At 43.5% G+C, this 109,194-nt stretch overlaps 11 protein-coding genes, 1 long non-coding RNA gene and 1 other non-coding gene across 15 annotated transcripts; 5 read left to right on the top strand and 8 right to left on the bottom strand.

Moving 5' to 3' along the window:
* Window positions 1-797: 797 nt before the first annotated feature.
* Window positions 798-4,396, bottom strand: LOC4347184 (uncharacterized). The gene is made up of 8 exons (XM_015795968.3): window positions 4,126-4,396; window positions 3,094-3,145; window positions 2,839-2,887; window positions 2,232-2,327; window positions 1,946-1,999; window positions 1,781-1,846; window positions 1,477-1,555; window positions 798-1,339 (listed from the first exon to the last, which is right to left on the bottom strand). Exons 1-8 carry the CDS (start codon window positions 4,318-4,320, stop codon window positions 1,262-1,264), a joined length of 669 nt encoding a protein of 222 aa, XP_015651454.1. The 5' UTR covers window positions 4,321-4,396; the 3' UTR covers window positions 798-1,261.
* A 3,339-nt stretch (window positions 4,397-7,735) lies between these two features.
* LOC4347183 (ATP-dependent DNA helicase DDM1) lies at window positions 7,736-13,735 on the top strand. Its single transcript, XM_015756135.3, has 15 exons — window positions 7,736-7,892; window positions 8,067-8,211; window positions 8,320-8,814; window positions 8,908-9,009; window positions 9,729-10,075; window positions 10,144-10,330; window positions 10,422-10,597; window positions 11,366-11,622; window positions 11,710-11,814; window positions 11,897-11,991; window positions 12,099-12,218; window positions 12,399-12,518; window positions 12,809-12,907; window positions 12,983-13,084; window positions 13,180-13,735. The coding sequence occupies exons 2-15, from the start codon at window positions 8,107-8,109 to the stop codon at window positions 13,405-13,407; spliced, it is 2,538 nt and encodes an 845-aa protein (XP_015611621.1). The 5' UTR covers window positions 7,736-7,892; window positions 8,067-8,106; the 3' UTR covers window positions 13,408-13,735.
* Window positions 13,736-16,782: 3,047 nt separating this feature from the next.
* On the bottom strand, window positions 16,783-20,282 carry LOC4347182 (probable GTP diphosphokinase RSH3, chloroplastic). The gene is made up of 6 exons (NM_001422771.1): window positions 19,362-20,282; window positions 19,073-19,258; window positions 18,156-18,616; window positions 17,895-18,053; window positions 17,466-17,817; window positions 16,783-17,371 (listed from the first exon to the last, which is right to left on the bottom strand). The coding sequence occupies exons 1-6, from the start codon at window positions 20,034-20,036 to the stop codon at window positions 17,078-17,080; spliced, it is 2,127 nt and encodes a 708-aa protein (NP_001409700.1). The 5' UTR covers window positions 20,037-20,282; the 3' UTR covers window positions 16,783-17,077.
* A 6,958-nt stretch (window positions 20,283-27,240) lies between these two features.
* LOC4347181 (protein GAMETE EXPRESSED 1) lies at window positions 27,241-31,107 on the bottom strand. Of its 2 annotated transcripts, none has more exons than XM_015756139.3 (7): window positions 30,986-31,107; window positions 29,440-30,017; window positions 28,774-29,361; window positions 28,571-28,697; window positions 28,254-28,440; window positions 27,990-28,146; window positions 27,241-27,884 (listed from the first exon to the last, which is right to left on the bottom strand). In XM_015756139.3, exons 2-7 carry the CDS (start codon window positions 29,943-29,945, stop codon window positions 27,530-27,532), a joined length of 1,920 nt encoding a protein of 639 aa, XP_015611625.1. In that variant the 5' UTR covers window positions 29,946-30,017; window positions 30,986-31,107; the 3' UTR covers window positions 27,241-27,529. The 2 variants fall into 2 exon arrangements, with proteins under 2 accessions (XP_015611625.1, XP_066160318.1); XM_066304221.1 differs by lacking the exon at window positions 30,986-31,107 and adding an exon at window positions 30,217-30,278.
* Window positions 31,108-31,797: 690 nt separating this feature from the next.
* LOC4347180 (oryzain gamma chain-like) lies at window positions 31,798-36,240 on the bottom strand. Of its 2 annotated transcripts, none has more exons than NM_001403803.1 (8): window positions 35,976-36,240; window positions 35,726-35,847; window positions 35,532-35,650; window positions 34,760-34,833; window positions 32,766-33,030; window positions 32,542-32,673; window positions 32,283-32,418; window positions 31,798-32,174 (listed from the first exon to the last, which is right to left on the bottom strand). In NM_001403803.1, exons 1-8 carry the CDS (start codon window positions 36,176-36,178, stop codon window positions 32,137-32,139), a joined length of 1,089 nt encoding a protein of 362 aa, NP_001390732.1. In that variant the 5' UTR covers window positions 36,179-36,240; the 3' UTR covers window positions 31,798-32,136. The 2 variants fall into 2 exon arrangements, with proteins under 2 accessions (NP_001390732.1, XP_066159972.1); XM_066303875.1 differs by having other exon boundaries at window positions 31,866-32,174; window positions 35,958-36,240.
* Window positions 36,241-49,964: 13,724 nt separating this feature from the next.
* LOC4347179 (serine/threonine-protein kinase RIPK) lies at window positions 49,965-53,093 on the top strand. The gene is made up of 4 exons (XM_015795748.3): window positions 49,965-50,710; window positions 50,832-50,967; window positions 51,386-51,522; window positions 52,144-53,093. The coding sequence occupies exons 1-4, from the start codon at window positions 50,309-50,311 to the stop codon at window positions 52,843-52,845; spliced, it is 1,377 nt and encodes a 458-aa protein (XP_015651234.1). The 5' UTR covers window positions 49,965-50,308; the 3' UTR covers window positions 52,846-53,093.
* Window positions 53,094-56,382: 3,289 nt separating this feature from the next.
* On the top strand, window positions 56,383-57,534 carry LOC107277095 (uncharacterized). Its single transcript, XM_026020102.2, is given in 1 exon segment — window positions 56,383-57,534. A coding segment is annotated over 1 exon segment (1,152 nt).
* A 1,983-nt stretch (window positions 57,535-59,517) lies between these two features.
* Window positions 59,518-64,125, bottom strand: LOC4347178 (guanine nucleotide-binding protein subunit gamma 4-like). Its single transcript, XM_015755406.2, has 5 exons — window positions 63,700-64,125; window positions 62,429-62,487; window positions 61,229-61,273; window positions 61,098-61,142; window positions 59,518-60,682 (listed from the first exon to the last, which is right to left on the bottom strand). The coding sequence occupies exons 1-5, from the start codon at window positions 63,826-63,828 to the stop codon at window positions 59,680-59,682; spliced, it is 1,281 nt and encodes a 426-aa protein (XP_015610892.1). The 5' UTR covers window positions 63,829-64,125; the 3' UTR covers window positions 59,518-59,679.
* Window positions 64,126-67,322: 3,197 nt separating this feature from the next.
* Window positions 67,323-71,749, top strand: LOC9271796 (trimethyltridecatetraene synthase). Its single transcript, XM_015755409.3, has 2 exons — window positions 67,323-68,322; window positions 70,943-71,749. The coding sequence occupies exons 1-2, from the start codon at window positions 67,387-67,389 to the stop codon at window positions 71,573-71,575; spliced, it is 1,569 nt and encodes a 522-aa protein (XP_015610895.1). The 5' UTR covers window positions 67,323-67,386; the 3' UTR covers window positions 71,576-71,749.
* A 5,966-nt stretch (window positions 71,750-77,715) lies between these two features.
* LOC112936500 (small nucleolar RNA Z247) lies at window positions 77,716-77,854 on the bottom strand. The gene has a single exon (XR_003238805.1). It is a non-coding gene; the product is annotated as a small nucleolar RNA Z247 (small nucleolar RNA).
* Window positions 77,855-78,731: 877 nt separating this feature from the next.
* LOC107277843 (trimethyltridecatetraene synthase) lies at window positions 78,732-82,538 on the bottom strand. Its single transcript, XM_015755902.3, has 2 exons — window positions 81,592-82,538; window positions 78,732-79,550 (listed from the first exon to the last, which is right to left on the bottom strand). The coding sequence occupies exons 1-2, from the start codon at window positions 82,510-82,512 to the stop codon at window positions 78,915-78,917; spliced, it is 1,557 nt and encodes a 518-aa protein (XP_015611388.1). The 5' UTR covers window positions 82,513-82,538; the 3' UTR covers window positions 78,732-78,914.
* Window positions 82,539-84,992: 2,454 nt separating this feature from the next.
* Window positions 84,993-87,546, bottom strand: LOC4347176 (trimethyltridecatetraene synthase). The gene is made up of 2 exons (XM_015756939.3): window positions 86,559-87,546; window positions 84,993-85,831 (listed from the first exon to the last, which is right to left on the bottom strand). Exons 1-2 carry the CDS (start codon window positions 87,468-87,470, stop codon window positions 85,199-85,201), a joined length of 1,545 nt encoding a protein of 514 aa, XP_015612425.1. The 5' UTR covers window positions 87,471-87,546; the 3' UTR covers window positions 84,993-85,198.
* An 8,332-nt stretch (window positions 87,547-95,878) lies between these two features.
* Window positions 95,879-97,024, top strand: LOC136351940 (uncharacterized). Its single transcript, XR_010735262.1, has 2 exons — window positions 95,879-96,131; window positions 96,539-97,024. It is a non-coding gene; the product is annotated as an uncharacterized lncRNA (long non-coding RNA).
* Window positions 97,025-109,194: the final 12,170 nt, after the last annotated feature.

Raw genomic sequence — 109,194 nt, 5'->3', positions numbered from 1 at the left:
AGTTTTTGTCGTAGTGCGGTTCACATGGATATGGGGTTTTTACAAAGAATAATCCATTTGGTCTTGGGTTGATATGGAGTAGAAGCTCACGATGTGTAGGAGACAAGAAATAATTATTGCTCAACGAGAGTTTTTAATCACGGAGAATGTGCCGCCGCTGCACTCACTCTGAGAAAAGAAACCGATAATGTGCCGGCGATCGGGGATGGATACGGCTCTCCGCTCCTCCTGGCTCGGAGCCCATGTGGCAGCCTGTACAGATTCGTGAAGAAAAAAAATACAGATGTATTGTCATAAGATTTTAAGAGCCCGTTTTAAAAGTCACATCGTTTATCAGTTTAAAAAATATGCTAACGAAATTGAGAAAAATCGAGGGTGGCCAACTGACGAAAGGTCAGAGTGACAACATTGTTAGGTTGGATGCACTGCACCAATATAGCTGCAGATCATCGGATGGGCAGAAACATCAGCAGAGATAGGGATTGGCATCAAGCTACAGTGCAGGCACCCATTCTTGCAAGATTGCTGACAAGAGTATGGAGAGGGATTCATGGCTATGGGAATGGGGAGGTTACTACCTTAGCTTCCAACCCACCCTCTCCAAGAAGCCATGGAAATCATCAGCTTGTTGATAGTTGCATCCATGTGACAGCAGCAAATGCAGGCAATGCAGCTGATTTTAACGGAGAAACGACTGTGCATTGAGCAGTGAAGTGAAGGAAGTTCTTCAGAGGAAACAAACGTGCTGGCTGTGGAACAGCCTATTGATCTTACAAATTACAGTAGTCAAGAGAGGCTCGCCAGAAGCATCAATGTGTATTGATTCAAAAGGTTTTCTTTGTCAAGATTCCAGAACAAACTTTCTTTGTTTTACAATGTCTGCACGCACCAAGGAACATGAAAACACACACAACTCCCCAAGGATCATGTTACAGGAATATGTACAGTTGTACACTGAAGATGTTCCAGATTATGAACGATTAACGAATGAAGCACCAGGTTGCAGACTTGCAGGTGAATTATGTAAATGAGAATTGAGAATAGCTACTCATACAAGAATACATGGAAACCTGTTTTCAAAAACAAACACATGGTACCGAGAGAACCATAGTTTTGAAGAGCTAAGCCAATTAATAGTAAAGTGGAAGCCACATTACTGATTGCATAAAGGTTCACTTCCGCAATGTGAGGAGGAACCCAATCTTTTTATTTCACCAGTGTTCTTGGTCTTCTATGTGATTCTTCAGCAGCGACAGGTGTATTACGCCCAAAGTATTGTTAATCCAAAGAACAGTAGAGCAGCAAGTGCAAAACAGAACCCAACAATTGTAGCAAATGCCTGCATGGTGATAAATATGAAGCAACAGACATTAGAAGACTGATATTTAAATCTTAAATCTAGCATGTAGTTTCCCCTCTCGTTCCCGGTTTAACTGCTCCCCATTGGGATAACAAAGCAAGAGATGAGTATTTTACCTTTCCTTCTGATTTGAAGTTGAACCTGACTGTGAACCATCTTAGCCCTCTATCAACAAAAGGAGCCAATGCAAGTGCCCTATTGTACACCAAACAAGTCATCTCTCAGAACAGAAACTAGTCAGTTTTGACAGCAATACATGTTCTATAAAATTTCAAAAGGTACATCTGACATCTGAGAATGTAATTCAAGGTAATATTGAAAAGTATGAAAAAAATACTCGGCTGATCCAGAAAAAAAATCCTATAAATGATCACTAAATTTGCTGAGTTTTAGAAACCAGTCCTATGAAAGTAAACTCACCCTCCTGCTCGAAAAATTTTAGTAACTTGACTGCCAGCCCATACCATTGCCATCAACTTGAGGAATCTGCTTTTAGTAACACAAAACTAATTAAGATCAGAAAACCCTGTGTGCACGTGCTTGCGTGCATGCGTGCGCGGGATGGGGGTTGGTTGCAGCTATTACCTCTCTACTGCCGCAGCATAACCCATCTTACCAGGAGCAGGAGAAAAAATAAACCTGAAAAAGTAAGTCATTCAGTTATTCTCTTTTCCATCTGATGGCCCGAATAAATGTGCAGTCGTTTGACCCTGTGGAAATGCTGAGCTACCAACTGAACCCTCTTTCTCATGACCAACATATCAACCACTTTACACTTGACCAACATTCTTACACAGGTGAACGTTCCAGATGTGTAACACCAAGATAAAAATTAATGATCCATCACAGTACCAATCACTGACTTACTTACCAAACTAATAAAAATGTCGTGACATAATAGACGGTATTTAGTAGTCCATATGACAAAACACCAGCAGCACCATACCTCTTTAGTCTTTCAAGCAAGCTGACACAGAAGCAGTGTAGATAATGGTTATAAGTTGTAATATTAGCACTGTAAAATGAATATGCCATTCCAAGCACAGTTATCATAATTCACGAAAATATCTGAAAGCCTGAATTTCAAATATATTAGTTTCATTCTCAACAAGAAGTGTGCATGCAAAATGCTTCTATATCCAGTTTGCATCTGAAATCATTAACCCAGTGCCAATACAAGTTTTGCTCATAAGCTCTGTAAGGTGTTTCCTTCTGCCAACAGTTATTTCAATTAAACATTAACAGCAGATTGTTGCTTATAATCACAAGAAGCAAGATAGACCCAAGATCATCGACTTCAGTGAGGTATTCACTCATGCAATACAATTTGGTGCAAAGTGCAAGCTCCAGCCAAAATTTCTAATGAGACATTGCATTTCATGAAACAAATGTGCCTAAATGCTATGCCATAGAAATTTAGATAGCGAACAACAGTGGTATCATTATTAGTCATTGGATTTACAGTTAGCTGTGAATACTCTTTAGAGGAGAAACTCCTTGTTGAGTATTTGCCATGATTTATCGAACCTGTACGACAGAAAAAAATAGTTCAGCTCTAAAAGAACACATGCAAGTTGAAGAATAAAATTGGGCCTATTCGGTGTGACTTGGCAGCCAGCAGCTACAGTAGCAATATACAATTTCTACTGTAGCCGCTGCAGCAGCAGCGCTGCACAGCCGTTGTAGTTGGCCAGCCAAACACACCCAATAAGTGCACAGCGCAAACATCATACCAGTGGAGCCTCCTTGTGACTGCTCGGTTCCTTCAGTATTAAACACTTCAATCTAACAAGGAAATGCAGCCAAGTTAATTTTTATTTCAATCACATTTACTCAACCTCAAAAGTTGTTTTTTAACCAGTGTTTCTTTTTTACACTAAGAGTTCATGCCCAATAGTTTTTTTCCTTAAATAATTATGTATTTAGATTTGCAAAAAAAGAATAATAATAAGCCCATTGCACCAGTGTTACATTGGCTAGATAAGTTTGTAAAATGAAAATGCACTTCCATATTCCGAAGGTATAAACAAGCTGTTCTCTGCACATAACAAAACTGCAACTAATTTCAGCAATCAACATTTCCTCTAATCTCACCGCAACATAAATCCTCTTTTAGCTTCACCACACAAATGCCAGAATGATCATCTTCAGATATCAGTAAGCAGCCAACACGTGTGTGCTTGCTTCAAGCATTATATAGAAAATTCTCAGTTAACGTTCTTACAACAAGACCACTCATCTTTTTTAGTAAAGTCAACCAGAGACCATTACTGTGGTTTTACGTCTAAACCTAACTTTGCTTGCAAATTTTCTTGGCGGCTACTTTTTTTTCCCTTGTTATGCACCAGTTCCTTTTTTTTCTGACAGGTGGTTCCTCTTTCAAAAGCAGAATAACTGAATGATGCCTACATTGATATACTGCCAGAATCATTCCTGATATAAAGAAAATTAGATACTAACCCTGTCCAACAGGACCAACCCATACTCCCATTTCTACAGAATAACCCTTTTCCGCATCTCTATCGGTGTGCCACATTTACACTAACAACATGAGCCTAAAACGAACGCCCAGCATCAATTTTGGCAACTGGCATGACCCTATGTGTGACGAACGACCCACATTTCGCTTTCCTGTAGTTCACACAGAAAATTCGATAATACAGCTAGCGAGAGCATTCTTCCCAATCTAGCCAAATCCAAAGCGAACCCGCGCAGCACCGTTCGATTAAAAACCGAGTAAACGAAACGAAAAGAAGCCGCTCTACCTTGCCAGGGTCTTGGGAGCACCGGACGAGAGGCGATGCTGGTGGACGCCGCCGGAAGGAGACGGAGGAAACCCTAGAGGCGTCGCCGAGCGAGCCAAGGCCGCAGATGGATGTAGGGAAGGAGGAGGAGGAGGCACTGCTGGCGGCCTGAGAAGGCCGGAGCCGGGCGGTGGGCGGCGGCGCCGGGGAAGCCATGTCTCACCCCCGAGCCCACGCGTCGCGGACTCGCGGTCAAGCTCGTCACAGCTCGTCCGTGGATTAGCGCATCTCCCCCCCCCCCCCCCCCCCCCCCTCTTTCTTTTTGTTTTTCTCCTTTCTGTATTTTTCTTGTTCTAATTAAAAATGGAAGAAGAAACGCGACCACCCTCTTTATGAGCTCGTGACTACGTAGTTCAGAGTATTTTATAAAATATGGATATGTTTGGTAATCCCTCTATTCCTAAATAGAAGGCGTAGCTATATTTTATTAACGTTTCAGAATATAGGGCGGTATTTACTTTTGCTCCCGTTTGATGTGCATGCAAGCATTGAAAACTATCATCTCCTCTCCTATTCCTATGCATGCAGAAGATATCGGGTCAACAAGCAGTGTTGGCGATTGGTTGCAGGCAAAGTGAATGAAGCGTAAATGAGACAAAAATTAATCACTGCAATTGGTATTTATACTATTTCTTGGTCTCTGTGTTGTGAACAGTTACGCCTTGTATTAAGTAATGGAGGGAGTATAACGCAAGCTTCTAATAAATTTAACTTATATAGTGCTGGAGTTCAATTAAACATAGTATAGATTCAATAAAAACTGAAGCGGAACAGAATAGTTCTGAAAAATTGTGCTAGAGTGCAAAGCGGGGAAAAGGCACCTCTAATTCCCACTAGATTCTAGATTATAGTGCTATCCATTGTTTTTCATCGGCACTACATGAAGAATATCGCAGCCCTACCCCTTCTATTCCCACTTGCACTATCTTGAGCGGTGACTCCGATCCCCAACCCAACCTCGTCTCATCTTGCCTTCTCTCTCGCAACATAGAAAGAAGGGGAGGGTAAGAGAAGTTGGTGCATGACGGCGGTGAAGGTGGTTCCCTCCCTCACTTGGTCATTGTCACCCACCAGTCAATTGCGCATCGGAGAGGCCTTGTTTGACGAGTGTGTGGATCAGAGGGTGTGGGACCACGTGGGGCGCTGGCTCACCCAATGTGTTTATTCGCATGAGAGGCCTTATTTGACGAGTGCCAGCTACACAGATAAGTCTAGATTGGACGTAATGATGCCCAATCTTTAAAGATGACAAGGTGATTTCCACCTTGGCTGGATCAGTTTACATTTATGACACCTTCATCTGTATTTGATTTTGTCTTTTCTCCAACTCAAAATCTCTTCGTTTTCTTGGATTCAATTTGTCTTACCATAAACAGAACATGTGTGTTAGCCCTAATTTGTTCATAAGATTGGGTTTGGGGAGGGATTTTTGGTTAGCTTTGTTCATATGTTCATGGTTCCATCTTTATTGCCTTGTTACTGAATGTTGTGTGTCTGATTCGGTTCATTTCTTTGGTTACATCTTTATTGCCTTGTTACTGTATGTTGTGTGTCTGATTCAGTTCGTTTCTTTGGGAGAGATGAGCGAAGGGCACGCAGGGGTAGGTTGGAACGTGAGCGAAGCGGACACTTGCGCGACGGACGAAAACATACTATACGCCTGCTTAGTTGGTGAAATGAAATTTTTTGGGTGTCACATCGAACGTTTGACCGGATATCGGAAGGGGTTTTCGGACACGAATGAAAAAACTAATTTCATAACTCGTCTGTAAACCGCGAAACGAATCTTTTGAGCCTAATTAATAAGTCATTAGCACATGTGGGTTACTTTAGCACTTATGGCAAATTATGGAATAATTAGACTCAAAAGATTCATCTGCAATTAGTTTTTTTAATCTACATTTAGTGATCCATACATATCTTCAAAGATTCGATGTGATGTTTTTGGGAAAAACTTTTTGGAACTAAACATGCCATAAAGAGAACTTCCAATGTATAATTCTGTAGTTCATGTATTGTAAGAGAGCAATGTATCAGTTGTATCACATTTTGAACATTTATGTGTTGTCTAATTATTATGTGAGCATATTTTTGTATGAAATTATATATGTACCACATATTAACATTTTAAATGTATTGGTAGCTTCTTTTTTTTTCTTTTGTGAGAAAATTTGTACAGTATTAAGAGCAAAATTTTGAATGCACGCATACGTCTATAATTTTGTGCACCTAAATATTGGGAGGAGTATTATTCTCCTGTCAAAAAAAGTGTATTAGGGGGTGTTTAGTTCCAACACAAAAATTTTATACCTTGTCACATCGAACGTTTGAACACCTGCATAAAATATTAAATACAGGCTAAAAAATAACTAATTTCACAAATTGCGACTAATTTGCGAGACGAATCTTTTGAGCCTAATTGCTCCATGATTTGACAATGTGGTGCTATATTAAATATTTGCTAACAACGAATTAATTAAGTTTAATAAATTCGTCTCGCAGTTTACAGGTGGATTCTGTAATTTGTTTGGTTATTAGACTACGTTTAATACTTCAAATGTGTGTCAGTATATCCGATGTGATACGGCAAAATTTTTTACCTCTAAGATGTAAACACAGCCTTATTATAGAAAAAAAAGAGTACTCTCTCTATCCAAAAAGAATCAACGGACAACATGCTGTGTTTTTCCCCACCATTCCCAACTCACCTTCATTGTGTTCCGCACGCACATTTTAAAACTGTTAAACGATACTTTTTCGCAAAGAAATAGTTTCTATACAAAAGTATTAATTAAATTTATAAAAGTACCAAATACTTAATTGAAAAAAATATGTCGCTCTATTTTATGTGCGCCTATCTCCCGAACACGGTCTTATCCAAATTAAAATTTTGACCCAAGGACATAGATATTCAAATTAAGGCCTGGTTTACTTCCCAAAAATTTTCTAAAAACATCACATCGAATCTTTGGACACATGCATGGAGCATTAAAATATAGATTAAAAAACTAATTGCACAGTTATGGGGGGAATCGCAAGACGATCTCTTGAGTCTAATTAGTCCATGATTAGTCGTAAGTGCTACGATACCCACAAGTGCTAATGGTAGATTAATTAGGCTCAAAAGATTCGTCTCGTGGTTTCCAGACGAGTTATGAATTAGTTTTTTCAAATATACGATGTTACATCACATTTTTTCCCCCGAACTAAGGGCCCCTTTGAATCACAGGAACGAAAAAACGGAGGAATAGGAAAAACATAGAATTCTGGTAGGAATACAAGTGTAAAATAGAGGATTGCAAAACATAGAAAAAAACATAGGAATGACCGTTTGATTGAGCCGCAGGAAAAACATAGGAATTTGAGGAGGGATAAAATTTCCTTTGAATTAAATGGGGGGGGGGGTAAACAGCCTCAAGTACACAGGACTGTAGCCACTCACCTCCCAGATAGTGTGGCCTGGGCCCACACACTTCAATTTTTGAACCGTTGCACGCCATCTCCCGAAGGAGTGGGTCCCACCACCCAGTGCAGGTCCCAAAGTGGGAGCGCAACACGGCTTTTCCCCTTCATTCCCGTCCCCTATATGCGTTCAAAAGAAAAACCTCCCATCTCGTCTCCCCCCTCCTCCGCCTCCGCCGCGCCGGCCGCCGATCTCCATCTCCTCGCGAGCAGGGAGCGCGGCAGGGGCGCCGTCGTCCTGCTGCTTCCCGCCACAATCCTGGCTGGTGAGCATTCCGCATCCTCTCTTTTTCTCTCGCCCACTTTTTTTCTCGATCTTTTCTTTTCTTGGAGTGTCGAGTTCACGTGCGTTAAACCCTAGCTTCTCTAGCGTTTCCTATTGATTTGCCTTAACATTAATACGAGTACTAACGGCTTGTTTTTGTTTGTTCTCCAAAAAGTTTGGAGGGGCGGTTTAAGAAGGTTCATCTGACCCCCACAATGTCGGAAGTTAGATCCGTCCCTGGGATGAAGGTGGAAGCATCCCCGGCCGCGGCCGCCGCTGCCACCGTGGATTCCCCGACATCCGTTCTGGAGGATGATGAGGTGATTTATTTGTGAATGCCTTTTTTTTTTTCAGATATCTCTATTTCTGTTTTATGCTTCCGCATTTCGGGTTTTTTTTGGTTGACGTTGAGTTGTTGTTGTTAGAAGATTTCTGAATGTAAGAATGGGGATGTCTTGGATACCACCGAGGCGATTAAGCAAGAGGAGGATCATCTCGATGTGCTTATTGAGGAGAAAGTTGATGGTTTTGTGGATGCAAGTTCTTCCCTGAATGTGGAACCTGCGGCTAACAACAGTGATTTGTCACCTCTCACTGTGCCGGTGAAGGAAGAAGGTCAGTTATTGGAGCCTGTCAAGGAGGAAAAAGCTGATGATTTTGTGGATGCAGTTCCATCTCTACCGATTGACCTTGAGGCCAAGAATGGTGATGCATCCCTCATCACTGATGCGATGAAGGAGGAGGAAGAGAAGTTGCACGACGCCCGGGTTAAGGCTGAAGAAGAAGAGGTAGCACGGAAGAGGGAAGAGGCTGCAAGACTTGCTTTTGATCCAAATGCACGTTTTAACAAGTTGGACGAGCTACTATCACAGACACAACTCTATTCAGAATTTCTACTTGAGAAGATGGAAACGATCGCTGATGTATGTATTGTTTCTCCACGCGCCACATGACTCTTTTTGCTTCTTCCTATGCTTTATTTGATTTTTCTGTTGATGGTTGTGCTGTTGGCTAAGGTGGAGGGCGTCCAAACTCATGCTGAAGAGGAGCCAGTAGAAGAGAAGAAGAATGGGCGTGGCAGAAAGAGGAAAGCTACTTCTGCACCAAAGTACAATGATGTGAGTTCTAGCTTCATACATGGAGTAATTTGGTTTCCTATATTCTAAATTAATGGGATATGCTTATGTTGACCTTGCTCATCTGGATTTCAAATAGTACTAATGTTGCCAGTTTTTCAATATTTACTAAATAGCTTTCCACCTGTAGTACATTGTTAGAAAATCATAATTAGAAGGGGTGTTTAAAGACTCGCCATAACACATTTGCAACCGCCTTCTTCTGGTACCCTGATATTTTTAGGGGTTTGAATGTGGGGCACAAATTTGTGGCAAATGTTAGCGATTAGTATATCAATCAAATAGGCTCTTTTGACTGTTAGATAGTGAACCAGGAGGTTAGAGAAGCAAGAAAATACCAGAGTAAAATGCTCAATACTAGTGAGTGTCAGAGGAAAATCACCTTATATATGTTATTACTATCTTGCTAATTAGAGGTTGTTTATTCATGAATGCTGAAGATAGAGGGACACCGTATGAAGGAAAAAAGTTTAAAAACCATTAACTTTTGCTTGTGCCTTATATTTTTGGGCTTGTTTCAAATTTCTCTAGAACCATGCACACTTATTCAGAATTTCAGATCCTTTCGTAGGATCAATTATATTATTTAAGTGAATAGCTTGCTCAGTGTTCTGTATGAATGTGGCAACTTGTTTTATACATAGATCAAAATTTCAAGCAAACCATTTCATTTCTAACCGACAAAATAAAATATTGTTCAGAAAAAAGCCAAGAAAGCAGTGGCAGTCATGCTTACAAGATCTCATGAAGATTGCTCACCTGAGGATTGTACTCTCACAGAAGAAGAAAGGTGGGAAAAAGAGCAAGCCAGACTTGTTCCTCTAATGACTGGCGGGAAGTTGAAGTCCTACCAGATAAAGGGTGTTAAGTGGTTAATATCACTTTGGCAGAATGGGCTTAATGGGATATTGGCTGATCAAATGGGCCTTGGGAAAACAATACAGACTATCGGTTTTCTTGCCCATCTCAAGGGGAAGGGTCTTGATGGTCCATACCTGATAATTGCTCCCCTATCCACTCTCTCAAACTGGGTGAACGAGATCTCAAGGTAACATATCCATATTATTCTTTCATTATCCTTGATTGATATTCTTAAGTGAAGCTGCTTGCTTTCAGGTTTGTTCCATCTATGACTGGTCTGATTTATCATGGGGACAAAGCAGCCCGGGCAGAGATAAGGAGAAAATTCATGCCCAAAACCACTGGCCCAGATTTTCCATTAATCGTAACTTCCTATGAGATGGCTATGTCAGATGCAAAGCATCTTGCTCACTATAAGTGGAAGTATGTTATTGTGGATGAGGTACATGGAGAAACCTTGCAATTAGTTATCATCCTTCTGGTTTTCTGTTTTAGTTTTGTATTTACATGTTTACTTCGATGGCTTTTTCCAGGGGCATCGGCTAAAGAATTCCAAGTGTTTATTATTAAGGGAGCTAAAGCGCCTGCCAATGGATAATAAGCTCCTTTTGACTGGAACTCCTCTTCAGAATAATCTAGCAGAACTGTGGTCCCTGCTGAACTTCATTTTGCCTGATATATTCTCTTCACACCAAGAATTTGAGTCATGGTATTATTCATTTTGCTGATAATAGTACCACCCTTTCCCCATATATACCTTCACTAGTGCGGTTTGTGCTTTTATAGTCTCACGTCTCAGCACTGAAATACAAATATGATAGTAACTGAAGATTTTCATACCATGCAATCATTCCTATAACCATCTTAACCTTTCCGGCAAATAATTGTTAGTCTCACGTTTGAATCATTTCCTGACTGTTTATTGTCAACTTGTTCATTTGTGTATGCATTGAGCAGAGCAGATATTCTTTTTCTCAAGTCGAGACATTTGTCAGCATCTGTCTGGGTCCTTGAGGGCTAGCAATTTGGTCAAAACAATGTAAAAGAACCTCTTAAACTGCTTAACAGCAATTTCAATTATATTCCCATCAACTAACCCTGTCTATATATATGTTATTCCATTAGTTTGTTGCTACTCTTAAGACATTGCTTTAATTTTTCTCATTGCCTTTACTTATGAAGTGTAAAGTTGAATGCCCTATGTGTTGTTGTGAGTATGCATATTATTTTGTATGTGGTGTCTGCTAATGTGTCTTTTGAATATTAGCAGAAATTTATGCTGTACACCTACTGATTTCTATGGTGTACTGACATGATATTTTACTTTTGCGTCTACCATTGACTATTTAGATGGATTTTGCTGCGATTAACATGTTTGATCATTCTTTGCTACAAAGAATATACTAATGCATTTTAGGTACCCTATGCATTAAAATTGATTTGTTTTGCCTGCATTGGCCTTACGAGTGCCATACAGGTTTGACTTTTCTGCGAAAGGAGGTGAAGAAGAACAAGAGGATAGTGAAGAGAAGAGAAAAGTCGATGTTGTTTCAAAGCTTCATGCCATATTGCGCCCGTTCCTTCTAAGGCGGATGAAGGAGGATGTAGAGCATATGCTTCCACGAAAGAAAGAGATAATCATTTACGCTAACATGACTGACCATCAGAAACAAATCCAGAATCACTTGGTTGAACAAACATTTGATCAATACCTGCATGAAAAATCAGAAATTGGTATGGATGCTTGTACACCTAGTCTCCTACACACACATTCCTGTAGGCTTGACAAGTTAATCTGACAAGTGCTGAGGAATATTGCAGTTCTGCGGAAACCTGGCATTAAGGCAAAGCTAAATAATCTGTTAATTCAGTTGAGGAAAAATTGCAACCATCCTGATCTTCTGGAGTCTGCGTATGACTCATCAGGTTGTTCCACATTGGACATCTGTTATCAATTGATTCACATGCTCGTTTCCTAACACTTATTTGCTTTATTGTCTTTCTGTAGGTCTGTATCCACCTGTTGAGAAGCTCTTGGAACAGTGCGGCAAATTTCAGCTCTTGAACAGATTGCTAAGTTTGCTGCTTGCACGGAAGCACAAGGTATATTGTTCTCTCCTATTCTGTTTAATTCAGGGATTACATTAATGCAAATGCTAGCTCGAACTCTTTAAGGAAAAAAACTAGACCTCAACCGGTATTTTGTGTAGGTTCTAATATTTTCACAGTGGACAAAAGTTTTGGACATTATCGAGTACTACTTGGAAACAAAAGGCCTTCAGGTTTGCCGAATTGATGGGAGTGTTAAGTTGGAAGAGAGGAGGAGGCAGGTAAAGCAGGCTGTGCCAGTGCATTACTGATTACTACTTGGCGTGTAAAGTTCTAGACGCATATACGTTGACTATACTATCCTAAAATACAATTAGGATTCTCATTTTTCGCCATGTTACCTTTTAACATCCATTTTTAGTCTAATACTGTTCTCACCATTTTGTGCACTACTCTTGCAGATAGCAGAATTTAATGACTTGAACAGCAGCATGAATATCTTTATTCTAAGCACACGGGCTGGCGGGCTTGGTATCAATCTTACTTCAGCGGATACCTGTATCCTATATGATAGTGACTGGGTAATTCCCTATTGATATTATTGTATTTCTTCAGGCTAAATATTCATATTACAGCAAGAACATTACAAGATGTTTTTGCACGCCGCCTGCCTGTTTGAATGGGTGGAATGTAGGCACGTAGCGACTTCTTCGCTCCTGCCTACTGTAACTTTACTTAAAATTAGCTAACTGCCTGTTTGAATGGGTGGAATGTAGGCATGTAGTGACTTCTTCGCTCCTGCCTACTGTAACTTTACTTTCTATTAGCTGGTTTAGTTGTGATTTGTTAAACTTTTGCCATCATTCTGCAGAATCCTCAGATGGATTTGCAGGCCATGGATCGATGTCACCGGATTGGTCAAACACGCCCAGTTCACGTCTATCGGTTAGCAACATCACATTCTGTTGAGGTATGTTAGATGATCCTTTATCTTCAGACGTCGGCTAAACCTGTTGGATAGTTGCTCATCTTAATGATGTTGCAGGGCCGGATCATCAAGAAAGCATTTGGCAAGTTGAGGTTGGAGCATGTGGTGATCGGGAAGGGTCAGTTTGAACAAGACAGAGCCAAGCCTAATGCCCTAGATGTAATGTTTCTTTGTTTGGACTATTTTTGTACACTGAAAGAATGTCGACACCACGAAAATCCTCTCTGACAGTGACATTTCTTATGATTATGCAGGAAGCGGAGTTGCTGGCGCTGCTCAGGGACGAGCAGGGCGACGAGGACCGGATGATCCAGACGGACATCAGCGATGAGGACCTCCTGAAGGTGATGGACCGGAGCGACCTTACAGGCCCTCCTGCCAATGCCGACGCCGCCCCTCTCGTCCCCCTGAAGGGACCCGGCTGGGAGGTGGTGGTGCCGACGAAGAGCGGCGGCGGAATGCTGACGTCGCTCACCAGTTAGCTTCTTCATTCGCTCGCTGTTGCCGTCTATGCATGCCGACCGGGTGGGGTGCCTACTTCACCTGTGCTGATGAGACGATGCTTTTGTGATATACAATATCCCCCAAGTAATTGACTGACTGGGCGTTGCACTTGCACCTACTGACTAGGAGTAGGAGGTGATGTAGTAGTGTGCACTGTTATAGGCTCAGCTGCTGGAATTCATTTTGCAAGGCCAGAAGCCTTTTCCAGCAAGCCGTGCAAGGAAGTGGTTTTTGTCATGATACAATTGTCTACCCAGCTTATGTGTAAGCAAGCTATGCAATGCAATGCTATAAATAGTTTCTCAAGGTACAGAGTACACTATAGCAGCATCAAATGCTCAGACTTTACAATGATTGCCAGAATGCTATAGTAGTTCTACTGGGACTCGGGGGCCGGGGGGGCGGGGGGGTTAGTAGCTGACTTTCTCATGGTAATGCCGATAGCTTGAACTGGTATGCCAATTGTTCGAACCAATTATTTCTCATGGAAAAAGCTAAGGTACTTTAGGCCCTTCACAGTTCTCCTACAGCGCCAGCTCGGATTCACGCGTACGTGGCGCCAAGACCCGCACCTTTGCTCGGCTGCTTGCCCCCTAACTGGGAGACACGTGTTCTCACCGCAACAAGGGCGTGTGGCGAAGGAAACTCGCACTGTAGAAGTCGTTGCTTCGATTCGACGTGACCTTTTTCTCTACCTTTGCCTCCTTTTTCTCCACCTTCGCCTCCTCTTTCTCTACCTTCGCCGCCGCTCGTCCGGAGAGGTGAGGTGAGAGGGGAGCTGGCAAGGGAAGAGAAGAGAGACCAATCCATCGCCGGTCCAGATCCACGTTGCCGCCTCGGCCTCCTCAACCAGGCGTCGTCGTCGTCTCTGTCCTCTCACCGGCGAAGGGAGGAGGGGAGGCCAGTGATGGCGGAGGGAGGAGGGGAGGCCAGTGATGGCGAAGGGAGGAGGGGAGGCCAGTGATGGCGGAGGGAGGAGGGGAGGCCGGCGACGGCGGAGAGAGGAGGGGGCCTAGCTCGTCGACGGTGCGGGGATGACGAGAAGCGGCGCGTGGGGATGAGGAGAAAAGCGGCGCGTGGGCGTGACGCGTGAGGATAAGGAGGAAGGCGTGGGGTCACGAGACTGCGCCTTGCTGGAATGGGCCGGAGGCACGGCAAGCGTGCCTTGCACTGCTATTGCCCTTATTCGGCATGCTGTGGCTATGTTCTTTGCTACGACTCTACCTTTTCATAGTCTTGATGACAAAAAAAATATGTCATAATACTTTTGGATGGAGGGAGTACTAGGAATCTATTCGTATCTTGTAATGGGCTACGCCCACATAATAAGGAAAGAGCTACGAGACTCACTAAAGATAAAATATTGAATCCGGTGGTTACGCGAAACGTTCTGCACGTGGTGGGAGGAGATGGAATGAGGATGACTCTGTTTAAAGTAACAGAGATGATCTTGGGTTGTAAAAATTGCCTTTTTTTTAATAGGATGATTTAGGATGGTAAAAATCAACGTGGACTATTGACAACTAAGCTGGCAAGATCTAAACACATAGTATAAAAACATTGTAGAAACATTGGGTGTAACTTAGTATGTGTTTGGTTCAAGGGTTCTGATAGGTAGGGTTGGGTTATACCCATTTTTTCAGGATGTTGGTTTAGAGACATGTGGGATAGGATGGTGCTGACAGTGAATATTCTTCTAAGATCCGGGTTGGCTTGTTCTTTTAAAAAATGGTGGACCAATCCAATTCACTTTTTTCTTTTGCTAACATGTAGAAAAAATAGGAATATCTCTCATGCCAAACAAATATATTGGACCATCCTATCCAAAAAATAGGATGAGTTCAATCCGTCCCACCTTATCCCTAAATAACATATGGTTAGTGGAATATTGTTCTCTGCTGAATCTTCTAGAACTTGTATGGTTGGTGCGTACCACGATCAACGGGTAAATAAATTGCATGTATTCATAAACTTCTTCATGGCAAATCTGTGTCATCTAGAAAAGTACAAACTCTGCGGTTAATTTTACCTTCATATTTATTTTTCGAAAAAAAAAACCAAAACAACTGTTTGAAATGCAATGCCGAATTGCCGACTACGTAGAAAAAAAAAGAAACAAACAACTGTACCATACATAGGCCATTTGTCAATGTCCCATGCCAAGTCAAGCTCCTACACTGACCTAACCATAGTACGCATCCTTTACGAACACTACACGTGCATCTACACGTATACTCTCCCTCGAATTTTCGTCCTTGAGAGAAGATGAGACAAAAACCATTATTCCCATCCCAAAATCTTTATCTCCCTCGCGGTCGGGTCCACGTCGGAGTGGCGACAGCCGACGTGGCCTCGATATCACAAGTGGCAGCGAGCGCATGCACGCAAACGCAAGTGGCCCCCGTTGCTTGCTGCCGTGCTCGTTCGCTGCACCTGGCCGCTTCTCGACCTGTCCACGTCGACGGAAAGAAGACGCACCGGAGACAAAGGCTAGATGCATGCTCACGTTTCAACTGTAGCAGGCAACAGGCGACTCGTTCCTATCTTCTATAGCTGACTGGTATAGTGGTGGTATTCATCGTCATATCCGTTCAAAAAAGGTTCAAAGTACTTTGTTTAGAAAATTTAAAATTACAAGAAATGGTTGGTTGGTAGTGAGTTTTTGGTAACCTAAATGAGATTCTATAGCGACATTTTTATGATCCGAGTCAAAATATGCATTGTTTGGAAGAGCTGTGGATTTAGGAGAAGCTGCCTAAATAGGAACAAAATCTGCATTCAAATATTGCCAAACGGCATGACGCATTTTAGTTTTAGTTTCCATGTCAAATTTGAGCAAACCGAAGTTAATAGTGATTAGTGTACTAACAACGCGTCGTTTTTAAGTGAGAGTGATTATAGTGATAATTAACAGCAGCAATGAAATGGAAGTGAACATGTCCCAGGTGGCATATAGAGCCGTGAACAAAGGCTCCAGTCCAGCCACCGGCGGCACGCCGGCGACACCAACCACCAGCCCAAGCGTTCGGCAGCGGCGACGTCGGCAGCCACGCGTACAGTGGTTGGTCCCACAGCCGAGGATTCACCCCAAGACGCGGGATCCACTGGAACAAGAGGCCGGCCGTCTTCTTCCAGTCCAGCTACCCTCCTGCACCGGAAGATTCCACCGAGACACATTCACCTCGCCAGAAACGGACATCCCAAGATTCTGGTCCACACACACAGCTGCATGCTTGGAAGCCAAGCAGGCAGGCAGACACCGGCCAGCTGCCAGTAGCTGACGTCACTGCTGCTCTCACAGCAGCTCTGCCGTTGACAACTTGGCATTGCTTCCATCACAAAGATCTAAAACAAGGACACAGGTTGTAGATTCTGCTACAGCCTCCTCTCCACAAATCCTGGGAGAAGCTGGAACTACCTTGGAAAAGATTATACACTGTTTTTACTTTTACACATTGCAGCCTCCTGGGTCAAGCTAACAGACTCCAGGCAGCAGAACAGACTCCCCCCAGCTTACAGAACTTGGTGGGGGTGTTGTTCCGGTTTCTGCGGCTGCGAAGAATTAGGGTTGTATTTACAATGAATTGAATTAGGTTGGACAACATTGTACAATGATGCGGTGGGGCTGTTAAGATTGTCGAAGTACTGTCACCGCCTCGAGCTGCCACCCCGGGTGGCGAGGGCGAATCCGCCACGGTCGTACATGCGCTGAATCTCCTCCCGGTAATTGGGGAGCGACTCGTGAGGAAGGGCCGGTGTCAGCTCCACCACATCCCCCATGCTGAGCTTCCGGTTCAGATCGCTTATGGGCTCGTGGTTAACCTTCGGTCGCAGATCTTCCTTCATGGGGATGCGGTAGGGACTCCATCTTGGAGTGTTGGTCCCAACTCGATCCATGAGGTTCATTACAGTTGAGTTTGCTTGGAATTCTTGCACAGACATCTGGAATCACAGGGACAAACTTAGTGAGAACTATAATCAAAGGCGATACGGTTGCAATTTTCTAGGAATGGGTTTAACTGGAGACTGCGCTCACCTTGTCATGTTCCAGTAGGATGACAAATATCGGTCCATCATGGTCGCATTGCCGAGTATATGAGTAAGGGCAGTCTTCTGAATGCATGGGAAATGGACAGGGTGGCCTAATTGCATCACTGTCGCCTAGAGATGCAGGTCGTTCTTTGTTCATTGCTTCACATTGCCATGTAAGCACCCACCTAGCCCATTCCACCATCTGGAGTACAAAGGAGTGCCTACAGGTGCCTTCCTTGTACCTCCAGTGTGCTGCGAATCCATACTCAGCTTGCAGGTGCATCTCTTTTGTACGGATCTGGACTTCAAATGGGTGGACATTCTCGCTCATGACAACAGTGTGCAATGATCGATACCTGTAGAAAGCAAATCAGTGCAAAGTATAGCAGAAAGTGAATGAAGAATGGTCATATCAATGTTCAACTCAGCGTACCCATTTAATTTTGGACGAGATATGTAGTCCTTAAATCTTCCAGGAACTTGGGGCCATAGTTCATGAACAACATCAAGTGCTCGATAGCAATCTTCCTCCTTCTCAAACACGAGACGCAGGCCATGGATATCATGGATCTCATCCATTGTCAAATTCTTCCTGATAATGTGCGAAGACCAGTTAGCAGAAAGAAAGAAAAATGTGGTTCATCGTCAAGTTTTAAAACCGTAAATAATGCAAACAGAAAGCCTTGTAACATACTTTAGCATCTTGTTGTGAATACTGTATAGGCTTTTGTGCCTCCCAGAAAGATTGTGATATGAGAGGCCTGCATCCCTCAGACCTCTATCTAGTTTGTCCACAGCAGATGTGATTAGCACTTCGTCAAAGGATTTGGTTAGTTTAGATGATAGATCCTTGTGCTCTTCTGGATTCAGATGCTTGAAGCAAAGATTTTCCAACTGGTCTTTCCAGCTGGCAATCCCTAATCGATTAGCCAAAGGAACAAAGATCTCCATGGTCTCCTTAGCAAATCTTTGTTGTTTACCAAGAGGTAAAGCTTCCAAAGTTTTCATGTTATGCACACGGTCAGCTAATTTTATTAGAACTGCCCGTGCATCAGCCATTGCAAGAAGCATTGTGTGCAATCGATCTGCTTCAACAATCCTGCTTGCTGTGTTGTTATCACGAGCAAGTTTGCTCAAGTGGCTCAACTTTGAGACCTGAACATATTAGATATCAACCATTAGTTTTGCAACAATACAATCTATTTTCTCTGTACACAATGCTATGACGTATTTCACTAAATATATTGCCAATTGTCACAAATTCATCATATGAGAAATAATGCTACAGAGAAAGTGACCTTTTAATGCACTAGACTTAGTACCTAAGCTACTTAAATCATATCATAGAAGTCGTACATTGACCCCAAATGGAGGAACCTTTATTAGTGAGGGATGTAAAATATAGTTGTCTTACATTAGAAAAAATGCAGACACATGATAATTGACTTTAAGTATATAAAGGGATAAACCATGGTAATTCAGATCAAATAATTCAAGTTGGTCCTGTCAGCAGCGTGATAATCCAAAATAAGTTCAATGTTCATATTATAAAACTCATTAACCGATCCACTGGGAACAATTATCAAAATCCAAGGAAACTGGAACACGTACCCCCTCAACGAGATCGGCCACGCCGGCTCCGAACATGTGAAAGATGTGATCATAATCAATGAATGAATCGTCAATGGTGTCGTGCAGAAGCCCGGCGGAGACGACCGTCGAATTCGCCCCAATATTGGCCAGAAGCACGGCTGTCTCTACACAATGTTGCAAGTATGGATCGCCACTCGCCCGGGTCTAATCACAAATCACAAACTGAACAAGATAAGAGACTGATGCAGAAGCAATTCAAGTGTTCCAAGAACCAATAGCTAAAGATTGTGTAGCTCGCGGTTTTGACCTGGCCACGGTGAGCCTTCTCGGCCTCGAAGAAGGTCTTCACGACGAGCTCCTCGTGGAAGATGCGGTGGCGAGCCTGGGCGCCGGCGAGGAGCTCCCGGGCGCACGGCTCGCAGGCGGGGCTCGCCTCCGCGAGGTTCTCGTCGAGCTCGAACGCGAGCTCGCCGCCGCCGACCTCCGACCGCGGGCTGAGTGCCGGGGCGTAGTCAACGCAGGAGCCCAGCGCGTTGCGCACGAAGCCGGCGAAGAGGCGCTCGCGGTCGCGGTCGCGGCCGGCGAGCCACGACGCCGGCGGGCTGCGGGAGGCCGCCGGAGAGGACGACGGGCCCTGGAACACCGACACGGGGCTGTGGTGATGGTGGTGGTGGAGGTCACGCCACTTGAGCGGCGAGGACGAGTAGCCGCCGCCGCCGCCGGCGAAGGCGGGCTCGTCGGATCTATCTTGCCACAGCGCACCGAGCTCGTCGTGCGGCGGGGCACGAGGCGGCGAGGCCGCCGCGGCCGGGGAGGAGAAGAGGCAGGACAGCCCGCCCGCGGCGGCGGGCGGGCGGTGAGAGGTGGACGGCGGCGCGGTGGAGCAGGGCGGCGACGAGCCGCGGGAGCTCGGATCGAACTCCGACGAGTAGACGGCGCCCGGTGGTGGGCTGGTGTACAGGGAAATCGCCGGCAACGACATGGCCGCCTGACCCCGAGATCCCTCCGACGAGCTCGAAACACGCGAACTCGCAAACTAAAAAAAAAAAATCACGAATTTGATGTCTTGGCGAGGTGAACTCGGCGCATTCGGGGTTCCTGGACCAAAAATTGAATGAAAAATGGCCAAAATTCGGTCTTGGCGCGATTAAATTCGGCGGATTTGGATGCTGCCTCTCGCGGGACGAGCAACGGCAAGGGTAAGAAAGAAATTGGGGAAATCTTCTTCGCTCTTGTGACTTGTGAGCGTGTGGGGTTGCTTCTACTGCTGCGTTTGCGGTGTGGATTTTTGTGAGGAATCTGGGACCCTTTGCTCCCCAGTTATAGAAAGGCGGCCGGTTTCGAAATGACTCTATTGCCCCTGTCCGCGAGGAATCTTCTTCCATCAGTTTATTGCTTGAGCAATTAACCTTTGTTTAACCTCACATTTAACAAATATAAAAAATGCATATTCGTAAACAAATTAATTATCGGGCTAATCGATTGCAAAGGTTGGTGTCGCCTGGTTAGATAATTGGCATCAAACTCTGTAGTGGTGTTACTGTAACTACTACTTTAGGCCTAATCTTTGAACAAATCGAGATATGCCTTTTTGTTAAAGTTCTGCCCTATCCAAAACTTGATGCTCCATTGGCCAAAGATAATTGTGGTTGATGCGATGCCAGTTGCCCAACTGATAAACCAAGGGAACACAAATATCATCTCAAAGTCCTATCTGGAATGTACTAATCCACTAAGCCCGGGAGGAGCTAGTGGTGGTCATTTTCTAATCCATCCAGTATTTTTCTCCAGTGGCACTTATATGCATGAACCTTTTATTCGACAAGAACATTGGCAAATGCTTTTTATTTCGTATGATAAAATTCTCCACTAAGTAACATATTGGGAAAAAGATTATACCTAACACTGTAATCTTTGTATAGCCTTGTTTAATGATTGCCACTGGAAATAAAGAGCAGTTCGCGGCTCAAACTGAACCCAATCATCAGAGGCCACTATATATATATATTCCAAATTATGTAATGCTGTTTTAGTATTATTTAGTTTGAGCTTTCAAACATGTGCAGAACCAATCGAACAGCAGGTGCGGCACTGTTTGTAAAACGGGCAACGCGGGTCGCTTACATACATAGAATTAATTATAACAGGTACAGCTACTGATAGTGATTAGTACGATATTTAAGCGCCGCTGAAACGGTGACCTTCTCATGGCCTTTCAATAGAAGCTTCTTGCATGATCGTTTCTGCTTTCTACAATTCTACGACTAGTCCACTTTCTAGAGCATGGACTTCAGACTCCCAAGAAAGGGAAAATCACTATAAACATCTTTCCATGTAGTAGCACATTTTTTTTTCTCACTTATTTTAAACTATAAAGTGGGATAGAAACGGTAACATAAAATTTTTAACCAATCGAGTACTCTCTCCCGTAATAGGTTGATTATTTTTTAACGGAGGGAGTATTGTTTTATAAATTAATACTTCCTCCATTTCATAGTATATCGTTTTTACGTTTTCTCTAATCAAACTTTTTTATGTTTGACAAAATATATAGAAAAATTAGTGAACATCTATATTACTAAATTATCATATATTTTTTTTCTACAAACGACTAAGAAAAAATCAAAACAACTTATAATATAAAATTGGGGAAGTATTTTTTTTACCTTTTTGATTTTATCTGTATGTAAAATTTTAATTTCTTAAATTCCTTTCGACGTACTACAGTCGATGATAAATAGTTAAATTAGCAGGTATAGAAATTCCGGACCGACTAGAGTAGTTTCCGACAAATATTTTTCCGACGGGTTTTCATCCTTAGATGTAATAAATGAGATTTGAAATTGGGTGATGCTTCGTGTGCATTAACCAGTTTTTTTCTCCAATAAAAGTTAGATGAAGATTAAGATCACGTTTTTCAAATTGCTAAACGGTGTGTTTCGTCCGAACTTTCTATATGAAAGTTGCTCTAAAATATCATATTAATCTATTTTTTAAGTTTGTAATAATTAAAACTCAATCAATCATACATTAATACCACCTCGTTTTGCATAAAAAACTTAATCTTCATTTTCATTTTTAGGAAAAAAGAACATGTTTCGATCTTTATTTATTCTCTCTGTTTTGTCTTTACATTAACAATGGTTTACTCCCTCCGTCTCACAGAAAAATCAATTTAGTACCGGGCTTGATATGCATATATCTAGATTTGTTGTATTAGGATGTGTCACATTTAATACTAGGTTATTTCTTATGTGACGGATGCATGATCCAGAATAATACTTAATCCAGCCATAGGGCTTCGTTCATTTAAAGAAGTCCTCACCGAAAGATAAAACTACTCCTTTATTTATTTTAGAGTATATTTCACAGAACTTTTCAAACTATCATAAAACTATAAATTTAAATATATATACTTTATATAAATTTAAATATATATACTTTATATTAATAGTGAAATTTGGTAAGTCTGGAGTAATCATCGGCTTAGAGTCAGTATCGGCTTCAGAGTCCTGGCATTAGCCGATAAGAGTTATCAAGTCACCAGCAGTCGGATTCTTGGAGGATTCGGTTAAGGACATTAATCTATTCAAGGAACCTTATCCAGAAGAGACCGAGTTCAAGGAGGATGCGGCATGATAGTTTATCTATTAATTAGGAATAGTTTGTTAGTTTTCTTTTATCTTTAGGAAAATGTGTTTAGTGTCCGATAATTGCTTTATGTTTTCCTTTTATCCTTAGGAAAGTTTCTTTCTTATCCTACAAGGACTAGTATCTCCCCATGGGTATAAATATGTACACCCGGGGTCATTGTAAAAGAATCTCTCGATCAATACAACTACTCTCGACGCATTGCCACCCTCTTTACCGAGGTTTTTACTTATCATTCGGTAGAACTTGGCTCTTGACGCGGGGCTGCATCGGCTTTCGATCTCCGGCGAAGGGGTAAGCCCTATGTTCCACCGGTCCTGGTGAATCTATCGGCTACATTGGTATTGTTCAAGGCTGCATTGCTTCGATCTCTTGGATCGCTCTGGTTTGGTTGATATATTTGCCTACCTGATATCTCAATTCTATCTCTAATTGCATTGTGTTTAGAGACGCATCGGTTTAGTTGGAACTGTCTCGGTTAGGTCCGATCTTCTGTCTTAGCCGATATATCTCTACAATCACAATGCTGTTCTAAATAGATTTGTTATATCCATCACATTAGATAGATCAATCAGCTCATCGAGTATTAGATTATCATATACAATCTCATGCTGCATCGGTTAGGTTCGACCTACTAGATTGTTATTGATAATATAAGTCTTGTTAAGCCGATAGGTTCATGCTAATGTTTTATCGGGGTGCTAGCCGATAAGTTATCTAGACGTTGCATCGGCTTATAAGGATTGTATATATATAAGTTAGATTTAGCCGATGATAACAAATGTTTCATTGATCTATCTAATCTTGTGGATTTTATGACATCGGAACTTCAGCCGATGTATGCTTTAACTTTCGGATCAATATTTGTTCTATCATATCATTGTTAGCCGATTAGTTTCTACTGGATTATATTATTGTTATTTATCATCATCAGCCGATCGCCTTTATATCATTATCTACATTGAACATATAGCCGATTACTCAAAACTCTATCGTTATCGGCTAGTATCGGCATCGGCTGGGATTGCTCTATCGGCTTGTCAGCCGATCGGCTATTTGATCTACTGTTTACATATCTTGTCAGTTGTAGGATCAAACTGACTGGCACGCCCGCATCTCACCAAGATTTGGACCTGCACTGGAGCTAAACAGATCTCCAGACCAGTGTGTGCTTTTCGCGTCAACACATTATCAAACTATCACAAAACTATAAATTTAAATATATATGACATAACTACAAATTTAATGTCAAAGTTAACACATAACTTTAGATGTAAAGTATCATATCACAAAACTACAAATTTTAGAGTTTATATCCATAACATATTAAGATCGTAAAATTTGTAATTATGTTGATAAAATTAATGTTGAATCTGTAGTTTTCTAATACGATACATTAAATCTGTAGTTTTGTGAAAATATGATATTAAATCTGTTTGGATTTTTATACACATATGTTTTTAAATACATAGTTTTACGATGGATTAATCAAATTAGTATGAAATTTACTCTTTAGGAGGAACCGAGTGTCGCTCTCACATGCTCATCTCACGCTATCCGTAGGCTTTGTTGCTGATCTGAACTTTATGGGGGTGTGTTTGATAGAGGGAGGATCAGGTAGTTTGAAAAGATACGCAAAACGATGTGAGCTATTAGCTCATAATTAATTAAGTATTAACTATTTTAAACTTTAAAAATGGATTAATATGATTTTTTTTAAAGTAACTATTTTATAGAAATTTTTGAAAAAAACGCACCGTTTAATAGTTTGAAAAGCGTGCGCGCGAAAAACGAGTGACAATCTCCCAATGAACGAACGCAGCCCTGAACTGTCGGCGGAGAAGATAGACACGGCCGGCCAAGCAACGTGGACGCGTGGAGCGGGCCTCGTTGCCTCCGGCGGAACGATCCGCCGGGGCACGCGTCGCGCGCGCTCCGCCCCGCCAGGAGCACGTGGCTGCAGAGGCGAACCGTTCTGCGGTTGAGCCGAGGTGGCGGCTTACGGCTGCCGCTGGCCGATGGCCTACCCGTACATGCGCGCGCCGGTATTTCGGACGCATACGCCGCGCCGTCGCTGGCGGGCGGGATTTTACAGGTGAAAACGTGTGGGAAATGTGCGTACGACGACTGGGTGTGCGTATACGTACGTACTAGCCGTTTACTTTGGCCTGGTTACTCACTTGCTCCGGTGGAAGGACGGAAGGTACGCCACGCTCGGCGCGGGGGCGAGAGGGACGGATACTCGATCGCGGATAGTGATACGGTGGGAGCTCGGGCCGTGCACGTACTGCGTTTCTGGTAGATGCGTGCCCCCGTGCCCGGTTTCTGGTTTGGTCTCTTGACCCGTGAAATGGATTTTACCGGGGGCTTTGGTTGGTGCCGGTGGCAAGCGTACGACTGTTCGTCTGTTCCTACTCCACGGGCAGAGCATACGTGCACGATAGGATCAAGTTTAAAAAAAAAGGTGAGAGGTGCAAGAAGAAGAAACATGATTAAATGGTTAGTCTTCAAAAATGAAATAAAAAAGGTCAACTATGAAATAGAAAAATGAATTAAAAAATCTTCAGAAAATGAAATAAAAAACAGTATAGTTTTTGGGTTTATGTTGCCGTACTGCCAGAATGTCAACTACTCCGTATTTTCTATAGCAAAAGGTCTCACAATGTTTCCCCTGTTGCACAGGGAAAATAAAAGTAGTCAAATGGTTGGTAGGATACAGAAAATTAAACAATCCACAGTTTGCTGAGTATTTTTTCCTTGTATAATAAATAAATAAACAATAGAAAAAGAAAAAGGAAGCGTCAAAGGGAGTTGAGGGACGCAGGCAGGATACTGTCGTGGGCCGCAAACTTGCTCCAAAAACTGTGTTCGTTTGCAGCCTTGTAGCATACTCCCCCGTTCAAAAAAAAAAATTAACTTGTGTTGTTTCAGGGCTTGTTTGGTTTGGAGCCAATTTTTTCCCTACTAAAATTTAGGTAGTACTAAAACATTGGCAAATTTTGGTACTACCAAATTAGGTAGTATTCAATTTAAACTATGGTGGGTAAAATTTGGTAGCAAACCAAACATCCACTTGCTACTATTGAAGTTGCCAAAATTTTGGTAGGGTAGTAAATTGGTATCAAACCAAATAAGCCCTCAATTTTATCCCATAAAAAATTAATTTATACTATTCTACCTATCCTCAACATATAAACAGGAAGTTTTATCCCTTAAATGTCCTCTATCTATCACCATTACTACTTTTTCTAATAATAAAAAACATTGATCATTTTTACTCTTCACTAATTTCACTTTGAAATGCTAAGAATGGTCTTATTAGGGACTCTGCATATAGGGTATGTTTGGTTCCTAGCCACACTTATAGATGGCCATTTGGGCCGCCCGACACAGCATGGCCCAAGCCTGGCTGTGCCTCGGCCGAGGCTTGTCGGGCTGGCACGGCCCAACCGACTCACCGTGTTGTGCCGTGCCAGCCCACGGGCGGCATATACGACCCAATACTACTCGGGGCCAGCTCGAAGGCACGAAGACCCATCGTGCTTGCTCTCAGAAAAAGTCTATTTTTGGGTCCCTCAACTCTGCGGGCTGTGTTTAAATGGCTGGAAAATAAGTCTATTTTTTATACCTCGTGTCTTGGGTCTTGCCTTACATGATTATATAAGTCTATTTTGCATCCCTAATTTTTTTTTATTTGATCGGGCCGTGCTGGGCTGGCCCACCCCGTGCCGAGGGTGTAGCCCAGGCACGGCTCGGCTGTTGGATCAAGCCGGCACGGGCACGACCCCAGGCGGGCCGTGTCGTGCTTGGGCCAGGCCAAAACTGTGGGCTTCGGGCCGAGCCATGGGCCTCGGGCCATATGGCCATCTATAGCCACACTTGACCACGCTACAATTTATTTTTGTTAAGTATGTGTTTTGACTCACTATTTCACAATTATAGTCTTGGCTTGCCACACTTAGTGAAGGATCCAGAAAATTAGTTCCTTGATGTCATAATGTGTCTATCAGAGTCATAGTATACTAATTATACTTAAATTATAGTATTCTAATTTATGGATAAACAGTTTAAATATAGGTTTTACTGAAAGTCGTCAGTGTCATCTGACACCGGCCCAATACACGGTAGATTCATCCCTGACCACACTTTTTTAATAGCATGTCTCGTATATCATAGATTTAACTTTTTTTTAACACAGTTTGTGACTAAAATTTGCTCACCACATTTTTTGTGATCATCATAACTTATCTAATTTTAGTCGTGGTAAAGTGTGACCAGGAACAAATACATCAATAACGCGGCTTTCAATTAATAGTTACTTCCTCCGTTTCACAATGTAAGACTTTTTAGCATAGCCTATATTTATTTAGATGTTAATGAATCTAGATATGTATATGTGTTTAGATTTATTAACACATACATACATACATATACATATATATATATATATATATATATATATATATATATATATATATATATATATATATATAAGCAATGCTAGAAAGCCTTACATCGTAAAACAACAGAGGGTGTACCCATAATGCGGCTTTCAATTAAAAGCTGAGTCTCTGACCTACTCTAAAAATAACAAACACACCCATAGTATTTCAAGAGCAAACCTTTACAAACATCGCTCGGTAACAAGAGCATCACTTCGTGTAGATTTCGTCAACATCCCGTAAAATCAGAAACGTAGTACAAGTATTACGGTACACGACGACTTTACCTCTCCCAAACCAAACTCACACTGGAAACCCAGAAACAACAACGTTCACAGTATTACGCGCACAAAGCGATCTCCAGTTAATTCTCCAACCAAACTCACGTCTGCCTGTAACTACTCCGTGGCCGCAGGTTGTACCTCCGGCCAGCCGACGTCGTGATGGAGTTCTCGCCGACGACCTCCTCCGGCGAGGCGCAGTGCCTCCGGCGAGGAGCGACCACCGCCACCTGCCGCTGCTCATCCCCCGGCAAGGCGTAGCTCGGATCCGCATTGCTGTCCACCTCGTCGGCCAACTCGTCGAACACCCACGAGTAGTCCATCAGGCTCCTCTCGCTCTCCGCGCCGCCGCCGCCGTAGGGCAGCATCTTCTCGCCGGCGGCGGCGGTTTCCTCCAGCGCCCGGACCTTCTCGACCAGCGTCTGGAGCAGGTGATGGTTGAGTAGTTCGTAATCCCTGAAGAAAAGTTTACAGGCTAATTAATTACCAGGAGATTGAGATGAATCACGAATGCATGCAAAGATCTGATCGTGATGAACATGGACTGGATTTGGTGGTTACCTGAATGTGAATATGGCATGCAACATCTGAACGGTGGCAAGTGCAAGGAACACTGATCTGACAAGGAACACCTTGGATATGACCCAGAATTGCTTGTCGATGTCGTCAGCTCCGAGCTTGATCAGGCCAATTTCGAGCAGAAGCGTGATGCACAAGCCTGCCAGGAGAGTAAAAAGCAATAGCAATTGAGCATTTTACAAGGTGTAAATACAGGTAGTAACTGCTAATAGTATGTGAAATATCCTGAGATGTTTTTTTTTTTACCAAAGTAAAGATGTCCCCTGATGCTGAAAGTTTGCTTCGCGCTTGTGAGCATGTAGATGAGAAACACGATGCAGCAGTAGAAGAAGAACGCCTTGATGAAACGTGACTCGGCTAAGATGGCGTTGTGGAGGATGTAAAGTTTGTCCAGAGCAGCAAAAATGTTGGCCTGCTTTGCTCTGAACTCTTCCTGCAGGACAAAAGGAAAAAAGATCAGTTGAAAAAGAAGTCAATCCTATGCCTACTGATTGATCATGGTTAAGCAGTCAAACAAAAGGAAAACTATTCTCGTATTCTGATATGCAGGAGGAGACAATAACCTGAGCTTCCAGTATTGAGTGTGAATTATGAATCAGGTGTTCATGAGCTTGCCGGATTTCTTCCTGCCTGGACAATAACTCTTCCTGCTGACGCTGGCCAAACTGTGCAAGTTTTTGCACAGTCTCCCTGAAAATTCCAGTCAAAATCAGTATATTTTACAATGAAATAAAAAAAGAATAATGGAAGCGAGAAGTTAAAATACCTGCTTTCCTCAAGAGCTTGTGCCTGAAAGCTGTACAGATTATTCAGACCGTCCATGGCCTTGCTCTGTCCATCCAAAAGTTGCATCTGATTCTCCAATGATTTGCCAGCCACACTCCCAATATCATTTGCAGTGCTCTGCAAATCCTGCATCTTGGTGGACATGGAATCACCAACAGTTTTGATCTCCCTCTGAATATCAACAGCCTCTTCCTTCAGCTTATCCATCCCATTGCCAAGGCTCTCATACGACTCCTGAATATGCGTCATGCCGGCATCGATCGTCTCCCTCATCTCGGTCTGCCCTTCTCTGAGCTTTGCCTGAGAGTCTGCAATCTCCTTGGACTGCTCAAAGATGGCCTTGGAGTGAGCCAGCACGTCGTCGATCTGGTCTCCGACATTCTTCGACGCCTCTGCGAGATGATCTGCCTGCATTTCGATCGACGAGATCGTCTCCTGAACTTTGCGTGATTCTTGTATGATCTGGTCTGACCTCTCCTCGATCACCTCCAGCTTCTCCTCGGCTGACTTGGATGTCCTTGTCAGGTCGTTGACAAGCCTCTCCGTGTTATGCTTGAACGCTTCAGCTCTACACAAATCAACAAAACATGAAAAATTCAAGAAGCAGAAGTGAATTGCAAACTGAAAATGGGAGAATTGCACTTACTGCAATTGGTGGCACAGGGTGTTGGTCTCGAGGAAGAACTCGAGGAACACCTGGTCCTCGGAGACGCCGAGCCTCTTGCGGCAGTGCACCATGTCGGAGACCTCGCCGCAGCGAGGGAACGGGGGGCGGCCGGAGTCCTCCTGGAAGCAGCTGCTGAGGTGCCACGCCAGCCGCGACTGCATCTCCTTGTCGGCCATGATGTCGCCGCAGCTGGCGAACAGCCTCCGGTACGCCTCCTGCCAGCAGTTGCTCGGCCCGGCGAGCTTGCTCCTCGCGTTCTCCAGCAGCTTCACCGCCCTCGGGTCGTCGGCCCCGTCCATCAAGAAGTCGGCCACCGCGCCGTCCAGCTCCAGCATCGGGGCGGCGCGGCTCTCGCCGGCCGTCGGCGGCGAAGACGACGACGACGAGGAGAAAATGTTCCACGAGAAGCCGCTGCTCCTCCCAGGGCACAGCCATAGGCAGGCCAAGATCAACAACAGGATAATCGTCCCTGCGTGTCTCCTCATGGTGAAATCGGTGAACTTTGCACCGGGCAAGAAGCGATCTTGGTGAGTAAAATCACGGGTTAATTGCAGTTCCTGCCAGGAAGGAACAATCAAGAAGGCAAGAATTAAAGCCTATTCATTTGATGCAGATTGTTACGCCCCGTGTTAATAACATTCTGAAATTCTTAAACCCAAAGACCCCAATCGAATTGAATCACCGAATTGAACAGAATAGGAATTAACTTGCAAATTTGTTCAGACTAAAATATGATTAATCGAAGCCAGTAACAACCTAAAATTCTAAATCAAATCGCCGGAGCAAGATGCAACAAGGGGCAGTGACAAAATAGCTGCAACTTTCCCCTGCGGTGTGAAGGGCTCCCTGATAAATAGCACCCGGTGTTCCTTAGCCGGCAAGCCAGAGAGATCCAGATGAGCCTGTCACATCACATGCAGGGGAAGATTAAGAGAGAATCACCCTAAACTAAACCAAATGTTTAGAACTTTTGACACCGAAAATGACAGCGACACGCACGCAAACACACGGTGAACAGCACTGAACTTGATATTAGTAATGGCGGTTTACATTTGGAATGTGCTAGTTATCTTACACGGTTACACCAATGGAAGTGTGGAAAGCTACTTGGATGCCAAGTTGAATGGTGGGGCACAGATCTCTTGCCGTTTCTATGTTCCGTTCCCAGCAAGGAAGATCTTGATCAGTTAATGACAAATCAAGTCGGTGCTAATTTAAGTCGGTTGCATGCACTGGCTTACACCACAAGATACTACTCCAAGAGGCGCAAGCGCTTGGCCCACCATGCCAGTGACAGAGGGCCAATCAAATTCTCCTCTCCTATACCTTGCGGGCTATCTTTACTGACATGAACACTGAACATATACCGCGAAATTCTGAAAAGTTCAGAACGAACGAACCTACAACGATGGTTCAATTTTGTTGCACCGGTGAAGTTCAGAGAGAAGAAAGAAATCTCGCTGTATTTTGATTCGGAAAAGAGAGGCAAGAGCAGAGGAAAAAAATGGAGGAAGAACTTACTCACCGGATCGCCTGACGTTGGCAGAGGTTGAAGGCGACGGAGCGCGACGGGAGGCGAAGCTGTAGGAAGGGAGAGCGGCCGCCATATATGTAGAGGTTAAACCGGCCGTGATTTCACTGGCGGTAGTTCGCGGTGAAAACGCGCGCCGGTTAACTCGAAACGGCGCGAACGGGCGAACCTCCGCGTGAGAAACAGACGGAGATCAAGAGGCGGCGGCGGCGCTGGCCGTGCCGTGTGCCATGCACGCGGTTGGGATGTAGTAGTACAAAAATTTGGCAACTCTTTACGCTCGTTGAGTGAGCACTGAATTGGCAAAAGTTTGAAAGTGTTCGGTACAGCAACCGTCTGAAATTGGCAAAGTTTGCATTTCTGTTTGGAGATGCTACATCATGCGCAAAAAAAAAGTTGGTTCACATTTCTCCAATTTTATTTTTCTTTCCTGTTTGTTTGAACTTTGAAGGATACTAAACTCGACAGGAATTTCACAGGAACAAGAAAAGTCACCCGCGTTCCAAATGGATCATGAAACATCCATGCGGTGAACTGAACTGAACTTCAGAGAGTAGAGAGACAAGACAGAGGCTGTGTTTAGTTCACACCAAAATTGGAAGTTTGATTCAAATTGGAACGATATGACAGAAAAGTTGAAAGTTTGTGTGTGTAGGAAAGTTTTGATGTGATGGAAAAGTTGGAAGTTTGAAGAAAAACTTTGGAACTAAACATGGCGAGAATAATAAGAGATTTGAAGGTCCTCCAGTGGTACTAAAATTTTTAGTATAAATTTTCTAGTACCGGAAGTACCGAGAGTTATCAAATTTTATACCAGAAACTATAATAGATGGCTGTAAAATCACTCGAATAATAATGTACACATGACCCGGAATTTTCGTAACTGCACTATGAAATATGAATAGGCCATTCTGTCGCATAAATAGGAATTTACAGCCATGTAATGAGTACTCTGAAACCCCAATTGCTGGATTACCTACACAACCATACAGGAGAAGATTACATGCACTGGGCTAATTCATGTCCTTATGATCTTATATTCACAAGAAAGTTTCAGTTTCTGTATACCCATCTTCATCCTTGGACAGAAAAATATATTATTGAGGCCAACTAAATTGACACAATGGAACTAATCCGTGGGCACCTCATGCAACAATAGGGTAGGATGCGCAAGTAGCAATACCTGCATAATTTATATTCAAGTCAATATTGTGATGCAGTGCAATATATCCAGCGTAACAAATGCGATATCAGTTCATCGTAGCCATGGACGTCAATATGGAAAACTTACCGCACATGTTCTTGCCCATTTCCATCTTGAAGTAACCATTGTCACCCCAGTCTGCACCCCATGAGTTCTTGATGAGCCAGTAGGGAACGCCATTTTCGACACCATAGCCAACGGCCAGAACAGCGTGGTTCACATCCTAGTAGTAGCATTCGAACTCACAATTCAGGGTATAATTGGACAGTAATCATACAAAGAAAAACTCTACACAAACAAATCAAATCATATACTGAAAAATGAGCTAGATCTCTTGTACACTCACCATTGGAGAAGTTCCACAATGGTCACTTGTGTAAACTCCACTCTTGTACATCCTGAAACCGTTGATCACCTGAAAGGCAACACTAACTGGACGAACAAGTCCAACAGCATTCTTCAGCTCATCCTCAGCACCCTTACCAGAGCAATAACCAAAAAAAGAGGATCAATAAATCAGAACAGTATATTCTAGATGCTCCCATCAAACTTTACAACGGGGTTCCTTACCAGGGTGATGTTAACGGAGTCCAAAACCTTGACTCCAACGTTTTCAGGCTTGTAATGACAGATGCCATTGACACCCGTGTAAGGGTAAGCCTCTTCAGTGTCAAGGCCACCATTGTATTTGATGTACTCAAAGGCCTGAGATGGTAGGCCTCCACTGCATCCGAAATTATTGTATGCAGTAGCACAATCAACCAGCTGCTGCTCAGAAAGAGAGACAGGCTTCCCAGTGGCCTGAGTATATGCTGCCTCAAGAGAACCAGTGGTGCTGCCAGAATAAGTTAAAGGTCACTCAAATGATCTGATTATAGGACCCCCCCCCCCCACCCGTGACTTTCCTTTTTTCTACTTTGTCTGCTATAATTGAAATGAGGCACCTTTTCTACAACGGTCACACTATATAAAGTTATAATCGAAAGTAACATTCCAGGAACATTTTCAACATAGGTTTGTCAATTGGTATGTGAAGCATATTTGCCACTATACTTGTGGAGTAGCAAGAATATATGCCAAATGGACGAAAAGTAACAGAATAAATTCATGAAAGACATATGATAATTGAATTGTATGCTTATTTGAGAGTAGTGACAGATACCTCTCCGTCCAAAAAAAAAAGTCCAATTCTAACGATAAATCTGGACACCTATTTTTGGGACGGAGGAAGTACAAGTCAAATAGACAGGAGATATGAAAGGCTCCATTATCAGCAACCGAAACAGATTATGCAAGCAGCACTAGAGGGGTGTTCGTCACTACTGCCGGTTCCAACTTTCCCCTCTCGTTTTCTGCTCGCACGCTTTTCAAACTGCTAAATGGTGTGTTTTTTTACAAAAAGTTTCTATACAAAAGTTGCTTAAAAAAATCATATTGATCTATTTTTTTTTAAAAAAATAGCTAATACTTAATTAATCACGCGCTAATGGACCGCTCCATTTTCCGCGTGCACCGCTCTTGGTTGGGAACCTCTAGTAGCGAACACACCCTAGTTAGACAATAATGTCAGATTCTCCATTATTTTATTACTCGCATGTCACACGAGTGCAATAATTTAAGTCCCATGCTTAACATTTTCAAATATTTTTGTAATCGTTTCTGTGGTGAAAGTTCTCCAGTTCTCACCTACTGTACTCGAGAGTTAGCAATCTCCAGCTTAACCGACATACTGATCTGCCAGTCCCCATTCAACGTAGTTTAAAACTATTTACCAAAAAGCAGCACAATTGGAAAGTGCATCCACCCCGATTACTTTCAAGACCATGATTGAATCAGAGTTTGCGAGTCCTGACGCCAGACAAGCAGACTCCAACTGGTACTTCCTGTCTGGTAAGATAGCCTTTTACACGTAATTTCGAAAGTTCAGTTCAATAATTATCAAAGCAACCCCCGTTTGTTAGCACACTTTGCCGTAACTTTTTTTTATAGGTTCAGTAGTTCAGGGAAGATATTTAGAAAAATAGCACGGATTCTTTCTTTTTCGTTCGATGGATTCTATTGTTATTAGCACAACAGGATTACCAATACATGTTGCACCTCAAAAGATAGTACTAAGTAATTTTATCATCCTTAAAAAAATACTACTCCCTCCGTCCCATAATATAAGGGATTTTGAGTTTTTCCTTGTAACGTTTGATCACTCGTCTCATTCACAATTTTTTGAAATTATTATTTATTTTATTTGTGACTTACTTTATTATCTCCAGTATTTTAAGCACAACTTTTCGTTTTTTATATTTGCAAAAAAAATTTGAATAAGACGAGTGGTCAAACGTTACAAGCAAAAACTCAAAATCCCTTATATTGTAGGACGGAGGGAGTAGTAGATATCAGTATATCACACTTTGTAGTATAAAATTTGGTATCTTTAAGTTAGTAAATACCTCGGGGTAAAAAAAAATTAGTGTAAAATTTAGGTACCTTGAGGACCAAAATTTCTCAAATTACTACTACAGTTTGCATCTAGAAAAATACTCACACAGTTTGCACCAGAAAGTAGTTACCTGAAGGTCCAACAGGAACCACAGTGACCCTGGTCTTTCACGGGGCTCACGATCCCATCCTCCCTCCAGTCTTTCTGCAGTAACTAAAACAATCAGGAAAAAAAGTCCCCCAAAATTCAGTGCTAAAACGTACAAAATGCATAACCTGATGGGACCGATTAGCATGCAAGGACACAGACACACAGTGTATGGCCTGATCAAGCGACCCAATAAGCATGTAACGACACACTGTATGGCCGGATCAAGCGACACAATAAGCATGCAAGGACCACAGTCTTGCGAGTATGAATGCCATACTCTCACAACTCACAATCGCACCTACAAATACGGGCAGAAATGCTGTACACTACAGTTCAACCCCTCATAAAAAAAGATGGATGATTTCTATTTTTCAGAAAACTAACCAGGCATAGCAGGCTCGTTGTTCGTATCAGTAACTACATCATGTGCAGAGGTCACAGAAGAAATTAAGTGGTCATTAAAAAATGTTCTTTACGGGGTATAGAAGCCGCGACCGCGAGGACACAGTAACACGTGGTAGGGACAGCCAATCGAATCGAGCGAACGCTGCAGCGATGAGCAAAGCAAATCTTGCTGTTCCTTGCAAAGCCCAGAGTTCAGATCAGAAATTAAAACCCTCTCCGAGCCTGATCCCCAGCTCACGCATGGCGGATGATGCAAGAATTCCCCAAGAAGCAATTCCCACATGTGTGTGTGTGTGGCTACCTACCGTTACTACCACGTTACTACAGTACAGAGCTTTGGCACTTACGGTCTCCGGGAGAGCGGCGGCGTCGCGCATCCGGTGGTTGCCGGCGAGCGTCGCCGAGCAGTTCTGCGCCGCGCCGAGCCGGCTCGCCTGGAACTCCTCCCAGCTCATGTCCGCGAAACCTGCAAAAGCACCGCGACGGGGGTGTGTGAGAGGAGGATTAGGAGGATTAGGAGGCGCTCGGCTCGAGGTCCTACGGTTGATGCCGAGGCGGTAGGGGAGGCCCCTCCGGTTGGTGGAGCGGACGAGCTCGAGGCTCTCGGAGAAGATCCGGAACCGCCGCTGCACCTCCGCCGCGTCGCCGTACCTCTTCCCATGCCTGCGCGTAGGACGAGATCGAACGAGAGGTCAGGACGACGAGGAAGACGAATGGCCGCGGCGGCGGCGGCGGCGGCAGCGGCGGTGGGGTGGGATTAGGGGGAACCGAACGGGGGGGGCGGCGCCGACCTGACGGCGAAGCGGGCGAAGCGGAGGGCGTCGCGGGTGCGGCCGAGGGCGGCGATGACGGTTGACTCGAGCGCGGAGGCGGCGTGGTCCGTGACGGAGCGGATCGGGTTGGAGTCGTCGAAGCCGGAGGACGCGGCGGCGACGGCGGAGGTCGCGGCGACGGCGGCGGCGGCGAGGAGGAGGATGATGCGGCGGTGGGCCATCTCGCCGGCGAAGGTGACGATATTTTTTTACTGGTTTTGGTGTGAGAGTGGACAGTGGGGGCAGGAAGCTTGGATGGATCTCTGGGTTTTATATAGGGCTTCGCAGCCTTGCTGGCCACTGGTATGACTTGGATAACTTTGGTTGCGTCTTTTTCTGCAGTTTTGAAAATTTCAGTTAGCTATATTTGAAATCCGATTAATTAGAAACATATTTACTTTCATTATCATTTTACAACTTCTTGATCTACAGTATCATGTACATTAGCATTGGGATCATGCATCTCTGCTGATTTTTTTAATCAGTTATTACTTTATAAAAAACAATTCCTAGCTATTAATCTAGACATATATATATATATATATATACATACATACATACATACATACATACATATATATATATATATATATACATACATATATATATATATATATACATATATATATATATATATATATACATATATATATATATATATGTCCAGATTCGTAGTTAGGATTGATTTTTTTTTTACGGAAGGGTATATCACATGACTGCGATAGAAAAATATACAGTGCACAAGTATGCAACAGGCACGTGCTAAGTAAGCAATGGGGGAACCCGTGGATATTCCCCAAAATTTTCATGAAAAAACATAATATATGTAAGTATATTATACTGTATATATTTATATTCGAATGTGCCTAATACTTCTTTTTCCTCAACAAATTCACTCCTGCACTTCTAGTAACCAACTGTCTCAAATCTCCTAACACTAGTGTACCAGATACCTCTATACCCACCTAATAAATACTCCATCCGTCCCATAAAAAAACCAACCTAGTACTGAATGTGACACATTCTAGTACTGGATGTGACACATTCGTTTTTTTGGATGGAGGGAGTATTGTCGTGTTCGCCACTGTAAGTAAGTAAGAGTGACCCACCAGTAAAATCAATTTTTGAAACAGAGAATGAGAGGAAGGAAGTACGCATCTGTCGAAAAAAATGATCCAACAACTTTGGAACTGAAAATCCTCTCTGATATATAAAAAAGGCAAATAAAATTGGTGTTGGAAAGTCATGTTCATGCATACTACCTCCATCGAAAAAACAAACTTAAAATTAAATGCGACATATCATAGTACAACAAATCATATCCAATCCAGATTCAGATTTTTGTAGGACGGAGGGAGCAAGGTTGTGTTATTCCCTTTCTTTTCTAACTCATCTTCATCTTTTCTTACGTGTATGCTTTTCACGCTGTTAAACAATTTGTTTTTTACAAAAAAAAAGTTTTCTATAGAAAAGTTGTTTTAGAAAATCATAATAATTTATTTTTAAAACTTTTAGACTAATATTTAATTAATCACGTATTAATAGGTAACGCTATTTTCCGTGCAGGGAGGCTCCCGAACTCGGCCAGAAACTTGTTTGCTTTTCAAGTTTCCATCTCCTCTTAAAAAATTAAGGGCTGTTTGGATCAGGGACTAAAATTTTAGTCTATATCACATTAGATGTTTGGACACTAATTAGAAGTATTAAACTGCAATACTACTGCTAGCGTTCTGCATCTGTATAGGTGAACATCCAAATCTGCAGCGGAGGAAAGGAAAGGTACCCATGGGCCATGACGCCACGGGTGACGCCGATCGATCGATCGAGACGCACGCTCCGCCGGCGCTCGCTGATTGGCCTCCAGCGTCCAGCGGAAGCTTCAGACAAACACGGCGCAGACCATGCACCAATGCAGTGCTCTCTGCTCTGATATTTTCGTTCTGAAGCTGAGCTGAGTGAGTAGCCGATGCCAGAGCGAGACGGGAACCCATCGCGTCGTGATTGGCTGAGCAGATGAGATGCAGATGCGGTTGGAAGAAGAAGAATGGCTGGCAGTCCCCGATACGACAGCAGTATGCATGGAGTCATGGAGATCCGTCTCGGGCACTTCACTTCGATCTGCAAGTGTCCAAGATTGCAGCTCCATCCCAAAATAAATTTATTTATGGTTTCTTCGATATTTGACTGTCCACTTTATTTAAAAAAATATAAAAAAATCAGCGTAAAGTATTATTTATGTTTTATTATCTAATAACAACAAAAATATTAATCATGAAAAAGATTTAATAAGATGAACGGTTAGATGTCGAACACAAAAATCTATAAATAAACTTATTTTAGGATGGACGGTGTATATGCCTTTGTCTGTGTGCATATGTGGACAGTATGGACCCTGAATTCATGCAGACTAACGGTTCATTGGATCGGCTGCATAGCCGTTTGGTCTTTTTCTCAAGAGTTTTTGAAAGCATGCGGATCACTTTTGTTTGTAGGTGACGGTATATATGATTTCGTTGTGGCCGTTCTTCAGAACAGAGGCAAAAGTGTCACCGTTCTTCAGAACAAATTAATTAGCAAAATTAAAAAAGGTCTGAGTTACCTAGCCAAAAAATCTTAAGTGGGCTCATGTTTTCTAGTGGACGTGGATATATGTAGTAGGAGAATTGTAGTATAGTAAATTTCTGTTTCCTTTTTTTTTTGAACGTCTTTGCGTTTGATTTACGAGATAGAGTATGTTGAAACATTGCTACCTAGCAGTAAAACTGTGCAAGTACTAGCTATCATGAACAGCAGTGCACTAATTAATCTGTATGAAGACATCAACAACCTCATTGTTTCCCTTTCCGTTGTTTAGAGTTTGTGTTTAGCCGCCGTAGTTTTCTAAGCTTCAGCTTTTTTATTTTGATTTTTCTTCCTTCCGCTAGCATAAGTCGGTCTGGCTGATTGCATTGTGTAACTAAAACTCTTTTCTTCTAATATATTGACGTGCAATCCTTTTACGCGTTCACGAAAACAACCTCATTGTTTCGCTTCTATATATGCTGATAAGCTAAAAATTTAATTTTAGAGTTCATTTTATGGGTTTTTTCATCGTAGTTTATTTTATAGCATTTGCTTTCGAATCTCTAAGAACATGTATATAAAAATTTTACCGATAAATTATTTGTTAGTTGCTAATAAGCCGTAGGAATAAGCATAAACATAAGCGAAACAATATGGCTGTAAGCATGGCCGTGTCTTTAGTACTGGACGGTGCATACCTCAAAACTCACTGTAACCCAGTGATAGATGTAATTTTAAAATATAGATGGGGTGGCATCTAGTAAGAGGCTAATCTGGATAGCCCTAGTTGGATGATGGTGCAACACACATAAACCATAGTCACCGGCTCATGGCACCGGCACAATGGAGAATGGCACGAACATCAAGCAAGTTAACAACGAAGATTTAACAGTTGAACAAATGCCAGAGTCACATAGACGAGGCAATGAGTATAGTCATAAAGATGAGACGGCGATGGAGGCCTCTTGTCAGGAATCAGGTATGAAAATGGTAGAACCCAACATTATTAATTTAAATATGATTTACAAAATTTTTATATCTAGAATGTCCATTTTATTCTCCCGGAGTATTTCGTTGGATAACTAAACCCCTGAAATATTTTGTTCTCATTTTACTCCCCCCCTAAACTATTAAAAAATGGTTTTCTTTAATGCTTAATAGTATTTCTCTTCTTGGTTTCTCTTTATACTACTTGTATGTTAAGTGTTGTCGAAACGACAACCGCATACGTCGAAAGACGTGGTTACTCAACAGTGGTTGAAAAAACGAAGTGTATTAAATTTTGAATTTCACTCGGGATCCCCCCGTTACATGGCCCTAGGGGGCTATTTATAGCCCTATTACAGGTTCTTACTACTAGGGTTTAGGTTATACAGGGGAATTTACATGATTACCCTTACGAAAGGGACATTTACAGGGGTACATGATGATATAGGGGCTCATGGGCCCCTGATGGGCCGTCTGGCGATCACCTGCCCTATTGCCCCTAGGCTTGATGGGCCGGAAAGGCTTCTTCGGCCCTCGCGGAGGCGAACTTGCCAAGTCGAAGTCGTCTTCCTTCGGCAGATAGTCTTCGCCTTGCACCCTTCGCCTGAGACGCCTCTGGCCTGGCAAGGCACTCGTACGACTCTTCGCCTCGCGCCGTTCTTGCTCCATAGCCTTCGCCATGGGTTTCAGCAGATTTGGTCGAAGGGCCTCATGCCATCCGCCAACATTAAGTATAATTTTTTTAAGTCATAAATGACACCATTATCAAAGTGTCAGAATATTTTCAAAATTCTTAACAAAATATTAAAGAGGTAGGTTATAATAGATCTACCAATCCTACCAAATTTAGTTTATATACGGGTTATATATAGAGAGAGAAAATGAGAAATATTGTTAGGGAGTAAGGTGAACCGCCTTCAATAGTTCAGAGGTGTAAAATGAGCTAAAAATTATTTAAGGGGTTAAGTGCTCTGTTAAAATAGTTTGAGTGAGTAAAGTAGACTTTTTTAATGTGTATTTACCAATTAGCTATTTAATTTAGACTTTAATATGGTACTAAAATAAATAAAAATAAAATCAAATTTTATATAAGGCCTGAATCAGAAAGGATCAAAATGGTACCTTAATACTCATTCGGTCGTGAATTTCATAAATAATTTTATCCCTAATTGAAATACTTGATGTATCGGATGGTTTGATAGTGGGATGATGACTAATGTGTTAATCTAGGTATGTGAAGTGGCACTGATTGTAGCCGGACTGGCAAACCCACGCTACCCAATCAATAGGTGTGTCCGTCCCTCCTGTATCCTTCTTGAGAAGTCTGCCCCTGCAGCTGTTTCCTTCTTGAGAGGACAGGACGAGAGATTCAGATTCTTTCGGTGAATATTCACATGACAAGTGCCTCAAGAGATCTTTACTTATATACTGCCTCCGTTTGAAAAGATAGGAAATTTCTAGCTATATGTTTAGATAAGTTACTTACAAAGACGCTGGAACAAATGAATTGATCAGCTTAAGTTTTGAATAAGTTAGTTGGCATAACTCAAATAATAAAATGGATTCATCAGCACAGAGATATTTATCGTGTAGCAACTGGCAGCACACCATCACTCAGCATCTGGAGACGATGGCTGCAATAACAAATAGACAGCGAAACGGAGAGAGACTTTCAAGGCAAAATATTGTTGCCTTCGGAGTGTCAAGTGTCAACATCAACCTATTATTCCCCGAAAAAAAAATCAGCCTATTATTTATTTGCCAGAAAAGAAAATTCAATGTGTGTTTTCTTGAGAAGGAAAAACACCTAAAGTATCACATGCGGGACCAAAAAAAAAAAGATAATGTTGTGTGCTTACGCACGAGATGTGGGCAGGCTAATGCCTTATGACATTGATCACAGCTACCGGATTTGATTTGATTTGCAATAGCAAACCTTCTTAGAATATGTATTCACGTGTGTCGACAAATGTAGGAGATTCCATCTCGGTTGGTACTGGTACATCAAGAAAATGTCAGATATCAATAGAGAACACTATTTTACTTTCTCCAGTAAACCTGCATGACATTAGCCCTACTAGCTAATTCATCATTCTTCTAATTTTGTAAAATATTATTGCTACAGCTACGAATGATGAATTATAATATCATTTATCTGAAATGACATATTTATGGCATGATCGAATTAACCCTAAATTTTGTAGGTTAACCCATGCAGCTTTGGGCTTTTGCCCCATACTTTGTCGGCTGGGTCGGTTGGTCGGCCTAGCCTACCCACATCCCAATTCACGGCCCATGTAAGACTAACTGCAGGATTGGGCCCACAAAAGAACGGAAATCCTCTCTCAGTTCCTTGTGCTGCGGCCCACCTATTATACCGAACGAAGGCGACAGGGCCGTAGCCATCGGCCGAGCAGAGCGGGCTAGCGAGGAAGCCTATGTGGGCCAGTGAATTTCGGCCCAACTACTGTTGCGACCTGTATGGCCCAGGCCCGTTTGATGCATCGCAACCATCGGTTGCGAACTCGCGATCCTGTAAGTCAACCCCCTGTGCTGGATCGTGTACCGTACTTGCGGTCCATGTCCTTGCAGATAGGTTACGCTGTCAGTTTAGTCACTGCAGGCCATGCTTACCTTGTGGTTCAGATACGCCCGTGTCCGTGCGTGTGTTAACTGTCGGTCACTCGTTTCTTCCGTTCATCCATAAGCATCATGTAAGCAAGCGTGTCACATTCTCCAAATTGAGCTTAATGATTTCATTAATCGCAAGAAAAAACTCGCCCATCAGTCATAAATTTAAAGCTCAACGCATAACTATCTCATTTCCCATGTGCAAGAACATTTTTCTCCCCATGCTCTGAAGTCTGAACTTCTTCTATTTGCAGGTGAAGGCGTCCAAAAAAATTAATAATAAAATTCAGAAGCAAAAGAATTGCATCCAATCTCTGAATGACTGAATCCGCCGTCCATGCTTGGTATGGTAAGATTAATCGAAAACCTTACCAATCCCTTTCACGATCCACGTATCCGTTTGAGTTTTTACGGCGTGTGAGACGCAGAGGTTTCCGTCGTTTTCGTCTCACCTAACCTAATACTGCTGCTTCAGAGTTCAGACCGGACAAAGATTGACCGTGAAAGTCCAGTCCATAGGTTGCTAAAGTATGCGTTTTGTGAAGGTCATCAGTTTCGTGTTCTCCTTGTATGGCGGCGCGATCGATCATTGGCGTCATTCTATCTTCAGAACTCGCGTAATCCTTCATCAGTTGGTTTCAGTTTTTGCCAAATGATCCGTCACTCGTGAAATTTACCAGTCACAGCAGTACAGCACAGTGGTTTCCTGCTGATCAGATCATTTTTTCTAGCAAACAGATAACTTAGATCTCAAATAACCCAATCTGAAATTCGTTCATATGAAGATTTAAACTCAGGACTACTTAGCCCTCAAATAATTAAATCTGAAATTCGCTCCTATAGAGATTTGAACTCGGGATCTTAGGGTGCTACTCAGGTCACTGTAACCACTAGGCACAGCAGTACAGCTCAGATCATTTGGAAGAAGAGGAAATGAATCAACAGTGACAACATTTAATTGAAAAAAAAATCAGCACGAGGCACAGGAGGAAATTGAATCGATTGACAGTGAGAACGTTTAAAAATTGACAAATTTGCAGGAGGCCGGGCGCTCGACGACTGAATTCGTCAATGAGTTATGAGCTCCTAATCACTAGCTCTGACTTGCACGCTCCATTTGCACAACTAGCTAGTTCATATGCTTCCGGCTCCACTAATCCGCTAAAAGCAACAGACGCGATCAAGCAAAGACGGCTGACCTGGGAGTAAACTCAGCATGCTGTCACGCCCCCGATCGCAACCAGCGGCGCGTGCAAATCGAGCCGGAAAACTGCTGCAAGGACAGAGACGATCTCGTATATATTCTTTTCTTTTGTCAATTTGGGCGCAGGGAGAGACACCTATCCATCTACCTGCAGCTGCAACTTGGTCAGTTCGTTCACCACAGGCCGGCGATCTGCTGTGGTTTTCGTTGTGGACTATGAAACTTTTGCACAAGTCGCGTGTTCTGAGCTGACTAAAAAAAAATGGCTCTTGCATCGGATATTCTTTTTTATTTGTATATCATCTGGTCGCCCAACTACACGCACGGCAATGCTCGTAAATATCGTGAGGCTAATCAAGCTGGTTTCAGGGTTAATTAACCATAACAAGTACGGTTGCATCATGAGCACGTGATAAATCGTATATAACAAATTAAGCAGCATCACCACTTGGGTAAGCTGTTTAGTCTCTGATTAATTAGAAAGGTGCGAAAAAAGATAGAGGGACCATATACTGTGGCCAAGTTGACATCTTTTTTGCGCACTGATTTCGCATTTCTGTGGTTCTGCATGCCCTAAAAAGTTATCTCGACTGGAGAAGAAGCAGTCTGGATAGCTGACTCCATTAAGAACGGCGAGCTGGGTGATTAAAGAGGGATTGCCCAGCTCATGAAAGCATGATGTAGCATCTGGTCGAATGGTTGATCCCCCCTTGATCATCTTGCTTTTTTGCTATGGACCTCGTGTCGTGTCACCACAGTGCCAAACGTGCTAAATTATTACGAGAAAGCAACGCGATTAATTAGCTCGTTTCGTTCCGAGCAAGGAGACTGGCTATGCTACTGTATGTGTGTTCATCACAGAAGAAACATATATATGTGTGTCCGTCACACACAAGAAACATATATATAGTCCCTCCACAGTTATAAATAACTGTCACTATTGATCAGTACAGTTTTAACTTTAACCATAATTCTTTTGAATGAATAGATCATGACGTGTTTTTAAAATGAATAGATCATGATGTGCGATTGTTTCATGACTATATTTTAAGATGTAACACTCCTTGTTAATATGATATACTTTTAACTTTTAATTATTTTATACAATTTTTTTAAAAAAAAGGCGGTTAAAGTTTGAAGATAACAGTATCCGGTGACAAATATTTTGACAATAGAGGAACTATGTGATGTGCATACATACGTGTGGGTGATTTCACCAGCACAGTTGCAAGAGTAGTAGTGCACACTTTGATGAACATAAAAGTCTGAAAGATAATATTTTATTTCTTCTTTTTTCCATCGTAAGAAGCCATTTGGCGGGCCAGTCAACATGTACACGTCACCAGAGTTGGCAGGAAAAATATCTGTCTATTTTATGAGGTATCTAGCAGCTGATGGTCGGTTGACAATGATGCATATATATTGGTGCTAAAACTTAATAAACTACCAATCAGAAAAGCGTATGCTGCATGCATGTATGTACTAGCGAACCCCTAGATATATAAAACATATTGTACTAGCTAGATAAGAAAGAATCAAATCAAAACCGCCTCAACTCGAAACAGGGCGAGAGTACGTGGGCGACAGGAATATATCCAGTCCTTTTTATCCACACATCTTCAGAAACACAGTTCATCCTGATATCAATATCAGCTGAAGCACCTCAGGTTGATTAGTTTTATGGATTTGATGTGTTCCTGGGAATGTTTTTAGTCAACTCCCCATCAATCAAATAGGCTAATTTTTTTTTGTCAACTTATCAGCCTACAAGGTAGCAACGCAATGCATACATAATGAATCCATACATCCAGTAGTTGTTAACAACAACGAAATACTACATCAGTAATACTCCATATGCAGTATGGGAAAAAAGAACATTAATTGATCTCTAGAAGAAGTAGACGGCCTAATAATTAATTTCTTAAGCCTCTCACTCCTTGAGCCTCTGTTACATCTATCTTACGTATGCAGGCAAGTTAGAATGCGGCTGGTCAAGATGGTGAATGCATATGCATCATGCATGATATATTCCAAGTCTCCGTACCATTTCTCCTGCGTTAATTCCTCCTAATTACTCGTAAAATCATTTTCAAGATGATGAACTGGTGATGCCATCCTTTCGTAAACTTCTGATGTGATTTACCCTCTCCAAGAAAAACTCAACGAAGTCTGCACATATACAGTACTCTCTTTTAATTATCACTACCAGTATGTCTTAATGATCCACTACTCAAAGCCTTAAATTTCACGCCATGAAAGAGATTTCTTTCTCCACGGCGATTTTTTGGTCTCCACAGATACAGATATTTCAGTACCCAATCTGACGCGACAAAGACGTTATCCAGACGTCGTACGACGATTTGTACTTACACGTAAGATTAATCTGCAGATGAGAGGAGCATATGCATCGATCGGCTTCTCTTCTGAAGACTCTTCTGAAAATTGGATGTCACGTACATACTACGTGAACTGTGCTGAGAATATTACCACTCTTGGAAGTTCTCCTGATGCACGTATCTCAGATTGGGAATAAGTTGAGTATAGAGGATAATAAGATTGATGATGATTTGCGAGGAAATCGATCGATTACCTAACGCAAGGCATGGCCAATAAACCCTAATAAATGAACGAGATCGAAAAGGATGTCCAAGATATTTGGGTTAGGATATACTGTTAACTACTGTACATAGGTATGGATTTTGGGGATATTTTTGGGCGATTATCTTGAAGAATTGACAGAAATTAGTAAGGACGACGGCGACTAGGTTGATATAAGCGATGATGTTAATCGCAGTGTGAGATCTGAATAAGTAATGGACTGATCGGCAACTTGGAGGATCGGCGAGGCAGACATGAAGTACATATCGCGGTACAGAGGTAGCTGCAAGTTTGTCCACCGCATTGGTTGATGACTTTGATCTCGGTGCACCACCCAACGTCAGAAATAGACTACCATGGGTGGAGAAAAACACGTTGCTAATTAATTATTCACTAATGATGTTCTTCCGGAAAAATTAATTAACTGATGATGATTTCGTGAAGGAGTTGATCGACTCTCGGATAGTCGCTGAAAATCATGCGTGCATAAAAAGTCCGAGCAAATGGAAAGAAGGAAAGAAAATGAAATTTATACTGAGCAACCGTGTCGGTCATCGCCTATCATCAACCACACCCTGCACGTCCAGGTGCCTCGTCCCTGATGCATCCACCTGGCGAGCCATATCTTTATCTAGAGAACTATTAATTTACAACCCTGTTTTGAAAAATTCCAAAACGAGATATTGTAAATAAAAAAAATATTGGATTTAAGGTCCATGAACAACTGAACAGTGATTCTAGATGTTAGATTCTTTTTCACACTTCCCAAGCTCCTAAATAATACGTTTTATAAAATATTTTTTCTAAAGCAACTGTTCAACATATTACTAGTTAATTCATCTGTTTATAGTTTCAAATAGCTATAAAAATAAGCGTATTCATCAATTTCAGTTATCTTAAATGGGGCCTAGCGGTGGATCCTGGTAATAAAACTTTCAGATTTTGTTGTGAATTTAGCGGAGATCTGTTCAAATTTCAAAATTTCTCAAGGAAATTCCTCCCAAATTTAAAAGCCTCTGTGGCACTCGCCCTAGAGCCCAACTGACCCACGCGCAAAATCTGCGCGCTTTTTGTGTTTGTGCGCGCGCCCTCATGCACGTTCGCTAGCTGCACCGCACGACCACACCCCCGGCCCGACCGCCCGACCCGACAGCGACGACGACATCGCTCGGACGGCGGGCCGGACGGCGCCCCGGAGGCCACGTCGCCCAACAGCGAGACCCCGGCCGCTTCCACCGTTCCACGTGACGCGCCCCCGTTCGGCGCGCGCGCCGCGAGCGGATGACGCATCCACCGAGATATCGCAAGAGCGATTGTGAACCGCGTCGAGGTCTCACGCTCTCACACCTGTTGCCGCTGCTGCCGCAGCGCACGCGCGCGCGCACGTACGTACGCGCCGGTGTTGATGCGGCTGCGGCTTTTTTTTGCCTGCCCTTTTACGCCGGCGCCCACAGCGCCCCGCCCACCACACGTGTCTCCACTCGCTCGCCTCAAACTCGATCGCGCGTCCGCGGCCACGTCGCCGCGGCAGTGGCAGCGACGCCCGAACCGACGACCGCGTTAGTACGTAGTACAACGTTGTCCCGCACCGCGACATGTGTGGTTTCGTTTTCTTTTCCGGATGGTTGACCCGATCCTCGTCGGCGGCCGGTGTCGCTGCGTTGCTCGTGCGATGCGACGCCGACGACGCCGTCGGCCGCTTGAGGGATTCGGTGAACCGCGGTGGCTGGAGGGGGGCGCGTTACAGGTGGGCGTGGGTACGTACGTGGCGAGCTCTTGCTTCTTTGGGAAGAGTTGAATCCCTCTGAATTATTGTGATCTGCCGTTTCCTGGATCCTTTGTCAGGCGTCAGCATTTGTGTTTCTTCCGTTTGGCCGGTGCATCCATCTATCCGTCATATCCATTGTTGGTGAGAGTGCAAAGGTTGACGTACAAATCCATCAACAAATCTGGTCCCATGCATGACGAAACTGTACAGTGCAAAGTCCAGCGTGCGTGATGATCGTGGCTAACGTTTACCATAATCTTTTGGAGTGTAACCAAGCATGGTATGCTTTACTGTTGCAGGAAGACAAAAAAAAAAAAGGCAAAACATGTCACCAACCAAACGTAAAATTCCCATTAATTGCACTATATATGAAGGGTTAACTTTTTGGAAAAAAAAGAAATATATGTATTTACACGTTATATATGAGGGAAGTAGAAGAAGCATCTAGAAGTGGATATATACACAGAAATGAGTAAATGACACGAACAACGTACAATCCAATCCTTCAGGGCGTGATCTCAACCTCATGGTGATAATCATTTCTATTTTAATTAGGACACCAGATGAGTTGTGCAACCAAGAGACTGAATTCCACGTCAGGACGTTTCTTTCATCACTTGGGCAAGAAAAACCTTGTGGTTTCTGTCCCGTTTCCTTCAGTTTTCCCCAAGAAGTTTCAGGAATAAACTAAATAATCCTCTGTATCAGGAAGAGGATAGCACCGATTAGAATAATCTGGTCCGATGTGCACGCTTCATTTACAAACGTGTAAGTATGCAACCGCCTGAAGATCTTTGGAGAAAATTGAATTGATCAAATGGACGGACAAGACAGCTCCGACACCTAAACACAGACTGTTTGGGATGGCCCCATAATTCAATTGTCTCTGTAGCAATCGACAGCATGTTCTCCTCCCTTTGGCCTATAATTCATCAGAGAATTTGTTTGTGGGGTAGTTCAGATACGGTATTGGGCACTCAGATGCAATGTCTTTGGGAACAGAACAGACGAACAATTTTCAGTCCCTTTCGTTCAGAGAAGGATATAAAATTAGAAAGATCCTGGAAGCAACCAAAGCAGAAGCATCAGGTTCTAGTAGCAAGTAGCAAGCAGACGACACAGAGTCACAGATTGACTGATAGTATACTGCACGTGGACGATATACTTCTGTACTTGCAAATGCAACTCTTCTGTACTTGATAGTTTTGGCTGAAGCCCATGGGAAAGGAGCCAAAGATCTGCTGGAATCAAATTCCTCTGCGCTGCAACTAGTATTAAGCAGCAAACTAGAGCTTCTTTTTTTTTACACCCAAACTAGAGCTATTAGTAGTACTTGTCCTAGCTTCTAGTAATCTAATTAGCCTCCTAAATTCACCTAGGGATTAGCCTTGGACCATTTTGCAACTGAAGGGCGTGGATGACTGAGATTGCTTGTGAGATTATTGTGATGTTAACACTACATCGCCACGTGTCATCGTCTTGTTGGATGGGGCCCCACCTCTCTCGTTTTAACTTATAAGCCACCTCGGTTAGTATCCACAAAGTCAAGTTGGAGAGTATCATATGCGGTTGTGCACACCAAGCAGCAAGCACCAAAAGTTGGAGTCTCGTAGGACGTATGGATGGTTAACCATAAAGCTACTTGAATAACCAAATAAAGGTGCCTTTACTAAGGAGAGATCAAATCCACGGCTGATGTCGTCGTGAAAACCACCTGTAACAAAATAAGAACAATCCTTTTTAATATTTAAGTTATTATCGGTGCCATTCATCATCAACTGTCATCAGTCCATTCACATAGAAGGGCTCGTTTTAACCATAATATTTCTCCTACCGACTACCAGCCACTCATCGAACAAATCCACAACACATACTACGCGCGACCGCTGATAAGATATCACGGCGCGGCGGTTTTTATGGAGCGGCTCAACTAACTATCAAATATTTATATATTTTTATATTAAGTGAAGTACCAATATTTTCTCTTTCTTCTTCTTGCTCTCAACTATTGTTTTGAAGTATGTGTAGACAAGTTACAATAAATATTGATTCCACATACAAATAAAGAAAAAACTAGGTTCAACAAGTAATAACGTAATAGTATAATAGTGGATAGATTCATTCAAGTTCGGATAAGCCCCTCACAGTCCTAATTCCATAGTTTTAAAAATTTGGGTCAATTTGATCAGAAATGTAAACAAACAACCCTGGTTTGAGGATTGCCACCCCACCAACAACCCTCTATCGTACTAGTCTAATAGACCAGTATTGTCTTGTTCCATGTCCCCCCTACTTCCCCTGTTTGCGGCTATCACATCAACCCGCGGTTTTTGCCGCGAACCGCAATCCGCCCGTGCGGCAGCCATGGCGTCGCCCACACTTATAAAAGGGCCCTGCCTCTCCAGCTTTCCCTCCTCAAGGCTCACCTCCTCCTCTTCCCTCTCCGGCATCTCCATCTCTCAGCTCCTCTGCTAGCTCGAGCTGCTCTTCCCGGATCCTAGCCACATTTCTTGGTTCTGATCTCTCTCGGGTTGTTTTGAAATTTTCTTTGGTTCAATTGCCATGGCCGCGCAATCTTGGAGGTCCTTCATGTGCTGCGGCGGCGGCGCTGCCGTCCACGACGACGACGACTCGGCGCCGAGGCGGCGGAGGATCGCGCGCAGGGGGGACAGCCCGAGGTCGTCGTCGAGGATGTCGTTCACGAGCCTCAGCTCGTCGGGGACGCTGTCGCCGGAGGACCTGTCGCTGACGCTGTCCGGCTCGAACCTGTACGCCTTCACCTACGCCGAGCTCCGCGCCGCGACGGGCAGCTTCTCCCGCGCCAACTACCTCGGCTGCGGCGGGTTCGGCCCCGTCTACAAGGGCGCCGTCGACGACGGCCTCCGCCCGGGCCTCGCCGCGCAGGACGTCGCCGTCAAGTACCTCGACCTGGACTGCGGCACGCAGGGCCACAAGGAGTGGCTGGTGAGTGCGAAACAGAGCGTTCTTGGCAATGCACCAGCTCGATCGATCAGATGATAATCGAACACAATTCAGCTAATTGAATCCACCTAATTGAATTGCGGATTTGGGTTTGTTCATGTAGGCCGAGGTGTTCTTCCTTGGGCAGCTGAGGCACAAGAACCTGGTGAAATTGATTGGTTACTGCTATGAAGCCGAGCATCGGATGCTGGTGTACGAGTACATGAGCGGCGAGAGCTTGGAGAAGCATCTCTTCAAAAGTGAGTCCTTGTCTTTCAACTTGAATCAGGTTGATTTGGTCGAATTTGAGAGTACAGTAGTTTTTTGAGACCAAAAAGTTAAAAAAGGAGTACCCAATTCCACATCTTTTCGTAAATAAAGAAAGAGGGAGTACGCAACTTAGAAATTTGAGCACGTATGGGTGACATATGGTCGTCCACTTACGATGAGCTGTTCCTGTCTCCCTGCCTTTAGTTCCTCCCTTTTTTCTCCCTTTTCTCAAAGTCAAGGTCTCTAGGTGAGCTGTTATATGACTCAACAAATATAAAAACTCATGTTTCTTTTCAAAAAAAAAAACTCATGTGTTTTTATTAGGTGGTCACATTTTGTCAAAAAAAAAACAGCTTGTTGAACAATGTGGAGGAGGAAACTGACTTGAAACATATTTATCTCCTGCAGCTGTCAATGGTTCTCTTCCATGGATGACAAGGATGAAGATTGCCCTCGGCGCGGCGAAAGGCCTCGCATTCCTCCATGATGCCGATCCGCCGGTGATCTACCGCGATTTCAAGGCATCCAACATCTTACTTGACCTGGTGAGCCACCCTACAATTCAGTTCCAATGTAGTGTAATTGTTATTCATTTATTCCAATGGTAGATTAGAACTTACAGTTCAAAGTTCAAACACCACATTGTCAAGAAATGACACGGTTTCTGAAATGTCCCTTTCATTTGGGAACAGTAAGTTCAGTTACCAACAAATGGGGTCAGTCAGGCAGCACACGTCACTTCTGGATGAATGCGAAATTAGTAAATGTTTGGGGCCCAAATTCAAGGCTGCCACAAACAACCTTCGCAAAAAATGACTTCATTTTTTGATCGAGAATTTAAACTTTTTGACCAATTGAATCATTCCAATGACCGTGCAAAAATATCCAGCTGCGCCACACGTTTCTGAACTATGCTTGCAGTGGCCCAGTTCGTTATGGGCAAAAGCCTTGACTTGGCTGATTAGAACTTTGGAAGATGCATGCCAAACTTCAGAAATCCTAGCAATCCTGCCCTCACATCATTCACCTAATCAAAAATATCTAGCCGTCATTATCCACCTCACCCAAGTAGCCCACGGATTATTAATACATGAATAGCTTTGCAAGTGATATCTTGATATCCCACTTCCATTCACATTACTAAATCTCAACTTGTGTGTTTTCAGGATTACAATACCAAGCTGTCCGACTTTGGCCTAGCTAAGGATGGGCCCCAGGGTGACGCTACGCACGTAACGACACGTGTCATGGGAACACATGGATATGCAGCTCCTGAGTACATCATGACGGGGCATTTAACAGCTAAGAGCGATGTGTATAGTTTTGGAGTGGTATTGTTGGAACTTCTCTCGGGGCGAAAGTCAGTGGACCGCTCTCGACGCCCGAGAGAACAAAGCCTGGTGGATTGGGCTAGACCATACCTCAAGTGGGCCGATAAATTGTACAAGGTTATGGACCCTGCTCTCGAGTGCCAGTACTCGTGCCAGGGTGCTGAGGTGGCGGCATTGGTGGCGTACAAGTGTCTGAGTGAGAACCCTAAGTCCAGGCCCACAATGAGGGAGGTTGTCAAAGCCCTGGAGCCTGTGCTTGGCATGGATGACTTCTTCCCAGTTGGCCCATTTGTCTTCACTGTCATTGTGGAGGACGAGAAGGTGGTTAACATGAAGGTGGACATGAAGGTTGAGGTTGAGGAGAAGAAAAACACTCACCAAAACCATCAGGACAGGCATCGACAGAAGTACCCAGACTCGGCGATTCACGCTGGCATTGTGCTGCATGACCGTGATGGTGTCATCGGAGGAGGGTACACCGGTGCGCTGCGACGACACCGGAGGACGGCGAGCTACAACAAGGAGAGGGGAGCATAGGAATAGAGGTGGGGAACAGAGTAGGAGAAAAAGGTCATGCATGTACATATGCTGGTGAGGGTGTGGCAGAATGCCACATTTGATTGGGTTTAGTTTTTGGTGTTGTCATTTTTTAGCTTTCTTCTTGATGGTGACAGTGGGTGGGTGTAAGATAATACAGGAATGCAAAATAGTGTGATGAAAAGTTAGGCTTGGATTTGCAAGGATTGTTGGATGTTGTACGCAATCAAATGGTCTAGTTAAAAGGATGCCCCATGCTTCTTTTTTTTTTTTTGCCCCTTTTCGTTTTCGGTTTATATTGGCAAGTGTTTGCAATTGAAACTGAGAATCCGAAAATATAAAAGAAAGACAGCAAACTATAAAATGTGATAAAATTGACACTGTCAAAAGTTCTTTTCTTTGATGAAGACATTTTCACAAGACATAAGTTGATGTTGATGAGTGGATTAACGACGGCCTCACATGACCCCAATTACCCATCGTCAATAACCTATCTAGGCCGGGGCCGAGGGCTGACACATCAACGATTAATCATACTGTTACATCATCATTTATCTGAAGAATTTACTGTTCGCTATCTACACTGAACCCAGTTCAGTCTAAACTACTTAATTTGTTCGAGACTTCGAATCATATACAGATCGGTAATATCAGTGGAAAGAAGCTTCTATTAACTTATTAAATTAATAGAAGAAGGAGCATCCACGTTTGCTTTCATGGTGTAGAAATTTTTATATTAATCGGAGAAAAAAAAATAGAGTTCATATGGAAATAAAATTTAAAAATAGTACAAATTCGAAATTAAAAAATAAGAAATATTGAAGAGCAAACTAGAGTCCATATAAGTAACTTATTAAAGTGATAGAAAATGAGCCTACACATTCACTCTCATGATCTAGAAACTCTTATATTAATCGAAGAAAAAAAATAGTGCCCATATAGAAATTAAATTTAAAAATAGTATAAATTCGGAATTAAAAAATAAGGAATATTAGAAGGGGAGACTAGAGTCGTAGAGGTGTACAATTTAGAGCTAATTAAAATTCGGAATTTTAAAAAATAAGAAAACTAAAAGTAGATGTTAGAGTCCATATAAAAATACAACTTTGAAATAACAAAAATTCTAAATTAAAAAAGAAATATTAAAAAAGTGTCTACAGTCCATAATTCCATATATGAATATAAGTTAGAAATAAATAAAATTAAGAATTAAAAAAAGGAATATTGAAAGATGAGTTTAGAGTCCATATAGAAATACAAATTATAAATAATAAAAATTTAGAATAAAAAAGAATATTGAAAGAAAAGTCTAGAATATGTATAGGAATTTAGAATTAATTGTAAATAAAAAAATTAAAAGTAAAGTTTAGAGTTCAATAGAGATACAAGTTAGAAAGAATTAAAATTCTAAATAAAAAAAGAAAATTGGGAGAAGAGTATACAGTCTACATAAGAAATTTAGAAATAACTGAAATTTAGAATTAAGAAAAAAGAAATATTAGAAGAAGAACGTAGAGTTCATACAGTAATACAATTTTAAAAAATAACTAAAATTTGGAATTAAAAATGAAATATCGAAAGAAGAGGGTAGAGTACATATAGAAATCTTATTTATAAATAACATAAATTCGGAATAAAGAAAAAATTATTAGAACAGAGTTTAGAGTCCATATTGGAATGCTCCCTCCTTCAAAAAATCTAAGACCTATTTCATTCTTTGGTTTCTCCAAAAATCTGAGTCCTATTTGTAGTCTCCATGTGCTAAATTAAATTGATGATCGGAAACCAAGAAACTATTCTACTACATATTGGTTGTATGTTCATTGGTTTTGCCACAGGGTGAGTGAGTTAATTGCTTCTTGGTTTTGATGAAAAAGAAATAGGTCTCAGATTTTTGGAAGGAGGGAGTATAATTTAGAAATAAACAAAATTTAGGATTTAAAAATAAGGAATATATTATATCTCTACTATTATAAAAATTGAAATGTTTTTGCCGGTATTTTGGTACGTCATCCATAAATGAGTCGGTTTTAAAGTTCGTTTGCTTTTGGAACTACATATCCGTATTTGAGTCGGTTTTTAAGATAATTCACTTTTAGTAATACAGAAGGAATCATATAAGAAATATGTTTAAAAAAACTCACATGCTAACTTGAGACGATCATCCGTGTTTGTGTTGGTTACAAAATATGAAAATGTTTCCACGGTTCGTCATCCGTGTTTGAGTCGGTTTTAATTTTATGTTTTGGTTTTAATCTATATCTTTTCTCTACTATTATAAAAATTAAAGATATTTTTACCGGTATTTTGGTATGTCATCTGTCTATGAGTCGGTTTTTAAGTTCATTTGATTTTGGAAATATATATCCGTATTTGAGTTGGTTCTTAAGATCGTTCACTTTTGATAATACAGAAGGAATCATATAAGAAATCTGTTTAAAAAAACTCGCATGCTAACTTGAGACGATCGGGCTCCTAACTGCGCTCCCACAATGAATTTATCTTAACTAAACCATTTAACAATAATAAAATTAAAATATACTTCACCCGTTGCAACGTACGGATATTTTTTCTAGTATTATTAAAAATGAATATTTAAAGAAGGGTTCAAAAAAATATAATTTAAAAATAATTAAAATTTTAATTAAATAATAATTAATAACTATCACGTATATATAATATAATATGAATATTACACATTGTGATTAGTTTGGTCAAGTTAGTATATAATTTAAAATTATGATGCTATTTAATATATTTTAATAATAAAATGTGAACACATATATGCTGTCATGTGAGAAAAAAAATATAATGATGTAAGCTGCCCAATCTACACTGGTCACCATACTAGTTAGCGAAAAACAAAAATTTACCTTCATCTGCTCGATTCCATTCCGAAAACAGCCCAGACACCGTTGAGGTGCTCGTCCTGGATCAGGGCTATGTTTAGTTCAGCGCAAAGTTTGTATTTTGGTTGAAATTGGAGATGATGTGATTGAAAAGTTGTGTGTGTATGACAAGTTGATATGATGGAAAAGGACTAAAGTTTGGATCAAACTTTCGATCTAAACACAAGTCCTGAACGGAGGCGGAGAAGCACGACTCCAGTGGATCGCCCGCGAGGGGCACGCCGCCGCGATCTCCCGCTCCTCTCCGGCGCGATCGCCGGTTCGCCGTTGCAGATCGAGGAGGAGAGAGAAACCCACCGCGTTTCGAGTTTCGACTGGGGTCGGAGACTCGGAGAAAAGCGTGGGGAGGGTCGGAGGGACGCACGTGACGAACATTGCAGGATGTAGAGGCCCAGTAGAGAAGAGCAGCCCAACTGCCCAAGCGATATTTTAGGCCCATTACTGACGGCCCATACTGGATCCAATTCCCGTCGGCCTCGTTGTCGTGGGCCGGTGTCGCCGCTGGACTTCCCTCCGGGAAAGGGACAACGGAGTCCGGTTGGAATCGGATACGGTTTCCCAGTCAGATCAGATAAAAGGCAGCAACAGGCTAATCCCAGGGATGATTAGTCGATCGACAGATCCATCCATGGAGAGCGGAGGCGACGCCGGCGATCGGCGGTGGCCGGAGTCGCAGGGGAACGAAGAGAAGTCACAGGTTCCTAGCTCCCTCGATCCAAACAACACGGAGGATGAACACCAGGAGGAGAACAACTCGGAGGACGAGGAAGAAGAGCAAGAGGAATTCTTGTACGAAATCGATGACGACCACTATGTGCCGGAAACCTACGGCTTCATGGGCTGCAAGCACAGCGACGGATCCATCTACAGGCCCGACTCCCACCCATTCCACCGCCACTACCGCCTGGGCGACACCCGCGAGACTCGCCTGTGGCCCAAAAGGCTGACGAGTCCGACCGATCGTTGCCGCCCATGCTGGAACGCTTGTGAGGTACACGTCGGCTGCCGCATGATGCAAATCTTCTCCGTCAAGATAGCAGCTCTGTCCGCCGCCGCCGATGACAACAGCGGCGCTCCGGTTCAGATCTACGGCTTCATGGCTGCCAGGGACCTATATGAACCACTGCGTAACTATGTCTTCAACCGCAGCCGGGATGATCCCTTCGTTCTGCCCGGCCACTACTCCGATCCCGATTCGCTCATAAAAATGTCGGGCCCTAAGCGAGGCATCTCGCTGCAAAACCCTGCCTTGATCGAGTACGACCTCAAGATCAAGAAAGGGGAGGAGGAAAAGGATGACTTGTAGCTCATCGACGGGGTGACCAGCTTCAGCGACCTTACACCATTCCACGGGGTGTATAGCCGGCGGATCCATGGCATCCATGGCACCGTAGATATCAGCTTAGCACTTATCCGCGATGGGAAGGAAGGCACTATACAAGTCAGGATTCTGAGGCTAATAAATGACGGCATACACCTATCCCTCTCTTGCTTAGTCCACCAAATACCTGAGGAAATCAAGCTCTTCGATGGCATCGTTGCTAAGCCATCATATCTCGGTGACTTTGTGGTTGCCGCACCCCTACGCACTGTGCTAATTCTGGATTTCAAGATTACGCCGGTGGGTGCGGCGGTGGCTGTCAGCAAAAATGATGACTCCAAGCATATCCGTCGCTTCTGCAACTTCAAGGTTACCGCTCATTTAGGTACTATTGAACGAATCCACCATGATTTCGCAACTATAGATACGGTGCTTCAGTGATCGAATTTGATGGAGTAATTCACTAGACTAGTGGTGCTTTTGTCCCCTCTGTTCGTTTCATCAATTCGGCATGTCATTTAATCCTCGGAATATTATCTCTAAAGGACTCATGACGAATTTTATCTTCAGCCTGACAAGTACTATCTCCGTACTATACAATTGGTCGACTCACAAAATATTATTTTAGTTAATCCCTGGGATTAGCCTGTTGCTGCCTTTTTATTTGATATGATGATTGGGAAACCGTATCCGATTCCGTTTCCCGGTTTTACAGGACTCGCTTTTATTTTCAATTCCTTTGATGATTGGATTACCACGTCAGTATACTTGGACCAAAGGCAACCTGCCACATCGGCAAAACCGCTTTCAAAATCACTGGATAAGTCAATTTGTATCCGTTTTTGAAGTTGGGAGACGTTATATCTGGTTCTGCGGTTGAAGCCTGAGGGATGTGATTGACCGAGGGAAGATATAAGGGATGCACATAGATTTATTCCTATCCACTTCCTGTCTGTATCAGGGCCGAATCAACAGCCGACACTTCTTGGCGTCGTACTTTCGGTCCATATACTAGAAAATAACACGCGGCGTTGCCACGTGCAACACTCGATGGGCCACGCTATTTGACCCTATTGAGACATAATGATCAGTGCACTGCAAGTTATAGCAAAATACTATATTGCACATCATGATTATTGTAGCAGAGTAAAAAACGTGAATATTAAGAAATTGCCTAATACCAAATAAATAGAAGGGGTGAGGCTGCGAACCCAGATCAGCTAGCCCACCATCTTGTGGAGCTAGCCGAAAAACCCCTAGGCGTTTCTCATTGTAGCAGAGTACTAAATTTAAAAGATTAATTTATGAAACTACAGAACAAAACACTGTGGCTATTTATATACAAAGATTACTTAACATAAGAACTGGAAGTTTGTAACACTCATTTGAAGAGTATGGGTTGGTTTGGTTTGAGATCTAAATAGGCCTTACCAAAATTTGACAATGCCAAATTTTGGCAAGTTTTGCATGACTAATTTTGGTAAGGTAAAGTTGTGTTTGGATTGAAGCCAAAATAGCCTAAGTTCACTATTGAAATGGCCTATTTTCTTAGGCATGCCAAAATTTGGCTTCAAACCAAATAGACACTAAACACTATTGAAATTGTCAAATATTGGTAAGCCTAATTTAGGCCTTAAACCAAACCAGCCTTATGTAACATATTATAGACATTTGATCTAGAGCTTAAATAATGGAAGATTTTAATAAAGCTCCATGTCAATTTTGCATTAGAGTAATTGGCGAGTAAATGAGTCCAAGTTCTTGTCAGTGCTAGATACACCAAAAGTAAATTGGCTTGTAGATGAGAAGATAACAAGTGTCCATCTTGGACTCTAAATAGTAAAAGTAGGCTATCTTGATTAGAGAAGTTATCAAGTAGAACGCTTCTTTTTATCCTTTATCTGAATGAAGCCGTAGTCAGTGTTTTTTCCTTCATCATTTTATATCACTAATACATGTGATTGCAGGTCATTGACCTCGTCCTCGGCGGTGCAGGACGTGCTCGCCGCAGAGGTACTGGCCACATCAGGTTCCATATTTACTCCAACGTAAGAAGATTCGTGTCCCTTCCGGAGACATCAGGTGGCTTTGCAGTTTTTCATTTTACTCCAACGTAAAATTGTTTTTTATATTTTAGTCCTTTTTAAGTGTGGGAGTGCTGAACCACGCCATGTCACGTGACACCGCTAATCGTTCGATAATTTGCATGGATTTCAATATTAGAGATATAGGCCTACCGTCGTTGACGGGCCGAATTTGCCGGGCGGCGTGGTGAAGCAACGGCGGAAATAAAAACATTGAGCTCGCAAAGCTGGCTGACAGGTGGGACCCCGGCTGTCCTCGCCGTCGCGCAGCAAAAGTCCTCGCGAAACGGCAGCCAATTCGACCTCACCCTGTCAGAAAAATTATTCAGCGTGTATGGCTCCATATCTTCACGGTCTATTGGCGCTTCAATGGTTCAACCTCGTCTCATAGCTATGAAAAATCCTTGAAATCATCATTTCTTTACAGGATAAACACCATATATTTATGAAAGTTCGAACTTAATCAAAGGCCTAACAACTAAAAAATACAAGAAAAACAACAACCAAAAAAGGATCTAGATCAACATAAGCAACCACTGAGACAGCATGGGTTACGACACCGTGGGCATCGACAACCCTCTGTACAATTCTTGCAAGACCAGACACACCCACAGGAACATTCAGGGCACGACGGTTTCGGGAGGCTGCAGCAGTGTCCCTCGCAGCAGGAAGGCTGCCCCTCGCAGCAAGACGACTGGCACTTGCAGCACGAAGGCTGCCGCTTGCAGCATGACGACTGGCAGCTGAAGCACTGCGTCGTGCAGGGGCACTTGCACAGGCTCGAGCAGCAGCCAGCGCAGGAGCATTTGAAGATGTTGAAGCAGCTGGAGCAACGAGGGCACGAGCAGGAGAAGCAGTCCGCGCAGCGGCAGCACTGCTCGCCGCAGCAGCCGTTGCAGCTTGGCTTGCAGCTACAGCAATTGGTAGAGCACGAGCCACAATCGGGTTTGCATTGGGCGCAAGAGCACGAGCCGCAGCCGTTGCAACCGCAGCTTGGAAGGCCACAGCCGTTGCAACCGCAGCTTGGACAGCCACAACCGTTGCATCCGCAGCTTGGACAGCCACAGCCGTTGCATCCACAGCTTGGACAGGCACAGCCCTTGCAGCTACAGCTTGGAAGGGTGCAAGTGCAGCAATTGGGGCTAGAGCAGTTGCACTGGGACTTGAAGCATGAAGGGATCTTGAAGCAGCTGTACAGGGATTTGAAGCATGAAAAGATGTTGAAGCAGGTGCAGCTCGGTTTGCAGCACGATGTATCGCAGCATGAGCTGCAGCTTGGACAGGAGCACGAGCAGTTCGGTTTGCAGCAAGAAGGGGTCTTGCAGCAACTGCAGTTAGGTTTACAGCATGAGCAGCAGTCTGGACTACAGCATGACCCAGCGCAGCACGCACTGCAGTTTGGCTTACAGCATGGCTCGTCGCAGCATGAGCTGCAAGAACAATTGAGGCACCTTGGTCTTTTGCACTTGGGTGAGCACTTGCAACAGTAGCAAAGACATGAAATGCAGATACACAATTTTGATCTGCAGGGAAAATATTTTCACCATGTAAAAGCTCAGTTTGGCAGTAGTACAGATTATTATGCCAAAGTTTCTACATGTAATTTCAGCCGCAAAAAAATCAATGTTAATGTAAAAAAGCACTAGTTTTTCCTTTTTTAGTTTTAGATAACAAAGATGATTACATCCCTGGACTAGTTTGCTTTTTAAAATGCGTCAATAATATTAATGTGGCATATAGAAAACTACTGCTTGTTTATTGACTTTTAACATACAAAGGGACTAGAGGCACTTTCAGACTTTCAATTCCAATAGTGACGAATGCTTTTTTTTCGAGGGAAATAGTGATGAATGTTGAATCCAACAGAAAACATTATAGATATTTGAATGTTCTTGCCCCTCAGAACCTGCGAGCAAACTATATTGGATCAAAACATACCCGATCCACCGAAAAAGACGGCAAGATCTGTGCCTCCTTCTCTTTCTGGAAAAGGAAAAAACAATGTCAAAACTCGTAAATAAACAGCGAACATGCTTAAAATGGGGGAACTGAAAGTTTAGAGGCCATACGTTGGTATTAGTGGGTCATGTTTTGTACCAACAAACTCATTTATCCTGACAAGTAATGTAAGAGGACATTAGCAACCTGCAAAAGGACATAACTTGTAGTAATGAATACAAAGTATAGTCCATTGCTCAGACATTTATATTTGCTTTCACTACAGTCATGTGTCCCTCAATTTGAGCACACATGTTCAAAACTTCAAATGCGATATCGGAATATTACATAATTCCACCACAAATATACAATGTTAAGCTAACGTGATAGGTTACTTGTTAAAAATAATCTGCTTTCATTTTTTAAATTGAATAAGAATATGTGCACATCGCATGGAAAGAATCGGTGAAACAAATCTCAGGACTGTGAGCTGTAATATGGAACTCAAGCAAAGAGGACGTCATACTACTGTTCAATATATTTAGTTCAATATAATTTTTTTCAAATTGTTGGACCAGTGGGCCACAAAATAATAACTGAGGCAGAGTTATAGGCACCACTAGGAACGTTATGATGCAGGTGGGGCTGTTTGATAAGTAGCTGTCAAGACAGCAGTTTTAAGAATTTCTGTAATGGTACAAGTACATATGCATTTCAAACAAGACTTCAATGCTGGTTTCCTTTTTCTTTTTCATCCCAAGGTAATTTTAACATATGGTGATTTGCTAAGGCCCTGTTTAGATCCATTTGAAATAGCAAATGGCAAATGGCAAAAGTTTTGGTGGCAAAAGTTTTAGTATTGTAAAAGTACTAGTTGGTGTTTAGATGCATCCTAAACTTTTACCATTCTAGCACTAAAGTGAGAGAGAGAAAGAAAGAGAGAGTGGTTCCAAAGCACTTTTTGGCACAATTTGCTACTATAGACTAGCAAATGCCAAATGCCAAATTGCCAAGTTTTGTTACTAGTGTTTAGATCCAAAATGGCAAAAGGTTCTTCAAAATGGCAAACTGCCATTTTGGAGGATCTAAACAGGGCCTAAGTGTGACATACAAGTGCAACAAGATTTTATACACATAAGTACATAACACACTTATACAAGATTTTTCCCTGGGGGAGAAAATGCAACCAAATTTTATAAAACAGAGCATAAGACATTAGATAAGGACAGCAATAAAATTAAGCTGACATTTCATACTTGACATAAGCTCTTCAAATTTCTAAAAACTTAAAAACAAAATATCTGTAATGCATGAAGGGCAGTAGTACATACTCTTTAATGCATCCAGAACGAGAAACGGGCTGAGCTCCTTCAAGGAAGTGAAGCTCATCCTACAAAAGGAGCTTTGTGTTAGACCAATATTGTTCTCTCATGTGCTAGATGCAAACCCATGAATTTCCTCCTTGAGCTAGAAACAAACCCACAAAAGTTTTTCTACCTGTTGAAGTAAAATAGACTATGCACTTAACATGAGAGAAATGACAAAAGAAAATTTTGATAATTCAGTACTGCAGGCTGAGTGACCATGCACCACAATGGAAAATAAAAACTAAACTTTTGAATGGAGCTGGATTCTTTCATGTTAAAAGACACAGTTGCAGAAATAAAAAGTAAATAAAGGTTGTTACTTGTACCAAATCTGCGGTTAAAACTTAAAACCCATTAATCAAAGCCTGGAGTAATTGACCAGTACGAACGGTCCCATAAAGATTCCTGCTTTACTGTGTAAGTGTAACTTTGATGTTGCACAAAAGCGAGATCGGGTACCAAAGCAGGGACTGACCTTGCAAGAAACGATAAAAAGATGTCTAAAGCGCATTTGATTACTACTACAAAGAAGTTCTCTGATATCTGAAGAGCTTCTGAAATCTCTGCTCCTTAAAAGCACAGCACAGTGTCAAGAACAACACATTCTTCCCTCCCTCGTTAAACACAAAATCTAGCAACATCAAAAGCCTCAAACCATGGTGGCAGCCCATAACACCAACACGGCACCACCCATCGTGCAAAGCCCTCATGGCCATGCCGTCTGCACGTCCAGTGTCGACGAAGCAATGGCGGAGATAGACACGTCCACTGCTATGGCTCTCCCTGACAAGGCCACTCAGGTCAGTTGTCCATGCCCACGCTCTTCTTTTCTCCAACGAGGAGCCCAACCAAACAACGACAAAGGTAGTACAGCCATGGCGCCACGCCCAAAGAGGGCCAAGCTTGTCTCGCCAGCCTCGGATTGATGGCGCCGTGATTCACCTCCGCCTAGAAACAGTACTACAAGTACTAGAATAGCACTAGCTACCGCAATTAACAACGCCATTACTGTACACTTCACAGCATCCTACTTGCAGTAGCGGGTAGCTCCGTACTCGGCCGCTTGGGTTTTGAAAAATGCGCGGCGAATCGGATCTCCTTTTTTTTAAAATTAATCGGTAAAGTCAAAGGAAGACGAAGCAAGTAGAGCTCGGGCCCCGAGAATTTCGAGCGAGCGAGTGTGAAAGAGAAACCTATAGAGAAAAACGCAGCCGCCGCCGCCGCGGGGCGCTCACCTTGAGGAACGTGATCTCGCGGCTCAGGATCTGCACCTCCAGCTGCATCCGCCGCCGGCCGCACAGGTCCGGGTACCTCGGCGGCGACTTGGGCCTCGGCGCCTCCATCACCACCGCCTCCTCCCCCATCTCCACACGCAGCACGCCAACGGCCAACTCAGAACCACCCCTCGCCGCCTTCACTCATGGGCATTATAGCAGCAGCAGGGGGCGTGGTGGGTATAAATCGCCGCGGCGAGCGGGGGGACAGGGGACAGCGCGGGCGCAGCCGTGCAGCAGCGGGGTGGGGGAGCGAGCGAGCGAGCTGGCGTACGAGGCGGATCGAGCTAGCGGCACGGCACGGCGCGCGCGCCCGTGCGAGGTGATGCGATGCGATGCGATGAGGAGGACCCCCATATAGCAGCGAGCGTGAGCGAGAGGAAGGATGGTGGCCTGCGTCTGCGCGGGCAATAATAGCAGCGGAGATGGAGAGGAGGAGGCGGCGACGCGGCGTGCGTGGGGTTTGGAGAGAGAAAGAGAGAGAGGGAAGAGAGAGTTCAACAGCGAGCGGGGGGTGGGGTTTTGTGTCTGTGGGCTTTGTTCCACTGCGACGTGGGCCCGAGCCTACGTTGGATACGCTGTCGCCGGGCCGTCTCGAGGGATGGATCATGGCTGCGTGGGCCCGGTACTTCTCCGGTATGGGGCCATGATTCCCCAGACCATGCAAAGCCGATCCTTCGTCCCGTGGTACAGGGATGAAATCACGCGTTATTTTTTGCACAGTTCAAATTGCAAATCAAATAGGGGAAATACCATGGACTCTTCCAGCCCCCTTTGCCAATTTGTTTGGATTGGCAAAAACTACACACAAACACAAACAGCACCCCCACCCACGTTCCTTGAGCTAAACTCCGGGAAGACTGATGTGTGCAAAGACAGGGCAGTGGTGGTACCACAGTACCACTCCTTTCATCGCAAGTTTGTACCAACTCCGCATTGACTGCCGCGTCCTGAGACGGCACGTACAGTTGCCGAGCGAGCGTGACGGTGCCTGCACGAGATATATGGCGATATGGCTATGGCCGCATCCCGAGCGCGGAGTACGTACGAAATGAAACAGCAAGGGAATAAATTGAGCAGCCGGCAGCGATGGCCGGCTTTGACAGGGACGCGACCGAGGTATGCGACGACGACGTACGGCTCGACGCCCTCCCCTCCCCCCCGCGCAGCGGCAACCGCGAGCGGACAAGCTTCCCCGGTGACACGTCTACATCGGTCTCGCGTGCCGGGCCGGCCCCGCGCGTCAGTCGTGATACCGCGGCCGCGACCGCGATGGATCGAAATGCCCAGTGCCAGCGAGACGTGCAGCGCGGGGTTTGGATTGGGGGAGCAGGGTTGCGGTGGGCCAGAGACGGTCAGCGACGCCCCCGTACCGTGGCACGTGATGGGGTCGCCCCACGCGCGCAGTTACGGTGGAGTGGAGTGGAACGTCCCGTTGAAATGGGTGTACTAGAGTAGCCACGCCGTCCGATTTGAAACGAGTTATTAATGTGGGCACTCCTCTATCCCTTCCACTGCCGCGCTTTCTACTACTACCACCACTGCTGCTACTGCCTACTCCGGGTAGAGCTGATAGCGCGCCGCTGCTACCCCGGGTAGTATGCGTAGTAACTGTAGTCACGAACTGGCCATGCAGGCAGCCAGCGTTCAGTTGAGCTCAGCACGGGCAGGCGGCCAACTTCCCTTCTGCAAACAGCATGCACTGATGCACACATGAAGATCGTATAAAATTGCACTGCGACGACGTGCCGGTGTATAGGACTAGTGAATTTGATGCTACTCCTACCTTAAACTGGGCTCTCAGAGTCTCATTCACTGCATATGCGATTCATTTTAGCTGTGTGACGGGAGGAACGGCAGGAGAGAGTCGAGGACGGGGGGCGCCAACGTTCGACTGTACCGTGGGCCTGCGACAGGCCGGAACGTCACCTGAGCGCTCATCGGGGAATCTGGGCCCAACTGGAGCTTTCCCGGGCCCATGCGAGGATGGAGCCGTCTGTTCGCTGGGCCCTCGCCGACGTGGACTGGTCACAGGAGCGTGCAAATGGGCCCGTCTCGCGCGCGACGACGACGCCACCGACCGGGAACGGCTCACTGAGAGACGTGCGCCGGTCAGGGCCGGCAGCTGGAGCTGCACGTCGCGCGCGGTTAGCGTGGCGGATTCACGTGGACTCGTGGGCCTCGCCGGTCGACGACGCCCAGTCACCCGCTAATCACCAGCGCAGGTTTTGTACTAGTGTACAGTCTCTTCTCTTTTTTTTTTCTTTTCGAACGGCTAATTTGCTGTCATGCGTTAGGTCTCCTCTCACAATCACCATTTGATAGAGACGGACTGATCGATAAATGAATTGCAGGACTAGTTCAGCACGCTCCTCATCGCTCAAACAGTCAAACTCCCCGCGGATTTGCTCGATCTGTTGTTTCCTTTCCATCGATGGAAAGCTCGCCGCCGTGCGTCTAGGGATCTCACACCCCGAGAGATGATGGTAGTAGCAACATACGAGGTTCAGCCGGCCGGGCAGGCGATGGGACCGGGAACACACGTTGTCACCAGTATATGTCGCTGCTTTTGTTACCCACTTTAGTACCAAGCTTTTCCCTCTGCCTGCGCAGCGGCAGCGCGCCGGAGGCCGGACCGGCCTACTCCAGCTAGCAACGGTGGGGGGGCACTGGGTTTGGGGCTAGCTGTGTTGTGTGTGGGCGCGCGCACGGTGCGACGTTCACGGTCGGCAGCGGTGCCGCGCTTGCCGTGGGCCGCCGCCGCGTGCTGGCTAGCTGGGCTCGCAGCGGAGCCTGCCTGATCTAGTGGCAGACGATGACGGCAGATGAAACGAAGCGAGAACAAGTCCACTTTGATTCCTTCTAATATGAGTCCACGGATAGGATAGTCCCTTAAAAGCAATCTAAACTATAGATCTAGTAGTATTTAAGGATCTCTCAACTGCAATAACACATCAACTATTAAAATCATTATAATTTAATTTCCTCGGTTGTTTTAAATGTGGTTTTCGCTTATGTGGCTAGATAAATTGGTCTAGCCAGCTGAGCCAGCTTATGGAGCCCACATGTTAGCAGATCTATATCAATAGGCTGGGTATAATAGCTCAGCAAGGTCATCGAACTTGTTAGGGATGAATCGGCTCTGCGCCCTTGTCAGCTAGAGACTCTTATCTTGATTATGTTTCTCAATACGTAGGATGAATTTGAACTTGTTTTTTATAGTATTAGATGTCAACATACTTTATATTGCTAATTTCCCATAACTATTTATATTGAATTTAGAAAAAAAAAAGTACACGAAGGATATTCCCTTATCATATTAGAACCCATTCCCCATCTTATTGGAGTGGTGGAGTTTTCACAGGGACCATACTATATTGGTTTCCATGAAGAGGTCAATTATAAAGTCACTAACAATGTTCTCAGCTCAATTAATTAAACCTTCACCCACACTCTTTGACTCTTCTAGGCTTACTCTAAGAAAAAGAGAAAGAGAAAGAAAAGAATCAGAAAAGCTTTGCCACACCTCACACCTTGTGTCCTTGTGCCTCCTACAAATAGCTCTTGCCATTCAGTTTCCTCTCAGCAGCCCAACAGTCGTCTTAAACCATCCAGCTAGAAGACAACATCCTCTTAATTCCGGCCTTAATGGAGGTAGCACTCTGTGCATCCTTTGTTGCCATTCTGCTAACCACCATGCTCTTCCTAAAAGCCATCTCGACGAGGTGCCGCCGTCGAAAGTATAACCTCCCGCCGGGTCCCAAGCCATGGCCGATCATCGGCAACCTAAACCTCGTCGGTGCGCTCCCACACCGTTCCATCCACGAGCTCTCAAGGCGCTACGGCCCACTCGTATACCTCCGGTTCGGGTCCTTCCCCGTCGTCGTCGGCTCGTCCGTCGAGATGGCCAGGTTCTTCCTCAAGACGCGCGACGCGGCGTTCATCGACCGCCCCAGGACGGCCGCCGGCAAGCACACCGCCTACAACTACCGCGACATCACGTGGTCACCCTGCGACGCGTACTGGCGCCAGGCGCGCAGGGTTGTCCTCACCGAGCTCTTCAGCGCCAGGCGGATCGAGTCGTACGAGCACATCCGCCGCGAGGAGGTTCACGCGCTGCTCCGTGATCTGCACTACGCGTCGTCGTCTGGCGGCCGACGAGCTATCGTGATTAAGGACTACCTGTCCACGGCGAGCCTGAACATGATCACTCGCATGGTGATGGGCAAGAGGTACGTGCAGGGCGAGGTGGTCCATGAGGAGCCGGGATCGGCGCGGACGACGCTGGCGCAGTTCAAGGAGTTGCTCGAAGAGCTCTTCTTTCTCAACGGCGTCTTCAATGTCGGCGACCAGATCCCGTGGCTCGAGTGGTTGGACCTACAGGGCTACGTCAAGAGGATGAAGAAGGTGAGCAAGGCGTTAGACCAGCTTCTCGAACACGTCGTGGACGAGCACAGTGAGCGGAGGCAACGTGAGGGGAACGGGTTTGTGGCAGGAGACATGGTGGACGTGCTCCTTCGACTCGCCGATGATTCTAGCCTCGAGGTCAAACTTAGTCGGGACAGCATCAAGGCATTTACTCAGGTTAGCGACTGCATAGCGTACATCGTAGTACTCCCTCGTCCAAAAGTCTAGGCTGTTTGGATGGTATTTTCAGTACATGTCACATCGATCGGATGCTTAATACTAATTAGATGTTTAACGTATTAAACGTAGACTATTGACAAAATTCATTCTATAACCCTGACTAATTTGTAAAATAAATCTATTGAACCTAATTAATCCATGATAAACCTATGTGATGCTACAGTAAACATGTGCTGATTGGCTTAAAAAATTTGTCATGAAAATTAGCTCTCATTTACGTAATTAATTTTGTAAGTAGTTTATGTTTAATACTCCAAATTAGTGTCTAAACATCCAATGTGACAGGGACTAAAATTTAGTCCCGGGGTCACCACTAGTCCTAGCATGGTTTAGTTTCCAACTTTTTCTTCAAACTTCTAACTTTTCTATCACATAAAAACTTTTCCACACCACAAACTTCTTAACTTTTCCATCACATCTTTCCAATTTCATTCAAGCTTCCAATTTTGGCTTGAACTAAACACACCCCAAGACTAAGAATCAATTAAATCACTCACGTTGTGACAAAACCAATGAACATGTAACTAATAAGTACTAAAATGGTTTCTTGGTTCTCATCAATAATTTAATTTAGCACATAATGACTAAAAAATAGAACTTAGACTTTTAGAAAAACCAAAGAATGAAATAAGTTTTAGACTTTTGGAATGAGGAAGGACATATCAATCAAGGGGAATAGACAATTTTGTCCCAAATTTCGTCCACAGGTCAATTTGGTGGTTGATTTTTCATTTTGTCTAAAGGAGTCCTCCAGATTTGCGCAGGAATTAAGGACAAGCTAATGCCTAACCTTATGGTAAAATCCCAGTGAAGTATATTAGTCCCTCCATACTTCCTCAAATACTCCGTTTCAATTTACCTATCACGTTCAAGATTTGTTTTAAGTCAAACATTTTGATCTTTAACTTCAATTTCTACAAACTCATGTAGTTTTACATCATAAAATTTATACTTTTGGATTCATCATGAGAATACTTTAATATAATATATAATTCACATGTTGTTAAATTATACGGATTTCTAAATATTAATGGTTAAAGATAGACATGTTTGAGTTAATTAGACTAAATCTAAAATGATAAGTAATATAAAATAGAGGGAATAATGAAAAGGAAAAGTCACTCCAGCGGTCTCATCTATTCGTTCCCATCAGGCTTGCTCAATGCAAGAAGGTGAACAACAGTAGCCAGTAGTTACATCATGTTAGGGGGGGTACAGCACACCCAGGAATTATCTGAGATGTTAATTAAAGTATAAGAACAAATAAGGGCAAAGTTGAAAACTCTTTTGTTCTCTAATGAAATCATATTAGATTACTTCCAAATTACTACCTTCGTCCCATATTATAAGGTAATAAGGCATGTATTTTTTACACGGTCTTTAATAACATACTTTGACTATTAATTTACTACATGTTATGTTCTCAACTATGAAATTAGCATCACATAAAAGTACTTAAAAATATGAATCTAGTAATATAACATGCATAATATAATTAGTACAATTATTAATAAAAAAAATTACCGAGTTTGATTTTCTAAAAAAAACATATGTAATTTGGAACGGAGGAAGTAAGAATTTTCCATGAGGCTAAATGTTGGTTCTAGCTTTGCTCACACATATAACAAACTTAAAAAGGTGGGACCACAGGACCTTTCTAAACCTGCAGATATAGAATTGTAGGAATCATTTTATGAAATCCCAAAAGCAAAATGATTACACGGTAAACCTTTTGATAGGCAAAATTAATCAGTTATTCTCCTCCACCAAAAAAAAGTTAATTATTCTCCCCCAAGAATAAGTCAAGCAAATAACTGGCTTGGAACGTTGGAAGTTCAAAAGTTCATACTAATATGCTGTGCAAATTTAGTATATGAGTTGTGAAGTGTAAATGACTGAAACATACTACCTCCATTTTTTAATAGATGACGCCGTTGATTTTTTCTCACATGTTTGACCATTCGTCTTATTCAAAAATTTTATGCAAATGTATAAGATATAAATCACACTTAAAGTACTATGAATGATAAAACAACTCATAACAAAATAAATTATAATTACGTAAATTTTTTGAATAAGACGAATGGTCAAACATGTAGAAAAAAGTCAACGGTGTCATCTATTAAAAAACGGAGGGAGTATATATGAAACTAGAATTTCTTACATGCATGACGCCAAAAATTATTGGCTTATATATAGGAGTAAATATCACTATAGGTCGCCGTGCATAATATTTTTTACTTCAGTGCACCCTTTTTTTCATAGTTGACAAATACTAATCCATTTTTTTGTCAAAAAATATTAATCCAATTTGTCTTCACAACCAATCAATCACATACGTGGACAACTGCAGAAAATGCACATTTTTTTTCAAGGAGAACACATTACAAGAATATAATCAAATTAAGATGTTACCTCCTCCGTCCCAAAAAAAAAAATCAAACCCTAGGTCTGAATCTGGATATACATATGTCCAGATTCATATCCAGGGTTTGATTTTTTTGGGACAGACTAGTAAGTCGTTTCTGAGTTAACTAGTCCAAAACGGCATGTGTAGGACCTCATTGCTGGCGGCACGGAGAGTTCATCGGAGACAATCGAGTGGGCCATCTCGGAGCTCCTCAGGAAGCCCGAGATGTTTGCAAAGGCCACAGAGGAATTGGATCGCATTGTCGGCCATAGACGTTGGGTCAACGAGAAGGACATTCTTGATCTCCCCTATATTGAGGCTATTGTAAAAGAGACCATGCGCCTTCACCCTATCGGACCTTTGCTTGCGCCACGCCTTTCCCGTGAGGATACGTCTGTGGGTGGGTATGACATACCTACGGGCACGCGTGTATTCGTTAATGTGTGGGCCATTGCCCGTGACCCTACGCTATGGGACGCATCGGAGGAGTTCATGCCAGAGAGATTCTTGGGTAAGAAAATTGATGTGAAAGGGCAAGACTTTGAGCTATTACCATTTGGGTCTGGTCGACGGATGTGCCCAGGCTACAACCTTGGGCTTAAGGTGATCCAATTGAGCATAGCCAATCTCCTTCATGGCTTCACGTGGAGGCTCCCGAAGGACATGGTAAAAGAGGATTTGAGCATGGAGGAGATATTCGGGTTATCCATGCCACGCAAGTTCCCACTAGAGGTTGCTGTTGAGCCCAAGCTCTCTAGTCACCTCTACAAAGGTGATTGATATATGTCTCTATGTCATTACTCATGTAGCTGGTACATAAAAAGTATATGTATTTCTGAACAAGAATTCTAAGCCCTCAAGAGATGTTCTATTATGTGTATGATACAAACAGTCATGAAAGATTCTAAAATATTTGATTATACAGAGTACAATGATATCTACAACTCCAGAAAATTTCTAGTCTAAACTCAATATATATGAAGCGGGAAAAATGAAGGCAATCTTAGTTGTATGTATCATTCCTGCCATGCCAATATAGGTGTGGCCCTTTTTTCTATAGAAACACGGTTCTAACATAGGCGCTCACAATGTGAGTGTACTCACCCTTATGAACACATAGTCTCTACCCCTATGAGCACCTCCAAAAGTCTAAGTCAGCACATCTTGCGATTGATAAAGTCACCGAAGACGTCTCGTTTGTCAATGGGTATGTCGTCTACCACTGAAAGAATAATTAACTGTAAATGCGAGTACCCATGTCAAGTCCAGGACTTGAACGTAGACAATATAGAGAAGGGTGATGTGCATGGCTTCCCTTCTTTCCTCCATGTCTTTATGCCAGAATGATGAACCTTCCAAGTTTGAATGTTTACAGACTGAACCTACAATACAACCTTGTTGCATATGCAATTAATGCAACTATCATACTCATGCGAATGGCCTATCATTTGGTCCACAAGGTATATCTTTTAGGTTTTCTTCCACATTTAGAGAGGTATATACCTCTCCTATTTCAAAGGTAAAAAAACAAATCAGTTGAAGTAAACAGAAGACAAGTTTATGATTAGCAATGACATGACTTCTCTTGTTGTTAGGAGGTACATCAAGGTATATATATACCACAAAGTGTAAGTCTGGAGGTATATACCTTAAAAAAAGATGGAAAGTCAAAAATATACTTACACCATACTCTATTAGTTTTGGTACTTCCTTTCACAAAGAGGTCTATATTAAAAATGAAGAGATATAAGTATGGGAGAAACCCTTTTATTTTTGTTTTTAGGTTGTTGTACCATGATTTTTTTTCTTGTTTATCATGTTAGGAGTATTTGGCCTTTTGATGGATTCTATGATAGTGCAAACTGTGTAATGATTATGTACATCCTAGTTAGGGCAGAGATTCTCCCATCCTATATTTCTAGTTGTCATGCTTAACAATATTTCACTAGCATACTTTCGGGCTAGTATATATGAAAATTAAACTGGAAATCAAGATACTACCACTACTGGAGAAACCATCTTTCGTGGGTTGGTAAAAAACCACAATAGTCCCGATTCAACTAAAAACCGGGACTAAAAATCATTTTTAGTCCCGATTTAAAAGTGCAACGAGTCTATATGATATTTAGTCCCGGTTGGTGTATCTGCCTCCCATGTCCTAACTCGGCCACGATCTTATCTCTCTCGAGACCAAGCGTCTTCATCTTCTCTCTCGCCTCTCTCTCTCTCTCTCTCTGTCCTCTCCTCTCTCGCAATGGGGTCGGCAGTAGTGCGGGGTGGGCAGCGGGAGAAGAAGTGGCGGGAGATGCGACGGCAGCCGGGCCCGTGCCGGTGGCAGGACAAGAAGCCACGGTAGGGTGGGGTTGGCGGCGCCTCTCTCCGTCCTCTCCTCTCTCGCAGTGGGGTTGGTGGCGGCCAGGCCCATGCCGGTGGCGGGAGAAGAAGTTGCGGCCGGGCTGTGTCGACGGCGGGAGAAGCAGTGGCGGCCGAGCTGGGGAGGCGGCGGCCTCGCCCTCCCTTCCGCCAGATCCGGCAGGAGGGGAGGCGGCGGCGGTGGAGCGACTGCAACCAGACCGGAAGAAGATTTTTTTTTTAGGATTTGCGATGAATTTGTTTTTGAGAATTAGTGATGTTTGATCTGTGATGTGAATATGTGATGTATTTGTAATGTTTTTTTTAAAATTTGTGATGTGATTTTTTTGAGAATTTGTGATGTATTTGATCTGTGATTTGGAGATTATTTGGGGATTTCACGATTTGGGGATGTAGTGAAATCAATATTCAAGCAGTTAAAAGCAATGAAAAAAAGAAAAAGAAACTCTATACCAGGACTAAATTAGGAGCACTAGCCACCTGTCTCTACCATCTTCACCAACTAGAACTTAAAAATAGATCTTTAGTCCCGGTTATTTTAATCGGGACTAAAGATAGTCTTGGATTCGTAGTACCAGTTTGCAACTTAGGACTAAAGGGGTTGCAAACCGAGAATACAGACCACTTGTTCACTGGTGTTTTTTTTTGCTTAATATAGAGTGAAGAAGTTTGGGAATCTGTGGATTGAACGCCGGCCTTCTCAGGTCCAGGCGGTTACGTGTTGATTGATAGCACACGAATCGGTGCGAGATTACATGTATATATAGCACACCATACCAGCCGTGATTATCTAACAAATTAACAATTAACTGCATCCTAAATCACAGCCGGCATAGTATCCTATATTGTTACAATACGGACTCAACATTTCAGGTAGTTCAACACTCCCCCTCAATCTAAACCATAAAGGTTAAGATTGTATCTAAATACAGCTAGCTGTTTCTCATTCAAGGGTTTTGTAAATCCATCTGCAACTTGATCTTGTGAAGGAACATACTCTATTTCCAACAATTTCCTAGATACTCTTTCACGAACAAAATGATAGTCTACTTCTATATGCTTAGTACGAGCATGAAACACAGGATTAGCAGAGAGATACTTTGCTCCAATGTTATCACACCATACCTTTGCTGTTTTTGGTACTTCTATCTTGATCTCTTTCAACAGAGTTTGCACCCACATGATCTCAGCTGTGACATTAGCCAAAGCCTTATATTCTGCTTCTGTACTTGATCTTGACACTGTAGGTTGTTTACGTGCACTCCAAGACACAAGATTAGGCCCCAAATAAACAGCAAAGCCACCAGTGGATCTCCTATCATCTAAGCAACCTGCCCAATCAGCATCAGAGAAACCACTGACAAGTAAAGAAGAAGACTTTCTTATCTTAAGACCAAGCCCAGATGTTTGTTGCAAATATCTCAGAATCCTCTTGACTGCAGCCCAATGAACTGTAGTTGGAGAGTGTAAGTACTGACAGACTTTATTAACTGAGAAAGAAATATCTGGCCTAGTTAGAGTCAAATATTGCAATGCTCCAACTATGCTCCTATAATTGGTAGCATCATTAGGTCCAAGAACATCTCCCTGATGTATTGAGAGTTTCTCAGTTGGTGACAGAGGCGTACTCACAGGTTTGCACTTATCCATATTGATTCGCTTCAATAGATCTTTTACATATTTTTCTTGAGATAACAGAATACCATCACATACCTTTGTTGCTTCTATTCCTAGGAAATAATGAAGCTCTCCTAAGTCCTTTAAGGCAAAAGACTTATTCAGGTCCTGCAAAAGAGCTGTGGTGGCATCTGGCATAGAGCTAGCAACAATTATATCATCAACATATATAAGAACAAATATAATGACATCACCCTTGCTGTAGAAGAACAGAGATGTATCAGCCTTGGAAGGCATGAATCCTAGCTCTTGCAGTTTTGTGCTTAGCCTTGAGTACCATGCCCTTGGTGCCTGCTTAAGACCATATAAAGCCTTGTCTAACTTACATACATGATTAATCAAGGATTTATCTTCATATCTTGGGGGTTGTTTCATATAAACCTCCTCTTCCAATATCCCATGGAGAAAAGCATTACTGACATCTAGCTGTCGAAGGCTCCAACCTCTAGAGATAGCAATAGACAAAATAATTCTGATTGTAATTGCTTTTACCACAGGACTAAAGGTATCTTCATAATCTATTCCATACCTCTGTTTAAATCCCTTTGCAACCAATCTAGCTTTATATCTGTCTAAGCTACCATCAGCCTTTCTTTTAATCTTATAGACCCACTTGCAATCTATAATATTATTAGCTTTTTCTGCAGGAACTAAATGCCAGGTTTTATTACCCATTAGTGCCTCATATTCAGCATCCATAGCATTTTTCCAATTTTTATCATTTAATGCCTCATGTAAATTTTCTGGTTCACCAGAAGCTGTAAAGCAAGCATATTTAACTGTACCATCTGTGTATACCTTTTCTTTGCGGATTCCACTCTGTAAGCGGGTTCTAGGCCGAACTATTTCTGGTTGATGCTGCTCAGCCACAGGAGAGCTCGCGGCTTCTTCATGCGATGCAGAGGATTCAGAGACATCATCATTACCTGCCATCGTCGTGGCAGACGGAGACTGATCACTCGGCTCGTTCTCAACACGCGTGCCTGAAGTTGCTGCATGCGTGTCACTACCAGACCTGCGCACACACAAGGGTGTCACAGATCCCGGCGACTGCGGCGATGATGGTTGCTGCTGTGACAGCTGCTGCGTATTTGCTTCATCCACCCAGTCCTCTGCACCTATATTTCCTGTATCTTCTGCATGCTCAACAGATTGATCAGGCATTTCATTAGGAGAATTAAACATCTGATCATTCTCAAGTTCTCCCCCTTGATGAGACGTGTGAATAATGAGATCAGAGGGCAAAAGAGAGATCTCATGACGAATACGTGCGCCAGCATTGTCATGCAATTTAGAAAAAGGAAATACACTCTCATCAAAAATGACATCTCTGGATATATAGATTCTACCAGAAGCAATGTCCAGACATTTGTATCCTTTATGGCGGTGGCTATGACCAAGAAATACACATTGCTTTGAACGAAATTGGAGCTTATGTGCATTATAAGGACGAAGATTAGGCCAACAAGCACAACCAAACACTCTAAAGGATGAATAGTCTGGTGTTTGTTTGAAGAGACGTTCCAGGGGAGACTCAAACTCAATGACTCTACTAGGAACCCGATTTATAATATGAGTGGCAGCAAGAAACGCTTCATCCCAATATTTGAGCGGCATACTAGCATATGCTAGAAGAGATAGGCCAACTTCTACGATGTGCCTATGTTTTCTTTCGGCAGAGCCATTTTGTTGATGAGTATGTGGGCAGGAGACATAGTGAGATATACCTATTTTCTCAAAAAAGGAATTGAGTTTCTGGTACTCTCCCCCCCAGTCAGTTTGCATGGAAATAATTTTACGATCGAACAAACGTTCAACCAAATTCTGAAAATCATGAAATTTCTGAAAAACTTCAGATTTGTTCTTTAAAAGATAAATCCAAGTGAACTTGCTATAATCATCAATAAAACTGACATAATATTTCTTATTTCCAACAGAAACTGGAGCAGGACCCCAAACATCAGAAAACACAAGTTCCAAAGGATGACTCGATATACTCAAAGATTTAGAATAAGGTAACTGATGGCTCTTGGCCTTTAGACATGCATCACAAACCGGCTCTTTATTGGACTCATCTAGACAAGGTAATTTATTCTTGCTAATGACTCTGGAGATAATGGGTGCTGAGGAATGACCCAAGCGACTATGCCATCTCTCAAAGGATGGCGTGACAGCACAAACTACTTTTGCAGATGATGGAGGAGATGCAGATGGAACTGGATAGAGTCCTTTTTGGCGTCTCCCCTTAAGAACCGTTCTCCTCGTGGCCTGATCCTTGATCAAAAAATGTTTTGAGTGAATTTCAAGAAACACAGAGTTATCTGCAGCAAGCTTATATGCGGAAATAAGATTTTTATTGGCTTGAGGGACATGGAGAACATTATTCAGATGCAATGGGCGAGTAGGGGTATGAACTATTGAATGACCAATATGTTTAATCTCCATACCTGAACCACTCGCCGTGTGGATTTGATCATGTCCTTTGTAGACGTCTCGAGCGGTGAGTTTCTCCAGTTCCGAGGTGATGTGGTCGGTGGCGCCGGTGTCAACATACCAGTTGGAGTCCCGTGCATGGGTGTGGATGGCAGCAGCAACTAGCTTGTCGTCGGGGACGAAATCTTCATCAAATCGATGCCAACAGTCCGCTGCAACATGTCCGCGTTTATAGCAGACCTGGCACAATGGACGATTGTCATAGCTGCGCTGCTGCTGGTTGTTGCCGCGTCCACGACCTGGTGCGGCGCTGCGCCCACGAGTTGCGCCGCGTCCTCGCCCAGGGTTTGCGCCACCACCCCGTGAGCCACCACCACCACGTCCACCTCTGTTCGCCATGTTCGCCGTGGCCTGCGCCTGCCTCATTGCTAACCTGTTTTCAAAGCTTAAAAGTTGTGAGTAGACTTCCGCAACCGTGACAGGTTCAACCCTGCCAACAATTGTGGAGACGACGGAGTCGAAATCTTCGTCGAGGCCGTTGAGGATGTAGGCGATCAGTTCTTCATCATCCAGTGGTTTGCCGGCTGCTGCAACTTCATCTGCGAGGGTCTTCATCTTGCCGATATATTCAGAGATCGACGAGTTGCCCTTCTATAGAGTCGTCAGCGCCAGGCGCACGTTGAGAGAACGCGCGCGTGTCCTGGACGTAAACATGTCGTCCAGGGTTTTCCATGCTTCGGCCGCCGTCTTCACAGCAGCTACTTGTGAGAGTGTCTCTCTCGTCAACGAGGAGAACAAGAAGCCGAGGATCTGCTGATCAGCAGCGAACCATTCATCATAGTTCGGGTTGGAGGTCTTGACTTCCTTTCCATCGACGGTCTTCGTGATTTCAGCAGGAGGAGCTGGGTTTTTCCCATTGATGTGCCCCTCAAGTCTGGCGCCCCGAATTGCCGTGAGCACCTGCGCCACCCAGAGCCCATGATTCGCCTTGGAAAGCTTCTCGGTGACCTGAACTCCGATCAAGGGATTGGAGCTCGCAGCGGAGTTGGATGTAGATGCCATCTGGGTGCTCTTTTCAGATGCAACCTCTTCTTCAGATGACTCGGATGCAATCTCTTCAGATTCAGATGCAGAATCGATTTCTTCTTCCAATCGCTCTGATACCATGAAGAAGTTTGGGAATCTGTGGATTGAACGCCGGCCTTCTCAGGTCCAGGCGGTTACGTGTTGATTGATAGCACACGAATCGGTGCGAGATTACATGTATATATAGCACACCATACCAGCCGTGATTATCTAACAAATTAACAATTAACTGCATCCTAAATCACAGCCGGCATAGTATCCTATATTGTTACAATACGACTCAACATTCCAGGTAGTTCAACATAGAGAATATCTACTAGCAGTACCCATGAATCTGTCTTGTGCACAAATATCAGAGTCCAAGAACGAAGAAAACCTTATTATCAAGCATATTATTGACTCACTCTTGCCCTATTATTCCACTCTTACAAAGACAGAAAATAATGCATAAGCAACAACACCAGTACTAATACTGCAGGCTTACCGGACTGCAGCGACGACAGATGCAGTAACAACTGTAATCAACAGACATGCAACACACAGATATACATCAGCAAGCAGACACATAGAGGTCAGCCGGGAGCTTGGGCTCGACGACAACCTCGAGCGGGAACTTGCGCGGCGTCGACAAACCGAAGATCTCCTCCATGCTCAGCTGCTCCTTCGTCATGCCGTCGGGCAGCCTCCACGCGAAGCCGTGCAGCAGGTTGGCGAGGCTCACCTGGATCACCCTCAGCCCAAGGCTGTAGCCGGGGCACATCCGCCGGCCCGACCCGAACGGCAGCAGCTCGAAATCCTGCCCCTTCACGTCGATCTTGCTGCCGATGAACCTCTCCGGCATGAACTCCTCCGGCGCGTCCCACAGCTTGGGGTCGCGGCCGATGGACCAGACGCCGACGAGCACCCGCGTGCCAGCGGGGATGTCATAGCCGTCGACGGACGTGTCTTCGCGGGACAGGCGAGGCGCAAGCATGGGCGCAACCGGGTGCATTCGCATCGTCTCCTTCATGATGGCGTCGATGTAGGGGAGGCTCGGGATGTCCTTCTCCGTGACCCAGCGGCCGCGGCCGACGACACGGTCCAGCTCCTCGGTGACCTTGGCGAACACCTCCGGCTTCCTGAGAAGCTCCGCGATGGCCCAATCCACAGTGGCCGATGAGCTCTCCGTGCCGCCAGCGATGAGGTCCTGTGCACGTGCAGATGATGAGCAACGTTGGAGTTTGGACCGGTGAATCAGGTAAAGAAACGAGAACACAGTCACAAACTGAATATTTTGATCGATGGTAAAATAGCGTGCACTGCACTCGGCACAACACATCTTTTCATAATCTTGTGTTAGTTGCTCGGGTTGCAGTTTATGTTATGTAATCCATGAACAATGTGTTTCACCTTCTCTCTTCTTAGTATAATACAGGGAAGAGCTTCCAGCCACTTGCTTAAGAAAAGAAAAGAAAAAGCTCTGCACAACATATGATTAATTAGCTAGTTGCGGAGACAATCAGGTTAATATTTAGGACCGATTGGGCGTCAACGAAGTCAAGATGTAGCTAGTGCATGGTTATGTACGATGATACTATTATAATCCAACTGACTTTCTATTCCCCATAAAAGAATATAAGTAAGTACACATGCAGTATTTAAATTTGTGTGGATTGTTGCGTTCGCCAGCAGAGACTGTGAGTGAGTTTGTTTCGTTTTCCACGCGCACATTTCTCACACTATTAAATGGTGTGTTTTTTTAAAAAAATTCTATACGAAAATTACTTTAAAAAATTATATTAATCCATTTTTGAAGTTTAAAATAGTTTATACTCAATTAATCATGTGCTAATGGCTCACCTCGTTTTGCGTATCTTTTCAATCTCTAAACTCCTAAAATATATTGGTTTCTGAACTTGTCCTATGTATTATATAAATCCAAACAGACTCCAAACTGCTTCATGTGCTAATGTGACATACCATGTCAGTAGGACTTACATGTGAGACACATATAAACTTTTTTTTTAAAAAAATATCCTCTCTCCTCTCTTTTTAATTTTATTTTTTCAAGATAAAAAAATCATTTTCTCCTCTCTTTTTAAAATTTTATCAACATATGGATCCCACCGACACCAATATGGCATGTCCATGACAAATTCAGGAATCCAAAAATTCCTTTTGATAGTTTAAGAATGGGGCAATTGTGTTCTTATCTCTACTTTCATATCTAATTGTGATTTTACCCCCTCTTTTTTCTAGGGTTTGTGATTTTGCCCTCATTTTTTTCTGAAGGAAGCTGTCGTTTGCCCCTACATTGGATGACCGTTTGGTGGACCCAAAATAAGAGTGTAAAAAATATAGATGAAATTACTAAGAGAAAAACAATGGACCATTATACCCCAGTGCAAAGAACAACACCCTGCATTGCCTTTTTCATCCCACCCGATCCCCATTCTGATTACTTGATTAGCCTAACCCTAGTGGCACCGCCGGCGGCTGTGCACAGGCGAGATAGGCCGGCGGCTGGGCAAGGCTGTGATGCCCAGCGAGCAGCAGCAGATGCCCACATCAGCAAAGCTAGTAGGGGGTGTTGGCGCAGTGAGCAAGCCGCGGCTTCGGCGGAGCGAGTGAATAGGCGGCGGCTCCGAGCCTCCGACGGCAGCCGCAAGCAGGAGGCAGCTTCGGCGGCACGTGCGAGCCCGCAGCAGCGGCATCGCACGAGAAGGCGGCGGCTCCGGTCGTGCTGCAGCCGCCTCTTATTTTCTTTTTCTTTTTTCCGATCTTGTGCTACTTTGTGAGGAGCTTGTTTGTTTGGTGATTTTTTACTGGTGAATGCGATGGATCTTTCGTACCTGGTGAAAGTTCTGTGAAATCCTATCAATGATATCGAAGTTCTTTCAAAATTTGTCCAAGTGCGATCATATTTTTTTGGAAAATACACAGATCCTAAAAGAAAAGTAGGGCCAACTGTACAGGGTTATACCTGTCTTTTTTTAGTTTTATTGACACCGTTAGGTGGTTTTAACAGAGTAGGGGCAAATCAGAGTTTCGTTTTGAAAATGTGAGGGTAAAATCACAAACCCTAGAAAAGAAGGGTAAAATCACAATTGCATATGAAAGTAGGGGTAAGAACACAATTGCCCCTTTAAGAATCTAGATGACACATCTACTATAAGATTAGAAACCAACCCTACACTACACTCAAATAATATTAATATATTGAGATGCTATTTGACTCGGTTAATTACCTGGGTGAATGCCTTGACGCTGTCACGGCTGAACTTGACCTCCAGCGAAGGATCGCTGGCGACATTGAGCAGCACATCCACCATGTCCTTCGCCACGAAGCTCTCCCCCTCGCGACACATCCGGTTCTCATGCTCGTCCAATACATATTCCAGGAACTGATCAAACATCTTGCTCAGCTTCTTCATCCTCCGAATGTACCCCTGCAGGTCCAGCCAGCCCAACCACGGGATCGAATCCCCAATGTCGAGCACGCCGTTAAGCAGGAAGAGCTCATCGATCATCCACCTGAACCGCTCGGGCGTCGTCACCACTTCTCCCTCGTGCACCACCTCGCGCTCCAGGTACTTCTTGCCGAGCACCATGCGCGAGATCACGTTCAGGCTCGCCGCGGACAGGTAGTCCTTGAGCGCCACCACGCGCCCGGACGCCGCGTGCAGATCGCGGAGCAGCGCGCGCACCTCCTCGCGGCGGATGTGCTCGTACGACTCGATCCGCTTGGCGCTGAAGAGCTCGGCGAGGCACACCTTGCGCGCCTGGCGCCAGTACGCGCCGTAGGGCGACCACGTCATGTCGCTGTAGTTGTAGGTGGTGTGCTTGCCGGCGGCGGTCTTGGGCCGGTCGGCGAACACCACGTCGTGGGTCTTGAGGAAGAACTTGGCCATCTCCACCGACGAGCCAACGACGACGGGGAAGGACCCGAACCTGAGGTGCATCAGGGGACCGTACTTCTTGGAGAGGCTGTGGATGGAGCGGTGTGGGAGTGAGCCCATGAGGTTGAGGTTGCCGATGATTGGCCATGGCTTAGGCCCAGGAGGGAGGTTGTACACCCGGCGGTTGTGCCTCAAGATCAGGGTTCTAAGAAATAAGAGGATGGTGGCGAGTGTGATGGTAAGGTAGGATACCCATAGTAGAAACTCCATCTGAAAAATGTATCTTGGCTGGTGAAGATGACTGAACCACGGGCGAACTTTTATAGATCGCAAGAGGGAGTGGCTTGCTAACGCAATAGATATACCATTGAGAATTCAGGCTGCATATGGGCATTCGATCGATGTTTTGTTTGCACTTGGCATAAATAAAGACAATCATTAGTCAACTTGTACTGGTCATGTTAAAAAACCACTGTGGTTAATTGCCCAAGTTGCTAATTAATCTCGTGATCTGGAAGGGAATATATTTCCCGTGTACACTCCTAACACACCAACTGACAAATGTCACAGAAAAATCCAGAAAAAATTAGACACATAATTCCAATGGTATTATACTTACGTGTGAAATCTTATATTCAAATACATTATATTTTAGCCGTAACAAAAAAAACAAATTTCTAACAGATTTTTACTTTTAAATTGTCAGATTTTTCACTTTTTTGTTACGGCTAAAATATAATGAATTTGAATATGAGACTTTGCAGATATGTTTAATACTATTAGGAGTAAATGTTCAATTATTCGTAGAAATTTTCGTGCCATTTGCTTGTTGGTGTGCATGGAGCGTGCACGAGAAGTTTGTACATATAGGATATGTACCTCTGATCAATTGGTATCTATTTTACAATAGAACAAATTGCATTGATAAATGGTGTACTTTTTGTATGACCTGTTGAGGTAGTCATTTTCTTTTGAGACAGAGAAGCTATAAGAAACTGCAACAATGCTATCAATGAGTAAGCAACAGTAGGTAGGCATACAGCCGTGCACCATGTAGAGTACCCCATACATCTCAAAATATAAACATTTTTAAGAATACAGTGACATGCAAACTTTATTCCAAACAAGAGGAGTGTTTAATTTGCTTCCCATGTCTAACCCTCTCCATAGACGATGTCTTCTGTTTTTATCAATTTGCTCCACAACTCTTAACTGGAAGTTTCAGTTGGCACATGTAGAAAGTTAGCAGAAAGCACATAGTTAACCAGATCGAGCCTATTTCCATAAGAAAGATAAATGGAACAGGAGACGAGCCTTCTTTTAATTCTCTATACTATTGGGAAGAAATCATGTATGAGTGGTTTGGTGAGACTTAAAGGTAATCCAAGGTAACTGAAAGGAAAGGATCGTTGCGTCATTGCAGAGTATTTGTGGGAATCTTCATCTTTTCTTCTGACACATTAATTGGCACCATGAATGATTTGTTGAAGTTTATTCTTAGACTAGTCGAGTCCACAAAATGTATGTAAAAAGCTTTGAGTCAAAACAATTGTCTAGAGCATACATATATTACTAGGAGCGTGTCATCCGCATATTGTATTACTAGTAAGTCAAGACACGTACAAGTTGAAATTGTCAGTGAAGATTGCAAGGTCCCTCTGTTCATAGGTCATAGCTTTATTGTGAATAGATTGTAGGAGGTCTGTTGCTAGTTAAAAAAGGAGAGTTGAATGAGACTCCTTGTCTCACTCCCCTTCTGGATTGAGATTTTTTTCCCTGGGGCACTCCATTCAATAAAATGGAAAAAGTTGTAGATTTTTAGATTTTTTTTTCTACCCAATCAATCCACAGTTGCCAATCCCTTTACATATCAGAATCTCTAGGATTACACTCTATTCAGTTTTACCAAAATGCCTTCTCAAAATCAAGCTTGAGTGCAATCACTTATTTCTTGGATTTTATAGTAACATATGCATTCAAAAGGCCATGCTAGGCAAAATAAACATAATTTATCCTCTGTTAAAAAATATAGCTACATTTCTAGTAGAAATTTGAGCTTTTTGATTGGTTGTTTATGACGGTGGGAGTAATTGAGGACTTTTATGAGAATAAATTCTTTAAATGGTTTTAAGAGTTGAGAATGTTTCTTTATACAATATTAAAGTTAAAGTTAAAGGGTGTGTTTGGAGTTTGGACTTGGGGTGGACAAAAAACTTAAAGCTCGTAGCGAGCTTGGCTCGGATTGAGTCGAATTTGTAGTCTTAATAAGTCGAGCCAAAGTAGACTTTTAGCTCATGAAGCTCGCGAACTGCTCGTTTAGCTCGTTAATACAAGAAATCAACATATCTTCATGTACTTCGTGATTTTAACTAGTATTCAGTCATTTAAATACAACCGAACTATTTATATTTAGTGAATTATTTATTAGTTAGTGTTTATTTTCATGTTTATATATGATAAAATGGTAAATGTGAAATTATGAAGGTAGAATAAATACGTTAACAAGCCTAACTAACTAGCTTAATAAGTCAACTTATGAGACTAGCCAAGCCGAGCTAAGCTTCTGGATCGTTAACAGGCTCGTTAAGATAACGAGCTCAAACGAGCCGAGCCAGCTCGTAAAAAATAACTAGTTGAGGTGGGCAATATGGACTTATCCTACTTCCTACATATCTGCGACAGTGGTTTTTTTTCATAGGGAATATCTACTGCCAGTATGATGAATCTATTTTGTGCACGACACTCCAATATCGCATAACACCTTATTATCAAGCATATTATTGACTCACACTTGCCCTATTACATTCAGCTCTACAAAGGCAGCACAGGATGCATAATAAGTAACAACGCTAGCAATACACTGCAAGCTTAATGTTGGACCGCGACAGGAGCAGTGCCTACAGTACAGTCAAGAGACACAGAACGTACACACGCACATCATCAAAGGCATATCACATCAGGCAGCAGCATAGAGGTGAGCGGGCAGCTTGGGCTCGACGACAGCCTCAAGCGGGAACTTGCGCGGCGTCGACAAGCCGAAGATCTCCTCCATGCTCAGCTGCTCCCTCGTCACGCCGTCGGGCAGCCTCCACGCGAAGCCGTGCAGCAGATTGGCGAGGCTCAGCTGGATCACCTTCAGCCCAAGGCTGTAGCCGGGGCACATCCGCCGGCCCGACCCGAACGGCAGCAGCTCGAAGTCCTGCCCCTTCACGTCGATCTTGTTGCCGATGAACCTCTCCGGCATGAACTCCTCCGGCGCGTCCCACAGCTTGGGGTCGCGGCCGATGGTCCACACGCTGACGAGCACCCGCGTGCCGGCGGGGATGTCGTAGCCGTCGACGGACGTGTCCTCGCGGGACAGGCGGGGCACCAGCATGGGCGCCACCGGGTGCAGCCGCATGGTCTCCTTCACGATGGCGTCCACGTAGGTGAGGCTCGGGACGTCCTTCTCCGTGACCCAGCGGCCGCGGCCCACGACGCGGTCCAGCTCCTCGGTGGCCTTGGCGAACACCTCCGGCTTCTTCAGGAGCTCCGACAGCGCCCACTCCACGGTCACCGCCGAGCTCTCTGTGCCGCCAGCGATGAGGTCCTGCACGTAACGATCGATGTGAATTGCTGAATTGTTGCTACTTAGATGGTGTTGTAATGGTGATCAACAATGGACTAAGTAACACTCCAGTGATATGATGCATTGTTATAAGATTTAAGACATAATGAAGAGTGTTGATCTGCAGTCTGAAAATTGTTTTTTAATGTTGTTTTTGTTCAGTTATAAACTTATTCTGCACTGTTTAGATCACAGGAGGGGGTCAGTGCTGCTTGCAATGATTGACGTCCCATGCTTATCAGCAACGGAATCTGCAAGCTCTTTGGGCAGACAAGATATTCAGACAGTTCATAGTTGTGTGGGCTAGCTCTGTGGCAAGCACATTCATTTCCCTAATGGATAGTGACGTCCATTTGGGCAACTCCGATCTTTTATGTAAGTCCGTTTTCTGATTGAAACTAGTAATTAATAATGTGGTTTGGCTATGATAAATGACAACCCTACCATACGTAGTATCCCAATATCCTACTAAGAAATAAATAATTTATGTCACGGTCAAGTTTCAGAAGTTGACTAACAAGAATGCTACGAGTACATAGTTGCAGCCTGCAGCTATCATTCTGAGAGTTTGTGACTGCACCCATTCAAGATTGTTCCTATTAATTACAGTATTAGTATGTGATTTTCCAGTTTATTGAAGCGTGTAGATATTTGAAGTTGATCTGAAAACATTTTTTGGGGGCAGAAATGCAGTGACAGAAAGACTCACCTGAGTGAATGCCTTGACACCTTCCCTCTTGAGCTTGACCTCAAGGTTGGGATTGTCAGCGAACTGCAGCAGCACGTCCACCATGTCCTTGGCCACGAAGCTCTCCCCCTCGCGGCGGCGGCGCTCGTTGTGCTCGTCCACGACGTGTTCCAGGAACCGGTCGAACATCTTGCCGAGCTTCTTCATCCTCTTGATGTACCCCTGCAGGTCCAGCCAGTCGAGCCACGGGATGGAGTCGCCGATGTTGAGCACGCCGTTGAGCAGGAACAGCTCGTCGAGCATCCACTTGAACTCCTCCGGCGTCGTCACCGACCCCCCCGCATCCTTGTCCAGGTACTTCTTGCCCAGCACCATGCGCGTGATCACGTTCAGGCTCACCGTCGACAGGTAGTCCTTGAGCACCACGACGCCGCCGGCCGCGCCGTGCAGGTCGCGCAGCAGCGCGCGCACCTCCTCGCCACGGATGTACTCGTACGACTCCAGCCGCTTGGCGCTGAAGAGCTCGGTGAGGCACATCTTGCGCGCCTGGCGCCAGTACGCGCCGTAGGGCGACCACGTGATGTCGCTGTAGTTGTAGGTGGTGTGCTTGCCGGCGGCGGTCTTGGGCCGGTCGGTGAACACCACGTCGTGGGTCTTGAGGAAGAACTTGGCCATCTCCACCGACGAGCCGACGACGACGGGGAACGACCCGAACCTGAGGTACATCAGGGGACCGTACTTCTTGGAGAGGTTGTGGATGGAGCGGTGCGGGAGCGTGCCCACCAGGTTGAGGTTGCCGATGACCGGCCACGGCTTCGGCCCCGGCGGGAGGTTGTACACGCGGCGGCTACGGCCGAGCACCGCTTTCAGGAACAGCACGGTGGCGAGCACTACGCCGACGAAGGACGCCCATGGCGGCAGCATCAGCTCCATCGGTAACCGGTCGGTAGTACGTGGATTGGCTGCAATTCAGTTACTATGTTATAGGCTGAGCTGCTTGGCCGGTGGTGGACAACCAGAGCTCGAGCTAGCTACTTATAGAAGACGACGAGCTCGGAGGTGTCACCATGGCGGTAGTAGAGCGCGCGAGCGTGTGGAGGAAGTTGAGGTGTCATATGGTGGGAAAGGACGGGGAAATCGATCCAAGACGATTCTCACGATGTCTGGAAAGAAAACTTGGCCGCGAAATGGGCCAAGGCGTCCACTTGTGCAAATTGTCGTTTTGCCGAGAAAAACGTGGAGAGAGACCGAGGCCACGGAACCACCGCTGCTCAGCTAGGCTGCACAAGCACAACGCTCTGCTGCGTATGTGAAGTTGCAGGTATCCCTCTTTGGGGGAAAAAAAAGAACGTGCAGAAGGTGCAAAAAAGTCAGAATATTTATACCGTCATATTTTTCAACAGAAAAAATAGCATATATTTATATTGGAAGTTTATAAATTTCATATGTAATTTTAGTGTATTAACAATGTAATTTATATGTGTAATTTGTAATTTGTATTTACACTAAAATTACATATGTAATTTATAAACTTACATATTTGTAATTTGCGGAAAATATGTAAGTCTGTGTAATTTGTAATTTGTATTTACATATGTAAGTTATATGTAAGTCAAACAAAATGTGGTGGTTGCTTGCATGGTAAATGTCTTGGTTTGTAATGCTCAGGTCATGCGTTCAATCCTGCTCCTCTCTTGGGTTCCTTTGATGTTTTTGTATGTACTACACGAATCTTAACGCATATCGTATTATCTAGGAATCGATATATTTTTTTCTACAAAATATGGCGTCACCTTTTTAGACTCTGACCTATCGCTAATCATAGTACATGCCCTCCGTTTTCGGGGTGGCAAGAAGTTCCTAATTTTTTTTCCGAAAAACATCACATTAAATCTTTAGACGCATGCGCGCGCGCATATATATATATATATATATATATATATATATATATATATATATATATATATATATATATATATATATATATATATATATATATATATATATATATATATATATATATATATATATATATATATATATATATATATATATATATATATATATATATATATATATATATACACACACACACACACACACACACTAATTGCACAGGTTGTATGGAAATCGCGAGACGAATCTTTTGTATCTAATTAGTCCATGATTAGCCATAAGTGTTACAGTAACCCACATATACTAATGACGGCTTAATTAAACTCAAAAGATTCATCTCGCGGTTTCCAAGCGAGTTACGAAATTAGTGTTTTTATTCGTGTCCGAAAAACCTTTCCGACATCCGGTCAAACATCCAATGTGACACTAAATTTTTTTTTTTTGAGAACTAAACACACCCTAACTATAAATGGTTGATCAGGTTTCGGATTTCCATTTCAGTGGCTGGCAGTGGCACAAGTATATGTACTATGGACAGTGACAGATCTTTTTGGCTCTGCCTGCATATACTGTATTATCTATCTCTAATCAGTGAGCAGACAGAGAGTGGGCGAAACAGGAATACAAGATGTTGATCAGACGCTTATGACCACACAGATAGGCATGCCTCACCAATCATCAACCGGTGTCACGGTATGGCAAAGGAAATGGAGCCGTGAAAGCTGACAGATCTTGGAGCACACTCCATTTTCTCTGGGTGGACAGAATGAATCAGAGTTCTGCCACACTATGCCTTATCTGTGGATGAGACTCCTCTAACGTTGTGCAGTTTATAGTTGTGCCACTGACATGTAGGCCATACCAAAGTGAGACCCACATGTCCGTGGCACAACTGCAGATTGCACAAAGTCAGTGATCTGTTTCCCTTATCCGCGTATGCACTATCAGGACCTTTACAATGATACGCCGTAGCATTCAGCCTGAGCCGCATACGTCGACAATTTCTGAGAAATCGAAGCCATGTTTGTAGCCGGGCCCACCAAAACAAAGTCCACGCTTCCAACTGAAGCAACGCGTTCTTGGGCAATATCGAAGCCGCGTGCGGTTGGGAGAAGGGGTGGCAGGCGTGTTGTGGGGCGAGTGGCTTCTCCCTCGTTCCCAGGCGCACGCCCCGACCTCCGCATCCTAGATTCGCCCTCACCGTCACCCTCGCCTGTGCCCTTGCCCTCGCGCTCACACTCCAGATCTTTGTTCAAGTTCACCACCAAAACAAAGAAAAAAAAAGAGGTTTATAGTCGAAGCGCTAACAATTTGGACGTCGCCTGTGATGCTCAACAGCTGAGCTCAGATGATTTCACTGTCATATGAACGTAAGTCACAACAAACGGGGATCATTTTAGTTAGTGTAACAGGTAGCTAGTGTGTCATCCATTAAATCATTTAGTAATTTCCCCACGAAAGAAAAGAAGCAGGGCATCCTGTTTCACCGCACTACAGAGCAACGAGATGGATCGTTACTGTATCTTCCCCTGCAAATGCATCGCGATTAGCAGCAAACGACACGGAAGGTTGTCTGAACTAAACTGAGACTCGAGGCAGGCTTGACTTGACCTGCTCGAGTTTGATTAAACTAAGAACAGGCAACCCCCACATGCTCGACCGTCAGCAACTTGCGTCGTCCACAGCAACGGGTGCTGCAAGAAGAAATTTCTGCTCGATGCCATAAATTCATAATCTAAGGCAGGTCTTTAGAAAAGAAGTCTTCGGCAAAATGTTCAGATAGAATAATAATTAAGATCAGCAAATTGGATTTTCTCAATGAAATTGGCACTTGATCAATTAGTAGGATTTAGATGTGTGAACTAATATGTCGGGGCGTGTGGACCTGATTGACTTGCATAATTGTGTCTACCACTGAAATTGCGAGGGGGTTTTCACGGGCATCACTAAGAAAGTAAGAAAGTATAGTGGAGGAACAGTGGACGTGGACTGACTGTTATTTGAAATGGTTGACTGACCAGCAGTAGACCAACAGTCTCTTCTGGGAATAAACATTCCACTTGTTTCTTTTTTACGTGTCTGCTGCTCTGGCGATAGAGATGCGTCCCTTTTTTTTTTCCAAAGAAACTCTAGAATTCGGGTGACTCCACCAGGATTAATTAACTACATAATTGGAATGCATACATCATATGTTAGAGAAATTATATGGAAGCCACACGCACGTATCTCAAACACATAGTACATCATATGTTTGAAAAGATATATTAGTTTGTGCATTGTTTCATGTTTTATGCTTTTTGTTGAGAGAATGTTTTGTGCTCTCTATTGAGAAAGGTTGATTATGCTATTTATTGGAAGGATACAGTAATAATTGACCGTAGTTTCCTTGAAACAAAATCTGAAATTTGTTCCATTATCTAAAAAAATCACTTTAACCAGGGCAGTGCCGTCAAATTTGGAGGCCCTATACAAGGGTCTAAGTAAGGCATAAATCAAGTACCAAATATAGCTAAAATAATATATATATTGTAAAGCAAATGTGATATATCAAGAATAGTATATTTTTTAACTCTTGTTTTGCATAATAAAAAAATGTCAAACTGAAAACGGAGAATGTTCGTTGCTGTTGCTAGCTTGCTGCCTAGTGCCTTGCTTGTTGGTTGCTTGCTAAGTTGCTATTCGCTGGTTGAATGAAAATATAAAATTGGATGAGTTGGCTGGCGGCCTGGTGCTCGGAGGAGACGAGACGTCGAGACTCGAGACGAACTGAATAAGTCACAGATACGAAAAAAAAGAGAATACAAAACGCCGTGGGGCCTCAGGGCTCAGAGTTGATAATACGAAGCGCCACGCACGCGAAGTCGCCGCGCGGAGACATGCGCGGACTCGAACGGGGTTCTGACGCTCTCACCTCACACGAATACATGGGCCTTCTTCGGTTGGACTGATTTTTCTGAGGCCCTGAAAATTTGGAGGCTCTGTACGGTCGCACGGGCCGCACGCCCATGTGCACGGCCCTGACTTTAACACAAATTCGCACACTGGGTGGACCAGGAGGTGATTCCACCAAGCCACTCTTCATGTCCACTCCTCTCATCTGTGCTAGTCGGGTGCCTTCCTTTTTGCTTTCTCTACCAACTACCTCCCACGCACATTAACAGCGCGAATCTAGATGTAGAAGGGCCAAAGTCAGGGATGGGGGCAGCTGCGGTGGCACCTAGACAAACGGATCTGATGTGTCATCAACGGCTTCACTGTGATGGCTTTGACGGTGAAGGAATGTGGCTATCGATTGTTTCAGTGACGGGATGGCTTTGGTTGCATCAGCTAAGATGATGAGCGGTTGGGATGGTTTTGACACCATCGAGCTAGTTTTGGCAGCTTCTGCTATAGCGTCGATTGCACGGCGGTCCAAACCCCTCCTCTCGTGGCGCGCATTCGGTCCGAATTAGTGCGGTCGATGGCTGTCTCCGTGGAGCTCATCATCTCTCCTCAACGGTCTATCTGTTGTCGGCATGTGAATGCTCCTTGCCACAACGTCTTTATCACTGGTCATCTTGGACCCAGTATATTTTAGATGTGTGCCTATTGATCTTCTCACGATGTTATCCTTGTAAAGGTGGTGTGACGTTATCCTTATAAAGGTGGTGTGTCCAACGAAGGTTATAGCTTCGGGTGTTCATTCTAGCTATGCAAAGACCGATAACCGAAAGTGATTTTAATTAGTTGGATCACCTTTTAATGTAATTATTTAAAATCAATAAAACTTTATTTATCATAAAAAAGATATATGAGCTAACAATAAATCCACGATCTTACTAATCCTACTTAAAATGCATTAACATGCGATTGTAAGAGCTAGGATTTAATTTTCTTTTTAACAATAAAAAAAAAAGGCAAAGTCATACGATCATAACGGTGCTATCAATAAAGTTAAAAAATACATCAATAACCACTCGACTATCGTGGTTATCAGAGCTGGTCCACATTGGAATCTCAATAAATCGATCGAGTTTAAAAAAAGTAAAAATTAAAACTTTGTCAAAATTTATTCGAATTTTATCGCTTTTCGTCCACAAACCAACCAGGCGTCCAGTGAAACTGTTGATGGGCTATAGCCGATTTGCAATTGCATTATCAAACTCTGGATACCAACTCCAATGCTCAGTCATAAGCATATAATTAACATGGTGTTAGGCTGTTAGCGCACGCAGGGACGGATCTACAGTGTTAGCATCGGTGTCAGACGACACCGATGACTTTCGGCAAAACCTACAGTTAAACTGCTTATCCATATATTATAACACACTAATATAAGTATAATTAGCATGCTATGACACCGATAGACATATTATAACACCAGTGAATCAATTTTCTAGATCCGTCGCTAAGCGCCCGAGAGACACGCTAACCAGTCTTCTCTTCGGAGAAGACGCAAGCTCATAGAGCCTCATATGGAAGAGAACTTTGTTGAAGCGTCCAGCCGCCCACAGTTTCTCTCGAGAGGTTTTTGTCATATCAATTTTTTGACCGACCTTGACCGACGACTAGTCAGTAGTAGTAGTCAGTAGTCACTCATATCGTTGTCGTCGCTCATCGTTGGGTGGCAACGCAACACGCGATTTTGCAGGTGCGCGTCGTGTGGGGGGGACCTGTGGTTAGTTGGTGCGGGTGGTTGCCCGAGTCATTTTGTGTGCTTGCCTTGGGTCGGAAAATGTTGCTCTCTCTATCTGTGGACGGGCGTAGGGCACCTGGTGGCTGTGTTTGCTACTAGGGATGAAAACGGATCGAATACGGTCGGAAACAAGCTCTATCATATTCATTTTCATATTTTTTTTCTCGGAATCGAAATCGGAATCGGAAACCCGGATACGAAAACGGAATCGAATATTATCGAATACAGATACAGAGCGAATACGAATCGAAACGAATACGGTAACGAATAATTATCAAAATATTAAGACCCCTCAAAATAAGCTTATTAAATCGAGGAAGAGATGTAGCCATTAGTTTTCAACAACAAAATATCAGTATTTTCAAATTTTATCTCTATTTATAAGGGCAAGGGGGAGATAGAAAATGTTGTGTTTACTTTTCATACAAATTTATGTTATCATGAAACAAATAATTAATGTGCCTCACTGAAATTTTCATAGGCACATTGAAATTTTTGAAAATTGGTTGAATATTTTAAATTTTGGGTTGAACATTTCAATTGAAAGTTTTTAAAAATTTGAGTGGTTATTTTTCAGAATTGAATTTTTTATTTGTTTGTATGTGGACCACTTAAGGACCCACATGGAAAAATCAATTTTTCCATATAAAGGTGACTTAAGAAGCCGTATGCAAAAATAAAATTTGAGAATTTGAAACTAGTTTATCTCACTCATATGAACTCTAAATTGGATGATTTTCTTTCTAAATGTTTCTAAAATCATGCCCTATCATGTTATTGTGTTCTTACTGCTATTATTTTGGCCATTTTTTTCTTGTGACTTTGTTTTATCAATTAAAAATTTGAATTTTAAAACTTCAAATAATATTTTGAAGCTGTAATTAATTGCAGCTAAAAAAGTTGTGAACATAAAAGTTGTAGATCTCATCAAGACATACAACTTTTATTTTGGTCATTTCTTCATCCGATAAAGTGATAATAATATTGTTCACAAAGTTTACATATCTCTATTGTAGTTTATAGAACCAGATGAGATAGATGTAAATTTTGTGAACAAAGGTACTATCACTTTGTCGGATGACGAAACGATCAAAATAAAAGTTATAGATCTTGATGAGTTATACTATTTTGTTGTTGATAACTTTTCAGTTAAAATCATTTAGTATTGCAAAATGTTGTTTGAAGTTGTTATATTTTGAGATTCAAATTCAACCGGTTCAAACAAAGTCATATAGAAAAATGACCAAAACAAAAGTTGTATATGTTGATGTGTTATACAACTTTGTTTTTGACAATTTTTTCATTTGAAATCATTAACTACCCGAAAAATTATTTGAATTTCTTATATTTTAAAATTCAAATTTTATATAGTTGAATCAAACTCGGAAGGAGAAATGACCAAAAGAAAAATGGTAGATCTCAATAAGTTATACAATTTTGTTTTTGACAACTTTTTCATTTGAGTTGATTTAGTTCCTTAAAATTCGTTTTAAAGAGCCACATATAAAAAAGAAATCGATTTTTACATTGAAAAAAATCCACCATTTTTTCCCAACCTTATCTACTCTTGACTCTTCCTCTCCTCTCTCTCACAGACTCACACTTTCTACTCTATCTCCCTCTCACTTCCCTCATCCACAGCGGCACGGGGCGGGGCAGGCGGCGACCGGCGGCTGGCCGAGAGCGGCGCAACGCGTGGCGGGCGGCAGCGGCGGGCAGGCTCGCGCAGTGGGCTTGAGCGGCGGGCGGCGACGGGCGAAGGCAGCGGGCTCGACTGCCGCGACGGCTTCGGTGGGCGTCGACGGCGTCGGTGGGTGGCAGCGGCAGGGGGATCCGGCGGCGCCGCCGCCGGATCTGGCCAGTCCCTCCGCCTTTTGGCCGGAGTGCTGGCGGCGGCACCGTGGGGCGGCGCATGTGGAGTGGCTCGGTCGGTGGTGGGGAGGGCCGCTGCGGCGCGAGGCGGCGGAGTCCGGCGCGTGCGTGGGTGGCGGCCGGTGCACGCGTGGCGGCGCGGAGACTGGCGGTGGGCGGCGCGGATCTGGCACCGGCCGGGGGTGGGCGGCGCGAAGCTGGCGCGGCCAACTAGGGTTTCGGTTTTTTTTGGCTGAAAAATATCCCTTTTGCTAGCATGTAAACTACCGGATATCCGATAAAAATTCCGGATAGTTTCCGACCGTTTTCCGATTCCGTCGGATATCACCCTTACTGTATTCGTTTTCGTATCCGAGAAAAAAATCCGAATTCGTTTCCGAATTCGAGAAGTTCCGGATAGTTCCGACCGAATTTTTCCGAATCTGAAAATTGGTCCGGACGGACGAAAATTATCCGAACCAGTTTCATCCCTATTTGCTACAGAATGCTAGAGCGTGCGGTCCCGCGGAACAGGTGCGTGCCGTGCCGCGGGGGCTGAATCCACGGGAAACCTAGGCTCGCGTACTCCGTTCGCATGCAGGCCTCGTGTGTGGACTTTGCCTTCTCGTTAGTTTGGGCCGAGCAGCAAGCATGTCACGGGCGTTCTTCTAGAATTTTGGTAATTCCTAATACCAGAAATCTTCACCCTCGAATGTTCAAAACCGTGCAATCAAGGTCCCATGGCAGTATATATGGGTGGTTTCACTGATGTGGCATCCTTATCAGCAATCTGGGCCCACATGTAAGTAAAAAAATCATATGTGGTCTGCATCCCTTCTTTCCACCATTTTCTTCTTTTTAATTTTTTTTCTCTTCTCTTTTTGTTATTCTCTTTGTCGGCATGCCACGGAGGGGGAGCGACGAGCGGCCAGAGCAGACGGGCAAGTGCGCGGCGGCCGGCAGAGCGGAGCGGCGCGGCGGCGGGCGAGCACGTGGCCAGCAGAGCGAAGCGGCATCGGTGGGCGAGTAGAACGACGGCGGCGAGCGACCGGAGCAGGCTGAGGAGGAGATCGACCCGTCCACTCCGCTCCACGTGTTCTGGAGGAAAAGTTGAATTTAGGTCCCTATAATATAAGTCAAAATCTACTTCGTATCCTCAACAGCAAAACCAGGTATATCAATCCCTCCAACTATTGTTACATATCATAAGGTATTTTAGATTTGTAATAATTAAGTCAATTTTGTTTATGTTTGACAAAGTTTATTAGAAAAACATAGCAACATGTAAAACACTAAATTAGTTTCATTAATTCCACCGCTGAATATATTATCATAGTATATTGTTTTGTGTTAGAAATGCTGCTTAGGAAAAATTAAAACACTTTACAATATGAAACATGAGTTAGTTAAAAGAAATATGAAACATGAGTAATTATAATAGTTATAAATAGAGTGAAAGTACTTGAAAGTTTGAACCAAATGGTATATATTTTATATGCTTAGTGCAATTGTATATTATTATTTGAAAATGCTTAGTTTAACTTTCTAAAATCAAAATACTACCTCTATTTTAATGTAGGACGCTTTTCGACGGACTATGCGTGCCTAAGGTATTTGTAGAGTTTGGGGAACGTTGGAACTAAGGTGTATGCGAGATCGTATCTAGCAGACAAGGAACAAGGGTTTATACTGATTTGGGGCTTCAAGATAAATAACAACCCTACTTCAGTTTATAAGTATATATCTGAGGAAACGTATCACACGGATTACAATGAAGGAGCAAAGTGGCTAATCTGATCTACAGACTAGAATCCACCAAGCACCGCTCGGCACAATCTTATCGGTCACTAGGCTTCAACTTCCTTCAGATGGTCTCTCGATGCGGCTTTGGCTGTGGCTTGTAATTTGATGTCTTCACCTTCACGGGGGTTTGTATTTATAGCGATGAACACCTTTTCTCCAAGTAGCACTCGAAAAACTTGATTGGAGATGGACCAAGGAGGCCTTTTTTTTAATAGGACTCTCACACTTTCTATCCCAAGAAAATAATTTCTTTCCAGATTTACTGTATTTTATTAATTAATTATACCTTCTGGTATATCATTAAGTATGTGATACTCCTATATATTACGAAACCAACTATAGGATGTATGCCTTATTTTAACACTGACAACACTAGTTATTGAATTTTGGAATTTACATTTGATCATTCGTCTGATTAAAAAACTATTGATTTATTTTATCATTAAAGAGACTAGACTCGTATTTTTTTGCATATTTGCATTAACTTTTTAATAGGATAAATGATTAAACGTCATTTGATAAAACTTAACAACATCTTATGTTTAAAAACCTAGGATGGCATACATCTTATTTAAAAAGGTAGTGGAGGGAGTATATATTTCCTAAATTACATTGTCGGTAACCTATTTGCGAAGTAGCAACAGTACTGCTTACTATACACCGACTAAAATAACCCAACACGTGCAAGCTACTTGATTGCGACCATACAGCACGAGCACGAGCATCTCCATGATCGCCGATCAAACCTCCAAGCTATCATGTAAGGAGTACCAACAGGACACTAAATATAGTTTATATAAACTTCACATTATCAAGAAAATAGTGCTTTCTCCGTTTCACAATTTAAGTCATTCTAGCATTTCCCGTATTCATATTGATGTGAATGAATCTGGACATATATATCTATGTAGATTCATTAACATTAATATGAATGTGGAAAATGCTAGAATGACTTACATTGTGAAACGGAGGAAGTATACACTACTCTTTCAAGGTAAACATCACTTTTTCATACTTAAATTTAATGCTACTTTATCTCACATGATGTTTTCGATGTTGTGTATGTCTCATGTAACATCTGGTTTTCTTTTCTTTACTTATTTATTCACTTGGTACATCATCTTTCATTTGAGGTGACAGTTTATTTAATACTATAGATATCATCTTAGTCATTGTGATATGACTGGCCTAGTACCACGAAGCAACGGACAAAAACGACGGTGAGTATATTTTCTCATCTAAAAATTACACATGTTTAGTTTTTTTAACCGAGTTGTTCACTACATCAATGCCAGCTCGACATTTTATGTTCACAAATCACAAATGGCCAGCTCTCTTTAATTTGCATCCAACGTGTAGCTCGATCATGTTAATTAAGCGACTTTAGCAAGATCACTTAGAACCAGCATTACCGGCAACAATAATGGAGCTACCCCCATGGCCCTCATTACTGGTCATTGTGCTCACAGCAGTCGTCTTCTTCCTCGCCACCATTCTCTGCCATGGCCGACGCGTGTATAGGCTCCCGCTAGGGCCAAAGCCATGGCCGATCATCGGCAACCTCAACCTCATTGGCGCGCTGCCACACCGCTCCATCCACGAGCTCTCCAAGCGCTACGGCCCGCTCATTCAGCTCCGGTTCGGATCATGCAGGGAGGAGGAACGGCGCCGGCAAAGAAGAACGACGCCGAAGAGGGTGGGGCTTCGGCCATCAATGGCGGATGAGAAACGGGCGGCATAAACGGCGATTAAGAGCTCTATTGAAGGGGAAAACATAGGGAAGATAAAGAGGGGGAAGAGGAAAACCGATTTTCGCATTCAATTGGAGGAGAAAACGCTTGTGGAGGGGTATCGACATGACGGCGGCGCTAGTTTCTTCGGCCGGGAGAGGAACGGGCGGCGGCTGGAGGAAGACTGTAGCGCCCGTTCCGTCGTGGCGCCTAGCGGGAAAATTATCTCTTAAAAACCCTAATTGCGAAATTTGTTTCTTTGCTTGTTGTCTAGCGTCCGTGCCATCTCAAGATCTCAAATCCTCGATCTATCGTCGAGATCAATTCCGAATCCAAATCCTTCCAAATCAAATTCCTCCGCAAAAGTCTATTTTGCCTCCCCCGGGTTCGATGGGCCGAATCTCTCTCGGCCCATCTCCTCCTCCCTCCCGGGCGCTCTCTCTCTCTCCCCCTCCCTCTTCCGCTCTGCCCGCGCGCCGCGCGCGCGTGCGCGAGCGCCGCGCCGAGCGCCCCTCCCTCGCTCTGCCCGCGCGTGCGCGAGAGCCGCGTGGTCGCCGCCCGGCCCCGCTGCCCTGCCGCGCCTGCAGCCGCGCAGCCGCTCGGCCCCGCGAGCCAGCGCGCGTGCCCGAGCCGCGCCGCTCGAACCACCGCGTCGCCCGTTGCTTCCCGCGCGCGCGTGCCGTGGTGGCCGACCGCCTGGTCGCCGCCGCCGTCAGCCTCTGCCGCGCCTGCCCGCGCCTGCCGCCCGTGTCGTCGCGCCGCTCCAAACCACCCCGCCGTCATCGCCGACGTCATAGCCCGGCCCCCGCCACTCCGCGCGCAAGCCGCCAAGGGACGGAGGCAGAGCCCTCCTCCCTCTGCCGCGACGCCCCCGCTCCCCTCCTCCTTTTCCCAAAGAAGAAAGGGGCGAGCCCCCTTTCTCTCCCTCCTTTTCCCCTTTTTTCTCCCGCCGGCGTCATCCTCCCTCTGCCCTGTCGCCGTTTGGACGCGAGCGCCGAGCGCCAGCTCGCGCCTTGACCGCCCAAGTCGGTTCCAAACCGACATTGCCGCCCTTAAAGCCCCGGGCGCCCTCCCCCTCTTCGCCTCCACGACATTGCCACCGCCTCCCGTGCTCTGTTCGCCGTCGCCGTTCGTCGTTGCGCGTGTCGGAGGAGCCGGCACGAGCAAGGACGCGGAAGGGGACTCCAGGCGCGCCCTCTCCTTCCTCTTCCCCGGCCCGAGGCCGGAGAGATTACTCCCGCGCCGTCGGCCTCTCGTCGTTGCGCCCGCCCTCACGGTAGTGCATCTCCCCGTTCTCCCTCCTCGTTCCATCTCCTCCCCTTAGACTCGGGTAGTAGCACGAGTAGCCTCCCCGTAGCTAGCCGGCGCCGCCCCGACCGTTGCCGTCGCTCGCCGTGTACTCGCCGCCGTCGCCGCCCGAGCTCCGTAGCACCCGCTCGTCACCGGCCTCGCTCGGCGTAGCTCCGCCCAATCCGACGCTAGCAACGGATTCCCGTAGCCGCGTAGATGCTCTCACCACCGGGAATTGGCCTCTCGTGACCTCGTCGCCGTTTCCCCCTTCTCCCGCCGCCGGTTGCCGCCGCCGCGATTCGCCGCCGTCAAGCTCCCTCCGGCGAATCCGAGCCGTTGGCTCGTCTCCCCTCGTCTCGTGCAACCACCCGGTGTGCTCGCTTTCGCCTGTATCGCCGTGGTTCGCTCCGCCGCTCGCCGCTGTCGTCCGCCATCCGTTCCGGCCGGTGTCGTCGTCTACCTCCCGCCGGCCCGCGTGGCAGCCACGTAGGCGCCACGTCGGCGCCAGCTCGGCCAAGACCGGGTCGAGCCGACCCCGGTCAGCCCCTCCCCGTGCGCGCGTTCCACCGTGAGCCGTGAGGCTGCGCGTGGGCCCGCCGCATCCGCGTCCACCGCGAACCGCGCGCGTGCACCGCGTCCCTCCCTCGCCCGCGCGCGTGCGCCGCGTGCTCGCTCCGCACGGTGAACCGTGTCACCGACAAGCGGGTCCCACCCGGGACCACGCGTGGTGAGCCCGGTCCACCGGCTCTCTCTCTCCTCCCCTCCCGCGCGCGCGCGCCTTGGGCCGCCTTGGGCCGGCCGGCCCATTTAGCTCGGCCGGACCGCCCCATTTCTCTCGGGCCGCGCCCTAGCCGCCCGAGGAAAGTCTATTTTCCCTCCCTCTTTTCTTTTCTTTTCTTTTCTTTTTCAAAAAGGATTTAATTAAATCCTTTTCCTTTAGACCAAAAATCCAATAAACTTAGAAATTCAATATCTTCCCAACCGTAAATCCGTTTGACTCCGTTCAACTTCCAAAATTCCTCAAATCCCGAGATCTATCTAATGGCTCGCTTAGAGGTCATTAATAGGGCTTTATTTTCGCCGTTTGTTGAGTTGTCCCGTTTCGCGTGTAGTTTCGGAGCCCGAAGACCCGCAGTGCGAGGATTTCGAGGATCAAGCTCCAGATCTCGAGCAAGGCAAGCCACCTTTGAACATCTTGAGCCTATATTTGAAATTTAATTATGTTGCTTGAAAAATATTATGCATTGATACGATCGCACTTAATCTGTTTATCCCGTCTGCAAGGCAGATTGGCGGACCTACCTAGTTTGTTGCATTTGATCCTTCCTTTGTTAATTGTTATACCATGTTCCCTTGTAACCACCCAGTTGCGCCTCGGAAATCATGAACTCTGTGCGAGTACCGACGGTCGCCTTCAAACTTAAAATCTGAGTAACTTCTTGGGTAAAACTTGGGTTTTACAAAAGACTTGGAAAACCCGACACCTGGGTCGGTGCTTGCGAACTAAATGGATTTTCCAAAACCGCGGACCGGGGAACGTACCGGGTGTACGGTTTCCCGCTCTTGCACCTAAGGACCGTTTCCTTGGAATTTTATCCGAACATAAGACAAGTACGACCACATGGGTGGAATGGGACACCCCTGGCTGAGTAACTAGCTTATCAGGGAAGCCTTGATGCCGAGAGACATGTGGATTCGCCGGGGTGGTGTCGGGGAGGACCCCTGGGCTTTCTGGCACAGTATGGTCTGGGACCTAACCTGTTGTTGGTCTGGGACCCCTCTCGTCGGCATATGGTAAACCTGTGTCGGCTTTGGAAATGCCTTGTCACGAAAGCTTGGAGGTCTCCCGACGTGGCTGATCCCCACGGGCTGGGTGATCCGGGTTAGTAATGTCGTGTGGGTAAAGTGTACCCCCCTCTGCAGAGGTTAACAAACTGTTCGAACAGCCGTGCCCACGGTCATGGGCGGATGTGAGGTGATTCCTAGCGTAGTTTTGTTTGACTACTGCTTGTGAAATTGCTGTTGTGGAAAGGGGTTCGATGTTTGAAAAATCTGCAGCTGATGGGATCAGCTAGGCCCGGGTGGCCGTTTGAAAGTTGTTGGCCCGGGTGGCCGTTTGAAAAGCTGTTGGCCGGGTGCCAACCTTGATTCAATTCTAAAGACTGATACATTGCACATACTCTGACCGGACGAGACGCACTGTCTCATCCGTGTCGTTTGAGAAGCACTCACTTAGTTGTTTTTAGAAAAGAGTTCAAATAAAATCAATTGCAAAAAAAACAACAGCCTTTCTTTGAAGCCTGCATTAAACACTTATTTCCCATGGCTTGCTGAGTACTCCCATACTCACCCTTGCTCTATATAAATAATCCCCCCCAGTTGCTGAAGAAGATGAAGCGGATCCTGCTGATGAGGAGTTCTTCCAGGAGCAAGCCGGCTACGATGAGTTTTAGGGTTTCGGCCTAGTTCCCAAGTCGCGCCTGTGTTGTTTGGTCCAAGTCCTGGCTTCCGTTTCCCTTTTGTAATGCAGTTGTGAGCTCGGGATCTGTCCGCAGCCCAACATGACTGTACCTCTACTCTATAATAAAGAGACCACTGTTGCTATGATAATCCGTCTTCCTGTGATACCAGCACTGTTTCCTGGGACTGGTATCGATTAACAGGTTAATTTGGAGCGTCACGGGCTAGTTCCGGTCGGTACTAGTTCGGGGCGTGACAAAGACGATGACGGCGCCTTCCTGGGCCGGCTGGGCCGCGCCCGAGCAAGGGAGGGGGAGCAGATGGGGGCTCGGCCGAAGTGGCTGCAGCCCAAGGGACAGAGGGAAGAAGAGGCTGGCCGAGGAGGGAAGGAAAAAAGCGGAAAGGCTAGTTAGCGCGCCGGCGGCGCGCGTTTTAGGCCAAGAAGGCCCAGCGCCGGCGCGCGCCCCCTCCTGCACGCTCTTTTTTTTTCCTTTTTTTCCTTTTTTTCCCTCACTTTTTGTCTGATTTTTTTTATCCTTTTAGCATGTTTTGAGTTTGAAAGTTTTTAAATTTTGAGTTGAAAATTTTCAAATCTGGATTTGAAAGTTTTCAAATCTCGATTTGAAAATTTTCAAATTTTTCAAATCTGGATTTGAAAGTTTTCGAATCTCGAGTTAAAAGTTTTTAAATCTCGAGTTGAAAGTTTTCAATTTTTTTCAAATCTGGACTTGAAAGTTTTTGAATCTCGATTCTCGAGTTGAAAGTTTTCAAATCTCAAGTTGAAAGTTTTCAAATCTGGATTTGAAAGTTTTCGAATCTCGAGTTGAAAGTTTTCAAATCTCGAGTTGAAAGTTTTCAAATCTCAAATTGAAAGTTTTCAATTTTTTTCAAATCTAGACTTGAAAGTTTTTGAATCTCGATTCTCGAGTTGAAAGTTTTCAAATCTCAAGTTGAAAGTTTTCAAATCTTAGTTGAAAGTTTTTAAAATTTGACTTTAAAATTTAAAACTTAAATCGAAAGTTTTCAAATCTAACTCCAAAAAAATTTCCAGAATATTTTCTTAATTACTATCATTAGTGTTAAGTATATTAACTAATATATGTAATTAAGACTAAAAGGGAGTTCGCCAGGTCCTTTTGCGGCGCGCACGCGCGCGCTAGCAATCCCTGGGAAAAGGAGGCCTGAGAAGAGGGGAAGGGGACCTCAGCGGCAGGTCGAGGAAGGAAAAATGGCCTTAGGATCGGAAGCGACCCAAGGATAAAGAGAGATTTATTTTTAGATTTTTCATTTTAATTAACTCTAAATTTGGTTTTTGTTGTTTTAAAATTATTTCCGGTGCTTTGAAAATTCAAGTAAAAAATTTAGGGACCCATTTAGAGCATGGAGGATTTCATAAAAATACTCCAAGCCACTTTCGAATTTTTCTTGTACATATTTTAGTGCTTGAGATTTCTTTTAGACTTTTAATAATTTATATTACTCATTTTAGAAAGTGATTTTTAACTTGGGATGAATTTATCAGGATATGAAAATGTTACTCCTGAAGGTGAATTCTCTATTGTCATCTCTATTTTGACTGTTTCATGAAGTATGAAGTATGTACGACTATCGTTAGACGAACTCTAGTCCCTCCGCTCTAAAAATAAATTAACATAATACGAGATATAATTAGATTTGTTTATTTTAAAGCAGATGAAGTATAATTTATCAACAGTAGTCACACATACTTAATAATTCGTGAATATCCCATAGTATATTAGTTTATTTTATAACGGAAGATACTATATATTAGTTTATTTTGGTACGGACATAACAGGGTAGATAGATACATAGATAGATAGATAGAAATAGTCACGCTTGCTACATGTGAGGGAGATTGAAGAGTGGACGTGGACTGACCGTTTGAAACGGTTGATTGACAAGAAATAGTCTCTTCTTGGCTTTATATCTCGTGGTGTTAGGATAATGTCGTATTTTTATATTAGATTGGTTTGTTTGGGATAGAGAGAGTAGGGGTAGATAGATAGATATAATTAAGTCACACCTGCTATAGTTTTTTAAACACTGTTTGAAACAATTGACTGACCAGCAATAGTTTATTTCTGTCTTTGTTCCTAAAATAAAGGGATGTAATATAGCTTAACACTATAAATCTAGATGAAGAGATGTCCAGATTTACAGTATATGATATGCCAAGTCCTACCACGGATGGAATAGATATCTGTTGCTCGGGTGATAGAGATAGATGTCTGTCCTTTTTCTTTTGGCAAGAACAAACTTTAAGTCGGGTGACTCCGTTAGGATTTATTAACAGCATAAATGGCATTGCATATTTTGTATACTAATGATGTCCCGCGTTTTGTTGCGGACGGATATATATTAGATGTTGGAAAAATAATGAAATGATTTGGATTGAAATATTATAAAAATGATTTGAGAATGATGATTTAGCATGTGTATGTTTAGTTTCAGAATGAAATTAAATAAATAGTAGATATAACTATTATATGCTTGTATGTTGTGTTTTGTGTACTAATGGGTTGATGTGACATACTTGTATGTAGGTTTTTAGGAGTGATAATAAATACTATGCTTGCATGTTGAGCTTTAAGTGTTTAGTGGGTATTAGCTTTATATAGAAAGAAGGAATGACACATTTGATATTTTTAATCAGTCTGACAATTTTAAGATTTTTTTTCAAATAGACTAGATAAACATTTTTTTTCCTTTTTACCGAATTGGACGTAGACTCGTTTGATGCATGTCAACTATAAAGTCATAAAAAAATCTTTAAAAATGGAAATATAGATTAAATTGTGATATTTCGATCTATAAATTTGATTTATACAGGTAGAAAAAAAATCTTAATTTGATTTATATTTGTAATTTGTGTTTCTATTGTGTGTATGTCGAATTTGAATTTGTATGTCATATATTGATCTATCTTATTAAATTGTTTAAAATTTTTTGATAGCCTTGTACGGGGTCGTGGCTAGAAATTGAAGACCCCTGTGTGAAACGCATAATTAGAACCCGCCCTCCTAAGATTTAAAAGTACGGCGTACAACAAAAACAACGAAGATGGTGTCTTGTATGTAATGTAAGTAAAAGGAAGAGTTGAAGAGATAAATACCAATAGAAACAAAATGTAGGGCCTTTCTTTTTTTTTTTTACTTGTGAAGTATGTTGTCTTTTTTCTCTATTAGTTTGCTTTCATAATTAATACTAATTAGTACTAATGGATTTGGGCCCTAATTTGGGGCACTAAACTGGTGCGTAGCTCAATGTTCCGGTCAACGGCCCTACCTTCTACCTCATAATTAATAGTATATGCCTGCAGTACTGTGTATGAACTGGGGCTGTATTTAGATTAGGGGTGAAAAGTTTTAATTAGTCACATTAAATATATATAGACATACATTTAAAGTATTAAACATAGACTAATAACAAAACAAATTACAGAATCCGTCTGCAAAATACTAGACAAATTTATTAAGGCAAACTAATCTGTCAGTAGCAAATGTTTACTGTAGCACCACATTGTCAAATCATGTAGCAATTAGGTTTAAAAAGTTTGTCTCGCAATTTACACGTAATATGTGTAATTAGTTATTTTTTTATATTTAATACTTCATGCAAATGTCCAATCATTCAATGTGACGGGGTGAAATTTTTTATCATTGGATCTAAACAGGCCCGGATATATATCTTAATCTTGTCCAGTCCATCGTATATGACTGTGGGATGGATGAACTCTGCTACTGCTACCAGCCGTAGCAGATGCACTGATCGAGCATTCTAGCGAGTCATCCATGCACTCACATTACTGTATGTATATGCACATATCAATGTGATATCACTAGGATTGCCATTTCGATGTTAAAAAAATATATTTCAATTTGAATTTGAATTTAAATTCTATGTATTGTAAGATGAAATAGAGGAGAAAAAGAAATAGAGGTTGTTGTTGGAGTTAGAACCATTTTTAGAGTCTCGAGGAAAGGGGGACAGCCCCCATTCAGGGTTTATCTTATCATTTGGGCCGGGGTTACCGTCACCCCGCAATAGCGCGATAACCGCGATAATCACCTAAAATCGCACAAAAATTACATCCAAAAATTCGAATTCAAAACTTGGCGGTTTCGCGGTTTCACCACGATAATCGTACAGTTTCCCGTGATAACCTCGATATTCGCACGGTTATCGCGAGCTGTGTGTAGCTAAAATCATGTAAATGAAAAATAAATATGGAAAAAAAAATCAAAAATACGGTTGAATATGTGTAGAAAACTAGAAATTGAGAATAATTGGAAGAATACGTAGAATACTTAAGGCCTAATATTGTCTTCCTTTTTCCAATTTATAAACTATTTTCGGTTTTTCCCTCAAATTTGAATTTAGCTTTCTCTATTTCAAAAAATTTCTTCACTATTAGCAATTACAAATCAAGAACCACATCCATGATTTTTTTTTTCATTTTTTTTTGATTTTTTTCCGGAATTTTGAATTTGGTCAAAATTCATCCAAACTATATCGCCGGTTTTCCCTATCGTACCCCATGATAAGCGCGATAACCGCAATAATCGTGCGATTATCACGCGATAAGTGAAACCCTGGCCCCTTTTAACCTTTAGGAACTTTAAAAGGAGCTATTGCTGAAGATGCTCTCAAAGAGGAGGGGTTAGGGCCCCTCATATCTGGCACACAAAACGAAGCACATATTATTAATTAACTATTAGCTAAAAATTTTAAAAAATAAATTAATATAATTTTAAAGTAACTTTTCTATATATTTTTTTAAAACAAAATACACCGTTTAACAATTTAAAAACATTCGCGTGAAAAATGAGAGTGAAGTCGATAACTTTAGACATAAGACCACAGCCAAACTGCCTAGTCAATTTGCGATCGCATTACCAAACTGGCTACCTAACTCCAATAGTGCTCAATCATGAGCATATAACACATGGTGTTAGCGCTGTAGAGCACGAGACTCACACTAATCAATCTGACGACATGGAGAGGGAACTTAGGTAGCAAACTCACAATTGAACATGATCGATGCACATCAACAGTGTGTACCCATACTAATTTAATGGAAATAAGGTTTCTAAACATAAAAATGAAATAATAAAACATCTTCCTAGACTAAGTGAAGATATCTCCCCCATCCAATTAATATCCTCGCAATACTACATGCGCAGTACTGCTCACTCACATGTGGGTAGTCATTGAGCAGTCTTGCAGACGACTTGTATCCCTCCCCATGAAGCTTTTCCCGTTTATGTGGCTTTGCTCCTATTTGTTATATTGAATAAGTGCTATGCACCTAGGTCATTCACCAAGAATTAAAAGCACATAAAAGTATGGCACTCCAGAGGGTGACTAGCTGGTTCAGGAGCTTGACTGACATAATGCCGCTAGTTGAAAGGTTTAGGTCTTGTATCAAAGTGTCACGCTCGAAGGCCTGCTTCAAAGATTTCTTCTTTCTCCTCCTGGGCGCGTACACAGTTGGTGCCAGATACTCCCTCCGTTTCGAAATGTTTGACGCCGTTGACTTTTTAGCACATGTTTGACCGTTCGTCTTATTCAAAAAATTTAAGTAATTATTAAATCTTTTCCTATCATTTGATTCATTGTTAAATATATTTTTATGTAGGCACATAATTTTACATATTTCACAAAAGTTTTTGAATAAGACGAACGGTCAAACATGTGCTAAAAAGTCAACGGTGTCAAACATTTTGAAACGGAGGGAGTATATTTCAGTCTTCATCCTTGTAGCAACGCCGAATCCTAGAAGCGAGTTATAGACATCGTGGGTGCTCACGGCGTTCTTGCAAACGAGTCGGCGGGCCACCTTGGGTGAGGGGCGACGAAAGAACCTTGATTTGTGGCCGGAGCAGTTGCAATGGAAGCAGCGCGTCGAGTCTCGGCAAGCCGCTGCTCGGTGGTCTCGCAGGCAGTTGAAGCACCTGCCTAGAATTTCTATCTAGAAGAAGCGCATCAAGGTGGGTTCAACCTAGCGAAGTTGCGGGCGGCAGGGATAGGCCGCGCAGCCCCTCACTCGCTAGACAAGTCGCGCATGAGCCGCGTGCCGCCGAGCCACAGTGAGGGTGGGCAAGAAGCAGGTAAGGAGCTAGCGTCGGACCGAGCGAGCAAGCGGTGGGCGCCGGGGCCGTAGTGGCCACTGGCGCAGAGATGGTCGCTTGTCGCTTGCCTGCTAGTCTCCCGTTATGACTTTAAAATCCTTCGAGAAGTATGTGGTCGAACACATCTATCTATTATATACTAAAAGTACATTAATTTTTCTATAATACTGAGAAAATAAATAAATGATCTAACAATTGATTTTTACTTAATCCAATGATCCCATAATTTGAATCATTAGATTAGATCTACTTTAAAAAAGCCCGAAGTATCCTATCCACATAGGTCCCCTCCCGTGTGTCCATATGTGCGACGAATCTACAAACACCCATAAGTACCGGCCTCCCCATCCCTCTGCCTCTCGTTTCCCTTCCAAATTTCTAGGATTAACTCAAACAAAGAAACATCCCGATCCCTCTGCCTCTCGTTTTCCTTCCAAATTTCTAGGATTAACTCAAACAAAGAAACAATCAACATTTAAATTTGGTCCCATATTTTTTTAGAGAAGGGTATTTTTACCCGGCCTCTACATCCAACCGGACATATGTAGCCTTTCTAACTTAGGAACTTAGCTTATCAAATAGGGAACTTAGCCCTCAAATAACACAATCTAAAATTCGCTCCTATGGATATTTGAATTCAGGACCTTAGGGCGCTACTCAAGTCACTGCAACCACTAGGCTACATGCCCTTTCACGGTCCCATATATTCTTAAGTTGTATATTCAATTTTGAATATGTTTGGACTGTTATTTTATTTATAATTAGATCAACAATTTAAGACACATTGATATCCTACAAAT

This window comes from Oryza sativa, chromosome 9 (genome assembly GCF_034140825.1).
Source record: "Oryza sativa Japonica Group chromosome 9, ASM3414082v1".
Taxonomy (NCBI): domain Eukaryota; kingdom Viridiplantae; phylum Streptophyta; class Magnoliopsida; order Poales; family Poaceae; genus Oryza; species Oryza sativa.
This window is presented reverse-complemented; position numbering and strand designations above follow the sequence as displayed.

Coding starts and splice junctions, on each gene's coding strand:
- LOC4347184 (XM_015795968.3), bottom strand. CDS start 4,320: ATGGCTTCCCCGGCGCCGCCGCCCACCGCCCGGCTCCGGCCTTCTCAG. Junction 3,146..4,125: donor GCTCCCAAGACCCTGGCAAG/GTAGAGCGGCTT, acceptor TTTCCTTGTTAG/ATTGAAGTGTTTAATACTGA. Junction 2,000..2,231: donor ACGACATTTTTATTAGTTTG/GTAAGTAAGTCA, acceptor TTACTTTTTCAG/GTTTATTTTTTCTCCTGCTC.
- LOC4347183 (XM_015756135.3), top strand. CDS start 8,107: ATGTCGGAAGTTAGATCCGTCCCTGGGATGAAGGTGGAAGCATCCCCG. Junction 10,331..10,421: donor AGTATGTTATTGTGGATGAG/GTACATGGAGAA, acceptor GGCTTTTTCCAG/GGGCATCGGCTAAAGAATTC. Junction 11,623..11,709: donor GCATGAAAAATCAGAAATTG/GTATGGATGCTT, acceptor GGAATATTGCAG/TTCTGCGGAAACCTGGCATT.
- LOC107277843 (XM_015755902.3), bottom strand. CDS start 82,512: ATGGAGTTTCTACTATGGGTATCCTACCTTACCATCACACTCGCCACC. Junction 79,551..81,591: donor GCGTCAAGGCATTCACCCAG/GTAATTAACCGA, acceptor GCACGTGCACAG/GACCTCATCGCTGGCGGCAC.
- LOC4347179 (XM_015795748.3), top strand. CDS start 50,309: ATGGCCGCGCAATCTTGGAGGTCCTTCATGTGCTGCGGCGGCGGCGCT. Junction 50,711..50,831: donor AGGGCCACAAGGAGTGGCTG/GTGAGTGCGAAA, acceptor TTGTTCATGTAG/GCCGAGGTGTTCTTCCTTGG. Junction 51,523..52,143: donor CCAACATCTTACTTGACCTG/GTGAGCCACCCT, acceptor GTGTGTTTTCAG/GATTACAATACCAAGCTGTC.
- LOC9271796 (XM_015755409.3), top strand. CDS start 67,387: ATGGAGGTAGCACTCTGTGCATCCTTTGTTGCCATTCTGCTAACCACC. Junction 68,323..70,942: donor GCATCAAGGCATTTACTCAG/GTTAGCGACTGC, acceptor CGGCATGTGTAG/GACCTCATTGCTGGCGGCAC.
- LOC4347178 (XM_015755406.2), bottom strand. CDS start 63,828: ATGGGGGAGGAGGCGGTGGTGATGGAGGCGCCGAGGCCCAAGTCGCCG. Junction 62,488..63,699: donor GCGAGATCACGTTCCTCAAG/GTGAGCGCCCCG, acceptor CTCCTTTTGTAG/GATGAGCTTCACTTCCTTGA. Junction 61,143..61,228: donor CATGACCCACTAATACCAAC/GTATGGCCTCTA, acceptor TTCCTTTTCCAG/AAAGAGAAGGAGGCACAGAT.
- LOC4347181 (XM_015756139.3), bottom strand. CDS start 29,945: ATGAGGAGACACGCAGGGACGATTATCCTGTTGTTGATCTTGGCCTGC. Junction 29,362..29,439: donor ACCCTGTGCCACCAATTGCA/GTAAGTGCAATT, acceptor TGATTTGTGTAG/AGCTGAAGCGTTCAAGCATA. Junction 28,441..28,570: donor ACTCAATACTGGAAGCTCAG/GTTATTGTCTCC, acceptor TTTGTCCTGCAG/GAAGAGTTCAGAGCAAAGCA.
- LOC4347176 (XM_015756939.3), bottom strand. CDS start 87,470: ATGGAGCTGATGCTGCCGCCATGGGCGTCCTTCGTCGGCGTAGTGCTC. Junction 85,832..86,558: donor GTGTCAAGGCATTCACTCAG/GTGAGTCTTTCT, acceptor CGTTACGTGCAG/GACCTCATCGCTGGCGGCAC.
- LOC4347182 (NM_001422771.1), bottom strand. CDS start 20,036: ATGTCGTTGCCGGCGATTTCCCTGTACACCAGCCCACCACCGGGCGCC. Junction 17,818..17,894: donor TCTCGTCCAAAATTAAATGG/GTACGCTGAGTT, acceptor TGCTTTCTACAG/GTATCGATCATTGCACACTG. Junction 17,372..17,465: donor TCCTACTGGAACATGACAAG/GTGAGCGCAGTC, acceptor CTGTGATTCCAG/ATGTCTGTGCAAGAATTCCA.
- LOC4347180 (XM_066303875.1), bottom strand. CDS start 36,178: ATGGCCCACCGCCGCATCATCCTCCTCCTCGCCGCCGCCGCCGTCGCC. Junction 34,834..35,531: donor CCGCCGCTCTCCCGGAGACC/GTAAGTGCCAAA, acceptor TAGTTACTGCAG/AAAGACTGGAGGGAGGATGG. Junction 33,031..34,759: donor GGTTCCTGTTGGACCTTCAG/GTAACTACTTTC, acceptor TTATTCTGGCAG/CACCACTGGTTCTCTTGAGG.